This window comes from Panthera uncia, chromosome D2 (genome assembly GCF_023721935.1).
Source record: "Panthera uncia isolate 11264 chromosome D2, Puncia_PCG_1.0, whole genome shotgun sequence".
NCBI classification, from domain to species: Eukaryota; Metazoa; Chordata; class Mammalia; order Carnivora; family Felidae; genus Panthera; species Panthera uncia.
In genome coordinates, this window is record NC_064818.1 from 7,790,354 (window position 1) to 7,905,062 (window position 114,709).

The following is a 114,709-nucleotide window of genomic DNA, read 5'->3' on the forward strand; positions in this document are numbered from 1 at the left end:
ATGAGAACATTGGATGGAAAATAAGAATTATTTTCACAGATAGACACCAAGATTCCAGGACCTATGTTCTATGCTCAACTGCATATTTTTAGCTACCTGGATATTTGAACCGGCAGCCATCATTTAAAAAATTGCTCATGGGGCACCAGGATGGCTCAGTTGGTTAAGCGTCCAACTTTGGCTCAGGTCATGATCTCGTGGTTCGTGGATTCGAGCCCCGTGTTGGGCTCTGTGCAGACAGCTCAGAGACTGGAGCCTGCTTTGGATTCTGGGCTCCCTCTCTCTCTGCCCCTCCTCCACTTGTGCTCTGTCTTTTTCTGTCTCTCTCTCTATATATCTCTCTCAAAAAATAAACATTAATTTTTTAATATACAAATCAACATTAAAAATTTTTTTTTAATTTGCTCAGACTGCGATATGATCTTTGGATCAAGATATCAGAAATACCACAGAGCTTCAGAAAGTTGCCCTTCAATCTACATTTTGCCCAAGATCACGCTCCAGTTCTAATAGCATCTAAAATTATGGGCAAAAAAAAAAAAAAAGGCAGGGAAAATTTGAGCTTCTAGAGAGTAGGCACTATTATTTTGTATTTGTGCTGGGCTACAACCTGTAAAGGCCTGAGACGTTTAACTCCATCCATGCTATTTCCACATGGAGCCATGACCATGAATCAACACTAATAGTATGAACATTGTGCTTTCTAGAACTCTCCAGAGTCCACTAAAGTTCTGTTAGAAGCGCTTTTTCAAGTCAGAAGCCCTGAGCGTTTCCCAGCACCCCCGCACGCCTCTGCCATTGGGCCATGAAGAACCGGGAGGCAGGGGAGGGGGGGAGGGGGGTGTCTTTCCTCAAAGGCAGAAGGAGGTTGGAGGGTCCATAATCCTTCCACCTCTTCCAATAAACTGAGTGCTATCTTTGAATTCACACTCGTGTGATTGGCATAAAATTTCCCATTCCAGTGCAGCAGATCTTAGGGTTTGGATACACACAAATAATATCTTTGTTTCTGAGATAACTGGAGAATGAGTCCAAACTAAGAACTGAAATTACTGGATTGGGCCAGGGAAGAGGTAGCTTTCTTCCTGCTTCTTGTCCTCGAGAGATTCGGTGGCTGCTAGGGTCCTACAGGCGTACAGAATACAGAGTGGGACAGAAAATTGATGCACATGGCCTCCACTATTGTTCCAGGTGGGGTGTAGAGTTAATTCCCTTCCTTCTCCTCTGGCCTCTGCTTCTACTTTTTTTATTTATAATTTTATAAAATTTTATTTGTGTATTTAGAGAGACAGTGAACGGGGGAGGGGCAGAGAGAGAGAGGGAGAGAGAGAGAATCCCAAGCAGGCTCTGCAATGTCAGTGCGAGCCCAGTGTGGGGCTCGAACTCACGAACCAGAAGATCACGACCTGAGCGGAAGTCAAGAGTCAGACGCTCAACAGACTGAGCCACCGAGGTGCGCTTCCCCTTTGTTTCAAGTAAAGGGGCGTGGTCTGTGGTTCAGCACCCACGATGGTCAGTTTCCTCTGGCACAATGCTAGTACTGGTTTCCACCGGGCGTCCAGGGCCTGGAGTCTGGATGGTCTCACTGCCACAACTTAGCCACAATCAATCGCATCCCTCCACGCTGCATGGTTGACATCAGTGCTTTTACATACGTGGCTTCACGACAAAAACGCTACGGCATTGGAAAGGTAGGCATTGTTATGCCTGGTTTTGGCCATTAGGATGATCGGTACATCCTACTTCCCCATCTCATGCAAGACTTTGAAACTGTTGCTGAACCCTCCCTGCCGTGGCAGACACTCAGTGGAAACATGAAGGATTCAGTCAAACTGGTTATTTGGCATCGTGCAGACCACTATTTCCCAATCTACAAGCGAATCATGACATTTGGGGCGTCAGGAAGACGCCCTGGGTGGTGCCTTAGTGCAGGGTTTCCTCATTTCCATGGGCTTCCGGTCTCTCCTCTCTCCAGCTTCTAACTGTCACTGCAACTACATCTCATTCTTCAGCCTGATGTCACATGCAGAAGTCCGGAGGTTCCTAATCGGCACGGAGTCTTCGGGAGCAGGGGAAGCTTCCTTAAGTAGGTAAGATCAAGATAGATCACAACCGGGAGGTGGGTCGGGAATGGTTCTCAGATGTAAGGGTGCTACTGGGAGTTGGCCGACCTTCCTGGTCCCCCTCTGTCACCTGTTGGCTCTGTGACCTTAGATAGATCTAAAATCTCTCTAAGCCTTGGTTTCCTTCATTGTTAAGGTGAGGATGATTGAACTTACTTCATGGAGTTTCTTTGAGATTTAAATAACATACACGAAGTATGTAGAGCTATTCTCCACACGAGCTCAGCACTGAGTAGACATTAGCTACCGCTAGGTTTAAAAACCTTTAAAATTACATAACGTTTGCAGGTAGCAGATTATCTTCAACCGGACAGCAAATGTATGGAAAGCTATTAACTTCAGAAGGAAGCTCTCAATTTCTAGAAGTGAGTCATTAATTTGTTCCAGGAAAAGCTCTCTGATGTTCCTTTCTGGCTCATGCTCAGATTAGGAAAAATAGTGAAAGGGCTTACATACACTTACTGCACGGTAGGTCACTTAATCCTTCCTGTAACCCTGTGAGGGACGTTACGTCATTATCCTCATTTTGCCCACAAGGAAACCAAGAGAGAAAGCTGTTAAATCAGTTGCCCAAGGTCAGAAATCTTGTCCGTGGTGAGGCTGGATCCCAATCTCGGACCATGGGGCTGCAGCTCGCATAGGACGAGCCCTCTGCACCGCAATGAGGTCCGGCTGCCTTGGAAGAAATGCTTTGAAGCCGTGCCAAGGAAGAGATAACACATTTCAACTCGCTACCTTCCCCTCTGGGTGTCCCCAAGGCAAATAATCCCTTCCCTGGAAACTGATAGTCAGGTTCTCTGCTCATTGCTCTTGTTTGCCTTGTGAGAAGCCGGTTGGGGTAGAGAATAGGGGCACTTTCCACTTTGCTGTGGCTTAGACACCTGTCCTCGGTGTCTTCAGGTATCCGGCAACTGGAAGGTGAGCAGAGACTGAACGACATAATTGAAAAACTTTGAGTAAGAGAAAACCAAGAAATAAGCCTCCATACTAAATTAAATTTCCTTCAAGAACTGGACGGGGTCATAGCAGTTTCCATGTGAGCAATGGATTCACATGCTCAGAGGTAGCTTACTGTGTTGGCTTCCTCCCACGCTTTCTCGGTGTTTCTAGGACACTCGTCTTTTGGTTTTCACCAGGGCATTATTCTCATCCCTTCATCAGCGTTGATGTATAAGATTAATCTGTGATTATTAAATGTCTTATGTCAGGCATTCCCATGATGTGGCTGTTTTTCACAACAACCTGTTTGCTCTGTGGAACTTTAAATGCTGGTAGCTTCTTTAATTTGGAAAATGAAGCGAATCCTGAAGTGTGGATGAATATTGTAAGTCATGCGAGGTTCCGAAAGACATCACATAGGGCTGATGCGTGGGTTGTGAGATTAGCAAAGGTCTTGTGATAGCAGAAAAATCTTAGAGAAGGAAACAGATGGAAAAAAAAAAAACATAGGTGATTTTAACGTTTCTCTGAGTCAAGCTAGGCTGATGTTTTCTTCTGATTGAATAAATAATACTCTCTAGTCACGTAAAGCGAACTCATGATTGTAGGCAACCTCCTCTTTTGAAATTATATTTTTAAAACATTAAGAATTTGTATTTTAAGCCATTTGGATCATAGATATGACAGCGTTCTAGTGGACTGTGGTTTTATTATCTTTAAACCAAGAGGGGTCTGGAGAATCGACTTGAGAACATAGTTTTGTCGGAAGAATGAGGAGGGCACCTGTTGGGATGAGCACTGGTGTTGTAAGGAAACCAATTTGACAATACATTTCATATTAAAAATAAAAGGAAGACTGGGTCGATACTAAATAATATCTCCACCCAACCACTCACCCCCAGATTTGCCAATAGTAGACCTTTTCTAATAGTCTGCTTATTCGTTATCAAGACTTTACATAGTAAATTAACCTTACAGTTACCTGGGGCTACAGATTTCAGATCACTCACCCCAATAAACACACACCAGATTCTTTGTTCTGGTTTCTTTTGATGACCTCTGGAGAAGATGTTGAGCTAATACCTGTATTTTCACTGGACAGAGTGAGATCATCACCTATAATGGCTACCCCAGTGAAGAGTATGAAGTCACCACTCAAGACGGGTACATCCTCAGCATCAATAGAATCCCCCACGGGCGAACAGATGATAGAAACACAGGTATGAGATGTGTCTCTCCTGCGAAGGAGGAGAGCAAATGACTAACATTGACTGCTGGCTTTCCTTTAACGGAATGACTGGTTTGTCAAAACTGGATGAGTCTTTAAATAGTCAACAGGGAGCCTCATTCTTTTTCCCATTCTCTGAAGCCAGGCAAGAAGCTAAAAATACAAAGGGCAAGACTGATCTTGTTGAAGGCGGCCGACTTGGCTTGTGGGTAGGGGTGTAAATGCAAAGGCAAAGCATGCATTTCGCTGGTTCATTACTGATCTCTCATGCGGAAAATTGTTACATCCCAGGAAAGCAGATTTCCTGGCTGCTGGAAAGACGTTTGCTGGGCTGTGTGAGGTTGACTGGGTTGCGTGAAGTCTCTCCTGCCCCTGCAAAGATCAACAGGCTTCTCTCTGTAGGCTAAAGGGGGGGAAAATCAAGTTAAATGATCGTGACATATCTGCAACTTTTTTTCCAGGAAGGAAACCTGGAACATTCACCTATGTTTTGATTTGAGGGACAGAAGTTTTGTGGAATGAAAGAACATGGTGGTAGGAAGGTCTGAATTTTGGAATAAAGAGCCAGCCAGACAAAAGCAGAGGAATTGTTCTTTAAATAGGGACACATAACTGCAGATCTCGGGATGAGAAAGAGGGAAGACTGAGCAAAGTATCTGGGGAGGCTCCAGGGCAAAGTCATTTACTCAGATTGCTGCACGGGCTCTCCTGCCAGTCACATTCAGGGGCAACTAACATCACGCTGTTTAACTTCCTCTGCCTCTAACAAAGAAATGTGTAATTCTAGGGTTTTGGAATGAAAACTGGGAGTGGGGTTAGGTAGGGTTACCAGATAAAATAGGACACACCCTGTGAAAGGTGACTTTCAGATCAATGACAGATCGGTTTCTCATACAAGTTCCACTTTAGGATGTACTTATACAAAACGTTTTTTTATCATTCATCTGAAATTCACATTAACACGGCATCCTGGGTCTTCTATTAATCTTCGTTTCGTTTCAATACCAGCCCAAGTTGGGGGGGGGGGGGGCAGGGGGGAGGGGATGGCCAGGAAGCATAAAAGGAGAGGATTTCTCCAGGAAAGTTTTCACTTAAGGAGGGAGGATTTGGGGAAGATTTGGAATTAAGAGCCATCTATTAAGTGTATTATTCTAAAAGCTTTACATCAATTTATATCAGATAAAGCTCTCAGCATCCGTATGAGGTCAGTACTATTCATGGTTATCATTTTACAGATGATAAGGCAAAGCAGGTTCTCGAGGTCACACAAATAGCAAGTGATGGAATCAGAATTCAAATCCAGCCTGGCTCCAGAGAGCATGTGCTCTTACCCATTGAATGATGGTGACTTTTTGGAACCTTCCACCCTGAAGACTCTCTCCCTCAGGAATTCGGTTGTTGTCAGAGGGGTGTTGAGCTGGTTGTATTGTATTTGGGTTTTCAAATGCTCTCCAGTAGGCAGAGGCGGGGGGGTTTGGCTAGAAGCTTGGCAAGGAGCCAGATGCTGTCCATTTACGGTCACATCCCCCTCCTCCCTGGAAGAGGCACAGAACACCATCAAGCATGATCATTTTCACGTCTCCGCCAGCCAGACCCAGGAGGTACGCAAAAGTGAGTTCATGGAGCACTGAGCACCATTACAAGCACCCACTTGGTTGTGAAACAGACCGGGCTTGAGTCCTGGCTCGGCACCCCGTTAATTGGGTGGCCCCTTGGGAAAGTCACCTAACTACCTTCTAAAGCCACGTCTCCTCCTCTGGAAAATGAGGATCCTTAAAATAGTAGCTACTTTCTGGAGTTGTTATGAGAATTTAACAAGCTCATCCGTGGCCATCTGTCAACATACCACTAGGTGCAATGCATGTGCTCAAGAAACTTACACCATGTTAACCAAATGCTCTATATGAAAGGGAAAGGTGAATGCTGATTAGGTTTTTGCTTTTTCTGGGCATGTGTGTGTTTCTATCATGTTCCTGAGATGGTCTACTTATCATAAATTATTCTCTCTCTCCTCTCTCTCTTCCTCCCTCCTTCCAGGTCCCCGCCCAGTTGTGTACTTGCAACACGCTTTGTTTGCAGACAATGCCTCTTGGCTTGAGAATTATGCCAATGGCAGCCTTGGATTCCTCCTAGCAGATGCAGGTTACGATGTCTGGATGGGAAACAGTCGGGGAAACACTTGGTCAAGAAGACACAAGACGCTCTCAGTGACTGAAGAAAAATTCTGGGCCTTTAGGTAAGCGGTATCTAAGAAAAATCATGAAGAGACTTTGGGACCATTGCTTTGAATATAATAGTGTGGGTGATATTAATAATAATCTGTAACATTGGGAGTCACGTGGTTCCGTGTAGCTTCTACTAACTTCTCAAAGCAGAGAAATAGCAAGGAGTTTGATTTCCACTGATTCTCCCACAAGCAAGTTACATCATTTTCCCAGGATCATTTTAACATCCAGTTCTGTCCAATACTGTACATTATAAGCATGTCTCAAGGGGCAGCTCAGGACATTTCTAGGACCAGTGCACACACTCATTCAACCAATGTTTGCGGAGTGTCTCGTCTCTGCATAGTTCTGGGCCCTGAGCGCTCAACCGTAGGCTAAGTACCGGCCCTCGAGAAGCTTATGTGCATTCCGACGCTACGAATACAGGTCTTTCCCCTCGGACAGTCACTCAGTTTTGCAGAGATGATGTGTACCAGTACTCGATTTTATTTACAGAAACTCTGGTTGAGACGGTATTAAATACCATTTTCAGCACAGACCCAATAGGAGGTCTTTAAAACCTTGCTAATGGACAACAGAGAACAATGGTCTAATACGCTGCCTGCTTCTTTTAGGGAAAGTGTTCTCTGCGGGCATCAGAGGACAGGCTGATGCCTGCAAGAGACTTCCCAAGGCTAACCTCCCTGCTGGTTTGCAAGCCAGCTGCCAGAACAGAAGGTGCATTCCTAGCACACGAATGAAATGGTCAGCACCCACTGGTAGGGGAAGAATAAAGGAAGGATAGAGTAAATTTGGGGCAGGGGCAAACATCAGGATAATATTTTGTGTCCGTGGCCCTTGGTCGGAAAGGTGGAGCCTGTTTACTACAAGACGACCTTTAGCAGCCTTCCTACATCCCTGGCATTATGTTGCTTTCCCAGATGAGGAACCTGAAGCTCAGAGCATTTAAGTAATTCATCAGAAGTTACTCAGCCAGAGTCGTGATTTGCAACCACTTCTGTTTCCAAAGCTGAGCATGAATCTTGCTGGGAGTGTTTGAAGTAGAGGCAGAAAAACCAGATGTAAAAGGGAAGGGGATGAAGGGGAGAAAGGGTAGGACTGACCGTCGGACAGCACACACAAGTCTTGAAATCAGCCCCGTTAAAAGTAACGCATAGAAATGCAGCCAACAAGCCTCCAATAGCCCGCACGTGACCGGATAAATAATGAAATGCAAGGCAAATGAGTGAACAGCACAGAATTCTGTGTATAACAACTAAGTGAGCAGGTGCTCTGCGTCTTAAACTTAGGAGCGAGTGTTTATAAGCCCCTGTTTTATTTTGCAGTTTTGATGAAATGGCCAAATACGATCTTCCGGGAATAATAGACTTCATTGTAAATAAAACTGGTCAGGAGAAGCTGTATTTCATTGGACACTCCCTTGGCACGACAATAGGTATGTTTACAAATGTCCGTGTTTTACAAGGTCGGAGCCTTGCAAGAGTTCGTCTTACGTGTTAACCTAGTGCCCTAAGTGGTTGTGAATTTGCCCTTAATTCTCTGTCTTGTGCCGGACATGAAATCCTAGTGCCCTATGCGGTTGTGAACTTGAATTTCAGAGACCGTGTGTAGGACAAATCTTTCCTCCATATCTGGTCCCAACAGCACATTTGTAACCGTGATATAATTTCCATGTGCCCCAAATCTAAAGAAGCATTTCCAAAGAGTTAAGCGTCTAGGTCCCCTCTGAGCTGAAAAAGTAAAGCCTGATGCCTTGAAATAACCCTGAAGAATGATAAATATGTATCAATCATACCTGCCTCACAACCCCTATGGGATTTTTAAAAAATAGTAAAAGGGTAAGGTTATATCTCTATATGAACAAACTGAAAACATATGACCACTTTTTTTTAGTTGAAACACAAGAGCATACGTCAACTGGGCCCATTTAGCATGTGACTTAATATTTATGGCATCGCAATTAAATGTAAGCACTATGTAGAAAAATTCTCAAAAGCCCAAGATCCTACTCTCTGAAAATGTACTTCTTAATGATTTACTACATCTTTTAGAAAGAAATAAAAAATCCAGTTCCAAGTAAAAATTTAGAGGAAGCCATACTATTAATAATGCCAATTCGTTAGCGATCTTCCACTAACGTTTTCCATTTTAAGAGATTACGTGGAATGCAATATTTTAGCTGGGGTGAAACTATGCAAAATAAATAAGTAATCTTACAGTCTCCTTATCACCATCAGCATCAACAGCAGATGTATATTTATTGGTGCTTTATATTGATATGTTTGGAACAGCCAGTGAGCATCCCAGGACATATTCTAAAAGGATATAGGGGCGTCTGGGTGGCTCAGTCGGTTAAGCAGCCGACTTCGGCTCGGGTCACGATCTCGTGGTCCGTGAGTTCGAGCCCCGCGTCGGGCTCTGTGCTGACCGCTCAGAGCCTGGAGCCTGTTTCAGATTCTGTGTCTCCCTCTCTCTGACCCTCCCCCGTTCATGCTCTGTCTCTCTCTGTCTCAAAAATAAATAAACGTTAAAAAAAATTTTTTTTAAAAAGAAAAAAATAAATAAAAGGATATAAAAAATTTTAATGAGACAAAAAAAAAAAAACAAAACAAACAAACAAACAAAAAACCTGCCACTAACTGGCAAATAATTGCAGTATCCTAGCGCACACTTAGTGAGCATTGACTATGTTTAGGGTCTTGTGTTGAGGACCCTTGGTCAGGGTGTCTTAGCAGAAAGAGCACAGATTCAAAGCAGGTCAGTCTGACAGCCCCCAGTGGGGTGTGGGACATGTGGAAGGACCGGAAGGAGAAGGAATGACTCGAGTGGGGTCTAGAAAAGTGGGCAGCACGTAGGGATGCTCTTCTGTCTGACCCGCAAAGAAAACAAATGATCCCATCAGCAGGGCTCTGCATTGCATTTAGGGCATGCTCTTTTCCAGGGAGCACTTGCAGCAGAGCAATTTTTGGCCTGTGAGAAGGGCCCGTCCCTGGCAAGGTGTTTAGCAACCCAGGCTCCAGCTCAAGACTAGTGAGTGTGAGCGTGGAAAAACTCCTCTCCGCACATCTCCAAAGATCTGGGGAGAAGTGTCCCCCTACCCGCATTCCCGTTTCAGTCTTTGTAGCAGCTGTTCAGCCCATCAATACAAAGTCAGTTCTTTTTTTGGCCAAGATGGCCTCAATGGTTCAAGAAGAATTTCAGGGGAAAAAATTCTCTGCTACGGCTGTGTCCCCATGCGTTTGCGACACGTGCGCACACACGCGCGCACACACACACACACACACACACACACACACACACTGACAGGGTCCCGGGAGGACTAGAAACAGGTGCAGTAGTGTTGCAGGAAAATCAGAGCAGGTGGAGACTGCTGGTCTCTCAGGACCAGAGTGGACCGAGGGAAAGCAGGGAAGATTCTGGAGGCTGGTAAGCATCCAGTTAAGCACTGGGAGTAGTGAAATCTGGTTGCACTGTGAGAAAGACAAATTGTGGAATAACTGGATGATACTACATAAAGAACTGATTGTTCCACCTCCCATGAACCAATTATTTGCTCCTGGAAGCTCTGTGACTCATCCCGGCATCTCAGAGCTGGTGGTAAAATGACAGCATTGCCCGCACTTAGCCCATGCCTGTGAGCGAAGACGCCCCCGGCCTCTTGGCAGGGGCGGCTCCAACAGCTTATCCCCTCGCTCTCCCCGACCAAGGTACATTGTTCAGAATCCGAGAAAAATGGACACTTGACAGCAGAGGGACTGAAGGCAGATTATCTTTGCAGAACATCTCAGAAGTTTCCCAATTCATCCGCAAGATTGTTGCGATAGAAAGACAACCCGTCAAAGCAGAGTCCTACTTTTGTTAGTACAGACATTGCCTCGGTATTTCTAATTTTTACAAGATTGTCTTGTCTCCTGTTCTCTTAGGGTTTGTAGCCTTTTGCACCATGCCTGAACTGGCACAAAGAATCAAAATGAATTTTGCCTTGGGTCCTGTGGTCTCATTCAAATATCCCACGGGCATTTTTACCAGTTTTTTTCTACTTCCAAATTCCGTAATCAAGGTAGGCTCGTTTTCACCGAAATGTGTCTGAGGATCCCATCTTGGATCGTGTGTTACATAAGCCTGAATAATACACCCTTTCTCATAGGGGAGGTTTGTTAAGATGCCCAAACCCAAATGTCCTACAGCCCGATTATTCATTCAGACATTTATTGGTTATTTTCCAAGGGCTGAAAAAACAGTTTGGTGCCCAATGTGGATTTGGGACTTTATCCATCCAAAGATTTTTTTTTTCTGTTTGCTTTTTGATTCTCTAAAAAGTTCACGCCACAAAAAGCATCGCGTTTTGCCAAAATTGGGGTGCCGGCTAAAATGGATTGGGGCGAAAATGAAGTCAAGGAGACCAATTCAGGTTTCATAGTAACTTTTATATAAAATCAAGCCCTGGTTTAGGGCGAAGTGGTGGGAATGGAAAAAAACAATTGTGAACTAATACAAGGAAGAATCTCCATAGTCCCTAATGACTGGTTTCATAGTGGTTTTATTGTGTTGTTCACTGTAAGCTCAAGTGACGTAAGTTCCCTTTTGTGTGGTTGACAGGTCTGTTGCAAAGGGTGTTGACCTCAGTTCAGTTTGGGACGTTTTCTACATTTGGGCAGAGTTGAGCAGACAGTCTGCCCTCGAGGGAGATGGATTCTTGAGTCGTTTCTTTGCCCGGATGACTTGGTCTCCTTGGCAAAAACAGCAAATACAAACACAAACCGATCTCCCGAGAATCCTCATTCCTGGGGATGGAGGGGAACATCAAGGAGTCTGCAAATGGTTCTTGAAAGGATACTTCTTTTTTCTTTTCACAGCGTTTTTTTGGTACCAAAGGTTTCTTTTTAGAAGATAAGATGGGCAAGGCACCTTCTACCAAAATCTGCAACAATAAGATATTATGGGTGATATGTAGTGAAATTATGTCCTTATGGGCTGGAGCCAACAAGAAAAATATGAACGTGGTATGTATGATGATCAGGGGACCATTGGATGCTCTAAGAAATTCCAGCTTTTCTTTGGCTCTCGTTGATGTATCTATTAAACGGCAAAGGTTGATACGATATTCTAAAGCATAAGGGCAAAGATTGGCTAAGCATAGATGAGGTATTCAATGGACCACGACTGTGAAGACCGGGGAAAAGAATAGGCAGCGTCATCCTTCTGTCCCTGGTCACACACAGGAAAACGATGATGTCCCACCATGAGTAGAGGGTTCACCTGTTTACCCTCAGCCACCATTACTACCGTCCATTTCATTTTACAACCACTCCTGTGCCCTAAATAATAATAATAATAATCCCAGAAGAGAAAAGAAGTACATCCAAGCATTGAATTTATCTCCTGTGTGCCTTCATTTGCTGGGTGCTGTTGGCCTCAGATAAAACTCCTCACGTCACTTGGAAAGCACAAGACACAATGGAATGGAGGTCGAATCCCTTTCCCACAGAAAAGGAACAGTGTTGTTTCATCAACTCTTTGTTTCCTGGTAGGAGAATTCAAGGAGGAGGAGAAGGAGGAGTTTACATTTGCGGACTGATGTGGTTGAATTCCATATGGCGGCCAGTGAGGCTGTGACAGTGAGGCTAGTTCTCAAATAGCTGGTCTCTGCCAGCCCGCTCTACCCCTATTCAAGAGGCTAAGTTGTGCCCAACGGAAATACAATGGGAACCATTGTTCAAAGCCTGCTTATTCAAAAGTAAATTTATTTTTTAATTTTTTTAAGTGTTTATTTATTTTTGAGAGAGAGAGCGCGAGTGGGGGAGGGACAGAGAGAGAGAGAGGGAGACAGAGCATCCAAAGCAGGCTCCACACTCCAAGCGGTCAGCACAGGGTCTGAGGTGGGGCTCAAACTCGGGAACTGTGAGATCATGACCTGAGCCGAAGTCGGGCGCTTAACCGACTGAGCCACCCAGGCGCCCCAAAAGTAAATATTTCTGATAGTTCCCTTGATCACTTTCATTATACGGTATCCTAGGACATAGGATTACAATTACTATTATAGCTCTATAATTTTCATCTCTCTATTGTTTTGCAAAGGCCAAAGTACAGCACCTAGGGAAGCGATTGTTTTTTGCTTTTCTTTTGCGATACTTTATTTTTGTCCTCACAAAAGCCTGGCACGGTAGGATTTTTTAGTATGTTCACTTACTAGGTGAAAATACAGAAACTCGGAAATGTGAAATGACTTGCCTGAAGTCACAAAGCTCCTAATGAACAAAGTTACTTCCTGAAATCTGGGTTTTTCCGGCCTCGTGATTTGTGACAGTGCACACCCCTGCACACGCACACCACATCCCTACACTCGCACACAGCACCTTCCTAAAGCACACTGCCCCGTGATGACCATCGTTGCTTCTCCTACTTCAAAACCAGCCAATTAACCCACGGCTTCCAAGCTGATGGCAGTTTGCTCCCAAGCAACGCGGGGTTTACTCACATTCAAGCGCCTGGCATGATTTATTTATCTTACCCGCCTGGTCATTTCCAAAACCCCAGCTTCCATTTGCTAATTCTTAGCACCATTGCTCTCGGCTTCTGGAAGGTGTAGTTTATTTCATTGGGTGAGTTTTGCTGTACCGTGTTTTATTTCCCTTCAGAGTCGGATGGACGTGTATATGTCACACGCTCCCACTGGATCATCGATACAGAACATCCTGCATATAAAACAGGTAGTGTCTTTTTCGTGGAAAACTATTCCAAGCTTATTTCACTACATCCGAAAGGAGAGGGTTAGCCGGTCTACCCTAAGAAGCTTCAAAGCCTGTGTCTGCTTTGTCCTTGACACGGTCTTCGGTTTGATTTCCCCAGATTTAAAAAAAAAAAATTTTTTTTCAATGTTTATTTTTGAGAGAGAGCAAGAGACAAAGTGTGAGCGGGGGAGGGGCAGAGAGAGAGGGAGACACAGAATCCGAAGCAGGCTCCGGGCTCGGAGTTGTCATCACAGAGCCTGACGCGGGGCCCAAACCCACAAACCGTGAGATCATGAGCTGAGCCGAAGTCGGACGCTTAACCGACTGAGCCACCCAGGCGCCCCTGAGTCCCCCGATTTTAAAGGACAGGGCAAGGTATGGTGGAGAGCAAGTAGGTGACATAAGTGAACTCTATCTTAGATCGGAGCTTGTAAAATAGACCCTGAGCTGAAGCGAGACGTAGCCAGGGAAAGCTTGAGGAGACCGAACCTTCCCCCCAGAGATTTGACTGCCCCCCCCGAGGGGTGTAGATTTTCCATGAGTTCTTCCTTCAAACCAAGGGAGATCCTTGCTTCCCTTTCTGTTGACCTTGTGCTTCTAGTAGTGAAAATGTATTTATATCCTTCTGGTGCTCCAGGAGCCTTTTTTTTCTAACCAGTGCCTAGTGGTTTCCCAAGACTTGCTGTTAACAGTTGTGGCTGTTACTCTAATTACTTTTCCAAAACACATTTATTTCAGCTTTACCGATCAGATGAATTCAGGGCGTATGACTGGGGAAGCGAAGCTGAGAACATGCATCATTACAATCAGGTGAGCTGCTCAGAACTTCCCCAGAAGCCAGCTTTTGAGAAATTATAATAAATTATCAGAGGGGCGCCCGGGGGGTTCAGTCGGTTAAACCTCCGACTTCAGCTCAGGTCATGATCTTGTGGTCGGTGAGTTGGAGCCCCGCGTTGGGCTCGCTGCTGTCAGCACAGAGCCACTTTGGATCCTCTGCCCCCCCTCTCTCTACCCCTCCTCCGCTCACGCTCTGTCTCTCCCTCTCTCTGCCCTTCCCCCGCTCATGCGCACAGGTACACTCACACATTCTCTCTCTCTCTCTCTCTCTCAAAAAGAAATAAACACTAAAAAAGAGAAAGAAATTATCAGAGAGTGAAAAGAGTCTTACCTGGCCATTGGTGGCATTCTCATTGATAGAGCTTTTTAAGAAACGTCTCATTTAAATATGCATTCATCGCAGAAAGTCTAGAAATAAAAAAAGCATATCTTAAGGAATTCAAATAATTTGTAATCCTTCCACCCAGAGAACACTAGACGTGTCAATATTTTACTGCATTTTTTCCTATCTTCTCACTACCGCTGCTTCTAGACATATTTTTTAAAGCTTTATTTATTTAAGTCATCTCTACAGCGCACGTGGGGCTCAAACTCATGACCCCAAGATCAAAAGTTGGATGCTCTTCTGACTGAGCCACCCAGGCACTCCCCCGACACAATTTTTAATCTTGCTTTTTCATTTACAGTAACGGCAAGATCTAGTCAATGTTACTGAGATGTTTTCTTTAACATAATTTTGTTGACTGTATATTAATGGAAATTGTTTTATAAAAATCTATGAAAATGTACAGAATAGATCAATACCCAGTTCCTGATACCAACAGGAAAAAAATAGGATCCCGCAAGAATATTGGAGGAATATTATCTACCCATGAAGACTTGAGCCTTTGGTATCTTTTTTCCCTCTGACTTTTCACACTACGATTTGTACACCCACTTAACCCTCCATACTTGGGATTAATCCTCTTGGCATCATTTCTTTCGCTAAATTAAATGTTTCCAATGTTTTCCCAGACTGATGTATAGTTAAGGCTATTTATTAGACCAGTCAGTTTCTCACTAATGGATTGAATTGTTAGAGAAATTATTCTACCAGACCTTAAGACGACTAAGAGAGGTATGTATGTTTTTACTGTTTTTTAAGCTTGATTAAGGCGTGATTTACATTCAATAAGATTCGCCGATTTTCCAATTCGGTGAGTTTTGACAAATACATTCATTCATGTAACCATGCCACAATCAAGATACCAAACATTTCTGCTACCCCTGAAGTTTTCCCCTGCCCCTCAGACCATGTATAGTCACAGATGCATATATTTGCATAGTCTTAGAATCGGGCCAGGAAAACAAACAAACAAACAAACAAACCCACCAACAAATGTTAAAGAGATTACCTTCACAGAGGAGACGAAAGGTAGAATGAAGGGGAAGAATGTGAAGGAATAAAGGAGGCTCTCATTTGGGATTTTACATATTTCCACTTCCATTATTTTTAAGGAGCACGTTATATAGTATATTGCATGTTTGTATATTGTTTCTGTTTATAAGAGAATGAAACAAAAATCTCACACACTCCCTTAAGACCATTGTTAGTCACAGTCCTTTCTTTTTCAGCTTTATTGAGGCAAAATTAACAAATAAAATTGTAAGATTGAAGGGTGCAACGTGCTGACTTAAGTATGGGAGAGCGTCAACGTGCTTAGAATTTCTCAGCGGTTCGATAGATGGTCCTACCTTAGTTCAGGCCAACCCTGTTTTATGTGTGTCTGATTTTAGGCCATTTGAAGTCAATTTTTATTATATTCTGGTCTCAACACTTTGCCCTCTTAAATTCCCAGCGCAGTCTCTGTGTGCACTGTGTTTGACAGAGAACAAGAGAATTAGCCCGTGTGAGCTCCGTGAGGGCAGAGATTCCCTTCTGTTTTGTTCACCGGTGTTTTCTCACCTGGCAAGATACTGGGCATGTCCTGGGCCCTTAACGCTTATTGGCTGCATACATGAAATTTCTTTTTTTTTTTTTAATTTTTTTAAAAAATAAAAAAAAAATTTTAATGTTTATTTTTGAGAGGTGGGGGAGGGACAGACAGAGAGAGAGAGAGACTCAGAAGCAGACTCCAGGTTCTGAGTTGTCATCACAGAGCCCGATGTGGGGCTCAAACCCACGAACCGTGAGATCATGACCTGAGCCAAAGTCGGACGCTTAACCTACTGAGCCACCCAGGCGCCCCATAAATGAAATTTCTTAATGCCCCTCTTATCCACCTTAAAATGTCTCTGTCCCCTTGATTCTCTTCTTCCCTCCTCTCTCCCAAAATGGAGGCCCTCTTCTTTCCCGAGTCTGAGGGCTTGTGCCCTTGACCCCATCTCTTCCCACCTCCTCTTCCTCCTGGCTCCTTCTATCGTCTTCAGTGAACTGCTATTCCTTTTGGAAAATGAACAAACAACCTTCTGTCAACCTACCGATTCTATCGCTCGCTAATCCATCCCTCTGTTTGTAACCAACATTTTTTAATATTTAAAAAGGCTGACTTTTTCCACTTCCTCCCCTCTTCCACTCATTCCTGAACCCTGGGATATGTAGTTTGGGCCTTCATCTTTCTATACAGCTACTTTATGTAAAGTGGCCTGTGGCTTTTCATTACCAAATCCAATGGCCCGTTCTTGCCTTCAGGTAACATGGTCTGCCAGTCACCATAGCCTCCTTGCCATTCACTGCCCCAACGTAGACTTCAATAACGTAGTGCTCTTGCGTTTTTCCTTCCCTTTTTAAAAATAAATTTATTTTGACAGACAGACTCCACACTATCAGCAAAGGGCCTGATGCGGGGCTCGAACCCACAAACCACGAGATCATGACCTGAGCCGAAGTTGGCTTCTTAACCGACTGAGCCACCCAGGCACCCCTTCCTTCCTTTTTTGATTGTTGTCCTCCGTCTACACTGGCTACTTTCCATTCCCCGCACTCGCAAACTGTCAACCTCTTCCAAGATTCTTCATACCCCTCTTCCTTTCTCCCTTGGAGAATCTAATCATCCCTGTGGCTTCCATTATCCCTTTCTCTGGACCATCCCTACTGCCTGTCTAGATGGTTTCAGGACCTACCTCCAGCCTGTTCCTTCTTCAAGGTCATCCCATACGATGCCCATGCAGTCATCTTAAGACAGAGCTCTGAGAAGTGACCCTGCCTCACTTCCCCCGACTTCTGAAAGATGTCAAGATACCTTAGCCTGGAGTCTGGACCTTGACTGTCTGTCTCCTACCTCATCCACTCATGTATTTTCTTCCTGGGGTTCCCGGGACAGTTCACCATCCTTACTGGGGGGTACACACTCTTACCACTGGCTAGAAAGCCCTCCCGCCTTCAACCCTATCTGTCAAAATCCAACGCTCCCTCAAAAGTCATTTCAAATGACTCGTTTTTCTGTGAAACCCCCAGTCGGAAGTCATTTCTTCTTTATCTTCCCTGCCATTTTTTGGCTTTTGACATACCCTACTTTGCAGGCAAATGCTTATGTACCTATCTTGCCTTGTTCCTTCCCACTCCTTGAAGACAGGGACCACTGCAGGTAATATTTCTACTTCCCAGAGCCTGAAAGAACTATGATCGTAGCAAATGCTCACTGAGCAACCTGTCTGCTTATCGGAACCCAGTGGTGGCCATGAGGAGCTTTCTGTCACGAATGCTCTTTCTGTCTCTTCCAGAGCCGCCCCCCACTCTATGACTTGACCACCATGAGAGTGCCTACCGCTATGTGGGTTGGGGGCAATGACGTCCTTGTAACGCCCCAGGATGTGGCCAGGATACTCCCCCAGATCAGGAATCTCCGTTACTTCGACCTGTTGCCTGATTGGAACCACTTTGATTTCATCTGGGGCCTCGACGCTCCTCAGCGTGTGTATAGGAAAATCATAGACTTGATGAAGTCATACTCCTGACGCATGCACTTCTGGGCTCAAAGTTGCGTGCAAGCCCGTGAGAGGCCCTGGAAAAGAGACTAATCAGCAGGAAAGTCTTCTCCAGGCTCGTTCGCCTCGTTGCTGTTGCCGAGATGCTCCCCTAGCTGACATCCAAGCAAGAATTATTTCAACCGTCCTGTTCTTTCTCTAAGAAATGCGCATACCCTCCAAATCCCTTCCCCTCTGTCAAGGGTAGGCCCGATTTTCCACCTCTGCTAACTGTACACTTGGGAGAGTAGTTCAAAGAGGACTTTTTCTTTCCTAGTTAAAGTAAAATTTCCCGGAAGGAAAAGCTCTGTAAAGGCAGCCACTTGGGAATGTACTTCGGGTGACATAGGGCCATACGTTAGGGCCATAGTCATTATGGCTATCTGTAAACAAGCCACGAGATAAGGCCCAGCCCACATCAAGCATGAAAGAAAACAGAAGACTAGGAAAACTAACAAAATTTAAGTATTCCGGGAGCGCATTTTACCGTTCCAAGCAAAGAATGAAAAGAGAGGGAGACAAAACTGGGAATGAGCAGGTAAGATAAGCTGAATTACTGATTACTCTTAAGTTAGAACACATGAGAAATAATTCTCTCTTCTTTTGCTCTAAAGAGAAGCTAAACCGATCACTACTGGTGACTTCTTTGTCGATGTGGACTTTACACTATTGCCTGCTAACAAGAGACATTTAAAGCATCTTCCAGAAAACCTATTTGAGAAGCCCCAAGGGAGGCACAGGAATATTCTAAGTCTTGCTCTCCTTCGTTCTCTAAATGATGCCAGACATTGATTCTAGGATTAAGTACAGAGTTCCAAGAGTAGCGTGAAGTTCAGTTGCAAAAGTTCCGGACCTTCTATGATAATGTCGTTAACGGAAAACTGTTTACGATCCTCAAGGAATCATAAATAAATGATACACATGCATACCTCCCACAGTTTATTTAAACTTAAAACGGGTAAATGTAGATTAGGTCACTGATATTTGCATGTAGGATCAGGGTTTTGGGGATGTCAAATGCCACATCATCATTCTTCAATAAATAATCCATAATTCATGATTTTTAACCTCAGTTTCAGTGTCTTTAAAAGGAATGACAATTTTAAAACACTTGGGAAGCAATTTTATTTTATTTTATTTTATTTTATTTTATTTTATTTTAGAGTTTTTTAATGTTTGTTTATTTTTGAGAGAGAGAGACAGAGTGCGAGTGGGGTAGGGGAAGAGAGAGGGAGACACAGAATCCGAAGCAGGCTGTAGGCTCTGAGCTATCAGCACAGAGCCCCACGTGGGGCTTGAACTCGTGATCCATGCGATCATGACCTGAGCTGAAGTCAGACACTTAACTCACTGAGCCACCCAGGCACCCCACTTGGGAACCCCAACATTAAATGCAAATCCTTCCATATTTGTATGATTTTTATTTACCAAGAGTAGACTAAAATAAAATGATAAAAATTGAATTTTTATCAGTTTCTAGTGACTTTTATTGAGGTCTTCCAAAGAGTAAAATGTAATCTTCATGCAAACAATACAGTCTTTTGAAGTCACATTTAACCAAATTAATCAAAATGCATTAAACAATTAAACTGTTATAACAAACAGAACAGGCATAAGTAAGTCTGAGAACAAATCTCTAACTCTCAGCAAGCATACAGTTCAACTGGAAAGAGTGGAAAGATGTTATAACAAATCAGCCTACTAGTTATGAGCATTTAGGAGTCATTGGATGTCAGTTCAGGTATCTACGGGAGAAAAGAAGGCATCAGTTGATATAGTAATCTAGTTAAGCAGAGGTTAATTAAGTGAGTTCCTATATGGGATTTATCTTATTTGGTTGTTGCTATAATGCTGTGTAACAAATAGTCATGAATAGCTGTGCACATTTTTTTTTTTTTTTTTTTGAGACCGAGAGGGACAGAGCATGAGCCGGGGAGGGGCAGAGAGGGAGACACAGAATCCGAAGCAGGCTCCAGGCTCTGAGCTGTCGGCACAGAGCCCGACGCGGGGCTTGAACCATGAACCGTGAGATCATGACCTGAGCCGAAGTCGGACGCTTAACCGACTGAGCCACCCAGGCGCCCCAACAGTGAACATTTATTTTCCGTGCTCACAGTCGTGCAGCCTGGCTGGGCTTTGAGCTGGGATCACTTGGGCTTGGCTCAACTCTGTGGGTTGGGTCCTGGTCTGCTCCACAGGCCAGTTCATTCTGGAACTAGCAGCTAAGAACACGGGATCGTGTTCTTCACCTGATAGGTCCCAAGAGCACAAGGGGACCGTCACCATCACACCGGCACGGTTCAACCTCCGCCCGCTGCCCGTCTGCTAACATACCTTTGGCAACTGCAGATCACACGGCCAAGGCCGACCCCAGCCGGTGGGGTGGTCTGCTTCACCTACAAGGAGAGGCTGCAAATCACATGACAGAGAAAGTGCACACACAATGCGATTACGCGGGGGTGCAGAATTGGGACAGAATCCATTCTACCACATGCAGGCACAAAGCTCAAAAGGTGAAAATAGGGAATGCAATACAAAGTAAGTCTCTCCCCTCGCCCCAGCTCCTGGTCACACGGTCCCGCCTTCAAAGACAACCGTCTCTCAGCGGTGGTTTTGAGTACCTTCTGTGGATCATACATGCCTATCCAAGTAGATCCGTAGATACTCATTTGTTTTTCTCACCTAAATGTACCACGTGCTTCCCCATTTTGCTTTGATCGCTTAATATATGTTGGCACGTTATTACAGACAACTTGAAAAGCCATGACCAACAGACATGAAGACGGAGTAGGATCTTTCGCAATTACCCACATTGTTCCAAAAAATATCGTACAGAAACCATTTCGAGTGTTGATACAAATACCCCTTTATACCTACAGGAAATGTCTTTGAACCATAGTGGCCCATTCAAAGACCACGTAGAATTTTAATGTTGGATGAAAATATTTTTAACTTTGCTGAGTGATCTAAATGGTTTTATTTATTTATTTATTTATTTATTTATTTAAGAGAGAGAGCAAGGATGCAAGCTGGGAAGGGGCAGAGAGAGAGAGAATCCCAAGCAGGCTCGATGTTCAGCTTGGAGCCCGCTTTGGGGCTCAGTCCCACAACCTGGAATCATGACCTGAGCCCAAGTCAAGAATTGGACACTCAACCAACTGGACACCCCCCAGGTGCTCCCTGCCGAGTGGTGGGCAAACCCCACCGCCTGGCAGTCTTCCGTCGGAAACACACAACCATCTTAGAAACTGAGCAGATTGATAAACACGGTAATAACATGTCTGTTGACCTTCAAACCATACTAGTGACCACCGATAATAACAACTTTTGTGTAACATTAATCATTAGGTTTCCTAGCAGAAGGGGTCAAACAGAGTTTGCTGCTCTTTTTAAATCAGGCCACGATGTCCACGAGGCCATGTGTCCTGTAGGAGTTGAAGAATGGAATGTTCCTGCTGTGTCCTTCCCCAAATGACAGAGAAGTGATCATTACTCTAGAGAATGCCAGGCAAATGCCTGGTAGTCCTTTAAGACAGTCACCCTCCGGCCTTGGCCATGTGTAGTCAACAAGGAAGAAGCTTCGGCTTCAGTGTATGTTGCAATCTGTTTTGAGTTTCTATCTGAAGGTCGTAAATATGTCTTTATTGATGTAACACCACCAGAAAGAGAACTCCCTTCATTCACGCTTGGAATCGTTAGACACGTATTACTTCTAGATTAAACTCTCAACAATTTTGCACTCTGATTTTCCAAGAAATCCCCCAACGCCATCATTTCTCATTTTCCTCCTATCCCTCTTCCTCCAGTAGAGAAGATCCCGGACCACAGCTATTATGTCTTAATATATTCTCAGCCCGCACAGAGCTCGTGCCCAGACATAATTTGTTAGAATATAAAATTGTTGAGGAACAAAATTAGCTATTAAATACACTCCTCGTAGTAAAAAGCGTCTTGGCGTAGCAGTAAGAATGACTTGAGCGGCAGAAAAGCTACCATGTTCAACAACTGTTCCAAACACAGTGTCTCAAAGCAGACAGACCAAGAAAGTTCGGAGAGAGGAGAGTGGATTTTCTTTTCCAAGCTGATCGCTTTAGTCTTTTATTTATGTTGAGAGGCACCTATGCATGGGGCCATGTTCAGCTTGGAGCCCGCTTTGGGGCTCAGTCCCACAACCTGGAATCATGACCTGATGAGACAGACTGGGCAAAAAGTAAGAAAGTTGTTCTTTGTGCACAATGAGACAGACTGGGCAAAAAGTAAGAAAGTTGTTACCCTACTTGATATTTCAGTCAAATTCAGTTACAGCTTTTAGCGTATGGCAAGGTCTGAACCTTCAAAGCCCAGCTGAGAGTCCTCTAAAGTCTGGACGTTTCTCTTATCTTTTTAGTCACGTGGGTTTTCAGGGTGATGGGAAGGGTAGGGATTTGGGAGACAGACTTGCAATTTCTCCGTCAAAGTGTCTTGCCTTTGCTGGGCTTGTGCTAGACATGCCTACGCCTCTATTGCATCAGAGATCCGGGAAGTTCTCTGGGGCAACCTCTTCCTGTAATCCCACCCATGGCTGCAGGGTAAGTGAGCCCTTGGACCCATAGTAGAATACACGGATAAAACCATCCTCGCTGCAACATAAACGAGTTGTACGCCTCTATCAGTCAGTTCCCTTTTATAATCAGAGGGAGGCTGCATTGTTCAGCAAGCGGTGCCCCCTTTACAGGACTGGAGCTTGGTTTTTTGTTTTTTGTTTTGTTTTGTTTTTTTGGTGTTTTAATAGTTCGTGAACAACTGACAAATGGGAAGCACAGTCAGAGATTGAACTGGGGGTGGAAGCAGAGGCTAGGCGACGTAGCGTCTAAATGTTCAAGACTTTCATCCCAAGAGCCATGGCAAGCCACCTAAAGGCTCTACCTGAAGGACACTCAGTCCCTGTATTTTGAAAAGATCCCTTGAGCTTCTGGATAAAGAATGGGTTAGAAGGGACCAACAAAAGATTCCAGGCAAATCCATACATCTGACCAAGTCTCCTGATGCAGGCTGTGCTTGGGTACGGTGTTCCCCAAAACGGCGATTCCTGGATCATCTGGAGCCATTCTGCCCCCAAACTAACATTCATCAATCTGATGTATATGTCTCGACGGGGGACAGCGATCACCACGAAAGCCATGCAGTAGTGGGGAAAATATCTACCGTATAATGCTGTGTGAAGAGGAGCAAAGTAAAAATGGTACAATTCTATGATGTTAAATATATACACATATAAATAAATATATATATGTATATATTGTTAAATATATACACATATAAATAAATATATATATATATTTATAAATATATATAAATATATATATATATTTATTAAACATAAAACTGAGTCAATACAATGTCAGGGTAGAAACTTGACGAGTGACTTATTCTTTTTAATTTTTTATGTTGTAATGATATAATCGCTACACCTGAAAATCTGCTGAGGGTAGATCTTGTGTTAAGTGTTCTCACCGCAATCAAAATGATCTAGCTCTATATTCGCGTCGTGTGCACATTTTCTGTTATGTGTGTTATATTTCAATAAAAAGGTTTTTTTTACTTGTTTTTATTATTTTTTAAATGTGAAATTTATTGTCACATTGCTTTCCATACAACACCCAGTGCTCATCCCAACAGGTGCCCTCCTCAATGCCCATCCCCTACTTTCCCTTCTCCCCCACCCCCCATCCACCCTCAGTTTGTTCTCAGTATTTAAGAGTCTCTTATGGTTTGCCTCCTTCCCTCTCTGTAACTTTTTCCCCCCTCTTCCCCTCCCCCCTGGTCTTCTGTTATGTTTCTCAGGATCCACATAAGAGTGAAACCGTATGGGATCTGTCTTTCTCTGTATGGCTTATTTCACTTAGCATCACACTCTCCAGTTCCATCCACGTTGCTACAAAAGGCCAGATTTCATTCTTTCTCATTGCCACGTAGTACTCCATTGTGTATATAAACCACGATTTCTTTATCCCTTCATCAGTTGATGGACATTTAGGCTCTTTCCATAATTTGGCTGTTGTTGAAAGAGCTGTTATAAACATTGGGGTACAAGTGCCCGTATGCATCAGTACTCCTGTATCCCTTGGGTAAATTCCTAGGAGTGCTATTGCTGGGTCATAGGGTAGGTCTAGTTTTAATTTTTTCAGGAACCTCCACACTGTTTTCCAGAGTGGCTGCACCAGTTTGCATTCCCACCAACAGTATAAGAGGGTTCTCGTTTCTCCACGTCCTCTCCAGCATCTATAGTCTCCTGATTTGTTTATTCTAGCCACTCCAACCAGCATGAGGTGGTATCTCAGTGTGTTTTTGATTTGGATTTTCCTAATGAGGAGCGACGTTGAGCATCTTTTCATGTGCCTGTTGGCCATCCAGATGTCTTCTTTAGAGAAGTGTCTATTCATGTTTGCCGACCATTTCTTCACTGGATTATTTGTTTTTCGGGTGTGGAGTTTGGTGAGTTCTTTATAGATTTTGGATACTAGCCCTTTGTTTAATATGCAAATATCTTTTCCCATTCCGCAGGTTGCCTAAAACATATTTTTTTAAAAACCCTAAGTTTTCCGGCTTTAAATCGACAAGCTAAAAAGTACAGAAGTATGCCTCACGCTTTTAATATTTTTATATAAATACTTTTTATACCTTAGCACTGCATATGGTAGCAAATATATTGACTATTGTAGTTCTGAGTAACAGTTTATTTTTTGCTAAGAGTTTTACATCAACTATCTCATTTAAAACTTACAAGCTTGTGGGATAGTACCATGGTCATAATTGTTTTATAGATGAGAAAATTGAGGCACAGAGCCATGAAAGCCAAATTTTCCTCAGGTTGCACAAGTGAAAGCGTCATGATTTTAATCCAGGGGGTCTGACATCACATATCTGTATAAATATGTTCAAATGGTATATAAGAAATTTTAACGTTTATTATTTATTCTTTTGGGGTGGGGGGAAGGGGCAGAGAGAGACAGAGACAGAACCCGAAGCAGGCTCCAGGCTCTGAGCCATCAGCACAGAGCCCCATGTGGGGCTCAAACTCACGAACCCTGAGATCACGACCTGAGCCGAAGTCAGATGCTTAACCGACTGAGCCACCCAGGCGCCCCCGAAGTGGTATATATATGACAATGGGACCCCATGGAGAAAACCATGTCTGTATTGCCCTAGACCAAAATTACTTGAAAAATTAAGGCAGAAGAGGAGACAATGTTTTGGGTTTCTTTTGTTTGTTTGTTTGTTTGTTTGTTTGGGCGGGGGGTGGATTGCTGTGTTTTTTGCAAACCCTAGCCACCAAATTGAGATGAAAAGATAGAACTACCATATGATCCAGCAATCCTACTTTGGAGTCTATATTCAAGGGAATGGAAATTACTCTCTAAAAAAGATATTGACCCGCGTGTTTGTGGCCTCATTAGTCACAGGAGCCTAGACACAGAAACAACCGAAGTGTCCATTCACAGATGAAGGGATTAACAAAATGTGGTGCGCGCGCGCACACACACACACACACACACACACCGGCGTAATATTCAGCCATAAAGAAAGAAGGAAATTCTGCCATTTGCAACAACACGGATGGACCTTGAGAGCATCGTGCTAAGTGAAATAAGTCACACAGAGAAAGACAAATATTTCATGATCCCAATTATTTGTGGGACCTACGAAGAGCAAGCTCATAGAAACAGAGTAGAGTGGTGGTTTCTGGGGAGGGGGCTGAGGTGGGGGGCAGGAGATGTCGTCAAAGGGTACGCACTTGTAACTAAGATGGGTAGGTTCCGGGGATTGTGACAGCATGGTGACCATAGGTCACGATACCGTATTGTGTACTTAAAAGTTGTTGTGAGAGCTTTAATGTTCTCACCATAACAACAAAATAGTCATTATGTGAGATTAAGGATGTGTTAACCAACCTTATTTGCGGTAAGCATTTCACAATATACAAGTGTATCAAATCATCACGTTGTATATCTGAAACTTACACAATGTTATATGTCAGTTATATCTCCATAAAGCTGGATGAAAAATTCAGATCAGTGGGAGATTGCCAATCAGGTCAATCATAACACGTTTGTCATTCCTTTGTCTGAAATACCAGGATCACTTCCAAGTAAGTGCAGAATCTAGCAATCCACTAGATTATAGACCTTGTAATGTAAAGTTATTGAAAATTCGACAATGTTTCTCCTTTTCTTTGTCTTACCCTTACATTTACACAAAGCAAGAAACTCATAACCCCCTAACAGGCTCACTAGGGTGCCATAGTTTCTCAAGCCTAAATATCGCATTAATGTTTTGTGTAGAACAAGGTAAATAATAACATTAATTTCTAATACGAATCCATGTCAAATGTAAAGCCTTTGGTGAATTTCTTTCAGGAAGTACAATTAGTTTCGGAGAGGTGAAACCAGACTAAAATAATGGCTTTCTGAGACTCATTAATCCAAGAGCAAGGAAGTTATCTGACCCCCCCCAGGGCTTATTCAGCTCTGACCACTTCCCCATTCTCCTCCTGTGAAACTCACCCACTCCTTTCAGGGTCTGGCCCAAACACCACCATTTTTGACAAGACTTCCCTGAACCTCAGGCCCCCAAATTAATACTTCTTCCAAATCACTTTTTAAAATATCTTTTGATTTTTATTTATTTGGGGGGGGGGCAGAGGATCTGAAGTGGCTCTGCACTGACAGCAGAGAGCCCAAGGTGGGGCTCCAGCTCTCAAACCATGAGATCATGAACTGAGCCAAAGTTGGATGCTTAACCGATGGAGCCACGCAGGTGCCCCAAATCACTTTTTATTATGCTTCTGAGTTATCTGTTTAGTCTATCTCCCTAGTGCACTTTAAGTGGCTTGAGAATAGCTTCTGCGCCTTTCTAACCTTTTAATCTTTTAAAATCTTTATTTTGCAATAATATAGACTGATGTGAAATTGCAAAACCGGTATGGAAAGTTCCCACGTACTCTTCACTCAGCTTCCCCCAAAGGTGGTATCTCACCTAACTCTACTGCACTCTCAAGACCATGAAATTGACCTTGGTACAGTCCACAGAGCTTATTCAGATCTCACAAGGTTTCCATGCACTCCTGTGTGCGTGTGCGTGCGTGCGTGCGTTGCACGCAATGAAATGTTATCACCTGTGTAGATTGTGTAACCACCACTACAATCAGGATCTAGAACTGTCCATCGTCACAGAAATTTCCTTCATACTTTCCCTGTATACATAAATACCACTCTTAGTGCTCCCCAACCTTCCTTGAACCTAACCACTGACGACCAGGAATCAGTTCCTTCATCTCTGTGACTTTGTGTGAATGGAATCTGCAGTACGTGACCTTTTAGTCCTGGCTTATTTCACTCACTTGAGATCCATCCATACTGTTAACTGTTAACGTGTATGAAATTTGTTCCCTTTTGTTGCCAAGTAGCACCCATGATACGGGCCCACCAGTTTATTTAACCATTTACCCACCGAAGGACTTCTGGGTTGTTTCCAAGTTCGGGCTTTTACCTTTTTTTTTTTTTTTAATTTTTTTTTTCAACGTTTACTTATTTTTGAGACAGAGAGTGGGGAGGGGCAGAGAGAGAGGGAGACACAGAATCCGAAACAGGCTCCAGGCTCTGAGCTGTCAGCACAGAGCCCGACGCGGGGCTCGAACCCATGAACTGCGAGATCATGACCTGAGCCGAAGTCGGACGCCCAACCGACCGAGCCACCCAGGCGCCTCGGGCTTTTACCTTTTAACTTGTCAGGGCTTAGCAAGGTGACTTGAAGGAAGAAAATGCTCAGGTTGGAGTCATTAATTTGAATTAATTGCCAGTCCTACCCAAAGCTGGATTCCATGCTGACACCTGCTGTATACGTTGCCCTGAGAAGTGTCAGTTTCTCTGCGTTTCCATTGACCTGACTGCAGAGTCCTTCACGCCTATCTTAATCTGATATTTAGAGATCACAAAACATTGATGTGGTTCTCATTACATTTTAGAGTTCCGATGGGATGTCAGGAATGCTTTGGGCATGTAGAGAAAACAGATCGCTGGTGTTCACACCTTGACGGTTACGAAACACTCCCCCAGCCAGCGTCGGGGTGCGAGGGGACTTTGGTCTCCTCAAAATCTCCATCAGCATCATCCCGTCTCCCACAGAGCCAAGCCAAATGAAAAGAAGAATGACAATACTACCTAGCAGTCATTAAAAATCTGTGTGAAGCATAAATAAAAGAAAAGGACCGGTGTTGTTTTTTTTTTTTTTTTCAGCAACTTGCACCTTTGCCATTTCAAAAGAAGTGTTTTATTCAAGCATAGGTGGCACAGCGATCCATTCGTGTCAGCTGCACAACACAATGGGTGGACAACCCTTAGACAAGGGTCTAGACAACCCTAGACAACCCGTGCTCACAAGCGTAGCCCCCATCTGTCTCCTCGCGACGCTATCGCAATACTGTTGACCCGATTCCCTGTGCCGCGTCTTTTGTTCTCGTGACTTATTCATCCTACTCCTGGAAGCCTGTGTCTCCTGCCCCCCTTCACCCATTTTCCCAACTTCCCACCCCCGTCCCCACGGCAAACTGTCAGCTTGCTCTCTGTATTCACGGGCCCGTGGCTGGGTCCCTTGGTTGGTTTTTGGTTGGTTTGCTTTGGTTTTTCTTTGTCATTTTAATCTGTGCAGATGGCTTTCCTAACCAAACCTCAGTCCCCTGGGCTGAGAAAGCTAACTTATTTGGGATACGATGGGTCTTCATAAGCTTCATCAAAGTAATAAGCACTTTTAAGTGCTCGCGTGAACAGCCCATAAACTAAAGTTGGAATCAGAGAAGATTCGCGTCACTTCTGCACAAGGGTGACTTACAAATTCAGGAAGCGTTCCATATTTGTTCGATGTTCCCATTGCTAATTTGTATTCTCCCTGAATGAAAGAAGACGTCTCTCCCGATTTCCTGGCCCACCCTCTGTCCATGTAGAGAATACACCGTGAATGAAGCAGAAAGTAAATTGTTTTGTTTTGTTTTTTAAAGATTTTTATTTCTTTTATTTGGAAAAAAAAAATTTAATATTCTTACCTTTTTTTTTTAAAGTTTATTTATTTATTTTGAGTGGGAGAAGGGAGGGGAGGGAGAGGGAGACAGAGCGTTACTCCCCGTGTGGAGCCTGATGCAGGGCTCGAACTCACAAACCGTGAGATCAGGACCTGAGCCGAAACCAAGAGCCGGCCACTTAAGTGACTGAGTCACCCAGGCGCTCCCTGAAGATTTTTATTTGTGAGTAATTTCTACACCCAACGTGGGGCTTGAATTTATAATCTTGAGAGCAAGAGTGATGTGCTCTACCAACTGAGGTAGCCAGATGCCCAGAAAGTGGAAAGAAATTCTCTAGGGAGACTGTAGTCGGGTGAATCATGGTCCCCAAACATGTCCTTGGCCTAATCCCGGAAACCCGTGAATGTGTTTGTTACCTTCTAAGGCAGAAGAGACTTGGTCCATGTCATTATGTTAGGACACCGGGACCTGGGTGGGCCCGATGTCATCACAAAGGTTCCTATAAGAAGGAAGCAAGGGGGGGCGCCTGGATGGGTCAGTCAGTTAAGCCTCTCACTCTTGATTTCACCTCGGGTCCTGATCCCAGGGTGGTGGCACTGAGCCCCACATTGGGCTCCCAGCTGAGCATGAAGCCCGCTTGGGGGGATTCTCTCTCTCCCTCTCTCTGCCCCTCTCTCCACTCTCTCCCTCTCTCAAAAAGAAGGAGGAGGAGGAGGGGAAGGAGAGGAGGAAGGAGAGAAGAAAAGGCAGCAGCAGGAAGGTCAAAGTCAGACAGAGTACCTTGGAACGACCAGAAGCCGTGCGAGGTTCTCAGAGTCAGGAAATGCAAGGGAAGCAGATTGTCCCCTGAAGTCCTCAGAAAGAGTGCAGCTATCAACACCTTGATCCTAGCTTTAGCTCTCTGACCCTCAGAACTGCAAGAGAATAAACTTATGTAACTTTATTTCCTTTTCTAATGGTCATTTATTTTTGAGAGAGAGAGACAGAGCACAAGCAGGGGAGGGCACAGAGAGGGAGAGGGAGACACAGAATCCGAAGCGGGCTCCAGGCTCCGAGCTGTCGGCACAGAGCCAGACGCGGGCCTCGAACCCACGAACCGCGAGATCATGACCTGGGCCAGAGTCGGACGCTTAGCCCACTGAGCCACCCAGGTGCCCCTAAACTTATGTGATTTTATTTTTTTATTTTTATTTTTTTTTAAATGTTTTTTTTAACGTTTATTTATTTTTGAGACAGAGAGAGACACAGCATGAACGGGGGAGGGGCAGAGAGAGAGGGAGACACAGAATCAGAAGCAAGCTCCAGGCTCTGAGCCATCAGCCCAGAGCCCGACGCGGGGCTCGAACTCGTGGACCGCGAGATCGTGACCTGAGCTGAAGTCGGACGCTCAACCGACTGAGCCACCCAGGCGCCCCAAACTTATGTAATTTTAAACCACGAAATTTGTGGTTCTCGGTTACAGTGGCAATAGGAAACTAACATAGAGACGGACTCTCCCATCCTGTGGTTCAATACGACTTAAGACCATTGTTTATTTTGTAGCCTGTGCAGCAGCTAAAATCGTCCATAGTCCCAGCGGAGGATGGCCTACCTTTGGGGAAACAGGGACCTCCACCGGGTCATCAGGGAGAAGGGTAGCCTTAGATTAAAGCAACTGCGGAAGAATTTACGCCTGAGGCAGCGAAGCTGGTCGCCGAGATGATGGCTGATTATAGGGGAGGCGCGTGTGGTCAGTGCCCTGCTTCCTCCCCTCCTTCAGTATCTGAGCTGAGGCGACAGCATTCCTGAATTAGCCCTCCTTCAGCAAATGCATCCTGCCCTGAGGTAGGTCATCCTATGATTCTTTCTGTTCCTAAATTGCACTGCCTTTCTCTGGTTTCAAGTAGGTTTGGGAATAGTCTCTTAAATTAAAAGAAAAAGGTTTATTTTGTTTGTGTTCAACGGCAAAAGTAAAATATACTCATCCTAGGTATCTTAGAGAACAGAGACACTAACAAAGAAAAGAATAAATAACCACAATTCTCACCACCCAGAGAAAAACTACTCGGTTAATATTTTGATAGATTTCTTTCTGGTCTTCTTTCTATTCATGTCTGTTTATCACTTAAAAGTATTCAGTAAAGATTATTTAGTAGCCTTCATCCTCCCCTTTGAAACTTATTATGGACACGTTAATACGCTGCTATGATGTATATGTAATGACTGGAGAGTATTGTTCTCAGGATGAACTAGAATTTATGTAACCATTTCCCTCACACGGTACTTATGCCGTTTTTGCTCGCCAGGGATGGCCCCTAGAAATAAATTTCCGAACTAAGAATATTTACTTTTGGAATTAATTGCAAGATTGAATGAGTAAGAGAGGGTAATAAGTGGTGACTATCTGGGGGGAAAGAATGAAGAGAACCTTTTCACTTCATGTTACGCGTGTTGAATAAGAGACCATGCTTACCTTCCCCTTGACTTTCTTACTGGAGAAAGAAAAAGGACAGAAAGAGATGTTCTAGAAATGGAGCAATTCCTTAAAGAAAAAAAAAAAACAAGGGAGACTATTTTTCCCTAGAATATCTAGATGAGCTTATAGACACGTCTCGTGTCGTGTTTTCCCATCACAGAAAGATATGGCTCATGGACATTTCTCACTGCGGCAAATGGGGAAGTTCTTTTCAAAACCTTCGCCTTTATTAGAAAAGTCTTGTGGGAGGCACCCAGTTGATTTAATCAACGCAATCAGATCAGATCGTATAGCCTTAAAGTGAATTTCTGCTTCAGCTGCCTGTACAGGTTGTTAGACGGAAAACTCCCATATTTCCTCCTTGCCAAGCGTTGTCACGGCCAAGCCGGTGGTGAGCAGAGCCTCAGAGCCGGGGCCAGGCAGGTCCGCCTAAACCTGACCTTGCAAACGGGAGCCGCTTAAAAGAGCGCCGTCTGTTGTCAGGATCGCCGGCTTCCAACTCCTCAGATATTTTAACTGAAACGTGAAATAGCACATTTCCCAGTAGTCAGACTTATTTTCAGTCTTCTCTGCCTCAAGCCTACAAATGGTATTCATCCTAGAAGAACGGCAACAATAAATACCAACGACGTATTAAGTGGCTTCTAGATGCCAGACACCATGCTGTGCACTTCGCCCATGATGGTGTTTCCTAGGCTTTCCAGCAATCTTGCAAGGAAGGTGTCATTATTCATTTATAGGTAAGAAAAGGGAAAATCAGAAGATCATCCAAGGGCCCATAGTTGGCGGGAGCAGAGCTGGGATTTGAACCCAGGTCTATCACATTCCACCATCCTCCGTGTCTCTGATAGGTGGGAGTCCACACTAGGTGAGCTTGTGTCTTGAGCGTTCAGTTGGGATTTCCAGGCTCCACAGCTGAACCTGCACATCCCCGTGCTTACCCCTTAATGGCCCTGGGAGAAAATTTTGAAGAAACTCGGGGATACCTCGAGTCTTTCATGATCCCCAATTTTTCCATCCTTTGCTGGGTATATTACAGGTTGGAAAAAGCAGGAATAAAAGTTATTTTGTCTTTATTTTTAAGGACATTTAAGAACTTATTTATAAAGCTTCTGGAATTTCCGGGTTTTGTTGTTGTTTGTTTTGATCTATTTGGTGTTTATTGATGTGATTAAGGAGTCTGCGTATTCCCTGTTGGAAAGATAGACTAGGTTTATAACAGACAACCAAATAAACATCTCAAGGCAGGAACCCTTGGGGAGAATCTTCTAGAATGGAGAGATGTCAACATTAATGACAAGGCCAGGTAGGCTGCTATATCCTGGAAATGGAGAGAATCCCCAAGCAAGAATTATGAGGGAGGAGAAGCAACTTTTAGACGCAGGGACACTTCCTATTTAGTCCCTTTATAGGGCAACAGGGGATGGTGCTAGGGTGTCCCCTGAAGGCCTGCAGTGTGCCAGCAGGGACCTGGCTCTAGCCTGTTTCCTCTCCCCTCCACCTGTCACCTTTGGTTCCCTGTGCGCCTTGCCTGCCTTAGCCCTTATCACGCTGAAGCTGGTCTTAACCATGTGGGCACGCTGTCTCCCTCTTCTGAGCTGATCTGCCAGGAATTTGTCAGCCTCGATATGTTGTATTCCTATAAAGGTGATCACTTTATTTAAAAAATGTTTTTAACGTTTCATTTTATTTTTGAGAGAGAGACAGAGTGCAAGCAGGGGAGGGGCAGAGAGAGAGGGAGTCCCAGAATCCCAAGCAGGCTCCAGATTCCGAGCCATCGGCACAGAATCACACGTAATCACAAATGTGTATGTTGTATATCAACTGAGTTATTTAAATGAGTAAAATTATCCAAAAAACAGACTTTTTTTTTTAAATTTTTTTTTAACGTTTATTTATTTTTGAGACAGAGAGAGACAGAGCATGAACGGGGGAGGGGGCAGAGAGAGAGGGAGACACAGAATCAGAAGCAGGCTCCAGGCTCCGAGCCATCAGCCCAGAGCCCGACGCGGGGATTGAACTCACGGACCGTGAGATCGTGACCTGGGCCGAAGTCGGACGCCCAACCGACTGAGACACCCAGGCGCCCCCAAAAAACAGACTTTTAAAACATGTTATTTTTTCATCCATTTTGACAGGGACAGAGAGAGCAGGGGAGGGGCAGAGAGAATCCCAAGCAGGTTCCGCACTGTCGGCATGGAACCTGCCGTGGGGCTCAAACTCTCAAACCTTGAAATCATGACCTGATCTGAAATCGAGAGTTGGGCTCTTAACCCACTGAGCCACCCAGGTGCCCCCCAAAAATGGACTCAACCATAGAGAATACACTGATGGTCACCAGAGGGGAGGTGGGAGGTGGGAGGTGGGGTGTGTAAGACAGATGATGGAGATTAAGGTGATGTGCACCAGGTGATGTATGGAAGTGTTGAATCACGATATTGTACACCTGAAACTAACATAACACTGTATGTTAACCAACTGGAATTTAAATGAAAACTAAGAATAAATAAATAAATGAGCAAAATTACATTTGAAAACAAAACTGAATGCCCATGTTGGTGGACTCCTTGCAGCCCTTCTACGGAAACGAGACTTCAACAGTTTGAAAACTACCAATCTGGTTTCAGCCGAATTTTTATAGACTCCAGCGCCTAGTTGGAGGAAGTGAATGCCCCAGGGTCACACAACTAGCGACCCAGCGACCCCAGACCCTGACTCCTACTCCAGTGCTCCGTCCCCTTCACTTGAGTGCCCCGCTAACCAAGTTCTTTTTTATTTTGGAACTTCAGGCCTTATGAAAAACAGAGTAATTTCTCATAATTAGGGAAGAAAAGATGTTTGGGGACAAAGGCACTGATTTCGATAGCTCCTGAATTACTTATCTGCCTTCTTGAGTGATTTAATCCCACGTCTGATTGCTACCGGGTTTATTTACCTGTATAGATGTACTCACAAATCTTAGGTAGTTTTAAGTTCAACATTGACACTTCTTTGTCTGCTGATTTCTTTTTAATTTCTTTTTAAGTTTAGTTACTTGTTTTGAGAGAGAGAGAGAGAGAAAGAGAGAGACAGAGGTGCAGGGGGAGGCAGAAAGAGAGGGAGAGAGAGAATCCCAAGCAGACTCTGCACTGTCAGCACGGAGCCCGGTTTGGGACTTGAACCCACAAACCATGAGATCGTGACCTGAGCCAACATCAAGAGTCAGACGCTCAACCTACTGAGCCACCCAGGTGCCCCTTGCCTGCTGATTTATTACAGATGTGAAAATCCTAAGACCCTCCTTTTTTCGGATGTCATTCTCAAATTGCCAGACCTCCTGCTCCAGTAACCACACACTCTGGATGTGGCTTCAGAGGGAGTCGTGAGTCAGTACTCAGATCAGGGCTATCGGATGCCCTAATTTTCTCGGTAGATGATGTACATGGGAAGAAATAGCCCTCTTTTGCCCACCATCCCGTCTTTAGCCGGATTTCATATCATCTGGATGACAGATTGACTGTGTATAGATGTCACCAAGTCCCTAGGATTAACAGGGACCTCAGACATGCTCTGGTTTCTACCCTTCACTTTCCTTTGCCAAAATGCTCTCCACCAGGGACCTGGGTCTAGCTAGCTCTCGGATCTTTTTTTTAAAATAATTCTTCCACCACAGGTATCTTTATGAATTGGCAGGCATATATTCAATTTTTGTCAGTTCTCTTCGAATTTTTCTTCCTTCTTTGACACACTCCGCAGAAAACCAACTTGATGATAGATAGGACGGATGGGGAAGGCTAACATCTAAGGACTTGAAGACAACCGTTGGTTGTCGTCGCTTTCTAACTGCTCAGTGTGCTTGAGAAAATGATTTGGCTATCGCTGAAGCAATTTTGGAAGTTCAAGCCTTTCACCGCTCTGCTCAGACCTCTTTTATCTCTGGGATTGAGTGGCCCCGGACGCTAAACATCTTGATAAACGTCAAAAGGTCCGTTTATCAGAAGATTTTGCAAAATGCCTCCGTGGGTGGCATTAGGTGACTCACGGCACTTTCTTGGCATCGTGCGGACCAAATCCATGTGATCTCATTCTCTAGGCTTAGCTATATTTGTTTGTTAGACGCAACGCAGACTTATGATACTTAATTAATGTTTAAATCCATTTTGAGATGAAAGAAAACTAAACCCACACAAACTATCATTAGCAGCCATAGAAAATGAGCAACTTGCATACTTGTTTCCTTCAACCCCCTTGGTTTTCCCTTATGATATTTTGAAACCTCAAAGAGATCGTGGTTACTATGAGTCATCTTTTTACTACATCTCTTGATGCTGGTGGATACAGGGAAATCTTTAACCCTAAAAGCCCCGGTCCTACTTTATCCTCGGGGTTAAATTCCCTTCAGGGCAAAGAGCCATTCTGGAGCTTCTGTTCCCATGGACAGGATGTCTGTGAGCATCGCATGCAGCGGTCCCCAAACCCAGCTCGTCCTCACAACCATCCGGTTCACCTGATAAAAATACAAATCCCCCTGGGGGCGCCTGGGTGGCTCAGTCGGTTAAGCGGCCGACTTCGGCTCAGGTCACGATCTCGCGGTCCGTGAGTTCGAGCCCCGCGTCGGGCTCTGGGCTGATGACTCAGAGCCTGGAGCCTGCTTCCGATTCTGTGTCTCCCTCTCTCTCTGCCCCTCCCCCGTTCATGCTCTGTCTCTGTCCCAAAAATAAATAAAAAACGTTGAAAAAAAAATTAAAAAAAAAAAAAAAACAAATCCCGGGTCCCAAACCTGGACATGCTGCTTCCATCAGTCCGGTTTTCGTAAGGGGGTAAAGTCAGCTTTGAAAACTTGCGCCCCACCTGGTCTGCTCACAGCCAGTGCTTTGAAAAGAGCACACAATTGGTATATGCGTTTGTCATTCAAAGGAACAAACAATGTCGTCGGTGAGAATAAAATATTCCAGTTGTGGAGTGAAGACAGGGAGCATCTCGTAGGATGTCAGTGTGAGGGGCGCCTGGGTGGCTCAGCCGCTTAAGTGTCTGACTTCGGCTCAGGTCGTGATCTCACGGCTGGTGGGTTCGAGCCCCACGGCCCAGAGCCTGACAGCTCAGAGCCCAGAGCCTACTTCGGATTCTGTGTCTCCCTCTCTCTCCCTGCCCCTCCCCGGCTCACGCTCTGCCTCTCTCTCCTTCAAAAAAAACATTAAACAAAAAAAGTGAAGAAAAAAAGAATGACAGTGTGAAAAGTCACAGTATTCTCACCTGGAAAACAGCCAGCTCCTACACATCACTACTTTCGGAGGATTTATCAACGGATACGAAAAGCCAGCAATTGTAAATACTGATTTTAAAACATGTTCATGTACCTTTTCCAAGTAGGATTTGTTTTTTTTTTCCTCAGACCTATAGTCATATGCCGTAATGGCTCTAAGACGAGATTTCACAACCTCGGCATCAATGACATTTTGAACGGGGAAATCCTTTGCAGGGGTGCGGTATGTGAGGGGTGGGGGGACGGCCTTGTGCCATGTTTATTTAGCGGCATCTCTGACCCTCTACCACTAGATGCCAGTAGCATCCCCCCTTGCAGCGACAACCGAAAATGTCTCCAGACATTGCCAAAAGTGGAAACGAAATCGCTCTCAGTTGAGAAGCTTTGCTCTAGGAAAACCCTGTAAGTTCTCTGAGGCTTCGGAAGCTTATGATAGAAGATGATAAAGGAAAGGTCACATGCAGAGCAGTCGAATCCGACAGAAAAGACTACAGGGCAAGTTATACTTGTAAAATGAAATAACTGCTTATTTAAAAAAAAAAATCCAGATTCGACACCCACCTATATAGAAAATGAATTTCAAATGGTCTGCGGTTCTAGATGAAAAGCGTGGGGAAAATATTGAGAAAAAGATATAGAGTGTATTTATAGAACTTTGGGGTCAAGAATATTTGTCTTGGAAAAAATCAGAAAACCTAGAAGCCCCAAATGAAAACCTCAAGAGACTTAACTCCGTAGCATGTTAATGCGTCTGTAAAATGAAATAAGAACGAAAGAAAGGCACCATAAGCAACATTTTAAAAGGGGGAAAAGAGAAAGTATTTGTAGCACGTATAACCAACTAAAGATCAATGTTCAATAAAAATAAAAAGCCTAGAAAATCGTTTTTTAAAAGGCAGAGAAAATAGGCTAATAATTTGAAAGGGCAGTTTGTAAAGAAAAATCAGTTAGCCAAAGCACATGAAAATTTCCCAAGTCCATTGTAACTCAGGAAAATGCAAACAAAAATCACAATATCATCTTGATTTCATCAGACTGGAAAAATTAAAAAGACTTATGAAATGGGGCACCTGAGTGGCTTAGTCAGTTGAGCATCTGACTCTTGATTTCGGCTCAGGTGATGATCTCATGGTTTGTGGGTTCAAGCCCCACGTTGGGCTCTACACCGACAACGCGGATCCCGCTAGGGATTCTCTCTCTATTCCTCTCTCTCTCTGTCTCAAAACAATAAAAAAAACAAATTTAGGAAATGCAGAATCGATAAATGCAGATGCGAATCAAAAATCATGGTCATGCCTTATTATGAGAACTTACATTGGGTCTATCTCTTGGACACAATTTAGCAGGAGCTATGACAATGTACAAACTGCATAAACTTTGATCTAGTATTCCCCATCTTCGGTCTGTCCTACAAAAATACTCTCATATGTGCACACACCATGCAGATATGATGATACTCACTATGGTATTGTTTGTGATAAACACTGCAGAGAGACGAGAGCCAGCCATGAGCATAGAATGATTGCTGCCTTTTCATATCCTGATCCCCACCATGTGACTTTTTGCAGGAGTGAAATCGAATGAGGTAGATTTAAAATATTGAAATAAAAAGGCCTTTTCTATGGCAGACATTTTCAAGGCTATATAGAAACATGGAAACATACACGTATTTCTACAGATAAATGCATTTTTCATGTAAATAAAGCTGCATGTGTTTGTGTGTATGTATAATTATGTGTATGGAAACATACAAAAAGTATGTTGGAGGTGACATGTGGACCCATCAATGGGGATTCTCTCCAGGAAGAAAAGTAGGATGAACATCTTATTCTGTGTGCTTCATAGTGTTTGAGGTTTTATTGCAAATACGTATTCTGCATAACATATAATTTTTGAATGAGGGTCAGGAAGTTGAGCTCATTGATTTCAGAAGTCTGTGATTTCAGCTCTAACAAATTGTGGCTTAATTAATCCCGGGTTGGAAATAAATCTGAGAACTTAAGCCACCAGGTTTGTGTCCCTATCACAGGATCCTTCGAGAAGAAAGAGTCACGGGGAGAGAGCTTACTGCTCCTTAAGCAGGCACATGCACTTAGCCCATTGTATATGTTTTCCCATTCATCGTCGTGGTGCTATATTTTCACCAAGGTGCTGAGATGACGAAGGTCACCGGGCCAGGAAGGGACAGAGTCAGGAGGAGTCAGGCTTGGACCAGCCTTCAGTGCATGTGACTGTGGCTCTCCACACTGGATGATTCCTAGTTTTACTGGTTGATAGACAAACTGGTTTATTTTTTTAAATGTTTATTTCTGAGAGAGAGAGAGATGGAGCATGAGCAGGGGAGGGGCAGAGAGAGAGGGGGACACAGAACCCGAAGCGGACTCCAGACTCCGAGCCATCAGCACAGAGCCCGACGCGGGGCTCCAACTCACGGACCGTGAGATCGTGACCTGAGCCGAAGTCGGTTGCTCAACCAGCTGAGTCACCCAGGCGACCCCAAACCGATTTATCTTATCAAGGTCAAGTCAGCCAGCAGGAGGCCATGGTGCTGAAGCCTGCCGAGCATCACCACCACCACGATCTGCATGACATAAGATTGCTGCGATGGGCTCGGTGCTCACTCTGAACCAAGCATTGCCTTCTTATCTCACACAGAAGTCGAGGAAGGAGGTGCCATTACTGTTCACGTGTCACAAGGGAGGCCACCGAGGCTCAGCAAAGGTAAGAAAGTGGCAGAGTCAGACGTTCCATAAGCAGGGGAGACCCCAGCCTCCACCCGCCCCCAGCACAAAACAACCAGTAGACAATTGCCCGCAAACAACAACAGCTCCGGGAGGGTTCTGGGGTCCACTTAAAGAACCTCAGTAACAAATAACCGGAGGACAACCACACGTGAGAATAAAGGAAGATATCTTGGCTTTGCCCTCATCGCCCCAGCCACGAAGCCGGCATTGCCCAGGGTGAAGGGGGAGTCCCCCCCAGCTAGAGAGAGTCCCCCTGCCTGAGAAAGAAAGAAGGAGCTAAGTGGTGAGCTTCCCTGGCCTTTCAGGACACCACGTGAAAGAACCTGCTTTGGTTTCACCCCACCCAGGTGGCAGAGCTGAGACATTGAGAGACAGGTGGGAACAAAGAAGAGAGCAGGGGCCACCCATACGGCCACGCAGCAGAAGCCATCCCGGTTCCCGGGCACCTGCTCTGCAGACAGACCTGGCAACTGTCCCCACGAGAGACACCAGCGGCCAGCACAGAGCCCTGCAGATTTCACCAGCTTTTCCTCCGTGGGTATTCACATCCCCTGACACAAGCCTCCCGAGTGCCTGGTCCCCTCCACCCCCCGCCTCGGCTGCAACGGCTGCCAGCCCAGACCCTGCAGCTGCATGAGAGCAAGACACCAGATTAGACCCCCCCGGCTGACCCCCTACTGCCACGCACACACTCAGGGCTAGTCTCTCAGCCGTCCTCTTGCACACCACCCGCCAGACGCCGGTCACTGACCTCCGCTGCTATGCACGTGCCCAACGGGACACAGTGCAGTCAGCGGACAGCACATGACAGCCCGCAGCAGCCAGCATGCCCAAAGTTGAGCCTGGTCCTTGCTGCCTGCCCTACCCCCCACTACTACCCGTGCGTCTGCCGTCGGCCCGTGCCGCTGGCCCCCGCGGCCAAGTGCGTGAACAGCACCAGCCCCAGCCATCACTGTTGCTTACGCTGATCCCCAGCTCCTGGACCTACTGAGGACCCCAACTGCCCTTGCAACCCCTGCACACCCTCACAGCGCTCAACCAAGGACCACACAGTTATCGATGCCATGGACCTCAGCAGCCTGAGCCAAAATGACATCACTCCCTCCCTGACTCAGTGCCTGACACATACCTCCCATGTTGGCACCCTGTGCCTCGTGGTCTGGTATCACAGCATGTTCCCCCCACAGGCGAAAGTTTCCCTCACCAACTGCAGTTCATAAAGTCTGAATGAGGTGACAGCTTCTTCAATGAACAGACACCTGTCCAAGGCTACAGCAATCATGAAGAATGAGAGAAACATGACTCCAGCAAAGGAATATGGTGCCCCTCCAATAACTGGCCCCAACGAAATGGGGATCCAGGAACTTCCTGACAAAGAATTCAAAACTGCTTCTTGTAAAGATACCCAGAGGGCAAAAAGTGAACACACAGGTAACAATTTAATGGTATCAGGATCTCAATGGGAAGTTCAACAGGTAGAAAACATAACAAAGAACCAAACGGAAATTTGGGTGCTAAAGAACACGATGGCTGTACTGAATAATCCAACGAAGAATTCGAACAAAACTTGAACAACCGAAAGAAAAAAGAGGTGAGCTTGAAAACGGATGAATTGAAATTATCCACTCAGAGGAGCAAAAGCTAAAAAAATAAAAAATAAATAAATACAAAAGAAAGAAGAAAGCCTATAGGACCTTATAAGACACATGAATAGAAACAGCATATTCATCACTGGAATCCAGAAAGGAGAAGAAGGGAAGGAACAGAATGCTTATTTAAAGAAACCCTGGTGGAGGGGCGCCTGGGTGGCTCAGTCGGTTCAGCATCTGACATTAGCTCAGGTCATGATCTCATGGTTTCTGAGTTCAAGCCCCGTGTCGGGCTCTGTGCTGACAGCTCAGAGCCTGGAGCCTGCCTGGGATTCTGTGTTTCCTCTCTCTGTCCCTCCCCACTCACACTCTGTCCCTGTCTCTGTCTCTCAAAAGTAAATAAACATTAAAAAAAAATTTTTTTTAAAGAAATCCTGGTGGAGGGGCAACTGGGTGGCTTGGTCGGTTAAACATCCAACTCTTCATCTCAGCTCAGGTAGTGATCTCATGGTTTATGAGTTTGAGCCCCACATCAGGCTTTGTGCTGACAGCACAGAGCCTGCTTGGGATTCTGTCTCTCCCTCTCTCTGCCCCTCCCCTGTTTGCTCTCTCTCTGTCTCTCTCTCTCAAAATAAATAAACTTTAAAGAAATCCTGATGGAGAATTTCCCACATCTGGGGAGAGAGTTGGATGACCAGGTTCATGAAGCTCTTAGGTCACTCCAAAGTTTCAATTCAGAATGATCTTCCCCAAGATACATTATAATAAAACTGCCTAAAATCTAAGGCAATTTTTAAAGCAGTGAGAGGAAAACAATTATCTGATATAAGGGAGCTCCCACAAAGCCATCAGTGGATGTCTTGGCAGAGGTCTTACAGACCAGGAGAGAGCTGGACGAGACATTCAAAGCACTAATGAAAGATACTGCAGACCATGAATGCTTTACCCACAAAGTCGTCCTTCAGAAAGGAAGGCAAGATAAATACTTTCCCGGACAAACAAAAGCTTAGGGAAAATTTTTTTAGGGCTTGTATATTTGGTTTTAGAAATTAACCCACTGTTTACCCAGCCACCATGATATTGTGCAATTGGTATTTTAAAACTCTGTAGTTTTCCTTGTGTCTCATATAAACCTAAATATATTCTATTGTCTTGTTTTGCAATCATGTTTTAAACATTTTTCCCAAACTCTAAAAAAAATTAATGTTTATTTATTTGTTTTGAGAGAGAGAGAGGCAGCGAGAGAGGGACAGACAGACCCCTAAACAGACCCCACACTGTCAGCGCAGAGCCCGACTTGGGGCTCAAACTCACAAACCATGAGATCGTGACCTGAGCCGAAATCAAGAGTTGGTGCTTAACCAACTGTGCCACCCAGGTGCCCTGCAAACTCTAAATTTTTTAATTTAACTACAACTTATTTTAGATTTTAATAACTTTATTCTAACTTAAAATAATTTCTATTTTCTTAAAAAAAAAAAAAAAGGAGCCAACCTATGCTGATTACTATAGCTGAGAGGTATTGGTTGATTTCAAAATGAGAAACATATTTTCGGGCATGTCTGACCCACCGGGAGAGTAGATAAGCCAAAAGGCCATTTGCCTGAAGGCCTGGAGCATCCTTGAAGATAACTCTTGGTGAGAGAGGAAGAGATCAGGCCTGAGTTCAAGGCCTGAGTTCGAAGTTCCGGATGTTTGATCACAGAGAGATTCTGATCAGAGCACAGTCTCAGACTTCAGATAGATCCCACAGCCCAGCCTCCACCGGACTCAGGGCTTCAGCTTATAAAACCTGAAGGAACTGTTGTAACAAGACTCAGTTCGACGTTGGTGGAACACAGCTCTAAGTTGAAAGCCCTTTAACCCACAACTCAAACAGAAAAGATTTCTCTTCCAGTTTGAGGGTTGGTTTTTTTTTTTTCATCTTCCTTTTTTTTTTTTTTTTTTTACTCTTGTGTTCCTGTGTGTTTTCTGTTTTTTTGGGTTTTCTCCTGTTTTGTATAACTGTTTCCATTTTTACAGTTTTTACACACACGACATCTTCAGGGAAGGCTACATGTTGATTCCTTATTCACTTTTTACTGAATAAGACCCATTGCTTTTACGTAATTTTGATATTTAATTGATTTGCACGTAGTGTACGTTGGGAGAGACCCATTTTCTTAGTTTCAAGATGGCAGAGTATTGCAGATGCTCTGTCTTTATGTACTGACACAATAAAAACCCATTTAACGTTTATTTATTTTTGAGACAGAGAGAGACAGAGCATGAATGGGGGAGGGTCAGAGAGAGGGAGACACAGAATCTGAAACGGGCTCCAGGCTCTGAGCTGTCAGCACAGAGCCCGACGCGGGGCTCGAACTCACGGACCGCGAGATCATGACCTGAGCAGAAGTCGGCCGCTTAACCAACTGAGCCACCCAGGCGCCCCAATAAAAACCCATTTAAAGGATGAAAGGAGGATAGAAACCCTTGAAGATAGATCTCTTGGGATAAATAGTTCCAAGTTGGAGGTCACGTTGGAACAGCTGGACCCCCATGTCCCTTTCTAATGCTTCTGATGCTTCCCATATTTAAGAGTTGCTCATGGGTCAAAATTCTGGAAAGGGGAAGAACTGAACTTATATCACATTTGTTCAAAGTGTAGCTGTTTCAGCTGGATTTAGAGTGTCATTTACCTGCTTCCAAAATGACAGTTGTAGGCTCCTAAAAGTCACCCGAGAATTTGGTAGCCAAATTGAACTGTATTTTCTCTGCCTTGTTCACACCTACGGAGGACACAGTGAATAAAGGCTGAAAACAAAACTACCCAAAACATAGGATTCATTCTGAACAGACATCAATTCTTTTATTAATAAATCTGTGTGATATTCACAAGGTAATTAATCCAGTGTGGGAGTTGATCTTACCCGAATATATTGGAGCAAATGGGAGTAGATTTCCCAACTTATAATGAAATCACAGAACAATTTTGAATCTCAAATCCAGGAGAGGATGTTTTAAAGAGACCAGTTACCAATTACCAGCGACTGATGTCATTTCTTTGGATGGTGGTGAGGCTTTGTCCCTGAATGGGCAAGAGGACACTGAAATATGGCACTTCTTCTTTTTTTTTTTCCCCATGCATCAGGAACACTCACCAATAAATTAAAACGCCTGAATGTCAGTTCTGGTGTTACCACAACCCACCTAGGTAACGTTGGCCAATCATCTAATGCTTTCGCATTTCTAAAAACAAAAGATTTGTCTTTTTTTCTAGCTATGTGACATCGAGAAGTCCCAAGAGGGCAGCGATGGGAGAGCCAGAGTCTGGCTCTGCAGAACTGGAGAGTGAGTGTAGAGGGTCCTGGAGACACGGGGATCCTCAGAGCTAGACGGCTGTCCCTGCTGTCCGGAACTAGGTCAAAGGGCCCCTCCTTAGCGAGCATCTGATCGGCCTGGTGGGAATGTTGAGGTGGGTCTGAATAAGAGCCTCCAGCTTCCCCCACAGCACCTGTGCAGCCGGCCCAGCTTGGGTGAGGCCCAGACTGTGGGTGGTACTTTCTCACAGACCCATCAGTCCTGTTCTGGCCTGGGCTCCTTGGCCAGCCACATTCCAGAAGGCTGTAAGTTAGTCTGCTTCTCTGCTCCACTCTAAGGAGCTAATGCAGGGGTACAGAAATATATGACTTTAAATAAGGTGTTTTTTCTGACACGTGAACACATTCTTTCTCAAAACGACAGCAAATCTATCCTCCCGGCCCGTTCAAATAATAGTAAGGTAAGGAGGGGTTCGCGTGACCACACAGTACAACAAACTGGGACATTTAGCTCATGCAAATAACTAGGCTGCAACTCATTCTACTTATTGCAGACGATTTAATTACCAAGTATCCATCTGATTCATCTCCTGGCAATTAGCCAGTGGTTACGACCCCACATGAAATTTTTTTCACGTGTCTATTTAATGGAGCCACATTAAAAAAGGGTCTAAACGTGGAAGATGCATTTTCTTCCAACCAATGATCTCACTCATCACTAAAAGGTGGCTATCGAAACTTGTAATGCGTTCTGCAGACTGGATTCCACCCTTGGAAGAGAGATTGAAAACTAGGGGAGAAAAGGGGGGGGGGCAGCTGGGTGGCGCAGTCACTTAAGCGTCCAACTTAGGCTGGGGTCATGATCTCGCGGTTCGTGGGTTCGAGCCCCATGTCAGGCTCTGTGCTGACAGCTCAGAGCCTGGAGCCTGCTTCAGATTCTGTCTCTGTCTCTCTCTGCCCCTGTCCCCACCCCTCTCTCTCTCAAAAATAAATAAACATTAAAAAAAAACCTAGGAATAAAAGAAAAATGATCTTCCCTATGGTTCTTATTTCCTGATGATGAAGAACAGGGGTTTTATGGGCTGTATCACGTGCACATAATTCCAGGTTGCATCAAAGAAAGTTCCCCACACCTAGAAGGTGAGGATTGGTGAGTTTGAGCCGTGTGAGCGGTAGGAGGAGCCTGGTGGCATTGGGACATCCTGGGCCACGTTTCCAGTCTACTTGGTGCTGTTTCCTTCCTATCAACCAAGCTTGTTGAATTTGTCTCAGAATTTGGGGGAAGCGTCCTAGATGGGACATTCAGGAAACAGTGTTTAAACCCATAGATCCTTCTGACATTAGAACCGGTTGCTCTATCGCCGGGAAAAAACACACATGCAGATGTTGGATCATGTCAAAACTCTTGTCAAGAGTGTGGATTGTCTCACACAGGACGGAGATGTGGCTTCTGATTGTGGTGGCATATGTGTTCCAAAGAAATGTGAATTCGGGAGGTTTGCCGACTAAAGCAGCGGACCCAGAAGCATTCATGAATATTGTAAGTTGGGATTTTCCACGCTTGGGGGGAAATGACGCGGCTCCCACGTTAACTTTTGCACTGTGTATTATCTGCATTATATATTATATTTATGTGTGGTCGTGGCTTTTGCTGGCAGAGCGTAGTCATGGATCAGCACACGGTACTGGGAAGAAAGCCAACACGGGTGTGAGTAAGCCTGCGTTCTCCTTGAACAAATTCAGTGAATTTGGGCGAGTGGCTTAATCCTTTTGCTTCGAGCACCACTTAACTCTTTCCTGGATTCTTCGGCTCATTCTAGGAGCAGAGAAACCACTGTGGTATCTTGAGCCACACCCAGACCCTTGATTGTTGCCATCTCGTGTGGATCAGAAGGGTCTCGCTTCTCACTCCTTACTGTCGGGACACCTGCTCCTAGTCACATCCTGTGCCCGTTCTGGTCTATTCTCCTTACCCTCTTTTGGATTGGTCACTCGGTTGGCTGGCAATAAGAGGAAATCTAGAGAGGGGTAGAACTCGTGAACGGCGTGACGACTTTTTAAGCATCCCAGAGAAGTTTTCAGCTCACTTTCGAGCTCTTAGTTGAGCTCAGCAGCGCCCCTCATCAAGTTGTGCGTATCCCGTCACAGATACTGTCATGAAAACGGCAGAGGGGCCGTGTCCTCCTCACTGCCCCCCTGCAGTACGTAGGATCATCTCCGTATTTCAAATCAAGAAACAGAATAAAGAGGCTATGAGGAGCATCCGTTGGGCCACACCACTGGCAGGTAGCATAGCTTCAACTTCAGTCCAGGCCTGCCCGAACACAAGCCTCATCACTCTAACCACTGCACAGTGAACCCTCCCAGGTGGGGAGAGGCTCCCTCCTGCCTCCTGGCCCGGCGAAGGTCCCACACACATTCCTCTGAGTAATTAGAGGGAATCTCTCTAGCCAAAGACAGAGCCGGTCTCCCTGGCCTCACCCACTGGGTGTGCCCAGCGCCGGGCACCCTTGGGACCTCAGGAGCCCTAATACTAAAATCCGTTGAACCCGACTCTGCCATTGAGAGTTCATGCATGGAGAGGCAAAGTAAAGTAGGAAATTCATATAACTACTGGTTTTGATTCAAAGAAATGAAATACAAGCTGTTCGGAGTCTGAACGGATTTGATTCTGTATACTGATTTACACGGATATAATCTCTCCTATGTTTTGGCAGACAGCTGGCTTCATGCGTGTGGTTTTCTAGCTGGTGTTAACTGAGCACCTATTAGGCCCTTGATATGTGCTAATCACTAGGTTACAGAGATCTAAGGATACCAAAAGACCCTAGTTCATGGAGCTATACTGTCCAGCAGGGAAAATAGACACTCAATTGCTAATGACAAGAGCAGTGAAATCAAAGAAGAAAACATAAAATAGGGGGACCCAATCCAGAGAATTCAGGAAGTTTTTTTCTGAAAAAAGGTCTCTTAACCTCACGTCTGCAAAATGAATAGTAGTTACTTGAGAGGGTGGGCGTGATGTTTAGTTACAGTAGTCGCTAATGTGCATTAAACACCTACTATGTGCCAGGTAATCTAGTGAGTGTTATATGTGCATTATCTCTTCACATTCCTTGCAAGAACCCCATGGAGTATAAACCATGGGCATACCTCATTTATAGGTTTATAAATTGAGGAACAAGGACAAGTTAACTAATTTTCCCAAGATCGTACAGCTGGTTTGTGTATCAGTGTTCAAACCAGGATTGAAAGCCAAGCAGTGGGACCTCAGGGACTTTCTCTCCACTACTAGGCTTTTCCTCAGGTACTACGCTGGGCATTTCAGTCCCGGCTTTCTCCTCTATCGGTCCTGTAAACACAGCAGCTGATAGAAATAATCCCCTCCTCTGGGTGATGACAGTGGGTAGGAATAGTGAAGATACGGAGGAGATTTCTGAAGCCTCGTATTTCACAAAGACCTTCTACATGTGATAACTGTGTAGAGTAGGGGTCCTTAAACAGGGGTCCATACACAGGCAACAAGAAATCAGGAACTCCTGAAAGTATACACAAAAACGTGTTTGTGTGTCCATGTGTGTATTCTTTTTTATAGTTCTCCTCGAATTCACCAAGGGATCCTTGACCTAAAAATGTTAAGAACTGCTGTTCTTGAGTCTGTGGTTTTTATTGTATTGTATTTATTGTATTTATTGTATTTATTGTATTGTATTTTAAAAAGCATGAGCAGGGGAGGGGCAGAGAGAGAGGGAGAGAGAATCTTAAGCAGTCTCGCACCCAGAGCAGAGCCCGACCGAGGTCTCAATCCCGTGACCCTGGGGTCATGACCTGAGCTGAAACCAAGAGTTAGATGCTCAACTGGATGAGCCACCTAGGTGTCCCGAGTCTGTGGTTTTTAGATCTGAAAAGAACCTTAGGAAATTCCGTGGTCTAAGGGTTCTCATAAGCTCTTCTGGGACAGATGCCCGCATTGACTGCATTAGAATTACCTGATCCCTAACCTGAAGTGGGCTCAGATATCTGTACATTTAAGTGCCCCAGATAATACTGATGTCCACTCAGGCTTTGGAATCAGTATTCTGGTCTAGTGGTTCTTAAACATTAGGGTGAATCAGAATTTCCGAAAGAGCTCGTTAAACCACAAATCCCTCCCAGTTCCCAATTCAATAGTTGTGGAGGGAAACGGATCACTTGTAACTCTAACAAGTGCCCAAGTGATACTGATGCTTTGGGTCCAGGGCCCACACTTTGAGAACCATTGTTCTGGTCCGTTCTCCACATTAAAGGCAAAGAAAGCTGGCGTTAGTGTTGGTGGCTAGTTTTTCTAAGGTAACATGCTTAACTAGGGAACAGAAGGGACGTCTTGTCCACATCTTCCAGGTCAAGGAATCTACTTACTACTTTTGAACTATTGAGAGTATAGCCATACAGAACTGAACTCAAAAGACACTGTGCTTTTTCCTTAGAGTGAAATCATCCAACATCAAGGCTATCCCTGGGAAGAATATGAAGTCGTGACAGAAGATGGGTATATCCTTTCTGTTAACAGAATTCCTCAAGGCCTAACGAAACTTAAGAAGACAGGTATGGTTCATCCCATGCCCCTCCAATATGGCAGCCTTCCCTATAGTAATGACTTCCTTGTGATTTGGGTGTGTAGAGGGGAGTCTGTGTTCTTGTTACAGACTGGAGCCCATTGTTCGGGTCAAAAGATAGCTTCACTACCCCCCATAATCTCCATCACAACCACCCCATTAATCCAAATATCTCCAATTATCCCAAAGAAGCATAGTGGTTGCTTAAAAAACAAAAACAAAAACAAAAACAAAAAAACCTTCCAGGAAGGTCCATTTCTTGACCCCTTCTAGCATATAACCCATCCCCAAACTCCTTTTATATAGACATTCTAGAATATTCACTGACAGTCTCTTGACCAGACCACACCAGGCCCTGCTCATAAAGAATGCAAATTTCAATATGGCATCTCACACCCACCCCTGCACACTCTATTCCCCATCCGAACAGCACTTTAAGTATTTGAGATGTTGCCCAACTTCTCACCAAAATTTTTTAAAAATCAGGCAACACGTGTACATTTAAAATTTGTTAGACCTCTCTACAATTCTTATAATCCCATTCTTTGTATATGGGATTTTCAGCTCATGCTGGTTTTTAAAAAATTCGCGTTCCTTACCAATGAAAGTGTGCCCACCCTCTATCTCCATGTGGCTCTGTTCCTTTGAATACTCTAGCTCTACGTGTGTAACAGCAACTACACTATTTGTGATGAGTACAGATAATATAATTTCATGTTGTGTTCTTTCTAAACGCCAGGTACAAGGCTACGGGTTTTATTTGCATTTGTCTCATTTAACTTTCACAATACTCCGAAGAAACTGCCACTCACAGAGGTTAAGTAACTTGTCCAGAAAGCCTGTGCTAGCACTTGCTAGAATGTTGCAAAACCCACACGCAAATCAAGATCTGTCTGCCGCTCTAGCCCACGTTCTTAACTAGAACCAGGGAAGGCTGGGTGAATGCTATGGTCTTCAGTGTGAACAGACTTTAGGGTTCTGTTTTATTGCAACTTACACTTGTGCAGCTTTTTGAAAACCAACTTGTTTTATGCCAGCTGCACAACCCTGCCTGATATATCTTCAGCATGCCCCAATCTCGGTGACTTTGAACTTAACCGTGCTCCCTCTGGACCGCTAATTCATCAGATAGCTACACGGTCTGCCCGGGCCTTCATTCAGGTCCTCTCAATCACCTTCTTTCCCTAACCACCCTTTTCAAAATAGCAGCCCTTTGTCACCTAGCACACTCTCGCCGTTTTATCGTGCTTCCTTTTCCCTATGGCACCTGTCACCTGGTGGGATAGATATTTACTTATTCACCATCTGTCTCCCCCAACCAGAATGTAAACTCATCGGGAACTGGGACTTTATTCTCTTGAAGGCTACACAGCCAGTGCCTAAAAGAGTGCCACACACGTTCTAGATGCCAATAAACATACGTGGACGGAGTGAATGAATTTTAATGAATTTTATACAAATAAACAAGTAGCTGGGAGTTGCAGAAAGAACTTCTCACCAAGCCCTGCTAGTCCTAGGACGTAAACCAGGCACAGCTCTTCTGAGCGATCGAGTGACTGTGGCAGTTCCTAAGCTCACGAATCACCTGCAGCCCCCATTCATGAATGGAATTTGTTTCCTCGCATCCTGTTTACTTAGACTGTTCACTCGTCACACGCGAGTTTGGAGTTCAGTGTATCCACCTGCCTTTTGGGTCGTTGATGCAGAATACTCCCCTCTCGTGGCCAGTGTTGTTTCTGCAGCTTCTATTGGCCTCTTCGAGGAGAAAATCCCCTAGGAGGCTAGGCGGTATCCTGATCGCCTTCACTAAAAATGTTCTTTTATCTCATCACAGCACATTTCTCAAAACGTAGGAAATTAAATGATTGATGTTATTACCTACTGCATATCCCATATTACAATTATGTCAGTTATACCAAAGTCCTTTATGTTTGCTTTTATCCCTGGTCAGTAATCTAATCCAGGGTCATATGCCACAGTTAGTTGTCATGTTTTGTGGGGTTTTTTTTTGGGGGGGGGGGTTCTCCTTTATAAACTGAACCAATTTCTGAGGTTTTGTCTCTTTGCCTTTGACATTTTTTTAAAAGCGTTTTGGACAGTTATTACAGAACGCTCTCCAATTTGTTTTGTCTGGTGTTTCTTCATGATGTGATGCAGGTTATACATTTTGGCGGGAATGCCACAGAAGCAGAGGTGTGCCCTCAATGTGTCATATTTTGGAGCACATGATAACGGCTTGTCCCGATACTGGTGATATTCGCTTTATTAAAAAATATTCTTCTTTTCTCCCCAGCTTTATGGATGCATAATTGACAAAATTGTATATGTTTAAAGTGCACAGTGTGATGGTTTGCTCTGATACATTATGCACTGATCGCCACAAACAGGTTAATTAGCAAGCACATCCATCACCTCCAAGAGTTACCATTTTATTTTACTTATGTTTTTTTTTTTGTAGTGAGAATGCTTAAGATCTATTCTGTTAGCAAATGCGATATTATTAGCTTGATATTACCTATTATTGATAATATTATTGATATAACCTATTACCTATTGATAATATTATTGACATTATCTATTATTACCTTCATATTAATATTACAATTAATATTATAGCCACCCTGCTATACATTAGCTACCCAGGAATTATTCATTATATAGCTGAAGACTTGTACCCTTTAATCAATATTAGCCCATTTCCCCCACCCCTCAGTCCCTGGTAACCACTGTTGTATTCTTTGTTTCTAAGAGTTCAACTCTTTTTTTTTCTTTAGATGCCACATATATGTGAGATTATACAGTATGTCTTTCCCTGCCTGACTTATTTTGCTTAGCCTAATGTCTTCCAGTTTCATCCATGTTTGTCACAAATGGCTAAATTATACACACACACACACACACACACACACACACACAGACACCACATCTTTATGCATTCCTCAGTCAACAGATACTTAGGTTGTTTCCAATCTTTTAATGCTGCAATGGACATGAAAATGTAGATATCTCTTTGAGATTGCACTGGTTTTATTTCCTTTGAACATATGTCCAGAAGTGTAGTTGCTGGTTTATCTGGTAGTTCTATTTTTAATCTGTTGAGGAACCTCCATATTGTTTTCCCTAATGGCGGTAGCAATTTATGTTACCACGCAAGTGTACAAGGGTTCCCTTTTCTCCCATATTCTCAACGTCCTGGTTACTCCTTCTTTTCTATAACAGCCATTCGAACAGTTGTGAGGTGATAGCTCATTGTGTTTTGATTTGCATTTCCCTGACGATGAGTGATGTTGAGCACCTTTTCATGTGCTTGTTGAACATTCGTATGTCACCTTTGGCAAAATGCCCTTTCAGATCATTTGCCCATTTTTCAATCAGATTGGCTTTTTTTGCTATTGAGCAGTACGAGTTCTTTTTATTCGGGAATAGTAACTGCTTATCAGATACATGGTTTGCAAATATTAGCTCCCATTCTGTGAGTTGTCTTTTCATTATGAGAGCGTTTCCTTTGCTCTGCAGGGGATCTTTAGTTTGACTCAGTCGCACTTGTTCATTTTTGGTTTTGTTGCTTGCGATTTTGGTGTCTTATCCAAAAACATCAGCGCCAAGACTAATGTCAAGGAGATTTTTCCCTATGTTTAGTTCCAGGCATTTTATGGTTTCAGGCTTCACATTTAAGTCTTAATACATTTTGAGTTAATGTTTGTGAATGGCGTACATGACTGGTCCTGTTCCCTTTAGCGATATTAACTTTATAACAATTTTGTTAAGGTAGAGTCTGTCAGGTTTTCTACTCTAAATCCAACATTTTCCCCTTTGTAACTAACAAATAATTTTTGAGGAGATGCTTTCAGATCATGTAAATATACTATATCTCTCTGAACTTTTACCCACTGATTTTAGCATCCACTGATGATTTTATAAGGCCATCAATCTCTCCATATTTATTGATATTTCACTGTAAGTAAGAGCTTTTCTTTCCCTCTCTAATTATTTGTTTATTCTTTTATTGATGGGTATCAATATAGTCTTATGCATTCTTAATGTATTCACTGGGATATAACTTATTGCTATCATTATTTATTTTGAGTCTCAAATGTTCCCATATTTGAGAAGTGGAAACTTCTTCAAGCTGGCTAATGAATCCTTTTGACATGAAGGGCCCATAATCATTAAACCATTACATATATGGTATATGTGAAACATACATCTATATATAATTTTATAATAATACATTATATATACATTTAAAAGTATATGATAGATAATTATATTTGTCATTACATAATTATGTTAATCATGATACTATACTGCCTCCAGGACACTTCCAATGTCCTCTGTGGTGCCCAGACACATCTAGTGATAGTAAAAACTACACAAAGACCACAATGGACGCTGAACTTTATTGATCTCTTCTCTATGCCCTGCATGGCCCCATCTGCCCCTTGTGCACTATTTTACTTAATCATAACAAAAATCCTGCTCTTCTGATGAGGAAATCAAGAAGCAGAAAGGCTGAGTGACCAACCAACACAATCCATCTAGCAAGCAGCTAAATCAAAATTTGAACACAGGTCCTTTGACCTTGAAAGCCCTTACACCCTAGAGGGTAACAAGAAAGGTGGAGAACATTTCACGTGGCTGAAATTCTCTCCCGTGTAGGTTCCAAGCCTGTGGTGTTCCTGCAGCATGGCCTGCTTGGAGACGCCAGCAACTGGATTTCCAACCTTCCCAACAACAGCCTGGGCTTCATTCTGGCCGATGCTGGTTTTGACGTGTGGCTGGGGAACAGCCGGGGAAACACCTGGTCTCGGAAACACAAGACCCTCTCCATTGACCAAGATGAGTTCTGGGCTTTCAGGTATACGACAGTGTTGAGAGTGGAGGCGGACACGGATGTCTTTGGGAGAACTGGATAAAGAATATGGCTTCTAGCATTTGGATAATTTACCTTGGTTGGCTCATCAATATCCTACCGTGATGTCCCTCAATTGTTTTAATTTCACTAGGGGTTCTTTGGGGGGAGGAGTGGGGAAGATCGGGTTTCCCAAGTAGAAGGTGGGTCTGGCTAAAAGGACGAAAATGGTGGTTGGTGTCAGGTGGTTGAGACTGGGGGGAGAGAAGATGTAGGTCCATTTCCTTGTAGATGCACATCCTGGGGCTAACTCCCCCCTGAGTAATGACAAGGACTGATACCCAGAAAGTGATGAGATCAGGCAACATTAAAGACATAAGGGAAACTCGGGGTGCCTGGGTGGCTCAGTCCGTTAAGTATCCAACTCTTTGTTTCAGTTCAGGTCATGATCTCACAGTTCGTGAGTTCGAGCCCTGCACTGGGTTCTGTGCTGACAGCACGGAGCCTGCTTGGGATTCTTCCTCTCCTTCTCTCTATGCTTCTCCCCACTCATGCTTTCTCGCTCTCTCTCTCTCTCTCTCAAAGGAAAAAAAGAAAGATATGAGGGAAATCATGAAGTCTTAGGGACCATCAATTTAACTAATACATATCTCACACTCTTACGAAAGGTTTTTAATGTTTTTATTTAAAGTACCTATTGGCATTCAACCTGCTCTTTATCCATGTGATCAGAGAAGGGGCCCGCAGCATTTTCAATCCTTTCCGTACAAATGAATCTGCACGGCCCTGTGCTATTCTACTAACTGTGTAACAGGACACCTCCACTGGGAGGTAAGTCATGTGCTCAGTAAACATCCACGGAAGATGATTACCGCTCTGCGATCACATCTGGAGAAAACAGCAGTGTGCAAATAGCTGGTGGCCCCAGAGGCCCCCATGTGTCCCGGGTGTGAAACAAGTCCACTCTGAGGGTTGTGAGGGGCACAGTAACAGGCCGGTGGGGATGACGCCTCGGGGGCTTGTTTGTAAACCCCGGGGCTGCTTTTGTCGTTTCTGATTATAATTTTTCATGTAACTTTGTCTTTTCCCCCCTTATAGTTATGATGAGATGGCTAGGTTTGACCTTCCTGCAGTCATAAACTTTATTTTGCAGAAAACCGGCCAGGAAAAGATCTATTATGTCGGCTATTCACAGGGCACTACCATGGGTAGGTTCGAAGGAAAGCAGGTTTGTACAGTCAGAAATGCGGGCATACGGTGCACGTGGCTATGCCTGGGATCTGTCATCCGACATGTGTCTCAAAACTGACCCCATCCTCTTCCCACTCCGAGGGCTGTGGGAAACCAGGGATTGAGCTGAGAGAAGCTTGTGGTGTGGTAGAAGGAGCGAGGGCTTTCGAGGCGGACAGATGTGGAATTAGATCACATCTGGAGCCTCGTAGCTGAATGTCCTTGAGCCGATATTCCAGCCCCTCGGGTCTCGGTTTCCTCATCTGTAAGATGGTGATAATCACTCCTTCTTAGCAGAGTTAGAGGTAGTTTGGACCATTCAATGGTAATGGATACAAGGTCTGGGAAGGCAGGGATTTCGTCTCAGAGCCGTTTCTGGCCCAGAGCGTACCTGCAATTCAATATACAGCAAGCATTGTCGTCCCGCTACAGACAGCAGTGATGGGGGATTTTATCCAGGTCTTTTTCCTTTCCTTCGAAGGACAACGCCTGGAATTTTGTGCTGTTGTCCTTTTGCATTCGCTGCACTTGTGAGAGACCGTAACGCACGGCCCCTGCGGGATACAGGTCATCTACTGGGGAGACGGGAGTGCAGTCTGCGGCCTCCCGCCTCGTCTCAGACCGAAACCAGTAGGAAAAGTGTGTTTGGCTTAGATCAGGACAAGGGGAGAGCAGGAGGGGCCCAGCGCAGGCCGTGAGGGGAAGGCTGTCCCGGGAGGGCTGAGAGAGCTCTGCCTTCACCCCGAGCCAAACCCAAAGGTGACGGCCAGGGTATGGGGTTCTGAGAAGGCAGGTAAGCACACCTCCTGGAATTCGGGGCAGGTGTTCAGTGGGCTTCTTTTTATTTGGTGCTCTCTGGCCAATGAAGAGTCTGACTTCCACATTTTCTCCTCTGGATTTTTCAACAACCTTAACCGGTTGCGGTGACGCTCCCGTCTCCCCACACACTTCTCAGAAGGAAAGTTGGGGTGTTAGTGCCTGCCCTTGCTCTAATGTCCAGAGGCCCTTGAGATTTTCTCTTCTCTACACTCAAATTGTCCAGCGTGACATTAAGACCAAGGTGCTACTGATGAGGCCAAATGCTATTTCGAGAAGAAAAAGGGGGCCAAAAAAGCACAGGACTCTTCTAGTGGTCAACAATGGAGCTGTTCCTACGGAAAACTTGTACTTGATTTGCAGAAAGAGAAGTAGCACTGGGGGGAGTTAGCGGGAGTTCTCAAACTTGACATTCGAGGGAGTTCAGAGAGGGTCACAGTGAAGCTGGACTACAGTTTAATGGCATTCCGGCTCCGTCCTGCGATAGGACCTACAGCTGGGAGGGCAAAAGCTACGAGTGAGTTACTCTTGAACCTGCCTTGGCCTGTGGCTGGCAAACCTAATCACAGGGAGGGAGAAGTTGAGAAGGAAGTGCTCTTCGTGAATAGTCACCTTCTGGGAACGGGAGGAAGTCACGTGATACTGGTTTCCGTCTGCCCTGCCCCCTACCGCTCAAGCTGCAAATATCTGAGTGCACAGAGTATTTCAAACTCAATGACCTTGGCCTGGCTTTAAAAGCCCCCTTTTTCTCCCCAAGGCTCCACAGAGATCTCCCCTACACGGTGGTAATTTGGACTGTTTCATAGATACCGAAACCGAGGCACGGACTGGGTAGCCAGGGTCCCAGACCTAGTCTACGACAAAAATAAGAGTTGAAACCCAGTTCACGAGACAACTTAGATTACATTACAGTTTGGGCTCCAGAAAAGGTAGGAGTCAAGGAGGCCAGCGTAAACCCTGCTCTCCCAAACACCCATTATATTACGGAACATGCTCGTTACCAATAAACAAGGTGATTTCTCTAACGCTCAACCTCTTTCACCATAAAGCAGAGATTTGCCTCAATACCTCCCTCGCAAGAGTCAGAATTAAATGAAGGAAGAGCTACAAAAGTCCCCTGAAAACTGTCTAGCACACAGTTACTTCCCTCTACATATATATGTTCTCAGAGTCCGTACTATTGGACTCAATAGGTCCATTCGGTAATGTAATGAGAACCTACTAGCTGGAAAGTGTTTGCAAGATGTCTTAGGGGACACAGAGGTGTTTTGGTGGCTGGTGTTTTCCCCTTTTAAGGAGCTTGTATTTCCCTGGGACGGTTAAGACACCATCGCACGGAGTTCCTGAAATAACTTGACCAGAGTGAAATCAGTATTTTATGGGTTTTAGGAGATTCGATATCCACACTGACGTATCTCTTCTTTTGTAGGCTTTATTGCTTTTTCCACCATGCCAGAACTGGCTCAGAAAATCAAAATGTATTTTGCTTTAGCACCCATAGCCACTGTCAAACACGCCAAAAGTCCTGGCACCAAATTTTTGCTGCTGCCGGATATGATGATCAAGGTATGTGAGTCCTCAGAGAACTTCCTGTCTGTGTAGAAGAGTCTCCAACCCGATTTGCCACAACACGCAGAATATAAAATCGACATAATGATCTTTCGACTTTATGACGGTGCGAAAGCATTCACTAGAAACCATACTTTGAATTCTGAATGTTGATCTCTTCCTGGGCTAGTGACATTTGGTACGATCCTTTCTCGGCAGCCACAGCTTCTGGGCAACCACAGGGTCACGAGGGTCAACGAATGATACACTTACCACCCTTCTGTCCCCACACAGCCACTATTTGTCACTTTCGGCGCAGTACCCAATAAATTACACTTTATTGTAAAATGGGTGTTGGGGCGCCTGGGTGGCTCAGTCAGTTAAGCGTCCGACTCTTGATTTCCACTCAGGTCTTGATCTCACGGTTCATGGGTTTGAGCCACACATAGGGCTCCATGTGGACAGTGTGGAGCCTGCTTGGGATTCTCTCTCTCTCTCTCTCTCTCTCTCTCTCTCTCTCTCTCTCCCTCTCTCAAAATAAATACATAAATATTTTTAAATCTCCTTTAAAATAAATAGATAAATAAAATAGACTTTGTGTTAGGTGACTTTGCCCACCGTAGGCTAATGTAGGCGTTCTGATCATGTTTAAGGTCTGCTAGGCTGAGCTATGATGTCAGTAGGTTAAGTGTATTAAGTGCATTGTTGACTTTGGATATTTTCAGCTTATGATGGGGTATTATTGGGGACATAACTCCATCATAAGTTGAGGAAGATCTGTATGCTTTTAAATTAGACTCACTTCTTTTGAACTCTAATGTAATAACTACTACCCCATTTCATATTTTTACAGGGGCTGTTTGGCAAAAAAGAATTTCTGTACCAGACCAGATTCTTCAGACAGTTTGTTATTTACCTGTGTGGTCAGATGATTATTGATCAGATTTGTAGCAACGTCATGTTACTTCTGGGAGGATTTAACGCCAACAATATGAACATGGTAAGTGGGAGCCTAATAAATCCTGTTTCCACTAGGAGTGATCGGTCTCAGTCCCTGAAAGTGAGCTACTACAGGGCAGGCTTAGAGAAATGACATACACCAACTAATTCAGTTTTCTTCAAATCATACTAACACACAGTAAATACTTCACCACGGGCTGAGTCAAGGTTGACGTAAGGGCATTGCTAGATATTAACTTCATAGATTATGGATGGAACAGGTGTGAGAGCAGCTCTACTGATGTGAGTTAACTGCCAGACATCACACACCTCTTCTTTCTCCATAGGTCCTTCCAGTTTGTAGTTTAAGGGGACGTCTCGGAATCTCAGTTCAGCTTAGGCATAGCCACCGTTGGTGGGGTCGCTGGCGGGCTTCCTCAGAAAGCACCATCTGAGTTGGAAATTAGTGTGCAGAATGATTTGGAGTGAGACCCTTGGGATGGCACCCAGGGCAAGGAAGGAAGCAGGATTCAGTAGACTGAAAGCGTCAAGTCGCTATGGGGTCTCCGTGGGAACCTCGGTTGATGTGAATATCAGATGACCCTTCCAAGCTGTCCCAAGTCGGAGTGAAGGGGTTGGTCTTTATAATCCCACTTCAACCCGTCACTTACTACAGATGTCACTGGGGGAGACGTTGGCAGGACAGCTCTCTGCAACTGGGACGACCCCCCCATCAACTCCAAGGAAGTCCAACAGTCTGCCAGCCACGCTCCCAGCAGCCGGGGGCATACGTCTTTCACTCCTAAAGATTTTTTTCCCTTTTTTATTGATAATATGATTAATAGCTACCATTTATTATATGCCAGGCTAAGTGATTCCCTATAGCAACCCTATGAGACAGGTATTATCAATACGTCCATTTATAGACTAGTATCCTGAGACTTAATGCATTAAATACCTAAAGAATTAATTAATTAAATAAATAATGCATTAAAGAACTCCCAAATTGAATGACAGAGGTGGGATTTGAATACAGACCCAGTTCTAGAGCCCTCATGCTTAATTATCTTAGTCAAGCTTTTAGAAGAAGTCAGATGTCTAAAGAGAAGCTGTTCTCAGATGAGAAAATACAGGTGCCTGAGAATACATTTAGTGGCATTTTTAAAATTTAGGTGCATGTGTATATGTCTGTTTCGTAGATAATTGCTGCTAAACTAACGATAGTCCCATGTCTTACTCTGACCCCCTGGAGATGTGGTCTTGTCAAGGTGCACATCTCGTGAGTTTTCCCACGCCCCACAAACCACTCGTGCTTTGTTACAGAGCCGAGCAAACGTGTATGTGGCGCATACGCCCGCCGGGACGTCTGTGCAAAATATCCTACACTGGAGCCAGGTAGGAGCGTCGCCTTGGCTGAGGGTCTTTGTGCGTTTTGTCTGAAGTAGTCGAAGGATGTCCTTTTGACTGCGCAAGTGTTATTTCACATGTATTCCAACAGGAAACATGATCCTGTCAATGCTGTTTCCGCTGTGGATTTAATCTAGAGCAGTGAATCTTTTCAGGAGATGGGAGGGAAGATGGGAGGGAGATGGCTCAAGGAATCTTGGGTGGACCTTAAGAATGTGACTTCAGGGACGCCAGCGTGGTTCAGTCGGTTAAGCATCCGACTTCAGTGCAGGTCGTGAGCTGTGAGTTCGAGCCTGCTTCAGATTCTGTCTCCCTCTCTCTGCCCCTCCCCTGCTCAAGCTCTCTCTCCCTCTCTCTCTCAAAAATAAATCAACACTAAAAAAAAAATTAAAAAAAAAAAAAAAAAGGGGGCGCCTGTGTGGCTTGGTCGGTTAAGCGTCCGACTTCGGCTCAGGTCATGATCTCACGGTCTGTGAGTTCGAGCCCCGCGTCGGGCTCTGTGCTGACAGCTCAGAGCCTGGAGCCTGTTTCAGATTCTGTGTCTCCCTCTCTCTCTGACCCTCCCCCGTTCATGCTCTGTCTCTCTCTGTCTCAAAAATAAATAAACGTTAAAAAAAAATTAAAAAAAAAAATAAATCAACACTAAAAAAACTTTTTTTGAAGAATGTGACTTCAGATGGTCCAAGAGAGACCTTTCTCTGTCCCTGGACACGTCACAGATGAGGCTGGAGATCACGTTTCCATTCTCTTTCTCGGCTTCTCCAGCAGCACAGTCAAGTGGTGATAAAAATGTGAAGGCAGGACCTAAATACCCCAAGAAGTTTCACAGGAGTCCTTTGTGCTGCTGACTTCACCGACAGTCACAGACGGGAGGGTCCCGATCACCAGTCACATGTACTGTCTCATGTACATGAGACACAGGTACTGCCACAGGTGGATCTCGGATCGCTCAGAACGGATTCTCGGACCGTGTGGATGCTGATTAGCCTTTCACACGTGGAAAAGCACCACACCTAATATTGCTCGTTAGAGACGTACTGCAGAGTCTATGTAGACTGGCTGTCGGAGGAAGGACGGAGATAAAGACAGAAAGCTAGAGCGTGGTTAACCTTAGATTCTCATCTACCGCAACTACCACTTCGTGGAACACGTAAATAAATAAAACTACGACTTTGTTGAACAAAAAATCCCAGAGGGATCCTACTGTAAGCAGAAAGTTTTAAGAATATGATGAGGACCTTTAAAAGCCATAAATATGGGTCCTGTTTCTCCAAGGATTTAGAGCCTAGTCAGATTGTTCTTCTAAGGTCATTGCTGTGTGTGTGTGTGTGTGTGTGTGTGTGTACACGGGGCGGGGGGCGGTAGCGGGGCGGGAGAGAGACTTTATAATCAAAAGCAAAGAAGAATTCTGACCTGGATTGTACCTCGGTCGCCTTCTCCGAGCACCACCCCACCGCGAGCGCTAGGGGGCGCTCTCCCGCCGCAGCCGGCTGGTCCTGCGGGACAGCCATCTGCACATGGGCTGTTCTGGGCATGCACTTCCTGCAGTTGTAGGACAACGTGGGAAGTGCTTTCCAGATACGTTTTTCTCCCCGAAAGGGCCTTACTCTTGCCTTTACGCTTTCCCGGAAAGCATCCTAGCCCCGAGTGGAAGAGCAGCCTCAGCCTTGATTCTCCAGTTCCCTCCTGACTACAGACAGTGGTAGCAGATGCGTCTGGTGCGTTTGAAGGCCATGTCCATTTGTCTCCTTTTAGGCAGTGAACTCTGGGGAACTCCGGGCGTTTGACTGGGGGAGCGAGACCAAAAATCTGGAGAAAGGCAATCAGGTAAGAAAATCAAATGCATCCTGTTTTGGCAATAAACAGGAGGGAAGTGATCATGGCAGGGTCTCTGTTTTGTTTTGTTCGTTTTGGTTTTGTTTTTGTTTTTTGTCAAGGCGGGAATAAAATATGAGAATTTGACCAGCAGCTAACAATTCGGGCTTGACTCCATTTGAAAAGAGAAGTTCAGGGGCACCTGGGTGGCTCGGTCAGTGAAGCATCAGACTCTTGATCTCAGCTCAAGTCTTGGTCTCAGGGCCATGAGTGAACTCAAGCCCAGCGTTGTGCACCACTGGGTGTGAAGTCTACTTTAAAAAAAAGAAACTAGAGAAGTTCACGGCTTAGCCAAGAGGCCTCCTGCTTTCATAATGGAGTAGCAGAACTTTCTCGATGAGGCTGCCTCCAGGAAGAAGGCACTTGGGCTTCTAAGGAGCAAGACAGGGTAGATTTAGTGAAGGGAAGAGTGTCGCCTGTGGTGGTCAGTAGAAGGATCCTTTTAGGATCAAAAAATAAAAATAAAAAACAAAACCATGAATGAAGATGGCAGGGGTCAGGCTGCTTCATGGCCCATGAAAGAGCACTCAATGCCCATGGGTCCTTCTCTTGCATGACCCTCTGTGTGGTCCTGGGCGAGCTGCTTTTGATTCTGCAGACCCCCATGTCTCTGTCTTTAAAAGTTGGTGGACTCGATAACCCTTAAGAGTCCCGCTGGTCACACTTTTAATGAATCTATCATTTGCAAGTGAAAAATAGGAAAGGTTATTGCATTACCTAAGAAAATGCACAGTCGATGCTACAGGATAAAATTAACAGTTGTGGAAAGCCCAAAGGGACTAGGATACTCTTCTGAGCATGAAATCCCCACTGAAGATTATTGGTTGGCTTCTGTGTGAATGCAAACAAATACTGACCATGCAAACAGAGAGCCAGAGGGAGCCCGATAGAGGCCAGCCTCTGAGGGTCTAGATGTAAAAAGCCGAGAAATGGGACAGACTGGGAGCGCCCTGACCAGCATATTATCCATCACAGCCATCAGCTACTTTTTATTAGGTCCTTCTTCACTGTTTCCTAAAACATGCCTTTGGAGAAAGCAGTCTAGCTTCAAGATAGTTTTATCAACATAAATGTTTTACATTCTAGAGAAAGCAGCGTGTGCAGTGTAGGCCCTAGAAATGGTCAGGGAAAGGAAAGGAAGACACGCGTGCCAAAAAGGTGTCGTAGAATCACAGCACCTTGGAGTTCGACCCGAATTCAGTTCAGTGTTCTCACACGTGAAAGAGAAAAATGCATTAATGGCACCATAGAATGCTCCAACCTTTTGTGTCGAAGTTAGGCTATAGAAGGTAGTTCCGATCACTCAATTCCTCTGTGTGTGTGTGAGCGCGGGGAGATCCCTCACCACCAACCAGCAGTTCTCCGGGCACCAGCTGGGGTCCTACAATTTAACTTCATTCGGGCACTACCTGGAGACGGCGTCAGATCAAGGGCTCGATTTGCTGAGAGTGCCCTCCAGCTAGATGCCAATCTCAAGCCCAGGTTGTTCCTGTGCTTCTGACCGACTAGCCATAAAGTGAAGATCTAACAACCCTCCCCTTGGGTTCTGTTAATTTGCCAGATTGGCTAGCAGAAACCAGACAGACGTTTAACTTACTAGATCATCCATTTATTACAAAAGACGGTGACCCAGGAATAGCCAGATGGAAAAGCTGTATAGGGCAAGGTTGTGGGCGAGGGGCAAAGAGCCTCCAGCTCTCTCCTAGCATGCCACTTTCCCCAAATCTCCACGTGTTCACCAGCTAGGAAGGTCCCCAACCATGTAGGATGTTTATAGAGGCTTCTTTACATAGGCAGGATTGATTCAATTATCGGCCACTGGCGATGGAACTCGTCTCCAGCCCCTCTCCCCTCCCTGGAGGTCTGGGGGCAGGACTGAAAGTTCCAGCCCTCACGTGCTTGTGTCCACTGGGGGGCCAGCCCCCATCTTTGGGTGAAGTCCAAAAGTCAGCTCATTAACTTCACAAAAGACACTTTGTTGGCTCTCATCACCTGGTAAACTCCAAGGGTTTTAGGAGCTCTGTGCCAGAAATGGGGATGGAAACCAAATATATATTTCTTATTCTAAATCACAGTCTCAGGCCAGAACTGTAAATTCTTAGAAAACCCCAGAGACTCAACCAGGACTGCCTGGGTTGACACCTTGGCTCCACAGTGGATTTCCTGAGAAGAAATGAGCCTCAACTTCACTGTGGAGAGTTCTAGGTGCTTGATCAACCTCAGGGCTCGAACAGCCAGTATGATCTGAAAGCACGTCTTGACAAAGGAAAAGTGTCAGTTAGGAATCCTAGATACTTTTCTTCGGGTGATAGAAGACCAGAGCCGGGCTCTAATTGTTACCTCGTTTGGTTCAGACTACCTGTGTTCCAGTGCCATTGACTTCCCCAGGTTTGGAGCTTGGGTCTGCCTCAAGGGCTTTCTGTTATTCCAGAAAGTCTCTGTGAAGATTCCAAGGACTTCTCAGTGAGGCTCCAATCTCTTGCCTTTCTCTATAGAATCATATATATATATATATATATATGTATATATAATATATATATATATTATATATATATATATATGTGTGTATATATACACATATATATGCATGTATGTACATGTACATGTATGTACGTACACATATGTGTATGTATGCATATATGTACATATATGTGTGTGTATATACATGCACATATATACATATTATTACGTGTATATTATATATGCACACACATACATTATGTGTATATTATATATACACATACATATACATACACACATACATATATTATACATATATAATATAAAATATACATATAATACATATAATAATATATAATATAATATATAATATATATTTAAAATATTGTATTATATTTAAATTTATATATAATTATATTGAAAATAATAATAATAATAAATATATATATATATATAAAATTTCCCTCTAGCCTTGTGAAATTTCTGAAATCATCCTTCAAAATTTCTCCCTTAACCTCCTAAGTTATTACAGGTGTCATCCCCATTCCCCAGATGAAGAAACTGAGGCCCAGCAAGGTTAACCAACTGTGCCTTCAAGCAGGGGTTGAACAGAAATTCTTGATGAATTTCTGCTTGGCTGCGGGTGCCCGAGCACCTTTCTTCACAACACATGGCATATTTTTTTTTTCAAAAGCTTATTTATTTATTTATTTTGGGAGAGAGAGGGAGAGCGTGCGGGAGGGGCAGAGAGACAGGGAGAAAGAGAATCCCAAGCAGGCCCCCGAGCCATCAGCCCAGAACCCAACTCTGGACTCAGTCTCAGGAACCATGAGATCATGACCTGAGTCGAAATCAAGAGTCAGACGCTCAACCGACCCAGCCCCCCAGGCGCCCCACACATGGCATATTTTTATCGTTTATTTTAAATATAAATTGTGAGCTTGAAAACCCAAACATTACCTACGTTCCTTTTTTCTAGCCAACTCCTGTAAGGTACAAAGTTAGAGACATGACGGTCCCCACGGCGATGTGGACGGGGGGTCAGGACTGGCTTTCAAACCCAGAGGATGTGAAGACACTGCTGGCCGAGGTGACCAATCTCATCTACCATAAGAACATTCCTGAATGGGCACACGTGGACTTCATCTGGGGCTTGGACGCTCCTCACCGTGTGTACAATGAAATCATACACCTGATGAAGCAGGAAGAAACCAGCTTTTCCCAGGGAGTGTGTGGCATCCGATTGTGAAACCGTGGACACTGACAAGTCTCAGAAAAGCCTCGGGGAAGAGGGAACCCTTAAATGGAGGATTTTAAGGATTTCCAGAATTGAAAACCCACCATATGAGTAGGAGGGGGGTGGAGAAGGGAGGACAGAGATATAGTACATATTCCTTGAGATTTCCTGTATTTGACACTAAAACTGACATTGAAATTTTTATCAGCTAATTAAAATATTGATTGGGTGAACATAGGTTTCATGTGTCATATTCTACCATCCTGAAGGGTCGATTTTACCTGACCGCTAGAGGTTATCTAGGATTCTCTATGTCATTCAGAGAGAGCCCCTTAAAATGTTAATTTTTTTCTATAAGCCATCTATTTGGACCAGTCAAGTAAAATGACTGATCGGGACAGAGACAGAGGTCTTGAATCTCTGGATTGTTGTAACTTTGACAAAATAAGCTGGACATTTTCACCTTATTGCTGTAGAGACATAATACTACTCCAGGAAGCTGAGCTGAAGAAAGACAGAAAAAGAAAGAAAGAAAGAAAGAAAGAAAGAAAGAAAGAAAAGAAAGAAAGAAAGAAAAGGGAGGGAATGAAGGAGAGAAGAAGGAAGGAAGGAAAGAAAGAAGGAAGGGAGGGAGGGAGGGGACAATATGGATGAAATACATTTTAAGCCCCATTAGAAAGCACCAGGGTTTTATAGTTAAGTCTCAGAGGAAATAATTTTGTGAGGGATTTAATGAGTTTTCCGTAAGCACGTTATGCACTCCATGAAGCACGTATATGTATTTCAGTACCTAGCACCTAGCCCAGCTCGTTGGAGAGTTCATTGACTGACGCTAGAAGACCTAATGTCCACAAATGTCTGCCCCGGTTTTCTGCCTTCAAAAACGAAAAACCAGGAAGAAAGTATTAGGATGTCATGAGCATAGAGACAACAAACTGTCGCGTATTTTATTCTTTGATCTTGATAACTGCCCAGAGTCAGTCACGAATAGAAGAAAATGCTCAATTTTCACACCGTCTCAAAGATGACAGTTACGGTCACACATGAGTGATAGCGTAATTTTGCAAACCAAATTGAAGGTACACAGGTGCGTGTGGAAGGTACGCTGGTGTGTGAAGTTCATTTGTTGATTCAGTCCCCCAGAGTCACCTGCTAACTCGATTCGGTGCCATGTGTCTAAAATAATTTCAGAGACACGTAGGGGCTTCTGAATCCGTACCTACACACTACTATTTCCTTCACAAAACATACACCTTAAGGCTCAATAAATATTCTGGATTTGATTTTCAATAACCCTTTGTTCTGTTCAAGGATGGTAAATCTTTTCTTCTTAGACTGTTCGTTACCTCATATAGTGTGTGATATGTCTACACTTTAGTCCATGTCTAAAGATATTAATGATTCAGTCTTGCTTGGCGAAATTTGATCATTTTTTAAATGTGTTTATTTCTACTCTGTGTCATTGACACAGGACTTGGGAAATGTATTTTGATATTCACTGTCTCCCTTCTGGAAGTATAATGCAGATAGCATCTTTTTCTCTTGCTCTATTTATTGTAAAGAAATCCTTTGTCCCACGTTAACAATAATATTTTGAATTTTAACAATGAAAATAAACAGAAAGAACAACCTTAGTAGCTGCCTGGCATTCACGAGAGAATCATAAAGGTATTTTTGAAGGAACATCTTTTCTCTTAAATGTTTATTTATTTCTGAGACAGAGAGAGACAGAGCATGAGCGGGGGAGGGGCAGAGAGAGGGAGACACAGAATCCCAAACAGGTTCCAGGCTCCGAGCTGTCAGCACAGAGCCCCACGCGGGGCTCGAACTCACGGACCATGAGATCCTGACCTGAGCCCAAGTCGGACGCTCAACCGACTAAGCCACCCAGGCGCCCCGTGAGGAAACATCTTGATAGTTGCCTAATTTTGTTCATAATTAAGACGGATTTTACTTATAAGCTGACAGCAAAATGTCTAGAGGTATTCTAGTTAAATTGGCTCTCGGGAAAGAGAAAGAAAAAGCCCTGGCTTGTAGGATTTCCCAATATGACTGTGGCCTAAATACCCCCACCCCTGATGACTGATAGATGGTTTTATTGAAGTTGTTTCACCAAATGAATATTTACATATGAAGCTCTCCCCCCACCCCCCCCCCCCAACACATCATTCTATACAAATATATCTACTTCGAATCTTCCTCTTACCACTCAAAAGGACGGAGAGAAACAGTCGTTTTTTGGGTATGATATAGACAGGACCACCTCTTGGTCACAGTGGCACACCTGAGAAGAGAGGACCGAGCCAGCCAACTGCGATTCTCTTCTTCAGGACCAACCGGGGTGGAAATGTCACCTTTGTGTTGACCAAAGTGGAAACTCCCATGACTTCAGTGTTTCTCCTAGAAAGATTATGACCATGGTGAACTCCACTGGGAGAAAAAAAAATCATCAGTACAAAGCTCTTCCACAAATGTCACCATGGCAACCGCCATTAGGGTTACCCATGGTAACCGTAAAATTGCAGCATCCAGGTTGAGCGGTCCACAGACTGATTGTCCAAAATGGAGAGAGAACACGGCGCTTTGGTTTCTTTCTACTTCTCCACGTGAGGCCTCTAGGATTACGATGCTTTCCTTAGCATTAACTCAATCTGGGAAAACTTCAATCTCCGTGCAATATCCAGCGAAGTCTCACCACGCTGAGGAGAAAAAGAAATTACGGTCCTTTGTCTCCAGTGCAGTCCAAGGTCGATGCAAAAGGCCTAGCAAACAGTGTAGACCAACTGACTTACAAGCCTGGCAAGGGCTGTAAAGGTCATTTGGTTCTAACAGGAATAGGACAACGTAACTCCTTAGTGAGGACAATTAGCTTTGCTGTCAACAACATCAGAGGCAATTAATTCACTTCAGCACACAGCCCAAGTTAGGAGATGCTGTTGCTAGAAGGACCTCGGACCACAGCCCACAGATTCTTACCCGATTCTTGATCATGGGGTCTGCATGAGCTTCAAGGAGCAGAGGGATGAGATTCTGGTTTTTCATTTCGCAGGCGTAATGTAACGCGGTGCAGCCGTACTGAAACCGAAAGACCAACAGTGAGTTCATCGTGGGCTCTACGGACCCGGCAGGCGGCTCCTTCGGCAAGCACTTGTCACATCCTAGAGGGTCCACCCAAGCAAACCGGTCTGCAAATCATCCACGCACACCCACTTTTCTTGTATTTCAAAAGGCTTCCCTGCCTCCATGTGTATATGGTTAACGTCCTATACGCCATTAATATCTTCCTTTCTCATTTTCTGTTCCAAACTTAACACAGCCTGCAAGAAGTTAACGCTCAATTGTCTCAAGGTTTCTTTGTGGAATTCTAGATGTCTGGGCAATCGCCACCTCGATCATCGTACCGTCTTTTCTCCTCAAGGGTCCCCACACGGGCTTTTTTGCAAATATCATCCCCCGTGGTTGTTGATCAAAATCCCCGCAACCCGAAGACAGTGCTCATGTCGCTACAGCCCAGCTCCAGGATCGGTGCAGTTAGTTCTATGTAGAAACCTCTCATGCTTGGTTTGCTGTGGCTTATATTCTGCATTCTAAAATAGCGGATCTCCTCTGCTGGTACTAACTTAAAACACCAACTACAAGTGAAAAGAGATGGATAGCTAGGGTGTTTGTGCCCCAGATATTGCCTTTCAAAAAGCAGCCCAACAACCATGGTTTGGGTATGTGATGAATTAATGCCAGACCTTATTAACTCTTCTAAGAGCATAATGGATAATGCTGCAATTGCTGATTTTTCTTAAGTGATAACATCATGCACCAAACAGCTAGCTTTGAACTTTTCCATGTGAAATAAAGTGAGTGTAATTACCTAGAAATACAATGCACCGCATTACTTAGAGTTGGAAAAACTATCTGAATATTCAGATAGTCTTAGAAAAATGGTGGCGCATGTGTGTGTGTGTGTGTGTGTGTGTGTGTGTGTGGAATGTAACAGTCCAGCTAGAGATACATATCGAGAAGCAGAAAAGTATCCTAGAGAAATTTTGATCACAGGCAAAGTTTTAAACCTTTTGACTTTAAATGAAAGGACCAAGAAAAACCTTCAGCGAACCATTCACCCAATCTTTAATATCTTACTTAATACATTTTGAAGTTTTCTAAGGAATGACAGAGCACAGTAGTCATCTATCCAAATTAACCCAAAAATTCTATTTTCTTTTTTTCTTTTTTTTTTCATGTTTATTTATTTACTTTGAGAGAGGCAGAGAGAATCCCAAGTAGGCTCTGCACTGACAGCGACAGTGACACGGGGCTCAATCCTATGAACCGTGAGATCATGACCTGAGTCAAAATCAAGAGTCAGACGCCCAACAAACTGAACCACCCAGGTATCCCCCAAAATTCTATTTTAAATAAAAGGAAAAACATACACTTCAGTAACTTATTCTCCTGTGTTCTCTCTCTCTCAATCTCTCACACACACACACACACACACGTGCACACACACGTAGAGCTACCTCCGTTTAAACATATGATGATACCAATATAATCAAAACTAAAATGATGTAAATAATTAATAGAAACAGGGATGGGCACATTTCCTCTCTCACGGAACAGCGGTAACACACATGCACCCACAGAGGTGCACACGGCATAAAACAAATCAAGGATCACAGAATATTGGTTCGTGTCTACTCAAATTTCAACTTGCCTCCTTTCTCAATAAACAATTGGGAATCCAAAATTTCATCCAATCAATATAAGCAAATAAAACGTCATACAAGTAAACATCGGGCCCATTTATGATCATTTAAGGGAGGAAGAGGGACGCAGGGTGTACGGGTGAAAGGTGAGAACAAAACCTTATATTTAGTTAGAGACAGGAAGAAGTTCACTGCTGCTTGCTCATCACGCCCTCCGTGCCACTTGGGCTCTTTGACTTTGATCCTCATCCATGGAGTTTACAGGTGGGGACTCGCTTACGGGTGGGTTGGGAGCTTGGCCACCGCAGCTGTTGTTCGTTGAGCACTTACTGTGTGCCAGGCACTCTGCTGAGCACCCTACATGAGTCTGCCTCGCAAGGTAGGTTTGTGGCTACCCTCACATTACAGGTGACAAATGGAGAGTCCAGTACGTGTGTGACTTGTGAAAACGCCCACAGCAAAACATGAGAAGCTGGGGGCTGCCTGGGCGGCTCAGTCGGTTGAGCTTTTGACTTCGGCTCACATCATGATCTCACAGTCTGCGGGTTCGAGCCCCACGTAGGGCTCTGTGCTGACAGCTCGGAGCCTGGAGCCTGCTTCGGATTCTGTGTCTCCCTCTCTCTCTGCCCCTTTCCCACTCGTCTCCCTCTCCCTCTCTCTCTCTCTCAAAATAAAAACATTTTAAAAAGTTCTAAAACTGTCCTCCAGTCCATAAAGATCCCCGTGAGTTTAGTGGCAGCATCTAACCGACCCCCAGCTCACCTGACTAGCAGTGAAAACCGAAAGAAAGAAAAATGAAACGTAAAGAAAGACGAGGAACATGTAGACGTGTCTAGGAAAACAAAGCGAGTAACTCTGTAGGTGACAAATACTCTGCCCGCAAATACCATTCTGAATATCATTTCAAGGTGACTAAACGCACGAACTTACGCAGTCCGTGGCGTTCACATCGATGCCAGCGTCCAGCAGCATTCGAACGAGAGCCTCGTTCTGCTTGGTCTTTGACACCTGTTACAAACAACACGTAAAGAGGAGGTTCATTGACAAGCGTTTTCTCCATCGTGTGCCTGGACTATTCTATTCCACAGGGTTTATTTTAATCCCAACACCTCTATGCGTCTATGCATCTTTCTTAAAATCTCCCCGCCTCCTCACCCCGCCCAGTACCAATCAGGTTCTCAGACTGTGGTCCTGAAGCAGCAGCGTGGGCACCTGGGAACTTAGAAATGCAAATTCGGCGGCCCCACGCCAGACCTGCCAAATCTTACTGAGGTTGGGGCCCAGGGACCAGTCTTTCCCTTCCCGGCTCAGAACCCACAGGCACTGTCCCATTGCTCTGAGGACAGAAGCAAACTTCCCAGCCTGTCCTGCAAGGCCCAATTTGTTTTGGCCTCTGGTCCCTGCCGGCTCACCCCGCCCCGAATGTTCCTTCCGCCTAGAAGCCTCTCCTCTCTTCTTCTGTTTTCAAAAAACAATTTTTTAATTTTATTTTAGAGAGAGAGACAGAGAATCTAAGTGGGGAGAGGGGCAGAAGGGGAGAGAGAGAATCCCAAACACATTCCATGCTCAGAGCGGAGCCCAACGTGGGGCTCGATCCCACAATCCTGGGATCATGACCTGAGCCAGAATCAAGAGTCGGACGCTTAACCAACTGAGCCACGCAAGAGTCCTGTTTTAATTTTTTTTTTAATTTTATTTTTGAATCCATTTTTAGTATCCCAGCCCGAGCCCCTCTTCCTCCAGGAGGCTTTCCTTGACCTACCCGGTGAGGTGAAATCTCTCTCTGGGCTCTCGTGGCACTGATCACCTCCCTGTATTACCTACTTCAGAGTAATTTTACAGGTGTTTCTGCCGTATTTTATTACTGATGCGTTCTTCACTGCCCTCCAACGAACTCTTGCACGGACAGGACTCCATCTGTTTGGTTCATCTCTGCATCCCTCACACCCAGTGCCTGCACGTAGTAGGGCCCCAGCAAGAGTGTGCCAGAAGGTCGAACAAAGAAACGAAATGAACCAGACCCCTCAGAAATCCCCTTTTCCTACCCAGTTCCCCGAGACCCTGACCACAGGACAGTTTGGGCATCACCCCAACGTCCCATTGCTAGGGGAGCACGGCAGTCCTGGCTGTCCCGGAGGTCAGCCCTTAGCCATACAGGAAGCCCCACCCAGTTTTCTTCCCTGGTTATACTTCCCTCCTCTGTCAACATCTACACTGCCTTTCTCTGCAGTGACACAGTCCTTCCTGGTCCCTTCCTCTGAAATTTCCTCCCCGGTCGCTTATGCCGTACGTATCTCAACTGCACAGATTCAAGCCCCATGAATAAGTAGGAAAATGTGCATTAAGAGGCGGTTATTCATTCCAATTGGTATTTTTGCCAGGGCCTCCGGCTTTTAAACATCTGACCGTCTTAGAAAGCAGCGTTGTGAGTCAACAAATTCTGAATGAGTCTTTCTAATCCCCCTTTCGATCCTTTTGAAAATACACGGAAGATCTCTCACCGGCCCTGAAACTGCAACTGCCATGTACTAAACACACAAGTAATTTTTCGAGAACTTTTCCGGGGTATAAACAGAGTATGTGTTTATCAGTGACTTACAGTTTTCTTTTTCCCATAAATCGAAGCATCAAAATCAACACTATCATCTCTAATTCTGTAACATTTAAATACCCAAGGAGGTAACAATGACACTTCCAACTGGCAGATTTTGTCCCGGAGCCCACGTTAGCAAAGACAACTAACTAACTAACATCCACGGTCTATTAGCTGCAAGGAGAAGGGAGCTTGGTCATTTAACGAGTAAGTGACACATGTGTTGAGTCATCTCTCAAAGGTGGAACCAGCCACTAGGGAACCAGATGGAAAAAAGGGAATGAGTCAGCACAGAGCTGGTGTTCTTTGGGGGGTAAAAAGAGGGAGGCACCTGGGTGGCTCAGTCGGTTGAGCGTCCGACTTCGGCTCAGGTCACGATCTCACGGTTCGTGGGTTCGAGCCCCACGTCGGGCTCTGTGCTGACGGCAGGAAGCCTGCTTGGAATTCTCTCTCTCCCTCTCTCTGCCCCTCCCTGCTCTCGCTCTCGCTCTCGCTCTCTCTCTCCCCCTCTCAAAATAAATAAATGAACATTAAAAAAAAAAAGGAAAGAAAGAAAGTACATTTTTAGAATGCAAACCGAGAGTTCATTTTTGTTACTATTTCTTTATACATGACCGGCCCAGCAAAACTTGATGATTCATGCTGCTGATCTCCACGTTTGCCCTTTGGTCACACGCACAGTGGACTTACCATGAGGAAATACCCAATAAGCATAACAGGCATTAAGAGGATAATGAGTAGGTAATCAAAGAAGGTGAATTTTTTCTTCACAGCATAATGCAAGCAGTTTCTCTGTTTCTGAAAATTAAGAAAAGGATTCCTCATTAATATTTGTCTCAAATTTCGTATTTTCAGATTACCGTATCAAAAAGTTTAGTTTCTGGGGCGCCTGACTGGCTCGGTCGGTAGAGCGCGTGACTTCTGATGTCAGGGTTATGAGTCTGAGCCCCACACTGGGCAGTGGAACTTAATTAACATTTAGAATATGTGCATTTTTCCATGCCATTTAAAAATGGTAAACATAGGCCTATAACGGCTTCATGACTTTCTACTGAATGGAGCCATTCTAGTTTATTTAACCAAACCCTATCTGTTGGACATTTCAAGTTTTTAGCTTTCTATTTTTATAAATTATACTGCCTGAACATCTCCATTCATAAGGCTTTGTCAACATTTCTAAATTGGTCTTTGGCAAAAGTTTCTCAAAGTATAATTGCTAACATGAAATGTGTGAATGCTTTTCGTATTGCGCTAAACTGTGCTCGGGTACAATAACGATTTAAACTTCCTTCCTGAGGCACCCGGGTGGCTCAGTCGGTTGGGCGTCCGACTTCGGCTCAGGTCCTGATCTCTCAGTCTGTGAATTCCGGCCCCACGTCGGGCTCTGTGCCGACAGCTCGGAGCCTGGAGCCTGCTTCGGATTCTGTGTCTCCCTCTCTCTCTGCCCCTCCTCCACTCATTCCCTCTCTCTCTCTTTCTCTCTCAAAAATAAACATTAAAAAAATTTTAAACTTTCTTCCCGATCAAGCCTTGATTTTCTTTTTTAATCCTGCTCAGTCTGACAAGCCAAAAAAAGAGCGTGTTTATGTTTTAATTTAATGTGCTCTCCAGAGAATTGATGGTCTCTATTAGGCGCATGCATGTGAATCACCCACAGGGCTTTTCGTTTTATTTTCAGGCCTTTGTTTATAGGACGTCTGAAAATGACTCCTGAACATAGATTTAAGACACGAGAAGGCACCGGTTAAGCTGTTAACGTGCAAAGATTAGTGTTTGGGAAAGATTAAATATTTAAAAACCATTAAAACTATTCTCAAAATAAAAAATGTAAACCGAACCCTCCTTCTGATAAAGTCTCTGTTTATCTAACATATCCCTAAAGTCCTTCCCAAGATGTTCCTGATGCCAGAGGATCCCTGCAGGCCGGCTGAGGTTCTCCGCCTTCTCGGCCCCATCCCTGTGCTGTCCGACATCGCCTTCCCCCGGCTTCCAAATGAGCACGTCCCCCCGACAGAGGATGTGAACCCACGGACATCTGCCTTCGCCACTCCCACTCACCACAAGCCCGCACACCTGGCCCTCCAGCTGTGTGCAAGGGAGACGGTGTCACGGTCCACGAAGCTGCTTCGCTGTCACACTCGGTGCAGGCATGCCTTGCTTTTAAACCCAACCAAGCAAAAAATAGGAAGTACCAGCAAGAAGGCCCAGTAGCGATCCACTTGCTGATAATACGAGATTGCTCCAGAGGAGCTGGTGTTGATACTGACTCGGAAGGGGGTAAGCGGGCCCGACAGGCTGTGTTTTCCTCACTCCGTGTATGTGAGTGGAAACAGAGCACTCGTCAGTATTACAAATAATGACTTTTTGTATTTACTGAGTGTACTTTAAATGCTGTCTTTACTCGGATGCAGACACTGGCCGTTCCAAGGTGCTCCGAAAGAAATGTTCTCAGCAATACACTTGTGTTCTGCTCGTCCTTGATTCTGAGGGTTCCGTCAGCTAACACTGCATCTTTAAGTACAATCTTTCTGCCTCTCTGTGTGGCTTCCAGGAGCCTCTGGTTCGTGACCTTGTTTGTCCTCGGCAAATACCTACCTGGCCTTCTTCAATCCTATGAGCGAACGGTAGGATCTCCCGGAGAACATTGACCCAGTAGGTAAAAACCTCATGAAATAGCACCACCAGGTCAGCATTTCTTTTCCAGGAAATCTTTCCCATTCCTTCTGGAATCATGAGGAGGAGGAGCAGGGAGAGGGAAGCAGGAAGGCAGGAAAAAGCATGAGGAGGAAGAGGAAAGGAAAGGGAGAGCTCCAACTAGTCAAATGAATGAATGAAGGAATGAATGAACCTTTCTTTTCAGAAGTACAAGGACATAATTAACCATAAAATACGCCTGCTGATTGAACTATGATTTATTTTGGCTCTTTAGCCTGATAGAATGCTATGTGTTAGTCCCTTTAAAGAAAAAAAAAAATTGTATCAGGAGCTACAAGCAATGAGAAAATGGCACATCCTCGACTGCTAGGAGGAGAAAGGATTACCACAGTCAATTGCTGTCTCCACTCATGTGTAATGGCCTACCTGGTTTTTGAGGTTCACATCAGCATTTCTTTTCAAGAGGAAGGAAACGATTCTCAGGTGCCCCCGGCGGCAAGCACAGATCAGGGGGGTGTCTCCATTAAAGCCATCTTGCACATTGATACAGTTGCGGTCCTCTCTCACCCAGCGCCACACTTGACCAAAGTCGTTCTGATAGGCCGCCTGGCAGATGGGCTAAGAGGGGAAAACCACAAGCAGGTCCTGAAATACCAGCATAACGAAGCCCCCCGTAAGAGAGAAATCACCACTCGATAATTTAAAGCTCAAGTCTTTCCAAATCGTGATACAGTAAAACCTTGGATTGCGAGTAACCTGTTCCGTGAAGGTTCCACAAGACGAGCAAGAATTTCTGACAGCTTTTCACTTGATAAACGGGCGATGTCTTGCAATACGAGTCGTACATGACGCCGAATGTCACGTGATCACAACTGAGCCAATGGTTCTTGAAGTTCACTTTGAGAGACATGCTTTGGATTACAAGCATGTTTCTGGAACGAATTATGCTCGCAAAGCAAGGTTTTACTGTGTATCGCTTTGTACATGAGATTTTTGGTCTCCATTATGCCGAGCCTTAAATCTAGAACAAGCCCATGTCCACGAGGAACCTCTCAACGATTTCCTAAATTGCTTGGCACACAGATGCGTTCAAGAGTGTGCTCACGGATGGATGACGCCTGTCAGAGAGGCAGGATTTCACCGAATATAGAGTAGGTGCATCGGAGGAATTTAGGGCAGCACTAGATGATCAAACAAAGACATATGGCGCCCTGTGCTCCAGGAAACCAGCCCGGTGGAAAAGACCCATTTTAGACAAATAATACATAAATAACAAATGACATCATTTATTGGATCTGATGCTTTTTATTTAGAAAGTGTCCTAAGGGGCTTTGCAAAGCATCATGTGAGCTTGACAGCAAGACCTAAGCTGACCTCCTCCCCTTGCCCACTTTCCCCCACCTCCTTCTGGACCTGTCTTCTGTTTTCAATGCTTCATGTTTGGTTTCTTCCATCTGGGCCCCGCCCTTACTGCTTCCTCTGCACAAAACACCTTTCCCCCTCTCTGCTCACCTGGCTGCCTCTGGCCCATCCCTCGTGTCGTCACTTAAGTTTTACTTTACCCCGTCTTTCCTGACTCCAGCCCTGTTTCACAGCAACTGGCCTAACTGTCCACTCTTGTCTTAATTCTGTATAATGGCGCGCTGCAGGCCAGCACGAATCGGGAGGGGTTGAGGCAGCATTGAGTGCGGGAAGGCACTGGCTGCCAGCTTCGTGCGGATAGAGGCTATACTGTTCCACGTAATGTTTGAATTTATTCCATTCATACCCCCAGTATGTAACACAACACTGGCACATGGTAGGCAAATACTAAATATTCTCAGACTGATTTTAATTAGAGAGTGTGAAAAAAAAGGCACTTAGAATCACACCTGGCATGCTCAATTTATGGAAATTATTATTACTGCTTATTCAGTCGTTCTGTAATTTGGCGACAAGGTCAGACCTCTGCTGTGTCCCAGTCGCAGTTGCCGGGGACAGGTGTACAAAATACTCTCAACCATGCAAAATGTACTTACCAGTTGGGAATATAGCGTGAGCGCACACACACACACACACACACGTTCAACAGTGAGAAAACAATGTTAAAGAAGCACAGATTGGGGTAATGAGCACCAGTGAGAAAGCTGAGTGGTACGTTAGCGAAGCAATTCATGTTTCTAACATAGCCAAATATCATAATCAGTGAGCTTTTAAAAGTAAGATTTTTTTAATGTTTATTTATTTTTGAGGGAGAGCGCGTGCATGCAAGCAGAGGAGGGGCAGAGAGAGAGAGGGAGACAGAACCCCAAGCAGGCTTTGCACTGTGAGCGCAGAGCCCCGACGCAGGGCTCAAACTCGCCAACTATGAGATCATGACCTGGGCCGAAATCAAGAGCTGGATGCTCAACCAACTGAGCCACCCAGGCGCCTCAAAAGTAAGATACTTTAAAAAAAAATTGTTTTGACATTTATTTATTAAAAAAAATTTTTTTTATGTTTATTTATTTTTGAGAGAAAGAGACAGAGCATGAGTGGGAGAGGGGCAGAGAGAAAGGGAGACACAGAATGTGAAGCAGGCTCCAGGCTCTGAGCTGTCAGCACAGAGCCTGACACGGGACTCGAACTCACAGACTGCGAGATCATGACCTGAGCCAAAGTCGGACGCTCAACCGACTCAGCCACCCAGGCGCCCCAATAGTAAGATACTTTTAAACCCAAGGCCCCGCTCACGAAAGAAACATCCCAGAGGCAAGTCAGCTCAATAGCAGATAAGAGGCAAAGTTCTGTGCCCCCAAAAGAAATGGGCATGATACAGGAGTCCAAAATGCAGTAGAAATGCCCAACCACACAACCCCCCTTCCGCTACCGCACGGGTCATCCCGTGCCTAGGCCTCATCACAAGCTGGGCTCAGCAGCGTCTCCAGGTTCTGTGGGGCTGACGTGCAAACGACCAGAGCATTCGAAAGGACGCGTTTGCTGTCAGCAAACTGGGTTATAGTTGTGATTGTGCAACTAGCCGCCTGGCGACCGTGGACAAATCTCTCCCCGTCGTGCGCCTTGGTGTCCTCAGTCACCAGACAAAAGAATGAGGCGAAATTCCATTTCGTCGTCACACCCTGTGACTGCCACCCTCCAGTCTCTCCCCAGCCAACGCATCTGCCCCATCCACTTCGAGGTGGTGGGGAAGTCCTTTCGAAGCGCAAACACTACCCCACGGCGTTCAGCCCTTATCTTAGCAGTGGCGCCCAGCCACTTAGATCTCAACAACGAACAAAACAGAACGAAACACAACAGTGATGCTGAGTCGCCAACTCTTAATTTTGCCAAGTAAATCCGTGAGAAACAACATCATCATTTAGTAAAATAAAGGGTGTTTTAGCATAAATGTAAGAGCAAAACTATTTTAACAAAATATACAAGGACACAGTCACAGAAGAGGGGGAAAAAAAGCCATCCTTTATATGAGACAGATTTCGCTGTATGGAAAACCCTGCTTCTTTGTCTGTTTTTTTTTCTTCTAATTTCACCGTAAATCGGTGCAAATTTGCCACAGATTACGACTCATCCTTTATAGGACTAGCATTTGGTAACTGATAGACCACCATACTGAACTTGAAAGCAGGTGGCTATAGAGTTAATTTCTTTCTTCTTAAGATTTTAAATTACAACATTAAAAATCCTGGCACATTTCATGCACTCATCTGGCTTCCCAACTTCTCTTAAAACATTTAAAGCTTTGACAACGCTGGGCCCACATTCCCATAGGACACCAAATAAAGCCCCCCTTGCGTGGGCTTCACTGAGAGTCCTCATCAGAAAGGAGGAAGGGACAAGTAGACAGTTTGCCTTCAAGAGACACCCGGTAGGGCTGAGTTCTTCCTTAATCCCATTCAAGCGACCGTCCTTAAAACACCACCCCGATCTTATCTTTTAATCTTTCCTGAGCTTCCTGTGTCCCAGGCACAGAGCTCCTGTATTTGAAAAGTAAAGTGCCATCCTGGTTCAGCTGGACCCCCAAGTGGCTGGTGGAGTGAACCACGGGAAGGGTTGGGCGCTGTTGTAAACTCCCAGACTCCACCAGGGGGCAGCTCAGGGTCATGAAAGCACGGATGGGGACCCAAGGGAAGCCCAATACAAAAGCTAGGGCCCAGAAAGAGGAAGAGGCTGTCCTTTTGCCTTGAGGGAAGAGTTATCGTGAATTCTGTTGGCCTCTGAAGTTTCTGGAACTTGGGGGATTCTGGGGGAGGAGGAAACCGGTGGAGACCTTGGGAGATCGTCATGATACTTCCATCCCCTGGTGCCTTCTGCCCATCCTCACTGGCAAAGCACTAGTTCAGATCTTCGTTGTTCTCACCAAGACTGTTGCAAAACCGGTGGTTAACTGACCTTGCTTCCTCCTGTCTCCCCCTTCCAGCCCCCAGTCCGACCGCCAAAACGGCAGCTTCCTGTCACTTCCCTCCCGAAACGTTTGGTCACTTGATGACCCGCTGGGTTAGGATGCTGTCCTCGAGCTGACACACGATTCTTCGGATGTCCCAAATCCTGTCTTTCCAACTTCGTCTCTTACCACCGCCTTCTCTGTACCCTTGATCTAAGTGAAGAAAGGCACGAGTATTACTAACAGCTATCTCCCAGCTAGACTGTAAGCTCCGTGAAAGCAGGTACTGTGTCTGTACTAGAACATTCTATCCCCGGCATCCAGCATATGCCTGGCACACAGTAGGCATCCGATGTCTATTTGTTGAACAAGTAAGGGAATGAATGAGTCGTAACGTGATCTCGCCTTTATTGAGTCCTTCAGCTACTTCATTTAACCCTCACACAACCCTCCGAGCAAAACCGTATGCCCCTTTTGTATTGGTGAGACTGAGGGAAGTTGCCTTCCGCACCCATGGTTACACAGCTCATAACTAGCAGTGCCAGCAATGAAATCAAGGGGAATGACTACGGAATACATCCATTCTTCCGGCTGTAATTACTTCAGGCAGTTTGAAAAACAGCCTTCAGAATGCCTTCTGGCTGCAAGACTTTGCATTTGAGATTATTTTGTGTTCCACTTGCACCCCAATTAAGCTACAGTCTACACTCTCAGGAGGCTGGTCTGTCCCCTTTCCGCCCTGATCAGCTGGTGTCCAAGCCTTCCTGGTTATGTATCCAGATTCTTCTCCAAACTGACCTGGATATAGCAATATCTGCCAAGAGGTAAAGGAATAATGGTCTGAGAGGTTGCAGGAGAAACCAGAAAAAGATTTGGTCCAGATGCAAAGAAGGAAAAGTTGCAAAATGGACGTAAGGGTATGAAGTGTAAGGAGAGACTCTAGATTTGATCCTGAATAAGTATCCAAAGATCAATGTTCATAGAGTGATGGGGCAGGAGGCAGAACACTGGGGCCTGAGCACATGGTCTACGAGGAATCAGAGGGTGTGACTGGAGAGGAATTGTCGTCACTTTGGCAGTAAAAGCCAAGACAGAGCTCCTGGAGCACAGAGGGAGGCAGCAGGGTCTCGTCCTCATTCTGCACATCTGTAGGCAAAGTGCTATCACGTGGTCAGAAACGCGGGTTCTGGAAAGAAACTCTCTGGGTTCCAATCTCAACACTGCCACATAAGAGTACTGTAGCTGGACAACTTACTTAGCCTCTTTGTGCTTTGTTCCCTTCTAGATTTAATAACCACATCTTCTTGGAGCACTTGGGTGGCTCAGTTGGTTAAGCATCCAACTCTCGATTTCGGCTCAGGTCAGGATCTCATGGTCTGTGGGATCGAACCCCACATCAGGCTCTGTGCTGACAACGTGGAGCTTCGCTTGGGATTCTCTGACTTCCTGTCTCTTTCTGCCCCCACCCCCCGCTTATGTGCACTCTTGCTCTCTCTCTCAAAATAAATAAATAGACACTTTAAAAAATAATGATAACCAAATCTTCTTTATCAGGTCACAGGAACGTGACCGCATAGATGAAACACTCAGCTCAGATCAGACCCATAATAACAAGCCCTCCATTAAGGTAAAGTACTCTTGTAATTATTTAAAACATGAGGAGCCAGGGAAGATGGGCAGAGGTGGTCATGAAAGGGAATGAACAGCAGTGGAAGCCCTGGCCTTAAACAGGATGACAATCCGGGCTCTGAGCAAAGCACGGGAGGCAACTCAGGTGGTTGGGATACAAAGAACGTTTCAGGTCTGTCAAACTTTTCGCCCAGAAGCCTGAAGTTTTGATCTCCATGCTTTATGCCAATACGTATCTATCGTAAATAAACGGGCATAGACAGATAACTCAACGAGCCACCATTACGTTTAACTAGATGAGCAGGTTAGTAACACAGGAGACAAGACTGAGACAAGGATAGAAGAGGTTCTGGAACCTGGTGGGGAAGATTTGGGACAGCCATCATGAAAAGCGCTGCATGAGATGAACAAAAAACATCAAATTGCCTGAAGCGTCAGGTTATGTAGAAACGCGTTAGACTACCAGACAGGTTTGCAGTTCTCCTCGGCACATCTGTCCTCAGGGAGGGGTGGGGAAAGTGACAGGGGCAAAGAACGAAGGTTAGGAAACAGGTCTGTCAGGCAAGGGCTTGGGAGGAGCAGCTCACCCTGGGATACAGACTGAATGGACGACGTATGGAAACCAGGTGGAGCCTGATGGACTTGGAAACAGAGACAAGCAGATAGAAACACGAAGGAGGATGAGAGCAGAGTCAGCACGCGTGATCTAGTGGGAAATGGGACCAGTTACGGAGTTGGGATAGGAGGCAGAGTCACCGAATCCTACCTGTTGCAGACTGGGCTTCGTCCCTAGAAGTCACGAGCGGTCATGTGGGGTGGTTGATTTGGAGCAGAGGCAGAGGTCCGGAGAAGAGAGGGAATGCTTGGGGGTGTGGAGGTCACTGCAGATGACCCCAGGGAACAGAAAGAAAGGGGAAATTGCGCTCCGGAATCAAGGGAGGTAAGGGTGGGTCCTTGGAGGAGGGTGGGCAAAAGTGAGAAAATAGAGAAAAGGGCACAAGCAAAGACTTCAAGCCATTGTCATACAACAATAATGGTGAACAAGAAAGAAACAGATCGAAGGAGAGACTGCCACGAGACTTCAGTGGACATGCAGGGGAAGGTGGAAAGGAGGAGACGGAAGGGAAGGAAGAGAAGGGTATGTACCAAGAGTGTGTGTGAGTTCAAATCCACTGACTTGTGGGGATGGCGTCCCCTGGAGTTGGGCTCCGTGCAACCTGGAAAACTGAGGCACAGCGTGAAGGGAGCACGCTAGTGAACGGACTTTTCTCTCCCATCTCATCCTTCCCAGCTAGTTCAGGAACATTCCACGTGCATTTCTGTATTCTGTCTGCACTTGCTTGTGAGTGTACGGCTGGCTCTCTTCCAGGATAAATCATGTCTCAGCCCACACGTCACCTCTTCAGACAGGCTTCCCTGACCACTGGCCATCCGTCCCCCAGCCCAGGTATGGTCTATCACATGACCCTGTTTTAATTTGCGTCTATTTAATTTGCGTGATTTTTTTAATTTGCGTCCATTATTATGGAGATTGAGCTTAATGTTCCCCATTTCCTAAGAGAGTGAGGTGGCCATGATTTTTGCCGTGTTCAAAGCCCCTCAATTGTTCTTCCCCCTATTCTGGCCTCTCTTTCAGTCCAACGGCCTCACTCCCACCTTAGCTACCTGCTTGCCACCGTTGTGACTTCCCAGTTGCACTATGGCTCCCTCAAAGCCCACTTCATGGCTCACGTCCAAGGAACCTCCTTGATCTGTCCTACCGAGAGCATGAACGACACAGCACCTCACTCTGCTCACTGGCCTTTTTCCTGCGTGTTAAGTCCGGTCCCTCTAACCAGGACCAGTGGTTCTCAACCCTGACTAAGCACTAGGGCCCTTTAAAAAAATTTTTTTTAACGTTTATTTATTTTTGAGACAGAGAGAGACAGAGCATGAACAGGGGAGGGTCAGAGAGAGGGAGACACAGAATCTGAAACAGGCTCCAGGCTCTGAGCTGTCAGCACAGAGCCCGACGCAGGGCTCGAACTCACGGACCACGAGATCATGACCTGAGCCGAAGTCGGCCACTTAACCGACAGAGCCACCCAGGCACCCCTAGGGCCCTTTTAAAGTACAGGCCCGGGTCCCATCACTAGCCAACCAAATTAGAATCTAGGGAAGAGGGTATGGCGAGTAAGGCGGGGGTATTAGTGTTATTTTAAAAAGTTCCCTGGGTGTTTCTAAGGCATAGAGGGGTTGGGAACCACTGTAGAGGTGAAAGAAAGGAGCCCCCATAATAAAGGTAACCCTTAATGGAATACTGCAACTCTTACACTGATGTTCGTTAAGGAGCATCAGAAACTCAGGAAACTTGACACGTCAGGGACCACTTTTTGTGAACTTTCGTCTCGCCGTGTGCCTGGTTTTAAAAATACCCCAAGGGCACCTGGGTGGCTCAGGGGGTTCAGTGTCCAACTCTTGATTTCTGCTCAGGTCATGATGCCAGGAGATCGAGCCCTGCGTTGGGCTCAGAGTTGGGTGTGGAGCCTGCTTAAGATTCTCTCTCTCCCTCTGCTCCTCCCCAGCTCATGCTTTCTCTCTCTAGTTCAAACTAACTAACTAGATAGGTAGATAGATAGATGGATAGATAGATAGATAGATAGATAGATAATAAAAAGACTCCCAAACTTGGTGCTAGAACCCCGCCCCTGCCCACTTTGTATCTCACTCTCCGAGGGCCTAAAATTTAAGGAGTGTCTCTGGGGAGGTCATGACACGTTCAGCAGGTAAATGATCCGCTAAAATATTCTATGTGTATCATTTACAGAATCATGTTGGACACCAATCCCAGTGGCGGAGACATCACAGCTGGGAAATACTTGGTGTTATTTTAACCACGCAGCAATACCTGAGCTGCGTGCACCATTACCAGTGTCTCTAAGAGCCAGACGTGCCCCCCGCCCCACCTTCACCGTGGTGAAAATTCTCCTACAGAGTAACGGAACTTCGCTGGTTCCCAGTGTAGGGAAAGAGCTCGTGGAACTCTGCCTGCTCTCCGGAGGACTCGGTCAGTTGTTCATTAACCATCTCCGCGCTGAAGCTCCACACCACGTGAGAGGTTTCATAACAATTTCTGAGAAGGATTTGTGCTTTTTGAAGCAAAATGATTCAGGTAAAGAGCCTGGGCGCACTGATGAAATGTCTTCTCGGGAAACAAAAGAAGATGGGGGCGCCTGGATGAGTTAAGCATCTGACTTCCACTCAGGTCACGTTCTCGCGGTTTGTGAGTTCAAGTCCCACTTCTGGGAACACGAGCCCCACTTCAGGTAAAACATGAGTCCCATTATTTTGGGGTGAGCCCTGCTCCTCTCTCTCTCTCTCTCTCTCTCTCTCTCCCTCCCTCACGGGATTTTCTCTCTCTCTCTGCCCCTCACTCACTTGTACTACCCCCCCCAAAAAAAGAAAACAAATGGGATGCCTAGGTGGCTCAGTCTGTTGAGCATCTGGCCCTTGATATAGGCTCAGGTTGTGATCTCGCAGTTGTGGGATCGAGCCCCACGTTGGGCTCTGCGCTGAGCACGGAGTCTGCTCGGAATTCTCTCTCTCCCTCTCTCTCCGTCCCTCCCCTGCTGGAGTGCTCTCTCTGTCTCTGTCTCTCTCAAAATAAATTAATTAATTTACAAAGAGAGAGAGAAAACAAGACAGTCTTTTTTTCCTTTTCAGACTAATCTTAGGGAACAGTATTGAAGGGTCCATCTATTTGTACAATTAATCTCAAGCCTTTCTTTCTGATGGCTCATTTTGTCACATGCTGGAGTTTGGAAATTTCTTAATAAATCCTGTCTGGAAGGCAAATAAAAAAAGCATAGGGCTGGTTTTTTTATTTTCAAGGTTGACTTAGGCCCATTTAGCTTTTATGTAACATGAAAGAAAGTTCCAGAAGTGGTGGAATTGTAAAGAAGAGGAGGAGAAATGGAGGCAGAGCATAGTTATCTGTTTTGTATTCTTTCTCCAACAAGGTCTCCTTGAGAGTATGTTGTCTTTACTGCTGGAAGACTAAGGGGGCCCCACTGCTGGGCATCAGACCTGAGAAGCTCTGAGGTCAGTGATGACAAGAAGGAGAGAGCAAGAAAGCCTTTTCCCCCAACGAGGAGGAGAAAAGGTGAGTTCTCGCTGCCGGGATCGAGCAGATCAGAAGCCCAGATACCTTCCTACCACCTCAGACCACCTGAGAGGTGAGTGCAGAGCCCAGAGGAAGCAGGGACGTCACCCTTACAGCCTCCTGGGCGCTGGGACCTTCTGTCAAACAATGGCCACCCAAGGGTAAGGAGGACCATGCTGGAGTTACTGGCGGTAATATACAAATATACTGCAGCACATAGAACTACGGAGGCATTACGCTACGCACCCGAAACTAATATAATGTTACGTCAATTATTCCTCAATAGATGTATACATATATGCAGTGTAGGCACCCCAAAATACACCCCTGGCATAATGATTATTCTGAGCTGAAGGCAACAGAGAAGAAGCAGATACAAGGAAAGTTCTCCGCCTTCCTCCCAGTTACTTAAAAGCATGATATAAATCTGTGAAGGGATTCCCCCTCCCCTCTCTGCCAAGAAGGACAAAAGTTACCCTTGCCAGCCCAGAGAAGGCACCAAAGGAAGAGACATAATAACATTTACTCAGCAGCCCTTGCCTTCCATTAGCTCCCCCATATATCTGCCTTCCACAGTTTGCCACCCTAAGAAATCAAAGTCCTTCTGCTGTGTCTGATAGCTCCTCTGAAAATATGTGGTCCTTTTGTCAAGATGGTGTAAGCGTCCCAGTTCTGATCACCCCTTTGAGTTACTCATCACTGGGTGCTCCCGTGTGTGCTTTGATTAAGAGACACTTATCATGATGAGCACTGAATGAGGTATAGAATTATTGAGTCACTATATTGTACACCTGAAACTAATATGACACTGTGTGGTAACTACATTGGAATTTAAATGTTTTTAAAAAGTATAGGACCAGGGAATGAATGGGGAAAACTGGTCGGCTCTCGTCCTGTTCTCATTCGGTGGTTTGCATTCTTTACGCCTTAGGAAACGTAGAAGGAAACTGGCACAAGGCCAAAGCGACTGGCACCTACATGACAGATGAGGACATCGTGTCTACACATTTGAGGAATTACTTCAGAGCTTCTCACCCTCTCTAAAATCAGAGGTGGGAGAGTCTCGCAGAGAGACTGCCTCAGAACACCAGAGGATAAGACTAAGTTAGGTTGTTGTCTTTTCCATTCACCTGTAATTCCCACGTGCAACTACAGTTCCAGCTTCCGGAAAACAAGCTAAGCCTTCTACTCATCTAAAAGCACCCACTTCTAGGGGCGCCTGGGTGGCTCAGTAGGTTGGGCGTCGTCCAACTTCCGCTCAGGTCATGATCTCACGGTCCATGGGTTCGAACCCTGCACCGGCCTCTGAGCTGACAGCTCAGAGCCTGGAGCCTGCTTCGGATTCGGGGTCTCCCTCTCTCTCTACCCCTCCCCCTTCTTTCTTTCTCTCTCTCTCAAAAATAAATACACATTAAAAAATATTTCCAAGGACCCACTTCTCTTCAGGCTCTCTGACCCACTACTCTGGGACATCATCGCTCAGTCAACTGAAAATGCAAAGTGTCTAAAGCCAGCAGTCAAACCAGAGACCCTGCAGCAGAGCTCAGTATGAGCACCCTCACACCAGATGAGTACCTCCCAGGGTCGAGGCTGCTGGCGAGTAATGAGAAAGCAGAATACACACCTCTTTTCCGGAAACTGCATCCTTGGCACAGCGACACTATGGAAGATCTAACACTTACTCCTCATAGGAACCTGCTACTCAAGCTAGTTTTACCACTGCCTTTACTATCCTCAGTGGTGGCTACGTTTACCTTAAAAACAAACAACAAAAACCAAGTCCATATCAATGGGGAATCCTGCAAATTGAGAAACTCTTTGCCAAAAGGGTGGGCAACTCTCTTCTCTCTGAAAATGGTGAACCTCCCAGGTGCTCATATGTTTCATACTGCTGTTACTAGAGTTAGTGAACAAGTGTGCGCAGTCAGACGGAAGGGCCTAGAATCTACGTCCACTTGTGATATGGAGTCGCATGGCCATAACGTCTATTTCAACACTACCTTAGACTATCTTGGATTCGATATTAATTATGAGCTTTGAATAATTACCTATGAGCGTCTAGGCATGTTAGGAATTTTTAGAGGTGCGTGTGTATGTGTGTGTTTGCACATGGGGTGTCGGATTTGTCTTTAAATATCGTAGTACATTCCAAGTTGCTTTGTCCTCCATATATCTGAAAAGTGAAACATTTATTCCACTTCTGGGGATATTCTCATTGACCCTGAAGGGGCCCAGGGTAAGTCTCCCCAGGGTATGCCACTTGGGCCCCTGAAGTCTTATTTTGAGCTAGAGGCAGTCAAGATCCAGTAGACTCAAGAGAAACAATATATGTAGTGTTCCCATACATACAAAATCAAATTTGATTTTCTCCGGTTAATCTGTCTCATGTCAATTTAGTTCGTAGACCAACCAGAAGAAATTTTGTAGAGGAAAAACTTTTCCCCCAACAATGCTTATAAATAATTCTTCCTATCTTGCCTTGACTCAACTACTTGCCAGATCAACACCCGATAAACAAACAATATGCACTGCACAGGAAGAGACTTTTTTTTTTAACGTACTTGGTCTCAGGACCGAGATTACAACCTGGCTGCTTAAAGTGTGGTCCAGGGACCAACAATACAAGCATCAAGGAATTGAAATGCATAATCTTCACCCCCACCCAAACCTACAGAACCACAATCTGCATTGAAACCAGAGCTTGGGTGATCGGTCCTCACATTAAAATTTGAAAAGCACTAGCCTAGAGCAGTGTTTCTCCCAAGGGAGGTAAATTGCTCCTCTCCCTGAGAATCACTGGGTTGCCCCCCTAAAAAGTAAGTTTCTCCATTCTACCACAGTGAGTGAAGCAATTTCTCAAACTTTAGATTGCCTAAATCTAAAGCTTAAACTAATCAACGAGTACATTTACTATAAAGACACGCACACGCACACACACACACACACACACACACGGCATTGGAAAAAATTGCAAACGCAGAGAAACTGCCTTTAGTAGAAGAACCACCGGAGAAGGTTCTGTTGAGCATTTGTAATGAAATGCAGAACAACCAGTTAATTGTGTTAGAGAGGAAAGGGAGTAAATTGTGAATAATGACATCATTACTCTAGTTCGTACACTACGTGTACGCCTTTGAAACATTATTTAAAAATTTATTTGATTCTAATAGGTTACTTTCAATACAGGGGAAAGAAAGCATTTTTGTATCCATCAGATATGAAAAGAAAAAACTCAAAGTGCCAAAAAATATACATTCTGCCTTTGTCCCTCTTTTATACAGGGATAATCTTTACTTATAATCTCTGGTAGTGATTTTCTTTTCAAATACCAAGTTCAAAGGTGTCAGTCCGTCCCTGCTTTTCCACAGAAGAGTCAGTCTACTTTTGTATGTTTAGAAAATCCAGTGGGGCGCAATTTTCACTTTTCCTCTGGATGTTTGACATCAGAAAACATGACTCTGTTAATTCCATTTTCCTAAGTCCCTGCAAGATCCAAATTACCCCCACAAACATCATCTAGACATCGGGACATATATATATTGTATAACTCTCTACTTACACCTAGCTCGAGTTGTAGAATTACAAAATGATTTGCCTCATGATATTAAGTGTATTAAAAAGATTAACGCCCAAGACTTCGTTTTGACTTCACACTCTCACGGAAAGCTATGCAGAAGAAAAGGAGACATTTTCACAGGAACGGGAAATTACATTTGAAAAGCAAGGGCAATTTTTAACACCTTTGGAATCTTACTTCCAGAAAGGTCACATACCTCCGAGTATAGGATTCCCATGCTGGCCCTCCACAGATCTGCGTCACCCCTACAGCTTCTTGAATCTTCCGGAGGTATTTCTGATTCACATAAAATCCGTCCCGGCCCAGAGAAAGGTCTCTAGAAGTCAAGGCTGGTGGCAAGTCCTTTCTTCCCACACTTGCGAACGTTCTTCTGGCAATTCAGTCAGCCGCACACCTTCTAGAGAACCCAGCCCAGGGAAACACAGGCATTGGTTTACAGCGTAATGACCCCAGTGTGTCTCATTTGATGTTACAACCCTGGGGAACCGGTTTCTGAGTCATATTTGCTCTTCCAGTACTGATGTGTGGGATGACGGGAGCAAAGTCAAGAGTGAAAGGGAAGTTCTCACCCCAACAGGAAGGACTCAGGGCTCAACATGGGGTACTGTGGGAAAAAGTAAGATACTGTGTTTAAGACATTAACTGAAATCTGGTTTTCAGTGGCTATTGAGAAAGGCTAGGGATGGCCAAACTCACTTGTTAGAACGCATATGTCTGCCACGGGCTTGACTTTGATGAAAAATAATCTTCAAGAACTGTCACCATGGATTATTTGCGATCTTTCAGCACAGATAAGGTCAATTTTTTTCTTTGATGTTCCTGATTAATAAAAACAAATTAAAGTAATAAGTCAAGTGACAGATGAAGGTCAATTTTTAAGCCATATTATTTTACATACATGAATGTGTTCACTTTCTTTTTTTTTTTTTTAATTTTTTTATATTTATTTATTTTTGAGAGACAGAGTGAGACAAAGTGAGACTGGGGGAGGGGCAGAGAGAGAGGGAGACACAGGATTGGAAGCAGGCTCCAGGCTCTGAGCTGTCAGCACAGAGCCCGACGCGGGGCTCGAACCCACAGACCGTGAGATCATGACCTGAGCTGAAGTCGGACGCTCAACTGACTGAGCCACCCAGGCGCCCCGAATGTGCTCACTTTCAAGGGCATCTTTGAGTAAAGCTTGAGCAACTCAAATTGAAAAAACTAACCTCTTTGAAGAATCAGTCCCATTTACATCCTAGTTAATTAAATTATCTCTAAATGTTTAAACTACACTTAAAGTATTACTCTATATTTTTTTTTAATTTTTTTTTCTTTAATGTTTATGTTTTTATTTTTGAGACAGAGAAAGACAGAGCATGAACGGGGGAGGGGCAGAGAGAGAGGGAGACACAGAATCGGAAGTGGGCTCCAGGCTCTGAGCCATCAGCCCAGAGCCCGACGCGGGGCTCGAACTCACGGACCGCGAGATCGTGACCTGAGTCGAAGTCGGACGCTCAACCGACTGAGCCACCCAGGTGCCCCTACTCTATATATTTTTAATGTTTATTTATTTTTGAGAGACAGAGAGACAGAGCATGAGTGGGGTAGGGGCAGAGAGAGAGGGAGACACAGAATCTGAAGCAGGCTCCAGGCTCTGAGCTCTCAGCACAGAGCCTGACGAGGGGCTCGAACCCACAGACTGTGAGATCATGACCTGAGCTGAAGTCGGACACTCAACCGACTGAGCCACCCAGGCGGCCCAGTATCACTATATTTAATTTGCTTTTATAAACACTTCAGTTCTGAACCTAACAATTAATACTTTCCCAGCTAAATGGTCTTATAAATGTAATAAACTGACTATCATAATAAGTATTAAGTTGTCTTAAATAGTCTAATACTGTTTATATATTCAGCCAAATATTTTATAATATTCAATTTTAAAATTGTCTATTTTAAATGAGTCTAAAATCATTTGGCTTATTACATATTTTTTTTTAAGTTTATTTATTGTGAGAGAGAGCGAGAGAGACACAGAGATAGAAAGAGAGAGAGAGAATGGGTGAGGGAAGGGTAGAGAGAGAGTTTCTCTCTCTTTGAGAGAGAAACGCAAGTAGTCTCCATGTTGTCAGCACAGAGCCTCTACGTGGGGTTCTATCTCATGAACCGTGAGATCACGACCAGAGCCAAAATCAAGACTCGGATGCTCAAACAACTAAGCCACCCAGGCACCCTATGCTGTTACGTATCTTAAATGGAATCACCAGGCGACTTGGCCAAATGTTCTAATATGCCGAATCTCTTTAACATTATACACATTTTGTATACTAAATATCATACCAAATACTCACACGCTATCTCTGAACACAATCAGAGCAAAGTGTGAAAATTTCCCAGAATTAGAACACTCACACACACCTATGGGAGAGCTAGTTTCAACCATCCCGAGCAAACTGTCGGGATTCTTCCAATCATTGAAGTTTCTTCAGTGGCCAAGAACAGGGGCCGGGACCCAAGGCCTGAGCCTACATGTATTCAGGGAACTTCTTCCTACACCACTGATGAACATGATGAGCTACTTTTATACGTGTTATTACAAGAATTACATACTTTGCCTTGGATTTGGGATTAGGACCAATCTCCTGGGAGTTTAAGAATTAGCTAATTCTTTGGGCTCCTGGCTGGCTCAGTCCATAGAGCATGTGACTCTTAATCCGGAGACTGTAAATTCCATCCCCACATTGGGTGTAGGGGTTGCTTTAAAAAAATGTTTTTCTTAAACACAAAAGAATTAACTAATTTTTCTGTTGAAAGTGGAAGTGTGCAATAACCACTAAAATTGCGGCTGACTTCCCCTTTGGCTTGGTTCGATTTTGCATTTTTTAAACGTCTTAAGACCTTTTCGGTGTCTTTCCTTTAGATGTAAGCATTAATGTTATTTCCACTGGGTACTTCATGCTCTTACGCAAATCGTCTGCAACCCCTTTTAGCTTCTTTTGTAACCTCTTTTAACTAAGTGGTGTGGACAGACCTCTTCACTCTCACTACCTCTCTGCTAAGATTGCTTCCTTCTCCACACTTCTTCCTCCCTGATTGACCTCGAGAGGCTTCTTTAATTTCCTGTCAGGATCCAAACTCATCTGATGGGATTCCGCATGTCTCTCTAGACTGCATCTCCAAGGAGAGCAGAATACATCACCCTAAAACACGCCTGTTTGTCATGAGGATTGTTTTGACTTGGTTGTTACTGAAAGCCTGCAGCCACACAGGAGAATCTCTGAAAACAGAGCGGAATCTACCTTTCTGTAAAGGACACCTACCCTTAGCAAAGAAATCTCTATTTTTAAGGTGTCTCCCTCTGGAAGAGTAGACTGACTCTAAATCTCGTTTGGAGATTAATTCTCCAATTAATGGAGAAGACAATGGCTTAAGTCTAGAGAACAAATGACGCTGTTTACTGTGTTTTTACCGGTAGCATCCCATAACTTTCCCCACCCTCAAACATCTTCTTTTTTCTTTAGCTGGAGATGGTGTTTAAGGCATTGGTTTGGGCCACTTCAAGGGATTTTACTCAGTTTTCCTGGGTCTCCCATATGTACACATGAGGTACGCATGTTACTGAACTTCAATTTGTTTTCTTCTTATTAATGCCTCTTTCATTATGCAGGGTTCTCAGCCACAGAACCTCGAAGGGAAGAGGAATGATTCTTTTTCCTCCCCTACAGTCTGGTTTTAAAGGCACAAAACTATTATAATTATGGAAGAGCATCTGCTTCCATGTAGGGTTGCCTCTTAAAAACAAGCCAATAAAAAAGCAATCGACTCATTGCCATTGGTAAGAACACTCTAGGCCAATGAGTCTCAACCAGCGATGACTTGGCCCCCAGGTAGGACTGCCAGATTTAGCAAATAAAAATATAGGATGTTTAGGGGCGCCTGGGTGACTCAGTTGGTTGAGTAGCCAACTTAAGCTCAGATCATGATCTCACGGTCTGTGAGTTTGAGCCCCATGTCGGGCAGCTCAGAGTCTGGAGCCTGCTTCGGATTCTGTGTCTCCCTCTCTCTCTGCCCCTCCCCTGCTCTCTCTCTTTCTCTCAAAAATAAATAAACATTAAGAATTTTTTTTCAATACAGGATGTTTAGTTAAATTTGAATTTTAGATAAATTTCTGAAATACCGCACGGGGCATGCTTATACTAAACAATTGTGTTGTCTAACTGAAAATTAAAGATATTTGACAATGTCTGGAGATATTTTTGATTGCCACCATCAGAAGTGGGGGCAAGCTACTGGCATCTAGAGGGTAGAAGGCCAGGAACGCTGTTACACAAATTCCAGTGCACGGAACGGCACGTCACAGCCAAGAATTACCCTGTTCAAAACAGTGCAAGGGTAGAGAAAACCTCATCGAAGTCAATGGGAGAATTTAATGTGAAAGAAGGGGACTTGGTGAATTACAGTGTTGGAATGGAACGTGGTTGCAGAGAGGGGAAAAAATCTTTCTCCTTCTACCCTTCTAGGTTCTTGGTTGGGGTTCTCTAACAGAAGATAAGTTAACAAGAGAAAAATGAAGAGAAGCTTGTTGTATCTCATATCTGTATAGAAGAAGCTCGGGGATGTGGAAGTCAAAGAGGTGTTTAGCATTTAGGTTATATACAATCTTAGGCTGATGGAAAAGAGGATCTGGGGAGGGGATGGAAGGAAAGGGGGAAGCGAGTTACGGACAGGTGACCAGGGAAGGTGCTGCAAACAAGGGATGTTCAGTAAGGTTTGTCAGGCAGATTTAAGTCAGTGTCTTCTCTACAGCTAAGAGGTAAGAGTGCACCACAAATTGCAATTTCCTTTATAGATGTAAATTTCCTTCATAAAAGGAAAACTTGTGCTCTGTTTTTCAAGCTTTTCTTGCACCTATTGGTTCTCAAAGGCCATTAGCTCAGAATAACCCATGTGCCAAAGAGGCATATTTTAGGGTGATAGATTCTGGTACTCCTCATGGTGAAACACTGTCATAATGGATAACTTTATGCATGATGGATACATTTTTCAATTTTTAAGAAAATTTTTTAAGTAGGCTCCATGCCCCAGATGGAACCCAACACAGGGCTTGAACTCACAACCCTACACCCTGAGATCAAGACCTGAGCTTAGACCAAGAAAGTGGATTTGAGGCAGAAAAGAGAGAAAACAGCAGGATGAGATGAGTTAGGAGGCCACTGCATTAGGTCAGCAGACAGATACTAGGACCTAAGGCAGGACAGCAGCAGTGGGGGTGGAGAGAAGAGGAGGAAATCCAAAGGAAGTAGAAATAACGGGCTTTTTGTTGAAAATGCATCGGGAGGCTGTGTTGAAATAAATTTCTATGTCCAAGATGGACTCAGACCTGCTCAGAATGCCACATCAGCAAACCAAAACCGAAACAACTTTCTTGTTCTTATAAATGATCCATCTGACCAGAAAGGCAGTATTTGCACCCAGTCAATCCCCAACTGCCAGGAATCGGTGCCGATACGTAGTTCTAAGTAAGGTCAGTTACGCAACCCTGGCCAAGTAGTTCACACCAAATACGTTTTCCTTATTCCCTGACTGACCTGCTAGCCTTAGAAGGAAATTCCTGACCTCCTAGCCACGGATGCCCTGTTTCCGTGTTGTGCTGCTTCTAACGCTCTCTAGAACTCACTTCTGTGCAATCATCATCTCTTCGGGAGAGTGTCCCGGCACCGTGGGGCACTGACTCCCTCAATCCACGGCTTCTTCTCCCTTGAATAAAGGACATCACATGAAATTGTTTTATTGTCCTCATTTGACAACTGTTGTCTCCTGCCACCAAATACACGTCTGCATATGTTGCTGTGGGATGCTCACACTGGCTCTCCGTGAGCTATGTTTCTCTTTTCCCCGTTGGCCTCCTGTTAGATTTCCCCCATAGGGAGCACTAGGGGAGGACAGTAAGACTAAGGAGGCAGAAAAGAGCTGCCCTTTCCTATGTGTTTGCTGATCCCATTACCAGCAATAGCCCTTGATCTTGGAAACGGCCATTGGTCTGGCTTTTTCCCTGCCTTCCCTAAACCAGCCTAATCACACCCTTTAGAGGTACCAATACCAACCATCTCCCGCCTCCAGCTCAACCAGGTGTAACTCCTCCCCTGAGCTCTTGTAGTGGTAGCCGCAAGCAGATAGTAACCCCTTCTCAATGGCTGGGCCCCAAGAATTTCAGGGTCCTTCCCACTAGCTCCTAAATGCTGGTAACCCCAACCTCTGTTCTCTGTTCCCCCAGTCCAAGAGACGGTAGCCCCTCCTGGGGCTCTCTGTCACCTCAATGTTCTCCCTTGGCCTTTTCAGACTTGCGATACCCACCGAACGGATTCCTTGTATTAAATTCTTTTGGTTAAAATAACTAGTGTGGTTTTCCTTACTGGGGTCTGACTGATAGAGTACTCTAGAGATGTGCAGAAGCTACAAATAGCAGGAATTCTCAAGCTGATATAAGGGACACGGGGAATCCCAGATCAAGGACCGCACGCATGTGTCCCGCTTGGTGCCTTTCGCCGAAACGCCAAACACTGGAAGGGAAATAAGGTGAGGGAAGGACTGGGGAGACACAGTCGGTTCCAGTTTGCACAAGTCGTGTTTAAGCACAAGTTGTGTTTAGTGCGTCTAAGTGCAGATATCCAATAGGAAGTTTGTTATGTGGTTGCAGAAGTTTACAGTCAGAGTTGAGGCAGCAATTTGCTGAGAATTATCAGCAAATAGACCCGTAGTTCCCAAAGTAAGAAATGAGAGAGGTTAGATACCTTATTAGAGTCTTTCCGCTCATACACAACCTGTATAAATTCCTTGATTGGATAGGGTCATTCTCCTTAAATAACACAACAGCTTTTTCTTGTCATTTTAGCACGTTTAAATGTTAACAATGGCTATCTAATCAAATAAGTACTTTTGCTAATCAGAATGTTTGCGTTTCCGAGTTTTATACGTCAGAGCTCAGCCATCTCCTCCCATAATTCTCTTGCTTGTGACACCTTTTTATATTTTTTTGTTCGCTTAAAAGGAAGCCCAGGATTCTGAGGCCAAATTGCAATAATAATCATTGTTTTGTACCAATGTAGGGTTTTTTACTCGAAGACTTAAAAAATCTCGTCAAATTTGAAATCACTTTTGAATTTTCCAGTAATTAAGAAACTGATGGTAATGGAAAAAGGAAATGGGGTCAGCCAGCCCTTAAAATAAAAACATACATTGGCATCGTAAGTTTAAATGTAAAACAGGTCACTTAGCTCTTTAGCACTTAGGCAACACTTAATTCTCCGTGTGTTCTATTTCTGTGTCATCCTCTGTCATGTACTCACAGAATTAGTAATTATCATGTGCTTTCATGGAAATGCAAAGAGTTGGGCGCCCGGATGGCTCAGTCGGTTAAGCATCAGACTCTTAAACTTGGCTCAGGTCATGATCTCACGGTTGGTAAGATTGAGCCCTATGTTGGGCTCCATTGTACTGACTGCAAGAAGCCTGCTTGGGATTCTCCCTTTTCCTCTCTGTCTCTGACCCTCCCCCACTGTGTTCTCTCTCTCTCTCCTCTCTCTTCCCCTCTTCCCCTCGCTCCCTCTCCCTCTCTCCCAATGAATAAGTAAACTTAAAAAAACTGCAAAGAGTAAACTCACGCTCCTGGTCCCACAATCACTGGGATGCTATGATTTGTGTTGCTTAATTTTTTAGATAACTTCACGTATCTGAGACAAGAGCTTTTTTTTATTTCTTGGTAAAAACAGAAAACCGCTGACAAATCCTGTTACGGTGGATGAGTGTTTCGGGATATAACCAACTACTTCTGCAAGCTGTCCACTCTTCCTCCAATGACTCAGGAATGTGTTGGATGAATTAAATTATAAGGCTCTTACAATTTTGCGGTAAAACCAGTTTCACAGTATGAGACAAGCTATACTCTTTAGGGTGTGGGTTTACTGCTCTACCCCAGGACGGAGGATGTTGCCTACTTTATTTACACTTAGAACTACAATTTTCTCTCACTCCTGGTGCTTTGTGGGGCTTGAAAAAGAGGTGATTCATATCAACATTCTTGTGGGGCCTTAACGTTCGTTGCGTTACATTCCCTTCTGAGGTTATGAAATGCAGTCTCAAGTTTTTATGGGGTTTCATTGGTCTTGTTCCATTTTATAATAAAGTGTTGCATTTGGATTTTGTTGTTTTGTTTCTTAAATTAAGCTATCGTTAAGGTCACGGCTGTCAGACTTTGGTGGGCCAGATTCTGATCCTTCCGCTTTAGAAATTGACTTATTTGGGGCACCAGGGTGGCTCAATTGGTTAAGCATCCGACTTCTGTTCAGGTCATGATTTCATGGTTCACGAGTTCGAGCCCCGCGTGGGGCTCTGTGCTGACAGCTCAGATCCTGGAGCCTGCTTCGGATTCTGTGTCTCCCTCTCTCTCTGTCCTTCAAACTCAGGATCCTGATCCTGAGATCAAGAGTCACATGCTCTTCCAACTGAGCCAGTCAGGTATCCCGCCCCCCACATCCTTATTTTTTAAGTCAGACTGTAAGTGGGTTGAACCTACTTTCCAACGCTTTGAAGACATCCAAGATCGCTCACATACTGGGTTTTCCCCCTTCCTTGGGACATATCAGAAGCCTTGGTTTCTTTTTTTTTTTTTTTTTTTTTTATCTTTCCAGTCTTTTTGATCTTCTTGGACAGGAGGCATTCATCTGGTTCCAAAGGCAGTTTTGGACCCGTATATAAATGCATTTGAGTATGAGATTCTAAAAATTCTTCACATAAAACTAATGAAGCTGGATAATGAATAATATTCCTGACCTTAATGCCTCTACTCTCTCAACAGCAATACTCATTTCTCCATAGGCCATTTTGGGGCCAGAACTGCCTGCTCATTTCTATTCTAGGCAGAAAACCTAAAAAAGACCTTATGGTAAATAACCCATGAAATAGGAACGGATTCATGCATGCGTCTGAATCGCTGGGACCAAGGTTTGGACCTACTAAATTTCCTACACTAGATTTTTCTTCCTTGGCCATCAATATTTGTTTGTTTCTCTCATTTTAACTAATGTGTGCTCAGTGGGGGTGATATCACTCCCCGCTCCAAGCAAAATTACTTCTTGGAAAGAGAAAGAAAAGCTGATAATTTTCATGAATATAGCCCAGATATAAATATAGTACATAAATGGATATACAGTGTATCTGTGATACTAAAATTTCACAGAGGAGGGTCAATTACAGAAGGACGTCTACAGAGTTTCCTTAAAAAGAAACATGAAGGAAAGTTTGAGAAACACTGCTTCGACTGATTTCGATCTTAATTTTCTAGTTTGTAAAATAAACAACTTCTGAGATCGGAAAATAAAGAAGAAACTGATTTCCGAGCATCCTGCTGCACAAGCAATCCATGCGCGTAGCATCGCCAAGCACGTAGATGTCACTCACCGCTCCGGGGAGAAGTCTGAGCCCTTTACGTGTATTAACTCCTCTAAGATGGTCAACAGTCCTTGACCACATTAAACCCAACAATGATTTAACAGGTGGGGGATTGAACAGATGTGTCTCTGAGGCACAGAGACATTAAGTAACGCACCAGGGTCACACAACTAATAAACGGCAATATGAGGGTCAAAACCCGCGACACGTAGTTTCAGAATCTGTCACTCTAGCCATTATCGTCTATGGCCTCTCTTTCGGTACACAGCCTTCACCTCGTCCAATGGGTGTGTGTGCACCTAATTAATTAACTTGCAAAAAGTGATTTTTGTGTGCGTGCAATTATTCACATCCTACCTTTGCCCTGGGACAGTACCTAATGACACTCTTTCCTGTCACAAAATGGTCTTCAATGTCGTGTTTCGTGATGACATTCACGTTTCCTTGGTATTGATGCTAACTGCTCTCATCAGTTTAGCACTTACCATGGCCAACCCCTCTCTGCCAGGAGCTTCACGGATATCGTCTAGTTCAATGGTCAAAGTACTTCCTCAAGATGATAACACAAAAATACTAGCTGGATGTATTGAGTGCTTACTATTCCCTGGACACATCTCAGGGACCACATCCCCATTAGTGTTCTTTTGCAATAACCCGCTGAGGCTGACACTGGCAGTGTCCCCGTTTGTACTGATGAGAAAACTAAGACTCTGAGAAGCAAAATTGTCTGCTCCAAATCAGCAGGTGGCAAGTGGCAGGACGCAGCCGAAGGCCCTCGGCCGAACTATTGGACACTCCTGCTGCCTCCAAGACACCGTAATGAAGTTGGTCTTAATGCACTTTAGTCCGTAGAGGCAGGTGGACTTCCTGCTGCCATGATGGCGTCTTGATTCCCAGACCTTGGCTCATTTTTGGCTCCCCAGACACCACTAGACCTCTAATACTTCAGACTGCTGATTGCGGGCTTGTATTTCCTGACCTCCTTCCAAGTTCAGCTTGCCCTGTTGCCTGACGACACGGGCATTATTAACTCTGACAAACAAATGGCGCAGAAGATAAATCCATCATTCTTAGAATGTTCCCCGCTCGGAGAGGCTCGTCTTGACACCTGCCCAGAGGCACATGGCATCATTTGCAGCATTCTTTGCAGGTGGGCCAAACAGGAAGGCCAAATTAGCCAAGAGCTAGCGTCAGGTTTCCTGTGCGATTTTAAGAGGAAAAATATTAAACATGTAGGAGCCAATTTTTTTTTGTATTTTGTGTTTAAAAATATTAAGTAGGAAGAAAAGTAACAAAGTGTTCACATTTACTGTGGCTATTTTATATCTCCAAGGAGATGATGATTAAAAAAATGCTATTTTCCAACTATCATCCTCCATGTTTCAATGTGTGTCTTTGAAATTGTAAAAAAAGAGAGATATATGCAAAACCATTCCCCAAGGGGGAAAAAATAAACTTTCCTGAAGGAAATTGATGGTGTGGCCAAGTTAGTGAGCTGAGCTCCCCGTGAGTTTTTGAACCTAGTTTGAACCAAATAGTGACACTTAGTTAGCAATTCTCACCCTTCGGGGACTATATTCAGGACTTTGGCAGTGATTCAGGAAGAAACAAAGTAAGGGAGAAGGAAAGAACAATCTGACAAAGAAAGATGTGAAAGATGTGAAATACAAGCCCTTCCTATACATACATTCAGCCCACAGATTCAGCATGGGGGCCAAGGGCAGGCAGACCCAAGATGGGCCCCTCGGGCGTGAAGGTCATTTTGACTTAAATGCAACCAAAACCCAGCAAATTCAGAAAAAAGCTCTTTACCTCCCCACTGGACTGCCAAAAAGAATTCAGATAGAGGACTTGCTCCAGTAAGAGAGCGATCACTACCGGTAACTATGTTATGATATGAAGAGTAGTAGAGAGGGAGGAGCCTAGCAAGGGCTGTGTGATCAAAGTCCTCTGTCCTACTGTTTCTGAAGGGCCCAGTATACATTCGTTTACAAACATTTGCTCTTTATCTTCCCATGAAGTGCATTCTTTGCTTTGAAGTCCCAGACCCCTCGCCCCTTCTCCTCAATTCAAACTCACACATATACCTCATTTTGCCTGACTGCCTTTGGAATTCCCACGTCTATGTGGATTCCACACACACACAAAATTAAATTTGGTTTTCTCCTGTTAGTCTGTCTCATGTCAATGGCAATTGGCTTCTTAGTCCAGCCAGAAGGGTCTTGAAGGGCAGAGAGAATTCTTCCTCCTCAGCATCGGTTAAGCACACAAAGAAGCTTGATGATCCAAGGTGGAACATTCCATACATTTTCAGGTGTTTGATGTCCCGCAAGGTTTAACCCCAGAACAGATGGAATGTAAGACGTGACGGCCACTCTGGAAAGTTTTTTGGAAATATGTACTGCAGTTCTTCACATGAATATCCTAGGACCAGAAAATTCATTTTAGAAACTTAAAATAAAATTTTTTTAATGTTTATTTATTTCTGAGAGACAGAGACAGAGTGCGAGCAGGGGAGGGGCAGAGAGAGAGGAAGACACAGAATCCGAAGCAGGCTCCAGGCTCCGAGCTGTCAGCAAAGAGCCTGAGGCGGGGCTTGAACTCACGAACCATGAGATCATGACCTGAGCGGAAGTTAGACACTTAACCAACTGAGCCCCCAGGCACCCCCAGAAAATTCTATTCTTAGTATACACTTAACCCAAATGGAAATAGCAAAGACATCAAAAAATGTTCAAGTGGCATTATTTGTCATAGACAAAGTTGGACTCCACCCAAATTCCATAAACTGTGGAAGAGATCAATAACTTTTGTTCTGGCAATATATGGAATACTATATAACAGTACAAATGAACAGACCGTTGTCACATGCAGACATATGGGTGAATCCCACAAACGTAACGTCGAGCAAAGAACCCAGACACAAAAGAGCACGTACATACAATTCCATTTTTTATGTAGTTCAAAAAAGCAAACTAATACAAGATATTAGAATCAGAGTAGTGGTTATCTTAGGCGAAGGGATGGAAATGGTCATTGGGAGGCACTTGAGAGAGTTTCTGGGTACTGCTAATGTTCTATTTCTTGACCTGGGGTAGGAATTCCCAGGTATCTTAACTTTAGGATAATTAATTGAGCTTATGATTTGCACATGTCCCTACACGTATGCTACTCTTAAGCATCACACACACACACACACACACACACACACACACACACATCAAGGCTTCTACCCAATGAATAGACTTACACCTCGAACAAATACGATTTTCTAGGATCCTCTCTCCCCCAGTGCTGCATCCCCACTCCCACCAGCCCACCATCCTCTTAGAGAATCCTCCCACCTCCAGTCCTGCCGTCCCCTTGCTGCCCCCGTGGTGCTGACTGAGTCACACTTGTGGTTGTGGTAGGCCTTGGACACCTGTAGCACCTGCCCCCTCCTACCCCAGCATCACCCATGGCCAAATAAGAAGCCATCTTGTTTGTGAAACATGATAGGAGAAACTGGAATCTGGCCACATCCCTCTTCTTTTTCTAGAAGGATCCTGCTGTGCCCTGACAAAGCACCCAAAACAGTCAGGGGGAAAGCAGAAGTATCATTACTAGTTAGAGTGCCATCTGGTGTATTTTCGGCCAAGTGGCTCTAACATCTCTGCTACGAGTCATGGAATTTAGGGCTTTTCCCTGAAGAACATTATAGACCTCTGTCTTTGGACTTAACCTTTGACAAAGTCCTAATAATTCCTGTCATATATCAATTGGAGAAATCTAGAATAACTACTGATGTAGTGGACATTTGTCTTTTTTTTTTCCTGTTATCCTGAACAAGCTATGTTTGGAGACTTTCCCACTATGGAAACTATAGGAAAATAAATCTTGGATTTCCCGGACTCCCTTTACATCAGGCATCACATGACCTAGGGGCCACCAGTTAGAAGCACCTGTCACATGAACGTAGAATCGGAAGATCAGAAGAGAAAAGCCCGAGACTGCCATTTCCGTTCTAGTGACCGTCCTCCATTTCTAAAGACAGCAAAGGAGCAATTTCAGCAGCAGCGAGGTGTAAGGACTAAAGGTTTGAAATTTCACTCTACTTACAGGCTAATAGGCTCACCTGCCAGTTTCATGGATGCTGGTAGAAGATGCTAAACCCTTCGGTCAGAGACACAGGGCTCTATTACTCAAAGCACATCAAGCATCATGAACATTCGCACATATAGCAGGTGCCGTTGGCCCTAATTCTCATGGGAGCAAAGCAGATGGGCCAGACAGATGCCTGAACACAGGGGAACACACTGGCTCTTTTATAATGGGCAGTAAGCATGTCTAACCTTTGTTCTGTAGGGAAATACTGTCTTTACCTTCCAAGGAGATATATATATACATATATATATATATATATGTATATATATATAACAGTTTTACTGTTTTTTACTGTTTACTGTTTACTGGTTTTACCATTATACAGTAAATATATAACAGTATACATATAATAATATATATATAACAGTAAAACCAGTAAACAAACAGTAAAAAACAGTAAAACTGTTTTATATATATATATACATATATATATACATATATATATATGACAGTAAAATCATATGTATATATATGATTTTACTATTAAAATTTTGGTCTATTTCCATCCAGTTATGTTTTTCCTTCCGTAGGTTTTTGTGTGTTTCATTTACATAGTTACAATTAAATTGGATATGCGGTCAAATTGGATATATGTAGTTACAATCAAATATGTATACCAACATACATTGGTATTTTGCTATATATACTCTAGGTAACTGCCGAACCTTTATTTGGAGCAGGCTATGTAGTATTCCATAGCAGATATAACTGCACAGATTTTTATATTCTCTTATGGATGTTTGGTCTGTTTCTTTTAGCACTAGGAAGAATATATTTGGCTGTAAATTACGTTCTATATTTGAGAAGATGTCTGTGAGGTAGATCTAGTCATTTGATTTCTGGGAAACTAGAGATACAAAAATCTTTGAAGGTTGTCGTTCATTTCACTGAATTACCTTCCCAGTCATGTTGGTGGCAATTCATCCTCTGTGCATGCTGTCAAAATGGAAGTGACCATTTTATCACACCCTCACCAGCATCTTTGTTAATTCAATGTAATGAAAAACAGCACCTCTTTAAAATATGCACATTTTGTCCTGGATGGATAGTCTGCAACAAAGGCAACCAGGACCTCTGTTTGTAAGACATGAAGAAAAGCAAGGCGCCAATGGAGAAATGTCTCCTAACCCGGGGTTCCATGACCAGGGTTGATGAAATCGGACGTGTTAATTGCAGTGAGTCAACTGAACAATGGTACCCGTGGTGCCTTTACCAGACCAGTTTTGCATCATTGTTTCCGGCATTGGCTCTGGCTGCATGGTCTACAAACCTGATTCTTGGACCCGTTTGGAGTTAGTCAGTCAGCTCTGGCCAATATTTTCTGCTTGGTTTCTCTCACTCACACCTGCACATTCTGACTGACACACTAAAGACGTGGTGACTTCATTGGAAAATGCCTATGCATATCCATTTCTTGCCCTTTATTTTTCTTGGTTCACTTAGTCTCTTAGATGTTGGGTACACCATCTGCCATCTCATCCACTAAAGATATAAGATATCTATCTCCTAGTCCAGTCTTAAAGAAAAACAAAGTGGGTTCTGTATCACCCACAGCTCCTGGAGCTGAGGTTAAATCCCCAGATAACACACTTCTTTTTTTTTTACCGGTTATTTATGTAGTTTTGAGAGACAGAGAGTGAGAAGGGGAGGGGCAAAGCAGGAGAGAGAGAGGATCCCAAGCAGGCTCAGCACTTGAGCGGGGCTTGAGGCTTGAGCGGGGCTCAACTCACGACCTGAGCTGAAATCAAGCTTAATTTACCGAGCTACCCAGGAATCCTCCCCTCCCCCACCAGATAATACACTTTCTGAATCATTAGACTCCGGGTTTTGGATCCCTGGCCTGCAAGTTGCTAGGACCCGGGAGATTTTGTCTTAACCTAGGATATAATGAAGCTCGGCTTCATGAGGACCACTGATGAGTTTATACACGTGTTGACCGTGTACTCCACCGCAGAGCTTCCGAGGATAGAGTTTCACGGGAGCAAAGCACACGTGGTGATGACGAAATGTAAAGTTAGACTTACGTGTCCTGAGTGACGTTAAGTGAACACCTGGCTGGTTCTTTCTAGACCGACATGGTCCTTCATGTGCCCTTGAACTCCATGATGTCCGAGAAAAGAACATGGGAGTTTCTGCGGGGCAATGACCAGCCCTCCAGGATTAGGATGACAGACGTCACTGAAAAGTATCGACATGACCTTAATCAGGGGCATGCGGCTGGCTCGGTCAGTGGAGCGTGCAACTCCCGATCTTGGGGTCATGAGTTCGAGCCCCATGTTGGGTGTAGAGATTACCTAAAGAATTAAAACTTCAAAAAATTAAAAATTGAAAAAGACAAGCTTTGTAACAGTATTTCAAATGAGAACAATGTTATTTAATCTTGGCTGAGTGTTTACCATATGCCTGGAACCATACATTAAATGCAGTGTCTTAGTTAAACATCCACAAACCTTAAAGTAGATATTATTACCATTTGAGGCTCGGAGAAGTTCGGTAGCTTATCTTTAAGAGCTTGCAAGTGATTGATCCAGGACTCTTATGGCATCTGCCTCAGTGCTAGGTATTTAGAAGTCACCTGGTGGCAATCTGTCGAGCAGACACAGTTGGAGGGGAGAATTATATTGTAAGAATACATGCAAAGATGTGGGGAAATGTTCACTGTACACGAAGAGAAAAAAAAAGAGGGTTAAGTAGGAGCATGTATACTCTAATTTAGGAGCATGTATACTCTACATGGGGAGAAAAGGAGAAGGGACTTCTCCTTACAATGGGGAGAAGGATCTTCTTTACTTAGTCTAATGATTCATATGTTAATCTCGTCAAGAAACACCCTTTACAGACACATCCAGAAATAATATTTCACCAGCTCTGGACATCCCTCTGCCTGGTCAACTTGACACACAAAATTAACCGTCAGAAATGGTGTCTGACGTCCTAAAGACTGGGTTGAGAGGGGAAGAAAGTTTGGATCATCATAAAGAGAGCGCTACGGGAAGCAGGTGAAATAGCAGCTTTTTAAAAGCCAAATCTCAAGGCCTCCTCCTAGATTTACTCTGCAAAACACCCACCGGAAGTTCTTAGTTTAAACCAGAGCATCCAAGGCACAAACCCCATCCCCTCATCCCAACACTCCCTGCAGGGCCTCAGCTTTTTATAAAACCTCAGAGCAATCAGGTGGCCTCCTAAAGCAAAAGCTTGACCCCCAGCCCAGCCTCTCTGGCAGCAACCAAAAATCTCTATCCTTCTAGGACAAATTTTTTTTTTTTTTTTTTTTTTTTTGCAATGAACAGGAAGACAGGAATGAGAAAGGAGGAGAGAAAAAAAGAACGAGTTGGAGACAAAGCCAAAGTTTTACCGGGTTAAAGCCCAGATGCTTTCCTCCAGGTCCACTCCTCTGCAAATCACCCCGAACACGGTGGTGACTCCCCCTTTCAAACTGGCTTTTCACGCCTGCGTGTTAGTGAGACAGGAGACGTATTTCTTTCGTAACTTTCCAATTTGTATTATCATACAAGCCATAGATGTTCTTTGCCGAAAGCCTGAAAAAATAACGCAGTTGGAAAAAATGACAAAGAAAGAGAGGAAATTTAAATCACACGTAAAACCATTCCCCATCATCCAAGCTCTTCTGGAATTTAAATCATTCTCTAGGCACTGGCATAAAACAACAACTTCCTTAGCCTCGGTCAATATAGATTTTAATCAGGCTAAATCAGAACTTAATGAAACATCTGCTGAAAGATGCGTTTTGTCTCCTGAGTCTAGTCTGCATTGTAGAAACCTCTTTTTGGCTCTCACATCAGGCCTAAAAGAGGAACCGACGCTTCCAAGTCGAGATCACCATTTTCTAGGAAAGGAAGCTTGGATATTTGCACGCTAAATGGCCCGTAAGTGTGTAGACAGGACTCTGTCTCTCCCTCTCTACTCCTCCCCCAACACACATAGCTTTGTATCTCTGTGTGGCCAATGAACTTGCAGGACACACAGCTCAGGGACTCTCTCCAGCTGACTCTGCCCATCTGACTGACTTGCTAATCAGAAATTCTCTTTTACTGTGAGCAGTGACGGTGACCATTCACGGAGGGCCTACAGGGTTAGGGTTAGAAGCTACGACTGACTGCCCATCTATTTCTTGCCTTCCGTTGCCGTAACTGGTTTGCGGGTGGCATCTCACTCCTGCCCCCAACACTCACCAGTTCCCTGCAACCCGGTGCGTGTACGCATGCGCACACTCCTCTTCCGGAAAACACACACGCTCCCCCACCTGCCGCCCAGTGCCCGCGGAGGCTCAGTCTTCCGCCCTCAGGACTTTCTCATTCACTGCCTTTGAGGCCCTCAACCATTTTCCGGATTTCACTTACCTCTACTCAGTGCATGACCCCTGAAATCTACACCTCAAGGTTAATTTCTTGCGATTACCAGGTCAGGGTTTCCACGCGGCTCTTCTGTTGTCTCCAGGGCAAAAGCATCTTACTGCAGCCCACATTATCGCTTGACTCAAAAACCTCTATACATCCCTTCCTATGCTAGACGTGCTGCTACGTGCCACCTCAGAGAGGTGGTTTCATTTCATCTTTGTAAGGGCTCTACCTTATCTACCAGTCAAGAGACAGGCTCGGAGGAATTGATCAGCTTAGAAGTGCAATGCATCCGACTGAAAGTACCCACTCTTCGTGATCAACGACTCTGCCACCTAATGTCCACTTTCACGAGTTCACTTACTCCCTTTATACTGTGTAATCCCATTTGTTTCTTTTTTTTTTTTTTTTTAACGTTTATTTATTTTTGAGACAGAGAGAGACAGAGCATGAATGGGGGAGGGTCAGAGAGAGAGGGAGACACAGAATCTGAAGCAGGCCCCGGGCTCTGAGCCGTCAGCACAGAGCCTGACGCGGGGCTCGAACTCACAGACTGTGAGATCATGACCCGAGCTGAAGTCGGACGCTCAACCGACTGAGCCAACCAGGAGCCCCAATTCCATTTGTTTCCACATGGCATCTGAGTCCCCCCCCCCCTTTAACGCTGACTTTTATGGTTTTGTGGTTTGCAGGTCTGAAGTCTTCTTCCCCTTCCTTTCTGTGTCCCGTTTCTAGAAACACAAGTCTTCATCCTTTGGCCTCACCATGGCCTTCCTTTCACAGGGTTGTTAAGAAAACCCACTGGCATAATGCCTGGGAAAGGACATACAATCAATAAAGGTAAAGTCTAATCGCACTAGCTGGTGGTGAGCCAATCGGGTTTCCTGACTGTAAGGGAACAGACACACACAGTCTTCAGTGACCTTGACACATCACCCCCACCTTGAAGATTTCCCTTTCCTCTTCTGTGAAATAAGGAGGTCAGACGAAATGATACCTGTGGTTCCTTCTGATTCTAAAACTTGAAGATTCTGCTTCTTCAGAACGGATGCTATTTTCCACCTCAAGCAATGAGAGATTTTTCTGATTCAAAAAAGCCATTACATCAGACAAAGGCGATATCAATAATCTTTTAGAATTTCCCTCCTCCCTCTTTGGAGGAGGAAGTGTTTCCGTGTGTTTATTTGTGTCTCTGAAAACATAGTGATATACTATGACAGAGTGACCTGTGATGGCAAAGTTTGACATTTAATCAGAGAAACTGAATAAATTATTGTGTACAATGACATATTCCTGATTATTTTGTCCCTTGGAGTGCAAAGAATCCTGTAGTTTCTTTTTTTTTTTTTTTTAAAGTTTGTTCATTTATTTTGAGAGTGAGAGTGAGAGCAGGGGTGGGGCAGAGAGACAGGGAGAGAGAGAGAATCCCAAGCAGGCTTTGCAATGTCAGAAAAAACTATGATGTGAGGCTCAATCCCACGAAACATGAGATCATGACCTGAGCCAAAATCAAGAGTAAGACACTTAACCGACTGAGCCATCCAGGCGCCCCTAGAATCCTGTAGTTTCTAAGAGACCAGTATGAAGCTATGTGGTTTCATTTATGACTTATTGTGTACTTATTTTCAAAAAGCAAACAAGTTCTATGGACTGAACTGAGTCCCCCCCCCCCCCAGATTTCACATATTTATAGTCTAACCTCCAATGTGACTGTATTTGGAGACAGGACTTCCAGGAGGTAATTGAGGCTAAATAAGGTCATAAGGTTGGGGTCCTAATCCTACAGAATCCTTATCCTAATCCTACAGGATCCTTACAAGAAGAAGGAGAGACAGATCCCCCCCTGCCTCTCGTGGGAGGACACAGCAGGAAGGTGAGCACAGACAAGCCAGGAGGAGAGCTCTCAGGAAACGAATCAGCCAGCCCCCTGACCGTGACTTCCAGGCTCCAGAGCTGTGAGAAAAAATTTCTGTTGTTTAAAGCCACCCAGTCTCTGGTATTTTGTTATGGCAGCCTAAGCAGGCTAAGACAGAAGTGTTATCTACAGTATAAGCCTGAGTTTTAAGCCCAGCAGCACATGCCTAAATATATATTTATAGATCTGCTATTTTTACTATTTATCCTTGGAAAAGGTCATGTCTTTGCTTATGTAGCCATAAATTTAAGAATAGTATTTTAAAACAGTATTATTCGCTACAGAAAAAACGTCAGTGGGCACTTTTTCCCCCTATAAACAGAAGATAGAGTCTTTCTCTGCTGACCGAAGAAATTTTAAATTTAAATAACCAATACAATGCCAACTTGTGTGTTTTGTGCTTTCTCTTTCAGAAGGATGCCACTCAAACCTGCCAAGTAGCTGTTAAATAATAGAGCCTGCCACGGAAGGATTTCTATTGCATGGAAGCAGTTCCAGGAGGGATGTGACTGTTAGAGGCTATGTTTTGGCAGTGAGAATCAGATGTTATTCTACAGTTTTCCCCCTTCCCTTCACCTTTCTACCTTCCACACACATCCTGCAAAAAAAGGTCTTTAGAAAAAAAGTCTAACAGGGGCGCCTGGGTGGCTCAGTCAGTTAAGCGTCCATCTTTGGCTCAGGTTAGGGTTAGGGTTTGTGAGTTCGAGCCCTGGGTTGGGCTCCGTGCTGACAGCTCAGAGCCTGGAGCCTGCTTCAGATTCTGTCTCTCTCTCTCTCTGCCCCTCCCCTGCTCACACTCTGTCTCTCTCTCAAAAATAAACTTACAAAAATTAAAAAAAAAAAAAAAGGAAAAGAAATAAAAAAGAAAAAAGTCTAAGAGCACCCAAACACTACTAATATTTTTTTTAAGTAAGCTCTGTGTCCAGCGTGGGGGTCGAACTCACAACCCCGAGATCAAGAGTCATGTGCTGTACTGACTGAGCCAGCCAGGGGCTCCTATTAATAATATTTGTTTCACATTTACCAATGTCTTACGTACCTAAAGCCAAGGGAAGTTACATGTTCACCAAATGTCTGCCTGGGTGTTGACATGTTTGAAAGTAGTAAGTCTTCCATCCACAAAGCGCAGGACGGTTTTCAAAATGCTAGCATACTCGTTAGCTTCAGGACTTAAACCTTAAGAGCTGTCTGAAGCTGTCTGAAAACTAGGCTCAGAAAAATAAGTGGCAGGAAGACAGAGTTCCAGGAACGCCAAGCCTCGTCGAGTGTACTGGCTACGGGAACGTAACAGACACAAAATTCCCCGAGCCTAGAGTAGCTAACAGGAAGAGAGCACCAAAATAAATCTCACAAATGGAAAAAGTCAAATGTGCCTGCCGTTTCTGTTTTTGGAGCTCTTACTTCCTGCATTCAGTGACACAGACTAGTTGCCATAGTTATTGTGCAATTCCTCAAACGAAGAATAGGTCATTTAAAACTTACTAGCTTTGTAATAGCATAGACTAGTGGTTTGCAAACTTTTTTGGCCTCAGGACTCCTTGACCCTCTTAAAATGATCTTAAAAACTGTTGAGGACTCTGGAGAGCTTTTGTTGATGCGACTTCTATCTGTCCATTTTTGCTACATTAGAAAATAAGATTGAAAAAATTTTAAGTATTTTATCAATTTATCAAAAAATAACATACTGGTCTCACGTTAAACTAAACATCTCAGGGCGCCTGGGTGGTTCAGTCGGTTAAGTGTCCAACTTCAGCTCAGGTCATGATCTCACGGTTTGTGGGTTTGAGTCCCTCATTGGGCGGGCTCTGTGCTGACAGCTCAGAGCCTGGAGCCTGCTTCGGATTCTGTGTCTCCCTCTTTCTCTGCCCCTTCCTCACCCTCTCTCTCTCTCAAAAATAAATAAACATTAAAAAAAATTTTTTTTAAACTAAATATCTCATTGTCATTACAACATAACTATGTTTTCCCAAACAAAACAAAACTTGGAGAGAACATTGGCATTGTTTTATAGCTTTAGAAATCTCTTGCACATCTGGCTTCAGAGATGGCTGTATTCTCCTAGAAGGCTTCTGCCTTCCAGCTGTGGCGATATCACTCACATAGCTCTGGGAAACTGCAAGCCCTGAAAGAATGAGAGTGAAAAAGTCAAATGATGGGTTCATATTTTTAATGTTTATTTTATTTATTTTGAAATGGCAGGGGAGAGGGGCAGAGACAAGGGGGAAAGAGAATCCCAAGCAGGCTCTGAGCTCTCAGCACGGAGCCCAGCGTGGGGCTCAATCCCACCAACCTCGAGATCATGACCTGAGCCGAAATCAAGAGTCAGATGCTCAACTGACTGAGCCACCCAGGTGGCTCACCCACCACCTGGCCGAACACCTAATGTATTCATGGTTTTTTATAAAAATAGTCTTTGATCTTCAAGTCTGTCTGAAAGGATTTCCAGGGTCACTGGGCTATACGTTGAGAACCAGTAGAATGAACAACAGCAAACCCCTTAATTTTAAAAACACATGTTTTTAAGAATATGATATTTATTTTCCTTTATATATACAATAAACTAGACGATACTATATTGGATATATCCTTTCTAATAGGATCAGCTGAGTATTCTAGTTCTTGTCTTTCCCTTGGCTTTACAGATAATCCAGAGCCAGGAAATTCTAAACAATGAACAAGGACTCCAACCCATAGAGTCTCAGTGAGGATCCCCCGGTGAGGGCCGTGATTACCCCAGGGACTATTGCTTTTTGTGCAAACACCACACAATTACAGGAGTACACGAATGCAAGAGTGGGTTCCCCGATTAATGTGAATTCAACCAGGCACACTTAATCTTTGTACTGTGAGTTCTAACAAGTAAGATTCAATTAGGACGTCAACAGATGTGGAGACGAGAGGCTGTCCCCAACTCTCGGACTTTGGGTGCCCCAAAGAGAGGGGCAGACCTCCATATGGTGGCCAATCAGAGGCAAGAGAGGGCCTCTTTGTCTAGAACGCCAACACCCTGGTTCTTCCACCTTCTCAGATCTATCTCTGACAATGTGGGGCAGGGAAAGCTCTGAGCGCTGGCTCCGTATCACCCATCCAGTGAGAAAGGCATTCAATGTTTTGCCACATGCCACAACTGGGAAACACTCAAATGCACCATTACTTAATAGAGCAATTTAGAATGTACTGTCTTGTTTTTATTTACATCATCAGCTAAGCAAATGATAGAGATGTCACAGTCCCTTAATTCATCATTCCTCGTGAAACACCATGACCTCCCTCCCTCCCTCCCTCCCTCCCTCCTTTCTTCCCCAAATATTAATTATATACCCACTATAAATGAGGCGTTGTCATAAACAGGCCCTCGTATTTTTCTGGCTACCAATTTTGTGTATTTTTAATTCGTAAATATTCTTTTTTCCTAAATGAGAGGAAAAGCATGCCCACTGTAGAAAATGTTAAATACAGTAAAGTATAAGGAAGGCAATTATAATTGCCCATAACTAATCTCTAGGGGGTAATTTTAATAAATTCTCCTAGATCCTTTTCCTGTGGTTTTACCTATTTGAGATGGTATGTGTGTGCCATTTTGTTTCCTTATTTGTTTAACGTTGGATGATAAGCAGCTTCAATATTGTTTAAAACTCATCATATGGGGTGTCTGGGTGGCTCAGGACATTGAGCGTCTGGCTCTTGATTTCAGCTCAGGTCATGATCTCACAGTCGTGAGATCGAGCCCCACGTCAAGCTCCATGCTGAATGTGAAGCCTGCTTACGATTCTCTCTCTCTTTCTCTCTCTGCCCCTCTCCCCCCCAACCTCTCTAAAATAAAGTAAAATGAAAGAGAAAAGAAGACTCATGATAAGCCTAACTTATCATGACTAAAATTGGTGGTAAATATCTCAGTGGAGAAACCTTATATCTCATTTCAGATCTCCTTAGGATCATTTCCCTCCTGGAAATGGAATTACCCACGGAAAAGTTACACTTCACAGCTTGTGTTAACATGCTGGCAAATTACTTTCCCTGACAGTGTGTCAAGATTATGCCACCCGATGAGAGGGCTCACTTCATTGTACCCTCACCAGTATTGAGGACAACGTTCATTAACACAAGATCTTTGCTAACATGATCAGTAACAGCAAAAAAATAAACAAACGAAAATGCTATCTTAAAAAAAACATTGCATGTTAGATTAATAGCAAAATAAAATCTTTAAAAGTGCAAGTAAAATTATAGAACACTTTAAATTTCTAAATTAAAAAAAAATTTTTTTTAATCTTTATTTATTTTTGAGAGAGAGACAGAGTGTGAGCAGGGAAGGAGCAGAGAGAGAAGGACACACGGAATCTGAAGCAGGCTCCAGGCCCTGAGCTGTCGGCACAGAGCCCGACGCAGGACTCGAACCCACAAACCGTGAGATCATGACCTGAGCCGAAGTCAGATGCTCAACTGACTGAGTCACCCAGGCACCCCTAAAATTTTTTTTTAATGTTTCATTTATTTTTGAGAGAGAGAGAGACAGAGTGCGAGCGGGGGTGGGGCAAAGAGAGGGAGACACAGAACCCGAAGCAGGCTCCGGGCCCTGAGCTGACAGCACAGAGCCTGACGCGGGGCTCGAACCCACAAACCGTGAGATCATGACCTGAGCCGAAGTCGATGCTTAACCGACTGAGCCACCCAGGCGCCCCTAGAACACTTCAAAATTGTAACATAAAAGTTGAATGAACACACTTGTGCCCAGTTTTCATTAATTCGGTGAGTGAAAGGGAGGCAGAGCTTGGATCATCCAAAAAGCCATTGGATCAAGGTTTTGGTGACAAACACCAAAACCGATTCTGATTACTTAATCAGAAGAGAAACGCCTTGGAAGGCCAGCAGGCAGCATGCCATAGAGAGGAAGACTGGAGACTGAGTTCCATCAAACAGACAGGGTAGCTTGGTTGTTGGAGTCAAAACATGTCAGACCACTTAGGACAGGCCATTTAGGACACCATTGGTATTGCCATTGGACATGCCCACCTCTCACCTCTGGCACTGCGATCTGCGGGCACAAAAGCCACTTCACAGATAACGCCATTATTTCTAAAATGTCTCCTTTTTGAGTCACCAACTCCAGATTCAAAGACCTAGATAGGAACTTCTCATGGGCTGAACTTAGGTCACATGATGGAGACAGTGAGTATTAGGCCATTTTGGCTCCCCGCCCCCACAAGTTTATTTATTTACTTATTTATTTATTTATTTATTTATTTATTTATTTTGAAGGGGGGGAGGGGCAGAGAGAGAGGGAGAGAGAATCCCAAGCTGGGATTGGACGACAAGGGGCTCGAACACACGAACCGTTAAAATCATAACCTGAGCGGAAACCAAGAGTTGGCCACTCAACCCACTGAGCCACGGAGGTGCCCCTGGGCCATTTTGGTTTTGGTGAGAGTTTGGGTTGTAGGTAGCAAGACCTTGATCAATGGCCACTATAAATATTTACATAAAATTCTTTGTTTCATATTTTTTCTTAGGAATCTGGTTCATCTTCTTAATCATGACTGAATTTTTAGATTGCCTAGTAGGCCATGAGATTATCTAGTCCAGAACTGCAAACTCAAATATCAGATCTTCAAATGTCAGCAGGGTAGGGCACACAAGAGTGGTCGGCACCCTGGAGGTTTGGAGGGCACTATCCCCCTGTGCGAAGGGAACCTCTTGGCCCCAGCTGATGGTTGCTAGAACCTACCATGAACCAAAGATTGCCAGTTCTTCAACTTTTCATAATACGCCCAAGGTCTGAGGGTTTTTTGTGAAATTTCCTGATTTTAAAATTTGGAACCAAATTCAAAAGTAGAAAAACA

The 114,709-nt window shown here is 44.4% G+C and overlaps 3 protein-coding genes, 1 long non-coding RNA gene and 1 other non-coding gene across 6 annotated transcripts; 3 read left to right on the top strand and 2 right to left on the bottom strand.

Moving 5' to 3' along the window:
- Positions 1-1,435: 1,435 nt before the first annotated feature.
- Positions 1,436-19,132, top strand: LIPN (lipase family member N). Of its 2 annotated transcripts, none has more exons than XM_049646082.1 (10): positions 1,436-2,090; positions 3,332-3,447; positions 4,165-4,282; positions 6,328-6,526; positions 7,841-7,950; positions 10,439-10,575; positions 11,372-11,518; positions 13,154-13,225; positions 13,985-14,056; positions 17,786-19,132. In XM_049646082.1, exons 2-10 carry the CDS (start codon positions 3,340-3,342, stop codon positions 18,017-18,019), a joined length of 1,197 nt encoding a protein of 398 aa, XP_049502039.1. In that variant the 5' UTR covers positions 1,436-2,090; positions 3,332-3,339; the 3' UTR covers positions 18,020-19,132. The 2 variants fall into 2 exon arrangements, with proteins under 2 accessions (XP_049502039.1, XP_049502038.1); XM_049646081.1 differs by having other exon boundaries at positions 1,436-1,691; positions 2,013-3,447.
- Positions 19,133-28,817: 9,685 nt separating this feature from the next.
- Positions 28,818-28,920, top strand: LOC125933570 (U6 spliceosomal RNA). Its single transcript, XR_007461001.1, has one exon. It is a non-coding gene; the product is annotated as a U6 spliceosomal RNA (small nuclear RNA).
- Positions 28,921-45,711: 16,791 nt separating this feature from the next.
- On the top strand, positions 45,712-65,386 carry LIPM (lipase family member M). The gene is made up of 9 exons (XM_049646087.1): positions 45,712-45,950; positions 48,877-48,994; positions 53,665-53,863; positions 54,956-55,065; positions 57,333-57,469; positions 58,305-58,451; positions 59,714-59,785; positions 61,553-61,624; positions 65,112-65,386. The coding sequence occupies exons 1-9, from the start codon at positions 45,804-45,806 to the stop codon at positions 65,379-65,381; spliced, it is 1,272 nt and encodes a 423-aa protein (XP_049502044.1). The 5' UTR covers positions 45,712-45,803; the 3' UTR covers positions 65,382-65,386.
- A 1,005-nt stretch (positions 65,387-66,391) lies between these two features.
- ANKRD22 (ankyrin repeat domain 22) lies at positions 66,392-89,521 on the bottom strand. Its single transcript, XM_049646092.1, has 6 exons — positions 89,221-89,521; positions 75,744-75,935; positions 73,353-73,460; positions 71,000-71,077; positions 68,346-68,444; positions 66,392-68,068 (listed from the first exon to the last, which is right to left on the bottom strand). Exons 1-6 carry the CDS (start codon positions 89,239-89,241, stop codon positions 67,991-67,993), a joined length of 576 nt encoding a protein of 191 aa, XP_049502049.1. The 5' UTR covers positions 89,242-89,521; the 3' UTR covers positions 66,392-67,990.
- An 8,891-nt stretch (positions 89,522-98,412) lies between these two features.
- LOC125933227 (uncharacterized) lies at positions 98,413-106,524 on the bottom strand. The gene is made up of 4 exons (XR_007460896.1): positions 105,952-106,524; positions 105,067-105,182; positions 104,621-104,890; positions 98,413-100,877 (listed from the first exon to the last, which is right to left on the bottom strand). It is a non-coding gene; the product is annotated as an uncharacterized LOC125933227 (long non-coding RNA).
- Between the last annotated feature and the right edge of the window lie 8,185 nt (positions 106,525-114,709).

What these genes read in the sequence shown, in the direction of transcription:
- LIPN (XM_049646081.1), top strand. Translation starts at nt 3,325, where the DNA reads ATGTCAGGCATTCCCATGATGTGGCTGTTTTTCACAACAACCTGTTTG. An exon ending in CTGAAGTGTGGATGAATATT is followed by an intron (nt 3,448 to 4,164) that starts GTAAGTCATGCG and finishes TTCACTGGACAG; the next exon opens with AGTGAGATCATCACCTATAA. An exon ending in ACAAGAAAAATATGAACGTG is followed by an intron (nt 11,519 to 13,153) that starts GTATGTATGATG and finishes ATTTCCCTTCAG; the next exon opens with AGTCGGATGGACGTGTATAT.
- LIPM (XM_049646087.1), top strand. Translation starts at nt 45,804, where the DNA reads ATGTCAAAACTCTTGTCAAGAGTGTGGATTGTCTCACACAGGACGGAG. An exon ending in TGCCGGATATGATGATCAAG is followed by an intron (nt 57,470 to 58,304) that starts GTATGTGAGTCC and finishes ATATTTTTACAG; the next exon opens with GGGCTGTTTGGCAAAAAAGA. An exon ending in ACGCCAACAATATGAACATG is followed by an intron (nt 58,452 to 59,713) that starts GTAAGTGGGAGC and finishes GCTTTGTTACAG; the next exon opens with AGCCGAGCAAACGTGTATGT.
- ANKRD22 (XM_049646092.1), bottom strand. Translation starts at nt 89,241, where the DNA reads ATGGGAATCCTATACTCGGAG. An exon ending in TTATTGGGTATTTCCTCATG is followed by an intron (nt 71,078 to 73,352) that starts GTAAGTCCACTG and finishes TGTTTGTAACAG; the next exon opens with GTGTCAAAGACCAAGCAGAA. An exon ending in ATGTGAACGCCACGGACTGC is followed by an intron (nt 68,445 to 70,999) that starts GTAAGTTCGTGC and finishes TTTCGGTTTCAG; the next exon opens with TACGGCTGCACCGCGTTACA.